Genomic DNA, 127785 nt, shown 5'->3' on the forward strand with positions numbered 1-127785 from the left:
TATTCTTGCAGTAAAAGAAAAAATTTAAAACACGTTTCTTTGTCCTCATGGAGCATTTAGTAAGGAAAGACTGACCATTTGCAGTACAAATTTTTAAAATTTTTAAAATTCACATGTGAATTAGAAAGTGCTATGGGGATTGGGAATTCTCTGGCAGTCTAGCAGTTAGGACTCCACACTTTCACTGCTGAGGGTCTGGGCTGTCTCTGCTCTGGGAACTAAGATCCCACAAACTGTGTGATACAACATAATTAATTAATTAAGTGCTATGGGGATATATAAAGCAGGAAAGGGGTTCCTGGGTGGGACTGGGTAGACTGAAGTTTTTAACGGGGAAGTCAAGATTGGAAGGTTTCAAGAAGCTGGCCTCCGAACAAAGACTATGTAGTGGGGTTGGGGGTGGTTTCTGTGGCTGGCCATCTAGGGAAAGATGTTGAAAGCAGAGCATGCCACATGTCTTCCAGGACCTGCAAAGAAGCCAGGGTGGCTGGAATGGAATGAGCAGAGAGGAGAGATGTAAGAGAGAAAGGCGAGAGCTGGTGTAGGGAAATATTGGAAGGCCACTGAAAGGACTTACACTTTCACCTGGAGCACCTGGAAAATGAGCACATTGTTTGAGCAAAAGTTTGACTTGATTGCTTTAGGGCTTTGGGCTCAGTCTGGCTCGGTTTGTATCATAAAATTCTTTGTATACAAGAAGGGCAAACATAAAACAAAACTGACCTCTCCAAATCAGTTCACTCTTCATTCAATTAACAAATAACTGTTGACTGATCAAGGGCTTTCCAGGTGACACAGTGGTAAAGAATCCACCTGCCAATGCAGAAGACGCAGGAGATATGGGTTCAATCCTTGGGTCAGGAAGATCCCTTGGAGTAAGAAATGGCAACAGACTCCAGTATTCTTGCTGGAAATCCCACCCCTGTCAAGCTACAGTCCATGGGGTCGCAAAGAGTCAGACCCAATTGAGCAATAACACTTTTACCAATGAATTTAATGAAAATTTAGAAGTTAGAAATTGAAATTGTATTACTAATGACATCACTTTTTGCATTCTTAAGTTTATGATAGTTTACATTATAATCTGTAACTAAAATTACATCTCTGGAACTTTTACATACATTTATTTTAAAACCAACAACAATCATCCCTTAGAAGATAATTGTAATAAATATCATAATTTGCAGTGTAGAACCAAGAATAACAACCCGAGAACTGTATGACTTGAGACATACTGATCCATACGATTTCTGCTATCTTCTGTGCTCATCTTTGCAATTTTTTTTCAGTAGTACAATCTCACTTTTCTTCACATGATGTCTACTGGTCATAAACTTTTGGGCTGTTTTCATTCTAACAGTCTATCTTATCTTCACTTGACTGTGTGACTGGGATAGATTCTAAGTTCAAAAACCCTTTTATCTCAGACTTGGAAGGAATTTCCTTGGTCTTACACTGCAAAGTATTGCTGATGAGCTGTCTGAAGCGGATTCTTCTTCCTTTGTAAGGATCTTTTATTTGTCTCTCAAAGTTTTTAGAATTTCCTTTTTATCCTTAAGAGTTCAGAAAGTGTTACCAAAATGTTTCTAGATATATCTTTAAACTTTTTTCTCCTTGCCTTTTAGAGGATTCTTGCAATTTGAAGACCTTCTTCAGCTCAAAAAAATTGTCTCCTGTTGTTGCTTTTCTCCTTTCCACTATCTGTTCCTTCCTTACACAATTTCTATTAATGCTGTACCCACTGAATCTATCTTCTCTGTCCCTTAGCTTGTCTATCATATTTAACATCTTTTTATTTATCTCTATCTTTTAGAATGCCAATTACTTTGTTGACTATGTTCTAGTATTTATTACACCTACTGAACGTTTAAATTTCTAACAACTGACTTTTCCCAATTGCTTCTTTCTTTTCCCCACCAATAGCCATGCTTGTTTTATGGATCAAATTTCTTCTTTCATAATTCTGAAGACATCAGCTGAATTTATTTTTACTTTTTTTATGTTTTATTCTCTTATCTAGATTGTTTCTGTCTCTTCCAAGATGGTTGTTGTATCAGTTCATCTTGATCTTTGTTTTTTGGGCTGTATTTTTTCCTCCTTATGTGGGTTTATTCTGCAGTTTGGCTGTCCATTCTCCCTAAAAATCCATTCATTTGAAGAAGAAGGTAGGTGTCATGTAAGGGCATGGCATTTATTATTAGTCAGACTTCTCTGTAGGGTGGATACCCTGGGAACAGCCAGCAGGCCAACAGGGCTGCCATTTGACAAAATAAGGACATGAAGTATTTTAGAATTTTGTACCCATGGATGCAGCTGTCTATCCTTTAAACTCTCCTCAAATCTATTTTTGAAGACTTAAGCTCTGTTCTACATCTTTCTCATGGTACAATACCCAAACCAGGAAGCTGTTCAAGAACTGACTCCATAATATTAAGATATTCTGCCTGGTATGTAACAGAAATACCAAAATTACCTAGCTGATTATTATTATGATAATTTTTTAGAGTAAATTTAGGTTTACAGAAAGGAGTGTAAAGTACACAGAATTTCCATATGCCTGTTCCCATCTTGATATATATACCACAGTTTCCTCTATTATTAATGTCTTGCATGGTGTATTTGTTACCATTGATGAACTATTACCTTGCATTTTTTATTGAGCAGTTATTGTCTATGTTTGACACAGAACATTATACTAGTTTGAAGTGTACCATATAATGATTTGATATTGGTTCAGTTCAGTTCAATTCAGTCACTCAGTCGTATTCGACTCTTTGCGACCCCATGGACTGCAGCATGCCGGGCTTTGCTGTCCATCACCAACTCCTGGAGCTTACTCAAACTCATGTCCATCAAGTCTGTGATGACAACCAACCATCTCATCCTCTATTGTTCCCTCCTGCCTTCAATCTTTCCCAGCATCAGGGTCTTTTCCAATGAGTCAGTTCTTCACATCAGGTGGCCAAAGGATTGGAGTTTCAGCTTCAGCATCAGTCCTTCCAATGAATATCCAGGACTGATTTTCTTTAGAATTGATAGGTTTGATCTCTTTGCAGTCCAAGAGACTCTCAAGAGTCTTCTCCAACACCACAATTCAAAAGCATCAATTCTTCAGTGCTCAGCTTTCTTTATGGTCCAACTCTCACATCCATACGTGACTGCTGGAAAAACCATAGCTTTGACTAGACAGACTTTTGTAAGCAAAGTAATGTCTCTGCTTTTTAATATGCGGTCTAGGTTGATCATAGCTTTTCTTCCAAGGAGCAAGCATCTTTTAATTTCATGGCTGCAGTCACCATCCACAGTGATTTTGGAGCCCAAGAAAAGAAAGTCTGTCACTGTTTCCATTGTTTCCCCATCTATTTGCCAGGAATAATAGGAACAGATGCCATGATCTTAGGTTTTTCAATGCTGAGTTTTAAGCTAGCTTTTTCACTCTACTCTCTTGCTGTCATCAGTTCGGTTCAGTCGCCCAGTCGTGTCTGACTCTTTGGGACCCCATGAATCGCAGCACGCCAGGCCTCCCTGTCCATCACCAACTCCCAGGGTTCACCCAGACTCCCGTCCATCAAGTCAGTGATGCCATCCAGCCGTCTCATCCTCTGTGGTCCCCTTCTCCTCCTGCCCCCCAACCCCTCCCAGCATCAGAGTCTTTTCCAGTGAGTCAACTCTTTGCATGAGGTGGCCAAAGTACTGGAGTTTCAGCTTTAGCATCATTCCTTCCAAAGAAATCCCAGGGCTGATCTCCTTCAGAATGGACTGGTTGGATCTCCTTGCAGTCCAAGGGACTCTCAAGAGTCTTCTCCAACACCACAGTTCAAAAGCATCAATTCTTTGGCGCTCAGCTTTCTTCACAGTCCAACTCTCACATCCATACATGACCACAGGAAAAACCATAGCCTTGACTAGATGAACCTTTGTTGGCAAAGTAATGTCTCTGCTTTTGAATATGCTATCTAGGTTGGTCATAACTTTCCTTCCAAGGAGTAAGCGTCTTTTAATCTCATGGCTGCAGTCACCATCTGCAGTGATTTTGGAGCCCCCAAAAATAAAGTCTGACACTGTTTCCACTGTTTCTCCATCTATTTCCCATGAAGTGATGGGACCAGATGCCACGATCTTTGTTTTCTGAATGTTGAGCTTTAAGCCAACATTTTCACTCTCCACTTTCACTTTCATCAAGAGGCTTTTTAGTTCCTCTTCACTTTCTGCCATAAGGGTGGTGTCATCTGCATATCTGAGGTTATTGATATTTCTCCCGGCAATATTGATTCCACCTTGTGCTTCTTCCAGTCCAGCGTTTCTCATGATGTACTCTGCATTTAAGTTAAATAAGCAGGGTGACAATATACAGCCTTGACGTACTCCTTTTCCTATTTGGAACCAGTCTGTTGTTCCATGTCCAGTTCTAACTGTTGCTTCCTGACCTGCATACAGATTTCTCAAGAGGCAGGTCAGGTGGTCTGGTATTCCCATCTCTTTCAGAATTTTCCACAGTTTATTGTGATCCACACAGTCAAAGGCTTTGGCATAGTCAATAAAGCAGAAATATACATTTTTCTGGAACTCTCTTGCTTTTTCCATGATCCAGTGGATGTTGGCAATTTGATCTCTGGTTCCTCTGCCTTTTCTAAAGCCAGCTTGAACATCAGGAAGTTCACGGTTCACATGTTGCTGAAGCCTGGCTTGGAGAATTTTGAGCATTACTTGACTAGCATGTGAGATGAGTACAATTGTGCAGTAGTTTGAGCATTCTTTGCATTGCCTTTCTTTGGGATTGGAATGAAAACTGACCTTTTCCAGTCCTGTGGCCACTGCTGAGTTTTCCAAATTTGCTGGCATATTGAGTGCAGCACTTGCACAGCATCATCTTTCAGGATTTGAAATGGCTCAACTGGAATTCCATCACCTTCACTAGCTTTGTTCATAGTGATGCTTTCTAAGGCCCACTTGACTTCACATTCCAGGATGTCTGGCTCTAGATGAGTGATCACACTATCATGATTATCTGGGTCATGAAGATCTTTTTTGTACAATTCTTCTGCGTATTCTTGCCACCTCTTCTTAATATCTTCTGTTTCTGTTAGGTCCATACCATTTCTGTCCTTTATTGAGGCCATCTTTGCATGAAATGTTCCCTTGGTATCTCTAATTTTCTTGAAGAGATCTCTAGTCTTTCCCATTCTGTTGTTTTCCTTTATTTCTTTGCATTGCTGAAGAAGGCTTTCTTATCTCTTCTTGCTATTCTTTGTTACTGTCATCAAGAGGCTATATTTGTGTGTATATATATATATATATATGTATTTGTATATATTGGAAAATGATCACCTCAGTAAGTCTAGTAACCATCTGTCACCATACACTTACAATTTTATGTTGAGAACATATGATTTACTCAGAAAATTTCAAACATGCAATACAGTATTTTTAACTATAGTCACCATTTGGTACATTATATTCCCAGGACTTAATAACTGGAAATTTTTACCTTTTGACCCTCTTCACTCATCTGCCATCCTTTACCTCTGGCAACTACCAGTTTCTTATCAGTGGGTTTTGTTTTTGCTTTAGATTCTACATATAAGTGAAATCACACTGCATTCATCTTTCTCTACCTAACTTATTTAGCATAATGCCCTCAAGGTCCATGTTGTCACAGATAGCTAGATTTCCTTCTTTTCTGTGTCTGAATAGTATTCCATTTTATATGTGTATGTATGTGTATATATCAGAGAACGCAATGGCACCCCACTCTAGTACTTTTGCCTGGAAAATCCCATGGATGGAGGAGCCTGGTGGGCTGCAGTCCATGGGGTCGCTAGAGTCGGATAAGACTCAGCAACTTCACTTTCACTTTTCACTTCCCTGCATTGGAGAAGGAAATGGCAACCCAGTCCAGTGTTCTTGCCTGGAGAATCCCAGAGGCAGGGGAGCCTCGTGGGCTGCCATCTATGGGGTTGCACGGAGTCGGACACAACTGAAGCGACTTAGCAGCAGCAGCAGCAGTATGTATATATGTGTGTGTGTGTGTGTGTGTGTATACCTCTCACATCTTCTTTAGTAACTCAGTAAAGAATTTGCCTGCAATGCAGGAGACATGGGTTTAATACCTGGGTTCGGAAGATTCCCTGGAAAAGGGAATGGCTACCACCTCATGAGAAGAGTTGACTCATTGGAAAAGACTCTGATGCTGGGAGGGATTGGGGGCAGGAGGAGAAGGGGACGACAGAGGATGAGATGGCTGGATGGCATCACCAACTCGATGGACATGAGTTTGAGTGATCTTCAGGAGTTGGTGATGGACAGGGATGCCTGGCGTGCTGCGATTCATGGAGTCACCAAGAGTCAGACATGACGGGCAACTGAACTAAACTGAACCCCCTCTAGTATTCTTGCCTGGAAAAGTCCATGGACAGAGGAGTCTGGCTGACTACAGGCCAAAGGGTAGTCAAGAGTTGGACACAACTGAACGACTAACACACACACACATATAGATCACATCATTTTTATTAATCCACCAGTAGACACTGAGTTTGACTCTATAGCTTGAACCTTGTAAATTATGCTGCAATGAACATGGGAGTGCAGATATCTTTTTGAGCTGGTGTTTTATTTCCTCAGGTAAATAGTCAGAAGCAGAATTTCTGAATCATATGTAGTTTTATTTTTAATTTTTTGAGGAGTCTTCACACTGCTTTCCATAGTGGCTACCTCAATTGACTTTCCTATGAATAGTCAAATAAGGAAACTAACAATTTTCTTTTCATTTATGTTCCATGTGTTGACTTGATTACAGAGTAATCAGGATGCCTGAAAAAACAACTACCTATGAGTCCAGAAGGGCAAGGAATATCAGAATAATAATAATATCAGAAGGCTGGAAAGATTGAAGAATTAAAAGTGTGTGTCTCATCTATCATAAATTTGGCAAAGGAACATAAAACAATTTGGTAGGCGTGAAATGAGTTTGTCAACTTCACATGCCAACTACTGTCCTAATGCTTTATACAGTGATTTTTTACTTATTAAACTTAATATAAACCAAGAACTATGACATAATATTTAGACCCACTTTCCTGACAAATCCTTTAAAATTGAGAACAGAAGACTATTTCCTTAACAATGTAAAGAATATGAAGAATATTTATCTTAAATCAGCATCCCCCTTAACAATGTAAAACTAAATATTTAACTTTTGAAATCAGGAGCAAAACTTTGCTCCAAAGCTTCTGGCCAAAGCATTGAAATAGAAAACCTAAATAAATGTATAACTTTTTTATAAAAGAGAAAAAATACACAGATATGCACACATACACATACAGACACACATACACACATATATATACATGTATATAAATATTCTTTGCAAGTGATTTATAGACTGAACTTATATTTACTATATAAGTCTAAGAAAAGCAGCAGAAAGTTTATCAGAATTAACAAGTTCAAGAAAGTAATTAGATATTAAATATGGGAAATCAATTATTCTCTACTATCTCAGCATTAGCATTAAAATATTTTGAGAAAAAGTAATGTTTCTTTTTTCCAGCTTTATTGAGTTATAATTGACATATATCATTGCATTAAACTGTACAACCTCATGATTTAATACCCAGCACCTCACACAGTTACACATTTTTTTCTTGTAATAAGAACTTTTAAGATCTACCTTCTTAGCAACTTGTAAATATATATAATAAACTATTGTTAACTATAGTCACCATGCTATATATCCTCAGAACTTGTTTATCTTATAATCAGAAATCTGTACATTTGATCTCCCTTACCCATTTTGTTGAGCCTTCACTTCCCCCTCTCCACCTCCCCTCATCCTCTACCCTGCCTTTAGCAACCACCAATCTGTTCTCTGTGAGTCTGACTTTTTAGATTCTACATAAAAGTGAGATCTTTTAATATTTGTCTGTCAGTTTTATTTCACTTTGCATAAAAACAATCTCTTAATAAAAGCAACAAGAAAAAACAAAATTAAGTATCAAATGGTAAACTGCTAATAAGGCTCCAATTATTTAACCTTCCTGTATCCATGCTGTTTGCCATGTGACTTCACAGCTCCTCTTACCAAAGAGGTGGAGGCACTGTATTTCCCCTCATAAAATCTGGACTGCCCTTTGTGACTTGCTTTGGCCAAAAAAATAAGTCTAAGAGTTTTAGAAACTTTAAATATTTTTTCTTGCTTGCTCTTTTCCCTTTACCACTGCCAAAAGAACATACCTGGGACAGCTATCTACCCTGCCAGAAGAAGAAATATGTACAGAATGGCCAAGTTGTACTGATCACCCAGGTAAAGTCATCCTAGATCAGATAACATTCAGGGGACACCCCACTTCAGATGCAAGTGGCCCAGCCAAGACTAGCAAATTTACCTAAAGTCAAGTCACTCAGTCGTGTCCGACTCTTTGCGACCCCATGGACTGTAGCCTACCAGGCTCCTCTGTCCATGGGATTTTCCAGGCAAGAGTACTGGAGTAGGTTGCCATTGCCTTCTCCAGGGGATCTTCCTGCCCAGGGATTGAACCCTGGTCTCCAGCATTGTAGACAGACGCTTTACAGTCTGAGCCACCAGGGAAGCCCTGGTGGTTAGCAAATTTACCTAACCAACCAAAAACTAACCATAGACAAATATGAAAACTCAGTCAAGACCATTCAAGTCAGGTCCCAATTAGCCAATCCATGAATATCCATAAGATAAATGTCACTGTTTGCAATAGTTACAACAGTGCTATGATGACAATAGATAATACATACTATTTTAAAATATTACTAACATAGAAGCAAAGCCACTGGCTATGCTATTAACTGCCTCTCTTAGACTCTGACCCTGTGTCCCTAAGGATGAGTATTTAAGAGTATTCTTGCCTCTTGGGAGAGAGTTGCCAAAAAGAGGCATTCCGAAAAAGATCACCTTGGGACTTTGCATGAGCAAAAAATAAAATTTTACTATATTAAGTTATTGATAATTTTGTGTTTTTTTTTTTTTTTTTTTTTTATAGCAGATAGCCTAGTGTGTGTTCGGTCATGTTCAACTCTTGCAACCCCATGGACTGTAGCCCTCCAGACTCCTCTGTCCATGGGATTTTACAGACAAGAATACTGGAGTGGGTTGCCATTTCCTTCTCCAGGGGATCTTCCCAACCCAGGGATTGAACCCAAATCTTCTGCATCTCCTGCACTGACAGGCAGATTCTTTACTGCTAAGTATATTATTTGAGGCTCCAAATAATATAGTACCTAAGACCAAACAGACTTTCACAATCTTCTATTTTACTTAAATTCAATAACAAAACACTCTGAGCTTAATTATTCCCTGCCTTGCTTATATTCATGTCCTCCTTGATTCAGACCTTTCAATACATAATGAATTATACATAATATATACATAGAGATTATATCCATATTATATCATGTTAATTATACAGATATATGTTCCTTGAAAATAATTTATATACTGAATTTATATTTATAATAAGCATGTTATTATAAATATAAATTCAACATAAAATATTGAGATAATATAATAATAATAATTAATAATATGTTCTTGAGCTTACACATTCTAATGTATTGCCTAACACAATAATAGTTGGTAAATCATTAAGTCCTTTGGTCAAGGGGACTGATAAGTACCAACTTAAGCCAAAGAGTGGGTGTCTAGGTCAAACCAAAGATAATTTTATTGAGAAAGTTGCTACTGTACACTTACTAGATGCCCAGGCATAAAATAAACATTATTGGAAGATACCAAGAACTATGCAGAATTGCCCTTATGTTGGCACATATATAGCTTATCTTCTTAAAAAGATGTAAGCTTCTTATAGGCAGTTACTGGGTCTTACATATCATTTGTTTCATAGTTCTAAGCATTAGGCAGTAAACCACTAGCAAGCACCTGTGTGTGCAGTTTTTCACTAAATATGGTATCTCCTACAAATCCTTAGAGTGGCTTTCATTAGTTTTGAATCAACTGCAAATAATCACAAAACACTTAAAATTTAAACTAATTAAACCTACTCATTAGGAAAGAAAGTAAACTGAAAAAACATTTGGATTGAAATTTATAATGTGCAAATTCAAATCAAAATAAGTAGAGAACAACAATCTATGGCTTTTTTGGCACTGCCTTGGCTATGATTTCTTGGATATGACATCAAAAGCATACATAATAAAAGCAAAAATAAACAAGTGGGACTATTTCAAACTAAAAATCTTCCATATGATAAAGGAAACAATCAACAGAATGAAAAAGTAATCAACAGAATGGGAGAAAATATTTTCAAAATGTATGCCTGATAAGAGGTTAATATTCAAAATACATAAAGAACTCATACAACTCAAAACAAAAAAATGGACAAAAGACTCAAGAAGGCAAATGGCCAATGAGAATATGAAAAGATGTTCAGTATTGCCAATCATCAAGAAAATATAAATCAAAACCACAATGAAGTATCACCTCTCACCTCTTAGAATTGTTTTTATCAAAAAACAAGACAACAAGCCTTACAACAATGTGGACAAATTAGAACCCTTGTACACTGTTGGTAGGAATGTAATATGGTGCAGTTGCTACGGCAAACAATATAAAATTCCTGAAAAAATAAAAAACAGAACTACCATATGATCCAGCACTTATTTGTATATATCTTAAAGAAATGAAAGTAGTATCTCAAAGAGATATCTACACTCCTTGAAGAATTATGTTCCTTGAAGAATTATTTACAATAGCCAAGATATGGAATCAAAGAGCCATCAGTGATGAATGGATAAGGAAGATATAGTATATACATTAAAATGGAATACTATTTAGTCTTTAAAATGAAGGAAATCCTTCCATATGCAACAATGCAAATGAATCTCCAAGACACTATGCTACGTGAAATAAGCCAGTCACAAAAGGACAAATACTACATGACTCCACTCATGAGACATCTGAAGTAGTAGTGGATTTTGCCAAGATGTTGGAGGTGAAACAGGGAGTTGCTGTTCGATGAATATAAAGTTTCACTTATACAAGATAAACATGTTCTGGAGATATACTGTATAACACAATGTTATTAATGTTAACAAAATTATACTGTGCACTTAACATTTTGTTAAGAGGGTAGATATCATGTTAAATGTTCTTACCACACAAAACAAATAGGCATAAGGAAACTTCTGGGGGTGATAGATATGTTTATTACCTTGATTATTGTGAATTCATGGGCATGCATATTATATCCAAACTCATCAATTGTATACATTAAATATGTGTAGTTTTTAAATATTACAACTCAATGTTGTTGTTGTTGTTCAGTCACCAAGTCATGTCTGACTCTTCATGACGCCACGGACTGCAGCACACCAGGCTTCCCTGTCCCTCACCATCTCCCCGAGTTTGCCCAGGTTAACGTCCATTGTATCGGGAATATCATCCAACCATCTCATCCTCTGTCACCCCCCTTCTCCTCCTGTCCTCAGTCTTTCCCAGCACTGAGGGAAAGTGCTGGGAAAGCCAATTCATTGGCTTGTTTCCAGTGAGTTGGCTGTTTGCATCAGGTGACTAAAGTATTGGAGCTTCAGCTTCAGAATCAGTCCTTTCACAGAGTATTTAGGGTTGATTTAAGATGCACTGGTTTGACCTCCTTGCTTTCCAAGGAACTCTAAAAAGTCTTCTCTAGCACCACAGTTCAAAAGCGTCAGTTCTTAGGCACTCTTGCCTTTTTTATTGTTCAGCTCTCACATCCATCCATGACTAGTGGGAAGACCATAGCCTTGACCATACAGAACTTTGTCAGCAAATATCTTTGCTTTGTAATACTGTCTAGGTTTGTCATAGCTTTCCTGCCAAGAAGCTATCGTCTTCTAATTTCACGGCTACAGTCACCATCTGCAGTGACTTTGAAAGTGAAAGTGTTAGTCGCTCAGTTGTGTCCAACTCTTTACAAGTCCATGGACTGTGGCCTGCCAGGCTCCTCTGTCCATGGAATTCTCCAGGCAAGAATACTGGAGTGGGTAGCCATTTCCTTCTCCAGGGGCTCTTCCTGACCCAAGGCTCAAACCCAGGCCTCCTACATTGCAGGCAGATTCTTTACCATCTGAGCCACCAGGGAATCAGTAACTTTAGAGCCCAACAAGAGGAAATCTGTCACTGCTTCCAACTTTTCCCCTTCTATTTGCCATGAAGTGATGGGACTGGATGACATGATCTTATTTTTTTTAATATTGAGTTTTAAGTCAGCTTTTTCACTCTCCTTCTTCACCCTCAACTTCCCTGGTGGCTCAGATGGTAAAGCATCTGCCTACAATGTGGGAGACCTGGGTTCAATCCCTGGGTCAGGAAGATCTCCTGGAGAAGGAAATGGCAAGCCACTCCAGTATTCTTGCCTGGGAAATCCCATGGATGGAGGAGCCTGGTAGGCTACAGTCCATGGGGTCGCAGAGTCGGACCCAAATGAGTGACTTCACTTCACTTTCTTCACCCTTAAGAGGCTCTTTGCTTTCTGGCTTTAGAGTGGTAACATTCACATATCTGAGGTTGTTGACATTTCTCCCAGAAACCTTGATTCCAGCTTGTAATTCATCCAGCCTGGCATTTTGCATGATGTGCTTTGCATATAAATAAACAAGCTGACAATAACAGCTTTATTGTACTCCTTGCTCAATCCTGAACCAGTCAGTTGTTCCATACGGGGTTCTAACTGTTGCTTCTTGACCTGCATCTCAGTTTCTCAGGCGACAGGTAAGATGCTCTGGTACTCCCATCTCTTTAAGAGTTTCCCACAGTTTTTCATGATCCATACAGCCAAAGGCTTAGCATGGATAACCATGACAGTGTAATCTCTCAGAGCCAGACATTCTGGAGTGTGAAGTCGACATTCTGGAATGTGAAGTGGGCCTTAGGAAGCACTGTTGCCAATAAAGCTAGTGGAGGTTTTGGAGTTCCAGCAGAGCTATTTAAAATCCTAAATGATGCTATTACAACTTGATAAAGCTTTTTAAAAAAGTGAAAAAGATTCTCCTGTCATCCAATTAACCTCGACTGTCTTATTAACCTAGGGTGGTTGAAACTAAAAAGGCAAGGCACTGCAATAGCTGATAAGTCATAGGTATTTTTAAAAGGCTCAGATAAATGAATTTATCTAAACTATTAACAGGTGGCAGAAAAAAATATTGAGGAAAAATAAAATAATAAATGTAAAAGGCTGTAAAGGTTATAAAAGACAGAGTCAAAGGAGAATATATGTTGTATGTGTTGCCAGTGGTGAAAGCAACATTAATGCAAGGGTTGAGAAGATAGATGGAAAAACAAGGACAAGCTGTTTTCAGATTATAAAGTATCCTAAGCCAAGGTTTTATAAAACAACATTTGGCAGTTTTACAAATTGAGCATAATCATACCATACAACCCATGCATCACACTTCTAGGTAGTTGACCAACTGAGTTGAAAACTTATATTCACACAAAACCTACTTTCAAATGTTTATAGTAGCTTTATTCATAACTGCCAAAAACTGGCAGCAACCAAATGTCCTTCAGTAGGTGAATGGATAAACAAACACTGATGGATCCATACAATGGAATTCTGTTTATAAGTTAAAAAAAAAAAAATTATCTATCAAGCCCCCAAAAGGCATGTAGGAATCTTAAATGCTTATTGCTAAGTGAAATGACCCATTATAAAAAGGTTATACACTATATAATTCCAAGTACATGACATTGTGAAAAATGCCAACTATAGACACTATAAGATCATTTTTAAAGAGGTTAAAGAGGCAAAACACAGGGAATTTTTAGGTCAGTGAAGCTATTCTGCATGATTCTGTAATGGTGGCTACATGACACTATGCATTTATCAAAACCCATAGGAATTTACAGTACAGTTAAATAAAACATGCAAATTTTTACAGAATTATTTAGGTCAGAGTATCTCCAGATAGAATGCAGATGTGACAAAACAATCTAACTGTATTAGAAATGCATCAAACAATTTCACTGAAGGGGTGAGAGAGACACGGGTGCTGACCCAAGTAACTCTGGAAATGAGTGGAGTCTATTAGACTAAAGGCAAAAGAATGGTACATAAACATTATATTATAGTTGACTGCTCCTTCATGGATCACAACCTTGGCCTGGCAAAAGTGCTTGCATAACTCAGTGAAGCTACGTGCCATTCTTTACAGGGTTACCCAAGATGGACAGGTCATAATGAAGAAAGAGTTCTGACAAAACGTGGTCCACTGGAGGAGGAAATGGCAAACCACTCCAGTATTCTTGCCTCAAGAACCCCATGGACAGTGTAAAAAGGTCAAACAGATATGATGCCGGAAAATAAGGACCCCAGTTAGAAGGTGTCCAATATGCTACTAGGGAAATGGAGGGCAATCACTAATAGCTCCAGAAAAAATGAAGTGGCTGGGCCAAAGCGGAAATGATGCTCAGTTGTGGAAGGGTCCGGTGGTAAAAGTAAAGTCCAATGCTATAAAGAACAATCTCACACAAGAATCTGGAATGTTAGGTGAATGATCAAGGTAAACTGGATGTGGTCAAGCAGGAAATGGTAAGAGTAAACATCAATGTCTTTGGAATCAGTGAACTAAAATGTACAGGAATGAGTGAATTTAATTGAGATGACCATTATATCTACTACTGTGCACAAGAATTTCTTAGAAGAAATGGAATAGCATTCACAGTCAACAAGAGTCCAAAATGCAGTTACTTGGGTGCAACCTCAAAAATGACAGAATATTCTCAGTTTGTTTATGAGGCAAACCATTCAACAAGACAGTAATTCAAGTCTATGCCTCAACCACTGATGCCAAAGCAGCTGGTTATTACCAGTTTTGTAAAGACCTATAACACCTTCTAGAATTAACACTAAAAAAAGAAGTTCTTTTCATCATAGGAGACTGGAATGTAAAAGTAGGAAGTCAAGAGATACCTGGAAAAACAAGCAAGTTTGGCCTTGGAGTGAAAAATGAAGCAGGGCAAAGGCTAACAGAGTTTTGTCAAGAGAACACGCTGGTCATAGCAAACATCCTTTTCCAAAAACCCAAGAGACAACTCTATACATGGATATCACTAGATGATGAATACCTAAATCATACTGATTATGTGCTTTGCAGACAAAGATGGGAGTTCTATACAGTCAGCAAAAACAAGGCCTGGAGCTAACTGTGGCTCAGATCATCAGCTCCTTATTGCAAAATTCAGGCTTAAATTGAAAAAAGTAGAGAAAACCACTAGGCCATTCAGTTCAGTTCAGTCGTTCATTCATGCTCAACTCTTTGCAACCCTATGGACTGCAGCATGCCAGGCCTCCCATCCATCACCAACTCCCAGAGCTTGCTCAAACACATGAGTTTGAGCAAGGCCATTCGGGTATGACCTAAATCAAATCCCTGATAACTATAAGTGGAGGTGACAAGTATTAACAGAATTAAGGGATTAGGTCTGGTAGAGGGAGTATCTGAAGAACTATGGACAAAGGTTTATAACATTGTAGAGGAGGCACTGACTTAAACCATCCCATAGAAATAGAAATGCTAGAAGGCAAAGTCGTTATCTGAGTTGGCTTTACAAATAGCTGAGGGAAGAAGAGAAGCAAAAGGCGAGAAAGGGAAAGATATAACCAACTGAATGCAGAGTTCCAGAGAATACCAACGAGAGATAAGAAGGCCTTTTGAGATGAAAAATGCAAAGAAACAGAAGAAAACAATAGAATGGGAAAGACTAGAGATATCTTCAAGAAAACTGGAGATACCAAGGGAACATTTTCTGTAAGGATGGGCATGATACAGGACAGAAACAGTAAGGACCTACTAAAAGCAGAAGAAACTATGAAGAGGTGGCAAGAATACACAGAACTATACAGGGTGTTAATGTGTATCAAAGTAATGCTCAAAATTCTCCAAGCCAGGCTTCAGCAATACGTGAATCATGAACTTCCAGATGTTCAAGCTGGTTTTAGAAAAGGCAGAGGAACCAGAGATCAAATTGCCAACACCTGCTGGATCATCAAAAAAGCAAGAGTTTCAGAAAAACATCTATTTCTGCTTTATTGACTACGCCAAAGCCTTTGACTGTGTGGATTCCAATAAGCTGTGGAAAATTCTGAGAGATTATACAAGACCACCTGACCTGCCTCTTGAGAAATCTGTATGCAGTTCAGGAAGCAATAGTCAGAACTGGACATGGAACAACAGACAGGTTCCAAATAGGAAAAGGAGTATGTCAAGGTTGTATATTGTCACCCTGCTTAGTTAACTTATATGCAGAGTACATCATAAGAAACACTGGGCTGGAAGAAGCACAAGCTGGAATCAAGATTGCCGGGAGAAATATCAATAACCTCAGATATGCAGATGACACCACCCTTACGGCAGAAAGTGAAGAAGAACTAAAGAGCCTCTTGATGAAAGTGAAAGAGGAGAATGAAAAAGTTGGCTTAAAGTTCAACATTCATCAACTCCAGAAAAATAAATGACCCAATCAAAAAATGGGCCAAAGAACTAAATAGACATTTCTCCAAAGAAGACATACAGATGGCTAACAAACACATGAAAAGATGCTCAACATCACTCCTTATCAGAGAAATGCAAATCAAAACCACTATGAGGTACCATTTCACACCAGTCAGAATGGCTGCGATCCAAAAGTCTACAAATAATAAATGCTGGAGAGGGTGTGGAGAAAAGGGAACCCTCTTACACTGTTGGTGGGAATGCAAACTAGTACAGCCACTATGGAGAACAGTGTGGAGATTCCTTAAAAAACTGGAAATAGAACTGCCTTATGATCCAGCAATCCCACTGCTGGGCATACACACTGAGGAAACCAGAAGGGAAAGAGACACGTGTACCCCAATGTTCATCGCAGCACTTTTTATAATAGCCAGGACATGGAAGCAACCTAGATGTCCATCAGCAGATGAATGGATAAGAAAGCAGTGGTACATATACACAATGGAGTATTACTCAGCCATTAAAAAGAATACATTTGAATCAGTTCTAATGAGGTGGATGAAACTGGAGCCTATTATACAGAGTGAAGTAAGCCAGAAGGAAAAACATAAATACAGTATACTAACGCATATATATGGAATTTAGAAAGATGGTAACGATAACCCTGTATACGAGACAGCAAAAGAGACACTGATGTATAGAACAGTCTTATGGACTCTGTGGGAGAGGGAGAGGGTGGGAAGATTTGGGAGAATGGCATTGAAACATGTGAAATGTCATGTATGAAACGAGATGCCAGTCCAGGTTCAGTGCACGATGCTGGATGCTTGGGGCTGGTGTGCTGGGACGGCCCAGGGGGATGGTATGGGGAGGGGGGAGGGAGGAGGGTTCAGGATGGGGAGCACGTGTATACCTGAAATATTTTTAATTTTAAAAATAAAAAAAATATAAATATAAAAAAAAAAAAAGAAGAGAAAAAAATAAATAAATAAATAAATAAAAAAGAAAGAAAATTAAGATCATGGCATCGGGTCCCCTCACTTCATGGCAAATAGATGGTGAACAAGTGGAAACAGTGTCAGACTTTATTTTTTGGGGCTCCAAAATCACTGTAAATGGTGACTGCAGCCATGAAATTAAAAGACGCCTACTCCTCGGAAGGAAAGTTATGACCAACCTAGACAGCATATTAAAAGCAGAGACATTACTTTGTCAACAAAGGTCCGTCTAGTCAAGGCTATGGTTTTTCACATCCATACAGTAGTCATGTATGGATGTGAGAGCTGGACCATAATAAAAGCAGGCTGAGTGCTGAAGAACTGATGCTTTCAAATTGTGGTGCTGGAGAAGACTCTTGAGAGTCCCTTGGACAGCAAGGAAATCAAACTAGTCAATCCTAAAGGAAATCAACCATGAATATTCATTGGAAGGACTGATGCTGAAGCTCCAATACTTTGGCCACCTGATGCAAAAAGCCGACTCACTGGAAAAGACCATGATGTTGGGCAAGATTGAGGGCAGGAGGAGGAGGAGGCAGCAGAGGATGAGATGGCTAGATGGTATCACTGACTCAATGGACATGAGTTTGAGCAAATTCCAGAAGAAAATGAAGGACAGGGAAGGCTGGTGGGCTGCAGTCCATGCGGTCGCAAAGAATTGGACACAACTTAGCTACTGAACAATAGCTGCCATAGTGAATTCTCCAATGCATCTGAGCAAAACAATTTGTAAATCTTCTGGAAAGGATGCCATTAAGAACATTTGTGATTCATGGTAAGAGGTCAAAATATCAACATGAACATAGAAGTCTGGAAGAAGTTGATCACAACCCTCATGGATGACTGAATGGTTCAAGATTTTAGTGGAGGAAGGAACTGAAGATGTGGTGGAAACAGTAAGAGAACTAGATTCAAAGTGGAGTCTGAAGCAATGTGACAATTGCTACAATATCCTAAGATATCCTAAGATCAAGGTTGCTTAAGGATGAGAACAGAAGGTTGTTTCTTGATATGAAATTTATTCCAGGTGAAAATGTCAGAAAGACTGTCAAAATAACAGGATTGTTTAAAATGACGATTGCTTAAAATGACAACAAAGAATTTAGAATTTTATCATTGATAAAACAGCAGCAAGATTTGAGAGGATTGACTACAATTTTGTGAGTTCTTCTATATGGAAAACTATCAAAAAACACTGGCATGTTATAGAGAAATCATTTGTGAAAGGAAGTCAATGCTGCTGCTGCTGCTGCTAAGTCACTTCAGTCATGTCCGACTCTGTGCGACCCCATAGATGGCAGCCCACCAGGCTCCCCCGTCCCTGGGATTCTCCAGGCAAGAACACTGGAGCGGGTTGCCACTTCCTTCTCCAATGCATCAAAGTAAAAAGTGAAAGTGAAGTCGATCAGTCATGTCTGACCCTCAGCGACCCCATGGACTGCAGCCTTCCAGGCTCCTCCGTCCATGGGATTTTCCAAGCAAGAGTACTGGAGTGGGGTGCCATTTCCTTCTCCGAAGGAAGTCAATCTCCAAAGATGCAGCAATTGATCAATGTTGTCTTTTTTTTTTTAATGGTGGCAGTATCATTAAACTGTGCCTTAGTACAGATGTTGGGGCTTGCCTATGGTGCTCTTAATGTACAGACTGGACATTCTGCTAGTTTTTCTTGTGCAATGACACCAGAAGTTTAACAGCTAAGTGGATGTTGTACACAAGCTCATCATCCATCATCTTCACATGGCCAACAGCCACTGACAGACACAGCATCTTCTTTATCTGAAACTTGATCATGGACTTTACGTCATCAACTTTGGCCATCATGTTCTCATTGTGGGTCAGCAAGGAAGGGAGTTTGCCAATGTTATTCAGGCGTGGGCCCAGGATTTATGGGACCTGCTTAAACAGAGATTCTGGAGCCAAAAAGTCATACTTGTTGGCTAGCTTCTTGACCCGTTTTCTATTGTTATTTTCTTCAGTGCCTTGATGTTCATATGGGAGATTTATCCACAGCCTTACCTCATCACAGTGCTGCTGGTCTCCCAGAACATATATGGAGAACTTGGTAAGGGGAATGAACTTAAGCCTGACAGTGCTGAGAAGTGTTTGTCCTTCTGAGGTCACAGTTCTTCAGGCTGATCTGAAGATCCACCATTTCCAGAACATTTTGGCACTTGTGTTGATTCCCATGCAGGACTTCCTGCACTGTCTCATACAGGGTGTCACAGAAGACTTCACTGCTCATGATGCCTCGTGCCACAATAACTAGAAAAAAGTTGCTGTCTTATTTTTAAAAACTACCACAGCCACTCCAAAACTTCAGCAACCACTACCTTGATCAGTCAGCAGCCATCAACATCAAGCCAAGACCCACCACTAGAAAAATGATGATGACTCACTGAAGGAATCAATAATGGTTAGCTTCCTTAAGGTATATGCATTAATTTTTAGACATAAAACTATTGCACACCTAACAGATGATAGCATAATGTAAATATAACTTTTATATATACTGGGAAATCAGAAAATTCATGACTCACTTTATTACAATATCTGCTTTATTGTGGTGGTCTGAAATCAAACCATGACATTTCCAAGGTTTGTCTGTATATCCCCAAGAGCAGTGATTTTGGTATTCCTTTCGTGTTATTAAAAACTATGGGCATCACTACAGGTTATGTGTATATTTGTGGAAAAATCAGAAAATACATATGGAAGTTTGATTTTTACTGAAAGAAATATACAACACAAAAATTTTTAAACTTAACAATTACAAATATAGCCATCTCAACTGCACAATGTGTTTTATATGTACATATGTTTATATATATATATACACATGTACTTAAACTTTGCTTCATCTTTCAACTTTTTATCTGAGTAAAAAGAAGAACACTTTCCTCATTCAGGAGATTTTTGATGTTGTAATAATTACCTAGAAATAAAATAAGAAAATTAAAAATTACTTCCATAGGAATCATTTCCTTTTGATTAAACATTTAGTCATCACTATGTCAGTTACGATATATAGTGTCGAAAAAACTGACTCATCTAACCCCAAATTAACTCTTATCTAATTCTACAAACTGAAAAATCTAATAGTTAACCACCACCTATGATCTAGATAAAGCTTGAAAATACACAAACTTCACATCATTCTAATAATGAATGCAAAAACAAATTAGACAAAGGTGTAGGTAGGAAAAAAAAAATCTCCCTCTGAGCCCAATCATGTTTTGGGGTTGTTGTTTTTTTTAATTGAAGTATAGTTGATTTAGGTGATTTCCAATGTTATATTAGTTTCAAGCATACAACAGTGATTCAATTATTTTTGTAGACTATACTCCATTTAAAATTATAAAATATTTTCTATATTCCCTGTGCTGTACATTACATCCTTGTATCTTTTTATTTTTTCCTAGTAGTGTGTACCTCATTACTCTTCACCTGTCTTGTCCCTTCCCTTTATCCCTCTCTCTGCTGGTAACCACTAGTTTGTTCTCTATGACTCTTGTTCTTGTTTTGTTATATTCATTTATTTTTTAGATTCCACATATAAATGAAAACAAACAGCACCTGTCTTTGTCTGTCTAACTTACTGAACACAATTATTAGGTCTTTGGAACCACTTATGGATTCCTCTAAACGAGACATAGACAACATAGAGATAAGTATAAAAGATACTTATAAAAGATAAGTAAAAAAGTATTAATGAAAAATAAAATTTCAAAGTTAAAAGGTAGCAAATGTAACTCAAATAAATTAGATAATTAGTAACAGCAAATGCAAAATACACATGGACAGCTGCGCATAAGGCAAATTTATAGTGCTGCATACAATACCGTGACTTTTATTAGACTTTTTATTACAAATTCATACATATTAGGATTAACTTAATGAGTTTAAACTGTTCACAACAGTGTTGGCACATATAAAGGACTATATAAACTTAGCTATTATTATAGTTTTGTTTTTTCATTAGAATGTAAGCTCCACAAGGGCAGGGATTTTTGCCTGTTTGTTCATTTATGTATCTCACTTTCAAAGCAATGTTTGGTAGACTCTTAATCACATTTATTGAATGAACAATTGAACAAACTAAAATTCCTACCTTCAAAGACTTTTGCTCTTCAATAGCTGATGAAAGACACTACCCTGCATGTTTAAAATAACCAACTAAAAATTGTTTGATTACATAATGTCTTTGCGATAACATGGGGAAATAATTTTACTTCTATGCTGGATATAATATATCTCCTAACTAAGTATTTTTATATTCAATTAGCAACTCTTATTCAATTTTTATGTATCAAAATACTAATATACCAACATTTATCTAAACAAAAAAATTAAAATATGCACCAAAATGTTTGACATCAGTTGTATCATGCTTCATTTTGACCACTGTGGCTTCCATTTTCATGGTGTTCCTGAGCAACTATACAAGTATTTAACTATGCGAAAGAAAAAGTTTTTAATTACTCTTACCTGAAGGAACATAGAATGAATCCCCGGTTGTTATTATATAAGGTGTTTCATGTAAGGTACATAAAAGGTAACCAAGATTAACATAAAAAACCTGTAAAATTAAAAATTAAAACCTCATTTTCAAATTGTAACACCGCAACTATACTCCAAAAAACTTAAACATTGAAGGCACAATAATGGTCCAATCTAATCACATAAACTTTACGTGAAAGTGGATAATTTTCCTACTGCAAGCAGAAGGCAAAGATGAAGCAGAGGAGAAGTTAGAGAAATCTGAAGCATGAAAAGTACTTTCACTGTTGCTGGTGCTGAAGACAACCATGAACCAAGGAGTGTAAACTATTTCTAGACACCTTGGCCAATAGCCAGTAAAGAAATAGGAACCTCAGTCTTACAACAACAAGTAACTGAATTCTGCCAACAGAATGAATTTGAAAGCAGATTCATTCTAAGGGCATTCAGAGAGCAATACAGGTCTTTGGACATCTTGAGTCTAGCCTAGTGATACTCTAAGCAAAAACTCAGTCAAGCCCACCCAATTTCTAACTTATACAACTGTGAGATAATACATGAATGTTGTTTAAATTGTGTAGTAATTAAGTAAAGCAGTAATACAGAAAACTAATACAAGAAATTTCTTTTGTTATTATTTACTGTTTTTTTAAATTCAGAACCATTGTAAAGAACATCACTTAACTATATTAGAAGAGTAGCTAGGTTTTATGTATACCTCTATAAAGGTTACATACTTGGTATATGTAACTTAATCTGAAGAATCTAAAAGAACAAAAATTTTCTTTTAAAAAAGTACATTTAAAGCACCAACATTAAGAAAGTAAAAGAGGAAAAATGTAGTGCTCAATTGTACAGGCTTCCATAGTCAAGCAGGGCAAAATTTTACATTTTACACAGAGATACCACTTGACAATAATCTATTTTATTTTGACAACTAAATATAAATTTAGGGCCCTCAAACTTTGATATTCAAATTCTGAGATTCAGCCATCAAGAATATTTGCTTCAGAGAATTATGCCTCCTGCTCCTCCTTTTCTTACCATTTCTGTAAAAAGAGCCTAAAATACCAGAAAAAGAAGAGCAGCTAGAGCTTACATAGTACCCACACCATGCAAGACACTGTTCTAAGCACTTCATTTTTATTCATTTAATGTATGCATCTGTCAGTGAGACAGCACTATTTTAAGAGCTTTCCACAGATGAAGAAGATGAGGCATGGAAGAGTGTAAATTTCCAAGGTCACAATGTAAATGGAAGAGCAGGAATCTAAACTCAGGTATTCTGACTCCAGGATCCATGTTCTTAAGTCACTACAACACACTCCCTCAAAGGAAAAAAAAAAAAAGTTCTTAAAGTGGTTCTAAAGGCACTTATATAATTTAATAAAACAAATAAATATTTTTATTACCAAAAATAGCCTTTAAAAAAAAAGGTAACACATACTGTACCCAGAGGCCAAGTATACGTTTCTAAATGTTGTTTGCTTATCTATTCAATTTGGCTCTCTAAGCATACCTCTCCCCATTTCTGTAAACATTTTACTAAGAATGCTTTTGAAATACACAAAAACAGAATGACACTCTCCCACAAATAAATATCAAATACCAATAACCCTTTATTTTCAAAATCTGTTTTCCCCATTCCGTATTATTTTGAAATGAATGCCCAACACCATAATTACCTGTAAGTATTTCAATGTGTACTGAAAGATCAAAGTCCTTTTTTAAAACATGACAACACTGTTGTCACACATAAATATAAATGAGTATTTAGTATTAATAATGCACACTCAATATTCAAATTCCCAATTATCTCATAAATGTCCACGGAGATAACCACTGTCCTGAATTTTGTATTTATTATTCTCTTGTTTTCATTACAGTTCTTATCAGGCAAAAATGGATCTTTAAAAATAACTTTTTAATTTTGTATATTTCTGAATTTATATAAATGGAATTAGATTGAATGTATAACTCCTTGATTTGTTTTTCACTCAGAGTATGGGCATTTTTGAAGTGAAGTGAAGAAGTTAAGTGAAGTCACTCAGTCATGTCTGACTCTTTGCAACCCCATGGACTATATAGCCTATCAGGCTCCTCCGTCCGTGGGACTTTGCAGGCAAGAGTACTGGAGTGGGTTGCCATTTCCTTCTCCAGGGGATCTTCCCTACCCAGGGATCGAACCCAGGTCTCCCACATTGTGGGCAGATGCTTTATCCTCTAAGCCACCCATTTGCTTCTTATGTTTTTGCTACTGTAAAATATTTTTTTTTAATAACATATCTGCTTTCCTATTGAGTTATCATTATCTTTGAAATTCTAAAACATTTATATTCTGGATACTAATCACTTGTTGGTTATCTATATGGCAAGTATTTCGATCTAGTTTTAGCTTAAGCTTTCTTTGCTTAAGCTTTTTTTGTAGTCTTTTGAATAAGAGCTGTTGATACTAATTTAATCAAATAAAATTTTCTTTTTCATTTGTTAAAAAAGAAAGGGTTTGTTTCAACTGGGATCCAACTAAGAGTCAGTGCTTGATCTATGGTCAGTGCTTGATCTATCTTTTAAAACACTCAGTCTATGGCATGGTTCTCAATTTGGGGGTGATTTTGCCCCTCAGGGGACAACTGGCACCGTCTGTGGACATTTTTAATTTTCACAACTAGAGTACTATTGGAATCTAATGCCAAGAGGCCTGAGATGCTTATAAACATCTTACAAGGCACAGGATAACAAAATGTTGAGAACCCTGATCTCTGTACATTCCACTTGGTTGTCTTTTTTATTCCTTACATCTTATTTAGTAAGTAAATCAACCAGCAAAATTTGTTTTAAAAATCTTTACACAGCTGGATTTTGCTGGGTAAACCCAGGGTGTCATTTGTAAAGTCTGCTATTCTTTACTTCCTATAAACTGGTTGTTAGAACCAAGGACTTAACTTCAGATGATATTATGTGGAGGTTTTGTTTTTTAAAGGAGGTGGGGAAGACAGGACTACTTTATACGCAGTGTTGTATTCTTCCATAGGAGGCACATAATGTTTGGCTGTGTTCTTTTTAGATGTTAGTGTATGATGATGCTAGATCCAACAGTTTATTGGGTGTTGTAAAATGGTAATATTCCATCCTAACATTCCTTCTTTTATTAACTGGAATATTTCTACAAGGGTAAACTTCCCTTCCTCTATTATTTGGTTACCTAGTAATACAGTTTATACGAGAACAGCAAAATAAACGTTTAATTATTTCCCTTTATTTGCCATATTTGTTGTCAAAGTGAGTTGGTGTCATAGTATTTGCCAACAGCAATGAAATAAGTTTTTCTTTTTGTAGTAGTCTTACAAATTCATGGATTTAAATATAATTGATATCTATCAATCCAATGAAATTATTCTTATTGATACTCAAGTTTTCACATCTTTGTCCAGAGAAAGCATCTTCAAGCTGGATTCTGAAACCTTATGACCCAATCCTAATGGTTTTTGATAGTTTGCTATCGGGTATGATAAAATACTCCAAGCTTAGTCCCAGGCCTGGGATCAGACATTTCTTGAGGAACTCTGGTTCCTTTAAGCATGTTGTGTCACCTTTTTGTTTTTTAGTTCTGGAACAATTATTGCCTACTTTTTCAAATATTTCTCCCTTTTGCTCATTTGGGTTTTTTCTCGATTCTGTTTATATCTGTTCTTCCATACCATCTAACTTTAATATTTTCCACTTCTTAATATCCTCTTGTCTTCTAGGAAAGCTCCACAACAAACTCCCACAGTTAATTTGTTAATTTCTCTGTGGTTTGATTTTAATAAATCTACCAAGGCTACTTTCTCCCTTATGTGGTTCTCCATCTTGCCCTTTTGCTTCTCAAAAGCATGTATTTAAAAGTGTGCTTCATTCTTTCAAAAATGTAAAAATACTCCACTGTTATTAAAAAACTTAACTCTGATTTTCATTATAAAACGTTAAAGGCAATATTTAGAAGAAATAAAAATAAACTATAATCACTTACTAACATGTTATTTTTCTATAGTTCCTTCAAATTTCTGTCATTTTCATTTTTTATTTTAGCAGAAAAAAACAAAAAGGATTTTCTGTCTAAAACATTTAAGGATTAACATTTAAGAATAAACATTTAATCAAACTGCAGACAGAAAATTCTTCCAATACAGCTATTCTTCAAAATGCTTTGTATAATACCTGGAATACATAAGTGTTATATAACTGATTATTATATGTGTGTATGCTAAGCTGCCTCAGTCGTGTTTGACTCTTTGAGACCCCATGGACTGTAGCTCGCCAGGCTCCTCTGTCCAGGGGACTCTCCTGGCAAGAATACTGGAGTGGGTTGCCATTTCCTCCTCCAGATTATTATATATAATGGTTTATTTCATTACTAAGTCAAAATATTGGAGAAGGAAATGGCAACCCACTCCAGTGTTCTTGCCTGGAGAATCCCATGGACAGAGAAGCCTGGTAGGCTGCAGTCCATGGGGTCAAACAGAGTCGGACATGACTGCATCGACTTGGCAGCAAGTCAAAAGATAAATATAAGCATTTTCTTCCCATAGCACATTTCAGTGGTTTCCAGTTTCAAAAATTACTCTCAATGTTAAAATAAGTAACTACCTATGTTCAGGTTCCCTAGCTTTTATTTTCCTAGGAAAAAATTCTGAAATGACATTCATAAGTGAAAGTCTACAAATTATTTACAGGTTATAGTTAAAAGTCTACAAATTATAAATCAATAATTTCTACTAACTCAGTAATTATAAAGTATGCCTTATTTTTAATATGGATTCCTTTGAATGTTAGACAGGTTAAACATTTTCAAATATTTACTAGATATTCAATATTCCTTCCTTCTAAAGGAATAAAAACATTATATCTTATTAATACTATTAATAGTATTAATACTATTAGTTTAATGATGACATTTCATAATGCTTATTTTCATTATTAACTGTTTCTTAATGATTACACAGGGATTATCTATTACTTCAGTTAGTTTAATATGTCATTTTTACTCTTTTAATATGACCTGGAGATCTATAACATTTTAAGACTGGATTAAAGAAAACCTTTAAATACTTTAGATCTGGATTCTACATACTATGTGGTGGTGGTGGTGGTTTAGTGGCTAAGTTGTGCCCAACTCTCATGACCTGATGGACTATAGCCCACTAGGCTCCTTTGTCCATGGGATTTCCCAGCCAAGAATACTGGAGCAGGTTGCCATTTCCTTCTCCAGGGGATCTTCCTGACCCAGGGATCAAATTTGTGTCTCTCGCACTGCAGGCAGTCTCCTGCACTGCAAGCAATTCTTTACCACTGAGCCACCAGGGACGTAATACAATGAAAGTGAAAGTCACTCAGTCACGTCCACTCTTTGCAGCTTCCTGCCAGGCTCCTCTGTCCATGGAATTCTCCAGGCCAGAATACTGGAGTGGGTAGCCATTCCTTTCTCCAGGGGATCTTCCTAACCCAGGGATAGAACCCAAGTCTCCACACTGCAGGCAGATTCTCTACTGTCTGAGCCACCAGGCAAGTCCAAGAATACTGGAGTGGTTAGCCTATCCCTTCTCTAGTGGATCTTCCCAACCCAGGAAGCCAACAGGGGTCTGCTGCATTGCAGGCAGATTCTTTACTAGCTGAGCTACCAGGGAAGCCCCAAGTAATAGAATAGTTCCCAGTCATCAATCTGCTGTTATAATCAGTGACATGATTTTGAAGTCTTTTAAATTCTTTATTTCTAAACTTCATGATTAAAGAAATGAGATTTAGACTTAATCTCAATAATCTTCTCTAGCTCTAAAATTCTAATGACTTGTTTGCAAATCTAATTTTGAAGATACTTTTAAGGCCATTCCCTAAACTTCTAAATCTCAAGACTACACTGCTATACACAGAACACCCTTCGGTTGACTGACTTTAAACATCTGAAAAAAAATTAAAAATTACCTATGTACTATAGTAACAGAATGCTTCATCAAGTCCAATAACTTAGAGTTGTGCCAAGATCAAAACATATATATCAATATATGGAGAAATATACTCACCAATGTATCTAGGCCTACATGCTGCTTTCCCTTTTCTTGAAGTGGTCCTAATACCAATTTTCCACTAGAAAAAAATGGTGTATCCAATGTTTTATATACTTTCAACTCATCATGTTCAACACAAAATTGGTATGTATCTCGTGGCCTTATAAGATCTAAAGGGAAAAAATTAATATAAGTATAAAGTAATAGCAATGACATTGTTCATTGATATAGCATATACACACATGTGCGTGCATGCTAAGTCGCTTCAGTCAACCAACTTTTTGCGACCCTGTGAACTGTAGTAGCCCGCCAGGCTCTTCTGTCCACAGGATTCTCCAGGCAATTATACTGGAGTGAGTTGCCATTCCCTTCTCCAGGGGATCTTCTCAAACCAGGGATCAAACCTGTGTCTCTTATACACATTCATAAATAAAAACATAAACCTGTCCTAGAAAGATAGATGTGATTAAGAGCACTGACTCTGGACCTAGAAAGGTCACATTGTATCTTTGTCTTCCAAGCTGAATGACCTTAGCCAAGCTGCTTATCCTCTATTTCCTTTTCTATAAAATGTGATAAAAATAGTTTATCTATGTTAGAGTTGGGAATATCAAATGAATTAATGTGTATAAAGTATTTAAAACACTAGTACAAAGTAAGCATTCAGTAAGCTTTGTTAATAATATTTTATTATTTATTATTAACAATGGCAATATTATCATTTCCCCTATAATAACTCAGATGAAAAACAAAATCAGCTAAGAGACAAGAAAAGATTCCTTATCCTTAAAAAGTTCAATATAACATGTGCGCGTGTGTGTGTATGAAGTCGCTCAGTTGTGTCCGACTCTTTGTGACCCCATGGACTGTAGTCTACCAGGTTCCTCCATCCATGGGATTTTCCAGGCAAGAATACTGGAGTGGGTTGCCATTTCCTTCTCCAGGAGATCTTCCGGACCCAGGGATTGAACCTGGGTCTCCTGCATTGTAGGCAGACGCTTAACCATCTGAGCCACTAGGGAAACTCTAACTCAGGTCTTCCGCATTGCATGGCAGATTCTTTACCAGCTGAGCCACATGGGAAGCCCAATATAACATAGCCACACTACAAATGTATCATCATCATCATGCCAATAAATACCTTTGTGACTGATTAAGTAACAATATTTTTTATTTATCAGGTAGAGGCTCTAAATAACCAGTTCAAACTGTAGCTCCCAAATTACTATATCATTTTTTATTTTTTTGTGATTTTTTTTTAATTTTATTTTTAAACTTTACATAATTTTATTAGTTTTGCCAAATATCAAAATGAATCCGCCACAGGTATACATGTGTTCCCCATCCTGAACCCTCCTCCCTCCTCCCTCCCCATACCATCCCTCTGGGTCGTCCCAGTGCACTAGCCCCAAGCATCCAGTATCGTGCATCGAACCTGGACTGGCCACTCGTTTCTTACATGATATTTTACATGTTTCAATGCCATTCTCCCAAATCTTCCCACCCTCTCCCTCTCCCACAGAGTCCATAAGACTGTTCTATACATCAGTGTCTCTTTTGCTGTCTCATATACAGGGTTATTGTTACCATCTTTCTAAATTCCATATATATGCGTTAGTGTACTATATTGGTGTTTTTCCTTCTGGCTTACTTCACTCTGTATAATAGGCTCCAGTTTCATCCACCTCATTAGAACTGATTCAAATGTATTCTTTTTAATGGCTGAGTAATACTCCATTGTGCATATGTACAATAGCTTTCTTATCCATTCATCTGCTGATGGGCATCTAGGTTGCTTCCATGTCCTGGCTATTATAAACAGTGCTGCGATGAACATTGGGGTACACGTGTCTCTTTCCCTTCTGGTTTCCTCAGTGTGTATGCCCAGCAGTGGGATTGCTGGATCATAAGGCAGTTCTATTTCCAGTTTTTTAAGGAATCTCCACACTGTTCTCCATAGTGGCTGTACTAGTTTGCATTTCCACCAACAGTGTAAGAGGGATCCCTTTTCTCCACACCCTCTCCAGCATTTATTATTTGTAGACTTTTGGATTGCAGCCATTCTGACTGGTGTGAAATGGTACCTCATAGTGGTTTTGATTTGCATTTCTCTGATAATGAGTGATGTTGAGCATCTTTTCATGTGTTTGTTAGCCATCTGTATGTCAGAATGGAACTGGAGGAATCAACCTACCTGACTTCAGGCTCTACTACAAAGCCACAGTTATCAAGACACTATGGTACTGGCACAAAGACAGAAATATAGATCAATGGAACAAAATAGAAAGCCCAGAGATAAATCCATGCACATATGGACAACTTATCTTTGACAAAGGAGGCAAGAATATACAATGGATTAAAGACAATCTCTTTAACAAGTGGTGCTGGGAAATCTGGTCAACCACTTGTAAAAGAATGAAACTAGAACACTTTCTAACACCATACACAAAAATAAACTCAAAATGGATTAAAGATCTAAACGTAAGACCAGAAACTATAAAACTCCTAGAGGAGAACATAGGCAAACACTCTCTGACATATATCACAGCAGGATCCTCTATGACCCACCTCCCAGAATATTGGAAATAAAAGCAAAAATAAACAAATGGGACCTAATTAACCTTAAAAGCTTCTGCACATCAAAGGAAACTATTAGCAAGGTAAAAAGACAGCCTTCAGAATGGGAGAAAATAATAGCAAATGAAGCAACTGACAAACAACTAATCTCAAAAATATACAAGCAACTCCTACAGCTCAACTCCAGAAAAATAAATGACCCAATCAAAAAATGGGCCAAAGAACTAAATAGACATTTCTCCAAAGAAGACATACAGATGGCTATATCATTTTTTAAATTTCCCTTTTACTTACAAACTTTTCCAGATCTGTAATTAATACATTTTTTATCATCAGCTTCTGACTGTACTCCCACAGTCGACAGGATATAGATAATACATATGCTCAGGAAACAAAAAGCGATGAATTCTTGAAAACATAACTCTTTTACTAATACAGTACGGCAATGTTTTCAGTTAAGACACTTTGCTAAAAAAAATATTCTCTGTAATTTTTCCTCTATAGCCAAATGAACAACTTAATATAGAAGTATCTCTGCTACTAAAGATATCAATGGAGCCTATTCCACAGTCAAAATTTTAAGTGTAAACACTGTCTCTCTGCTTTGACATATTTATCTTTTGATTTAGGCTAAATCAAAAACTAGTCCTCAGTACTCACTAGTACAGTCATGACAGTTATTAAAACACTTAAATATTCCTGTATGTAAATACTGCCTGGTTGGAAATAGCTGAGTGTCCACTACTTAAACCCACCACACTATAGCCCATCTCCTGGGACTTCCAATGGTATCCTAGAAACTAAATTTTTAATACCTGTAAAGTGCAGGAGGAGGCTTATAGGACCCTATGCCAGCCTTAAACATGATATTTGTTTGACTGACTGATGTCCTTGCTACACAGCACCAAAGACCGTCTAAACCCAGCCACAATCCCTACCTGATCTCATAGTACGAGTGTATCCAGGAGTCTGCCAGTTAATTTGCTACAATACCCCCTGAACAGGCTTCCTGATAATTCAGTTGGTAAAGAATCTGCCTGCAATGCAGGAGACCCCAGTTCAATTCCTGACTTAGGAAGATCCGCTGGAGAAGGAATAGGCTACCCACTCCAGTATTCTTTGGCTTCCCTTGTGGCTCAGCTGGTAAAGAATTCGCCTCCAATGCAGGAGACCTGGGTTCGATCCCTGGGTTGGGAAGATCCCCTGGAGAAGGGAAAGGCTACCCACTCCAGTATTCTGGTCTGGAGAATTCCATGGATAGTCCATGGAGTTGAAGAGAGTTGGACACAACTGAGCGACTTTCACTTTCCCCCTCAACAGCCCTTGTCCGCCAAGTGTCCTCCTGATCAAAGAAGGCCTGGATCCTACTGGAGAAGGCAACATTCCTGATGGTAGCACTTGTATCATAGAGGACAAATGCATGGTACTATATGTCCCTGGAGGTTGTCTACCGTCAATTCCCCCACAGTAGTCCTCATACAGGCTATTTATTTGAATCAGACTTGCTATTGGACTTTGGCTCTTAAAGATCTAGGGAGAGAAAGGAAAAGTAGAAAAGCCAGCCTTTAAGCAAACAGTTTGTCCTTACTAGATGTTAAATTAAGCATTCTCAGAATCAACCCTCAGAGCTTACCCATAAGAACAGTCTCTCGTGTTTGTGGGTCCTTTACCCTTGTTGGCTCCAGAGGATCTCCCAGAGGTATATTCAGATTTACCGTGAATTTATTCTCTGCAAGAGAAATACCACTGAAATACTATTTATTTAAAACTCTTTTCCATTAAAAAAAAATCTAGCATGAAATAGAGCTAAGGACAAGTTGAAAAGGAAAACGGAAGAGGCATATTTCTTCCTGTTTATCAATGACCACTTTGATGCACTGAAGAGGTAAGTTTCATTTGACAGTGCAGTTTACCCGTGTGGAAATGTTTTACACTATGATATTAATGATTTTTTAAAAAGAATAAAATAAGTTTACTTTCAAAATCTAAAGAAAAGTAGACATTAAAAAGAGAATTTACCCTTAAGTACTATTATATTCTGAAGCCTTTAGAGGTATATTTCAAAATCTGCACAGAGCTATTTTTCAAAACACTGTTATTTAAAATAAGGAAAAAGTTCATACTTCTTTCATCATTTTCAAGACAGATTCTTTTCCTATTAGCTGTTGTAATGATTCTTCCCAAGTTTCCTTTTGCTTTCCTTTTAGATGATACTGTGTCTGGGGACAGTATTCCACCAATCACAAATCCTCCTGAAATTTAACCCCCAAAAGGTAAATTATCATACCTAGCAAAGTGAAAATCTTGAAACAAAATTCATTACATTAATACAGCACATTTCTTTTCAAAGCAAAGAATACAGTATTATTACTACTCTACAGCTAATTCAAGTAACACAAATAGCAACTAATTTCATTTAAGTCTCTCTACTATCCTAAATCTAGTGGCTCAGTCAGTAAAAAATCTACCGGCAATGCAGGAGACCTGGGTTCAATTCCTGGGTCAGGAAGATCCCCTGCAGAAGGAAATGGCAACCCACTCTAGTAATCTTGCCTGAGAGGATCCTAGTGGGCTACAGTCATGGGGTAACAAGAGTCAGACACAACTTAGCAACTGAACCATCACCACTATCCTAAATCTAGACACAGTGATGAAACATAACTGAATGATCTCTATTGCTTGAAATAAATAGTCATCAGTGGAGGTATAAAAAATGAAGGACACAAAGATTAGCAATGAACTATTTATAGTAATCCACATGTCAGTTTAGTCCTTTGACTCAGAAATACTGATTTAAAAAAAGGAAGTAACTTTAATATAACACTATTTTCTTTCCTATCCTCTATAATTTTTGTAGAGAAATATGACAAGAAAATAGAATGAGAATAATAATGGGGAATATTTAATCTTTGCCAGTTAAAATTTTCTCATGTTCTGATCTAAGGTTTCATTTTATGCAATTAGAAATCTTACTGAATGTATAAAAATAATGTGCTCCATGCTCAGTTGTATCTGACTCTCAGCTAACCCATGGACTGTGGCTCGCTAGGCTCCTCTGTCCATGGAATTTTCCAGGCAAGAATACTGGAGTGGGTTGCCATTTCCTTCTCCAAGAGATCTTCTTGAATCAGAGATTGAACCTGCTGCATCTCTTGGGTTTCCTGCTTTGGCAGGCAGATTCTTTACCACTGGGCCACCTGGGTTAAGTGTTAGTCACAAAGTCATGTCCAACTCTTTGTGACCCCACGGACTGTAGCCCACCAGGCTCCTCTGTCCACTGAATTCTCTAGGCAAGAATACTGGAGTGGGTTGCCATTTCCTTCTCAAGGGGATCTTCCCAACCCAGGGTTCAAACCTGAAGTCTCCTGCATGGCAGGTAAATTCTTTACCGTCTGAGCCACTAGGAAAGCCACCTGGGGACACTCTATAAAACTACACAATCACTTCAAATTGCTAGCAAAGAGAAAAAAAAAATCAGCATCTCTACAGTAATCAGAGAAACCTGGACTTGAACCTATTCTTGTCACACTGTTGGAGAATGATGATTAAATAAAGTAATGTTATAAATATGTAAGACAGTACTTGGCTTCCCTGGTGGTTCTGCCTGCAATGTGGGAGACCTGGGTTTGATCCTCAGGTCAAGAAGATCCCCTGGTGGGCTACAGTCCATGGGGTCACAAAGAGTCAGACACGACTGAGCGGGTTTCACTTTCTTGGCACAACACATATCTAAATAAATTATAGCAATTATCATTATTATTTTTTATTTTGAACTGTTAAAATGTAAATTTTACCTGATGGCCTTGACTGATAATCTATTCGTTCCCCTCGCCAGTATTCCAAAGGTTTTGATCGTGTTCTCATAGTTCTGCGAACATTTGGTGTATTGGAGGGCAATACTGTAAAAGACATCAGACAAAAATATACACATATGTTGAGCTGGATGAAACTCTGCAGTGAAAAGACTGATATTACTTTCTAGAACAGGAATGCTTCTAGACAAAACACTAGAGAAACAAATTTTAAGACATATTTGGGCTAATAAAGAAATGTCAATGAAAAAATTAACTACTAGATTGGAAAGATTTAAAAATTTGGTAACATTCATGGTTAATATGTTATAGGTACACTGAAATTCTCATATATTCCTGATAGGAATATAAACTGAAGACAATCTGACAATATCTATAATTATAATACTCTGAGGTGGCAAATTTCATTTTTAGAAAATGAATTTGCAAAATATTCATAAAAATAGGCAAAGATCTAGGTACAAAAACATTCATAGTAGTACTGTTTATAATAGGAACCGAAAACGGAAGTCAAACTGAAAACCATCTAAATGTTCCCAATAGGAAATGTGTTAATCAGGGGTAGTCATATATGTGTGTGTTTGTGTGTATACACACTTATCTACTCATTTTCTCTGACCAATGCAAAGTTCTATATGCTAAGTTTTCTGGCTATATAATAAACTTTCTATGTTCTACCTTATTTCTGGTTTGCTGGATTTCTCCAATTCTGAAAGTGGTTTATCAAAATCCCTAACTGTATTGCTTAAAATCTCCTTGCTTTTCCTCAAGTTTTTTTTTTTTTTTTTAATACATTTTAGTTGCTAGGCTGTTTGGTACATAGGAGTTTATGATTTTTCTATCTTTTTCATAAATTGCCTATTTTTACAAGTCCTTTATTCTGTTCACATTTTTAACTTTAAATTTCACTTCACCTCATATTAAAAATGCATCACTACTACCTTCTGTTTATATTACTCTACTTAATTCTTTGATAATCTTTTATTTAAAAACCTGTTTTAAGTGCTATTTCTGCTTTATTGACTATGCCAAAGCCTTTGACTGTGTGCATCACAATAAACTGTGGAAAATTCTGAAAGAGATGGGAATACCAGACCACCTGACCTGCCTCTTGAGAAATCTGTATGCAGGTCAGGAAGCAACAGTTAGAACTGGACATGGAACAACAGACTGGTTCCAAATAGGAAAAGGAGTATGTCAAGGCTGTATATTGTCACCCTGTTTATTTAACTTCTATGCAGAGTACATCATGAGAAACGCTGGACTGGAAGAAACAAAAGCCGGAATCAAGATTGCTGGGAGAAATATCAATAACCTCAGATATGCAGATGACACCACCCTTATGGCAGAAAGTGAAGAGGAACTCAAAAGCCTCTTGATGAAAGTGAAAGTGGAGAGTGAAAATGTTGGCTTAAAGCTCAACATTCAGAAAACGAAGATCATGGAATCTGGTCCCATCACTTCATGGGAAATAGATGGGGAAACAGTGGAAACAGTGTCAGACTTTATTTTTGGGGGCTCCAAAATCACTGCAGATGGTGACTGCAGCCGTGAAATTAAAAGATGCTTACTCCTTAGAAGGAAAGTTATGACCAACTTAGATAGCATATTCAAAAGCAGAGACATTACTTTGCCAACAAAGGTTCGTCTAGTCAAGGCTATGGTTTTCCTGTGGTCATGTATGGATGTGAGTGTTGGACTGTGAAGAAGGCTGAGTGCCAAAGAATTGATGCTTTTGAACTGTGGTGTTGGAGAAGACTCTTGAGAGGCCCTTGGACTGCAAGGAGATCCAACCAGTCCATTCTGAAGGAGATCAGCCCTGGGATTTCTTTGGAAGGAATGATGCTGAAGCTGAAACTCCAGTACTTTGGCCACCTCACGCGAAGAGTTGACTCATTGGAAAAGACTCTGATGCTGGGAGGGATTGGGAGCAAGAAGAGAAGGGGACGACAGAGGATGAGATGGCTGGATGGCATCACCGACTCGATGGACGTGAGTCTCAGTGAACTCCGGGAGTTGGTGATGGACAGGGAGGGAGGCCTGGCGTGCTGCGATTCATGGGGTCGCAAAGAGTCGGACACAACTGAGCAACTGATCTGATCTCTGATAAACATATAGGTCAGTTTGTATTGTTTAACCAAATCTGTTAGTCTCTATCTTACTAGAGGAACTCAATCCATTCATGCTTATTTAGTATAACAAATATGGTTCTTCCTTCCATTTTACTTTATATTTAAATTTACTTGTTATTTTACATCAATGATTCTTTTTTTCCCTCCTTTTCATTGGTTTGGTCAGAATACCATTTCTTTCCCCATACTCCAAACCTTGGTCATTTCAAAGTTTTACTGTGCTTTTTCAGTCTAATTTACCTTCCTGTTCCTGACATTCAAATCATACTCATTTCTCTATGACTATATTAAAAACTATATTCCTTACCAAGATATCTTCTTCTTTCTTTTCTCACTTAGTAAAACAAAGTAGTTTAGACTACTTTTATCACTCCTCTGCCACTCCTACTCTCCTTCCCATTATACCAAGTTTTGTTAAGATAGTGCAGATTTCAAACTATCATTGCAAAAATTCTTACTTAGTACTTATAAATCCTCAATTATACTAGCATTAAGTAGTAGACACAACCTCAGGTGTGAGCAATGAGACACCCCTTCCCTAGGATACAGGTAGAACCTATAATATACTCAAGTGAATACGGCAAAAGCAATGGGAAGTCACTCCTGTGACTATATCATGGTTCTACACATTAAGACACTATCTAGCAGAAGCAGAGAATAATTATTCCTTGCTCACTTTGAAGAAGCAAGCTGCCACACTGAGAAAAGAGTCTATGAAAAGGATCATGTGGCAACGAACTGCAGGTGACCTCTAGAAATTAAGAGTAGAGGCCCATGGCTCACAGACACCAAGAAAACAGGTATCTCAGCCCTACAATTCCAAGGACCTGAATTCTCCTAACAACCGCATGAGCTTGAAAGAGGAGCTTGAGCTCAGATAAGACCATGGTCCAGGCTGACACTTTTGACTGAAGCCTGTGAAACGCTTTAAAAAAGAACCCAGCTAATTTGTACCTGAACTCCTGTCCCATGGAAACCACAGGATAACAAACATTGTCTGAACCACTAAATCTGTAGTAATTTGGTACATGGCAGCAGAAAATGTATACGTTATTTAAATTTAACCCTACGTTGAGAATCATTCCTCTCTCCTCTCTTTGAATTCAGTCCTGATTTATATGCTGCTGCTGCTGCTGCTAAGTCGCTTCAGTCGTGTCCGACTCTGTGTGACTCCATAGACGGCAGCCCACCAGGCTCCCCCGTCCCTGGGATTCTCCAGGCAAGAACACTGGAGTGGGTTGCCATTTCCTTCTCCAATGCATGAAAGTGAAAAGTGAAAGTGAAGGCGCTCAGTCATGTCCAACTATTAGCGATGCCACGGACTGCAGCCCACCAGGCTCTTCCGTCCATGGGATTTTCCAGGCAAGAGTACTGGAGTGGGGTGCCATTGCCTTCCCTGGATTTATATGCTACTTGGTTAAATAACCTTACATGGCTATTTTCCATGGAGGATGACAATCTTGCATTATGTGCAAAATAGATTCAGTTATCAAAAGGAAAGATATCTTGGCTAGTTATAACATGGACTGTAATACATTTCTGAAAGTAGGCTATTTTATTTTTCCAGAGTTACACAGATGAATAATACTAGTCTTTTTTTTTTCCTCCTTTATATGTAACTTCTGTCTGGAAGCTTTCCTCTATCCTTGAAATTTAGAATTTTATTCAATTCTGTCTAGAGGTGTATATTCTTCATTACTTTTTACTGCCAGCTGATAAACTCTCTCAAATTGCAGATCAAGCCTATCTTTATTCCAGGAAAGTTTTAAGTAGTATTTTAATTTTTCTTTTTTCTGAAAATTCTATTATTTGCATTTTTTATATGTTGTCTCCATGTTATTTCCCTTGCCTATTTTTTCCTCATGGTTTCAATCTCTTTTGTATTTCTGTTCCGATAAATTTCCTCCATGTCAACACCAGCTACTAATTTAGCACTCAACAGTATTCATCTTTATTTATCAGTTGATGTACTGATTTTTTAAACTGAAAAATTATGCTTTACCAACCAGAAAGCCTTCTGTAATATAAATAAATTTCTGAAAATACTCATATTTCCTACATTGTTAAAACTGTTATTTATCTACAAAGCTTTTGGCTTACTAGAATTTGTCTACTGTTGATTTTTCTCTCTTGTTGCTGCAGACCCTCTCAGGGACATTTTTATTTCTCTTTGCCTACTCTGACTCACAGCATATTCCACTCCAAGTCAAGCAAGTGTGTGTGTGTGTGTGCATGCATGCACTTAGTTGTGTCTGACTCTTTGTGACCTCATGGACTGCAGCCCACCAGGCTCCTCTGTCCATGACATTTTCCAGGCAAGAATACTAGAGTGGATTGACATTTCCTACTCCGGGGGATCTTCCCAACCGGGAGATAGAAGCCTCATCTTTTGAGACATCTGCAGTGGCAGATGGATTCTTCACATGGACCCACAAAATACTAACTGACAAGATGTGAGGTTCTAGTGGAAGCAATTAGAGAAAGCTTCATCCCTATAGGTTCTCATCAAGTATAAATGCAGAAGCCTTAAGTAGGGAGAAAAATAAAAAGCCACTCCAATTCTGCAAACATGAGAGGTCACATGAATCTTAATCCCCAAGTGGGCCTCTCCATGGGTTCCTTACTCCTGGCTTACTTATCCTAGTTACTGTTTTGTTTAGGTGTGAGCTGGAAAAAAATGAGAGAAGTTGTCATAGATGCCATCTACCCAGAAGTTACATTTTATAGAATTCTCTACCCTAGCTTCTTACATTAGGTAAGATCAGCTCCCTACTACTGGGCAATGAGTGAGTGGATTACAAGATTTATAAATGGACAATAAAGAAACTATGGCATGTGATGATTTATCATGAATTAATGAAATGAAATATGAAGTTTTACATTACCTGACAATTAATCCAAATAATATTCCCCCACTTGAGAAAAAATTAAACTATATTTAGAAAAAGAGGTTTTATAATAATATGAAAATATTTAGGGAAAAATAATCTTACCTAATTTGTGATGCATCTTGCTCTCTGGTGTTGAATCAGATATTTCTCCCCTTAAATCATCTGTAAATTACAAAAGAAATATCATGAGCAATGGCTCCTAATTTCATGTTGAGTTAAAGTATATACTAGGTAAACTTCAGAATAAACATTAAAAAAAAAATTCAACCCAACAATACATTTTATTACTCCCTTTGCTTTCCACTGCTGAGAAGGAAAAGCCTAATGAAACCAGAATAACATGTGTACAGGTTTTGTTACAATGATTATATCTTAAGAGGATAATGGTTACAAGTAAAAAAAACAAACAGGTTTTAAATTGCTTGTGGACTTCAAGTGAAATAAACCACTGGGTGGATAAAAATGCTGGGTGTGATTATGAACAACTGCTGAGTTAATAATGCAATCTATGATTCTTAAAGTTCTAAAACAGCACAAGTGTACTGAATTTAGTTGGCAGGGTGACAATTAGGTCAAGGGTTCTCAGTTTTAGTGTGGCAAATAGCATCTAAACATAGCAGTCATTAATTCTTTTCCTTTATCAACAAGCAAAGTTTAATTGTCTTCTCCTTGAAACTCCACTGGCCTCAGTGAGTTGCTTGACTAATGAAATGCAGCAGAAGTGACATTCTGGGACTTTGAAGGCTAATTCCTCAAGAGACATTCAGGTTCTACCTGGATCACTTGGAACTTCAGTCTGGGGAAAGACAGTCACCATTATGAAGACTGACTATCCCAAGACTGCCGTGCTGTGAGGAAACCCAAAACAATCATGTGGAAAGGCCAAGTGGAGGAAAAGAGATGCTTGGCCAACCCTCAGTTATTTCAGCCACCCTAGCTGAGTACCAAATATATAAGTAAATAAGTGGACTTCCAGCCCAGCTGATCTTTCAAATGACTCCAGCCCCAGTGGCTTGCATCTAACTATAAATGTATGAAAGAGCCAAAATGAGAATCGCCCAGCTAAGTCACCCCACAGAACTATGAGAGGTAAATCGTTAAACTAAGGCACTAAGATTTGGACAGTAAGTTATGCATCAATCTGAAACTGTTAACACTGAACATACAATGAACTACCAGAGATTTTTAATACAATTTTTATATAGCATACATTTCCTGAAAAGCAGGTCTAAGCTTTCATTTTATTCCCAGCTAAAGAGTAGAAGGCTTCTTTTTGGGGATCATGAAAATGTTCTAATATTTACTGGGTTTTTTGCCTTTTTTTTTTTTTTTTTTGCATGTGTGCTCTGTCATGCCCACCTCTTTACAACCTTATGGACTGTAGCCCATCAGGCTTCTCTGTCCATGGGATTTCCCAGGCAAGAATACTGGAATGGGTTGCCATTTCCTTCTCTAGGGGAAATTCCTGACCCAGGGATCAAACTCGCATTTCCTGCATCTCCTACATCCACAGGCAGATTCTTTACCACTGAGCCATCAGGGGAGTCCAAATCTACTGTGGTGATAGTTATAAATTACTGAATTATATATACTATAAATGGATTAACTGTATGGTATGTGAAGTATATCTTAATAAGGGAGCCCTATCTTAATAAAGCCACAAGGGAAGCCCTATCATAATAAAGCTATTACCAAAAAGAAAAAAGAAAACCCAGTCTCCCATGTAATTCCTACTAGAACAAGTAGAAATCTAGTAATTCTTGGAAATTTACTAAAGCAGTTTGCCTTGGAGGCAGCTGTTGGGGCCAGAGAAGGAGCAAAGCAAATGAGCAAATATACTGAAGATAATGGGAGTCAGGCTTCTCAGTATCTCTGAGAAAGGGTTTATTAAAATGGAAAAGGAAAAGTCAAATGTGTTGGACTGGAATTGGAGGTACTGATGTGCATGCCTGGTTTTTAAATACAGACACACCTCAGAGATATTGAAAGTGTGCTTCCAGTGAGTGCACGCTTAGTGACTCAGTCCTGTCCGACTTTTTGCGACTCCATGGACTGTAGCCCATCAGGCTCCTCTGTCCATGGAATTCTCCAGGCAAGAGTACTGGAGTGGGTTGCCATATCCTTCTCCAGGGGATCTCCCCGACCAAGGGACTGGACCCTCATCTCTTGCATCTTCTGCATTGGCATGCGGATTCTTTACCACCCAGCCACTGCAATAAAACAAATTTGGCAATAAAACGAGTCACATGAATTTTTTGTTTCCCAATACATTATGTTTACACTATTTTTCCCCAATATTTGTTTCCCAATACACTATATTTGTTTCCCAATACATTATGTTTACACTATAATGTAGTCTGTTAAGTCTGTAAAGTGTTATATCTAAAAAAAGTCAATGTATTTTAAATACCTTATTGCTAAAAAAATGTTAAACATCATCCTGAGTCCTCAGTAAGTAAGAATTTTTTACAATAGTAACAAAGACCACTGATCACAGATCACCATAATAATAATGAAATATCGCATGAATTATCAAAATGTGACACAGATACACTAAGTGAACAAATGCCACTGGAAAAATGGTTCCAATAGACTTGTTTGATATGCAGTTGCCATAAAACCTCAATTTGCAAAAAATGCAAAATCCGTGAAGCACAATGAAGCCAAAGAGCAGTAGAGCCAGAGACTGCCTGAATAAATACAAAAAAGATACAGATGCTTATGTATGTACAGTGTACATATATGTGTGTGTATCTATTGCCTATCTCAGTCCACTGAGAGCCTAGAAGCAGTAATATCCCAGTAACAATGAGCACACCTGGTACCCAGATCTAAGTTTCTAAATGTCATCCCTCTACCAGGTTCCTTTGGAGAAATAACTGATTCCAGAGTAGAGACAGGGAAAAGAGTCTGGAACACCGTATGCTAAAAAATAAAAGCATTAAAAAAAAATAATAAAAACATAACAAAAGATCACAAGGACCAGCTGAAAGGATGCTTCCTCCTAGCCAAATCTGGTACAAGTTGAGTACAAGAACAAATGATAAAGATTACAAACCACTGAATAAAATAGGAACCTAGTAATAGTCTGTAATAATATAAATAAATGAAAAATGAATAAATGTTTAAAATGCAAACTAATAGAGAAATAATTAGGAAAATATAGAATAGTAATTTGGTACCATCATTAGTGAATTCAGGTGGGATTTTTCAAAAGATATGAATATTGGTGTAGAAGTTTGAAAAGGACAAGTTATTAAATAGTATCACAATATCATTCCACAAAATACTTATGAATTACCAAAGAGAAGGGCTTCCCTGGTGGCTCAGATGGTCAAGCGTCTGCCTGCAATGCAGGAGACCCGGGTTCAATCCCTGGGTCGGGAAGATCCCCTGGATAAGGCAATGGCACCTCACTCCAGTACTCTTGCCTGGAAAATCCCATTGACGGAGGAACCTGATAGGCTACAGTCCATGGGGTCGCAAAGAGTCGGATACGACTGAGCGACTTCACTTTCACTTTTCACCAAAGAGAAAAACCCTATCTAAGTGGAGAAAGCTGGAAGACAGTATCTTGAACAGGTTATGAAGATTAAAATAATCAGTAGAAGATAGGTCAGCACTGCTGCTGCTGCTGCTAAGTCACTTCAGTTGTGTCCAACTCTATGCAACCCCATAGATGGCAGCCCACCAGGCTCCACCGTCCCTGGGATTCTCCAGGCAAGAACAATGGAGTGGGTTGCCATTTCCTTCTCCAATGCATGAAAGTGAAAAGTGAAAGTGAAGTCGCTCAGTCGTGTCTGACTTTTCATGACCCCATGGATTGCAGCCTGCCAGGCTCCTCCATCCATGGGATTTTCCAGGCAAAAGAGTACTGGAGTAGGTTGCCATTGCCTTCTCTGGAGTCATCACTATATACCTCCTAACATGATGCACAAAAGCATCATTTCTGTAGCATTTCTGTCAAATATGCATGGCTCACATCTGATCATGAAGGAGTGTCAAACAGACTCTGGTTGAAGGTCAGAGAAGGCAATGGCAACCCACTGCAGTACTCTTGCCTGGAAAATACCATGGATGGAGGAGCCTGGTAGGCTTCAGTCCATGGGGTCTCAAAGAGTCGGACACGACTGAGCGACTGACTTCACTTTCACTTTTCACTTTCATGCATTGGAGAAGGAAATGGCAACCCACTCCAGTGTTCTTGCCTGGAGAATCCCAGGGACGGGGGAGCCTGGTGGGCTGTCGTCTATGGGGTCGCACAGAGTCGGACATGACTGAAACGACTTAGCAGCAGCAGCAGGTTGAAGGTCATGCTAAAGAATGAAAAGCTTGTACTCTTTAAAAAGTGTCAAGGTCAGGAAAAAAGAAGCCTAAAGAACTATATCTTAAGGAAACCAAAGGGACATGAAATCTAAACAACCCATGATCCTAGAATGGATCCTGACCAGAGAGAAAAAGGAATACTGATTAAACTCCTGATGAAATCTGCATGGACTCAATGAAGGAAGACTAGTGTCATATTAATGGTGATTTTCTGACTTGGATCACTGAAGAGTGATTATGTTCTTGTCTTATATCATGTCTGCATACTCATACATAATAACATGTATGTGTCTTGCTCCCAAACAGTCCAGAGAAAGACTATAAACATATATAAACATGTATGTAGAGGTGACAGAGAGGAAGATGAAACAAATATAAAATGTTGACAACTGTGGAATCTGGATGAAGAGGATATGGTATTTGAGTAGATCTGAAATTATTTCCCAAAAAAGTATAAGAGAAAAAAAAAAACAGAGGCAATTCCAGAATTTCAAAGACTAACAAAGCCTAATAAGCATGAAAATGAAACAAACAGGTTATCTACAAATGAAAAAAGAAGTAAGGCTGATTTAAAATATCTACTCATAAGCATTAGCTATCATGAGGGGAAAAGAGCAATAGCCAAACAGCTTAAAGGAAAAAAGACTGACTCAAGACTCACTATTTGACTAGTTGTTTGTTGTATTAAAAAAATAAAATTTCTGAGTGCTTGCCTGCTAGCACATGTGAGACTGTCTACCAACTTTACAAAGAAGTAACAAAGAATATTCATTAAACATTTATTAAAGGAAAAAAATACTAACAGAAAAAAAGTTAAGTAAAAGGAAGAATGAAAATCTAAGAAACAACAAACTAAAAGAAAGCAGGGAAGCCCAATGTTAATATTGAAAAACAAAAAGACTACAAAGTACACTGAAATGTACATGGCAATGACTGCAGGAAATGCCAGAGACATACAGACCATTGCAAAGGAAAGACTCTGGCAGTCCTTAATGGACCTCACAAGTGGTAAGGATACAAAGAATAAGAGTAATATAAAACACAGAATGTCCATATTTAAGATCTAATTGTTCTCTGCCCTAATCTGCCCCTTTTCTGCTGCTGCTAAGTCGCTTCAGTCGTGTCCGACTCTGTGAGACCCCATAGACAGCAGCCCACCAGGCTCCCCCATCCCTGGGATTCTCTAGGCAAGAATACTGGAGTGGATTGCCATTTCCTTCTCCAGTGCATGAAAGTGAAAAGTAAAAGTGAAGTCGCTCAGTCGTGTCCGACTCTTAACGACCCCATGGATTGCAGCCTACCAGGCTCCTCCATCCATGAGATTTTCCAGGCAAGAGTACTGGAGTGGGGTGCCATTGCCCCTTCTCTAGTGGTCTCCAAATCAAGAAATGATGTCTTTTTTTCAGGGGTCCAGGCTCAAAAATTTAAAGTTCTTTATCCTTGACACCTCACTTTCTTATACACCCTACATCCCATCCATCAGGAAATCATGTTGACTCTACCACCAAAAATACCTAAAATCATACTTCTGCTCTCTCCACCTTCCACTGCTACCACCCTAGTCCAAGCTACCACCTCACACAGGAATTACAAGTTTCACCAACTGGTCTTCCTACTTCCAACCTTACACCTGACTCCTTGAATTCATTAGTTCACCCCTAACATGTAGTCTCGCAGAAGACAATGGCACCCCACTCCAGTACTCTTGCCTGGAAAATCCCATGGATGGAGGAGCCTGGTAGGCTTCAGTCCATGGGGTCTCAAAGAGTTGGACATGACTGAGCGACTTCACTTTTACTTTTCACTTTCATGCATTGGAGAAGGAAATGGCAACCCACGCCAGTGTTCTTGCCTGGAGAATCCCAGGGACGGGGGAGCCTGGTGGGCTGCAGTCCATGGGGTTCCACAGAGTCGGATACGACTGAAGTGACTTAGCAGCAGCAGCAGCAGCAACACATAGTCTACAGCAGCCACAATGATTGCTTATAGGTTAGTCACGTCTCTCCTCTGCTCAAAATCCTCCAGTGGCTTCCCACACTCCTGCATAAAGCCCAAATCCTTATGGTAGTCTTTAACATTGTATAAGATCTTTCATTCTTATTCCCTCTGTGACATCATCTCCTACTACTCTCTCCTTTCATTCTCTTCCTCCTCCCCCTCCTTCCCAGCCTCCTTGGTGTTTTTCAATCAGAATTGAGTCTTTACCACATCAAAACCTTTGCCCTTATCTTCTATCTGCATGGAGCGCTATTTCCCCATACAGCTGCATCATTTGATTTCTCACCTTTCTCATATCTCTGCTCAAATTATCACTTCTTCAGTAAGACTTTTTCTGCCCATCTACCTAAAAATCTAATTCCTATTTTCTACTCCAAAAATCTGTACTTTATTTTCTTACTCTCAGTATCCCAACAAACCACAAATTTTGATATCTTTTTCCCATAGAAGAATGTACAGTAAGTATTCCATAATATTCCATAAATATTTAAGAATTTCAAGTATTAATATTCAAAGTATACTAAAATATATATTCATTTACATTAATAATGAGTGTATACACATATTTTCATCCACATCTGTACACAAAAAGGGGCTTCCCAGGTGGCGCTAGTGGTAAAGAACCCTCCTGCCAATGCAGGAGACATAACAGATGCGGGTTCAATCCCTGGGTTGGGAAGATGCCCTGGGAGAGGGCAAGGCAACCCACTCCAGTATTCTTGCCTGGAGAATCCACAGACAGAGAAGCCTGGTGGGCTACAGTCCAAAAAGTCACAAAGAATCAGACACAACTGAAGACTTAGCACACATGCGTGTACACAAAAAGTAGTAATATCTTTTTTAAGCATCCACAGAAGAATTATGAAATTCTTCCATGAGTTATGTGTTCTAAGCATATTCAAAGAATTAATAATACAGGCCAAAGTTATCTAGAACAGTGAATCAAAACTAGAAACTATAAACAACAACAACAAAAAAAACAAAACACAACTTCTTAGGATAACAGTGAACACTGCATATTCAACATATACCAGTATTAAATCTAAGCAGAGGACCCTTAGTGGTGATCCAGTGGTTCAGAATCTGCCTTCCTAGGCAGGGGATACAGGTTCAAACCCTGGTCAGAGATCTAAGATACCATATATTGCAAAGCAACAAGCCTTCACACCCCAACTACTGAGCCCATGGGTCACAACCACAGATCATGTTCCACAACAAAAGATCACCCATGACTTGAAGATCCAACGTGCCGCAACTAAGGCTCGACAAAGCCAAATAAAATAATATATTAAAAAAGAAACTAAGCAAAGAATGTATATTCATCTTTGGATCAATTCATATGATGAGAATTGCTATCACCATTTTATAAATAAGGAAGCTGAAGCTAAGAACACTTAAAAACCTTACTCAACATCGCTAACTGGTAAAGCTAGACTCACTTCCAGGTTCCTGACTATGGAGACCAAGCTCTTGATGAATGTACTCTTTTAAAAAACATTTCGGTCAAAGAAAAATCACCACTGAAATTTAGAGTATACAATAGTAAAAACACTCTATTAAAAAAAAATTTTTTTTAACTAAAACTATACTCCAGAAAATGCAAACTCTTTACCAAATAAAAAGTAGAAAAATAAATATAAAAAGCATTCCACTTAGTAGAGAAAAATAATAAAAGTAAATCTAAACAGAGGGAGAAAAAACTATTTAAAAGGAAAAAGAATTAGTGAAGTAGGAAAGAAAAAAAAAGTATAATATATCATATGTCAAGCACATTCTTTAGGGGCATAAAAAATTATAAAACTATAAAGAGGCATTTTTAAAACTTCAACATTTAGCTTCAGTAATCATCAATATATGGCGAATCTTGCTTCATTTATACTCTTATCAGCCTGACATTTTAAACTACTGGAGTAGGCACCTTAAATGCCAATTATATTATGTCCTACTTCAAAGAAAGGACCGTCACTCATCTTACTCTTTCTTTTTATCTTTCCCTCCCTCCCTCTCGCACCCAGTTGTAAGGTTTTACAAATCTCTAACCATAAAATAAGGCTCTTAAGGGTAGGTCAATACATTTTTGCCATAAAAATGTCAATGGTGATAATTTAAATGAAACACAGCACAGGGACTTCCCTGGTGGTTAGTGGCTAAGAGTCCAGCTTCCAATCCAAGGTGCCCAGCTTCAATCCCGGGTCAGGGAACTAGATCTCACATACTGCAACTAAGTGTTCACGTGCTGCAACTAAGACCCAGTTCAGCCACATAAATAAATAATAGATATTAAAAAAAAAAACACAGCACACCTTACTCCATATTTATAATGCTATAAAAATCAAGACAGTAGAAAATAAATCATAACTTACTCAAATTTTCCTGAACTACATTATCATCCACATCTGAATTGTTCTTTCCAGACGTTAAATAATTCTTGAGCCGAAAAGGTCCACTTAAGGAAAAAAAGGAAACCACAAAATTTGTGCTTTTGTAATATAGCTATTTAATATAGCTATCTTTATGGTCATTTTTCTCCTAAAACTGCAAAATGTTTTGTTTCTTATAATACCATTAGTGATGTTAAAGGACGTTAAGAGTATACCTACTTGATTCATAAAACAAAAAGTTTAAAAATCTACAATTTAATCCCACATTTGATTTAAACACAGTAACACTGAATTTTACAACCTTTATACTAACTCATGAGTCAGAGTTACACATTTAAGTTAGCTCAATAACACACTTTGATAAAAATCAAATCATTAGAAATAAATCAGCTTATCTTAATTTTTTTTAAAACTACCGGCAAAAACAAGTAATTGAAAATTGTTCAGAAATGACTTGGTTTATCCCAGTCCTAGATCCTCATCCTCCTATTATGAACCCAGGACAGGCCTAGTAGTCAAGAGCTTTCAAACAGTAAAGAAATCTTAGTTATCCCTTCAAAGTCTGAAAATCTGCTATAAATTTACCATTCCTTCATTTTGAAAAAGCGTTTATGACTTCAGATATTATGAGTAGGGTAATTTGGTTTACTCGCTGAGTATGCTCTCTTTAAACATACATCGACAAATTCTTAGATAATGCTTCTTTCAAAAAGTATAGCCCAATTCTAACTCCCTTCTGAGTATGACATAGACTGAGTGACTTGTTTCTAAACAGAATAAAATCCAAGACTTCAAAGACTAGGTCATTAAAAGACTATGACCTCTGTCACAGCCACACTTTCACTTGGATCATCTGCTTTGTGGGAAGCCAGCTGCCTTATTGAATAAACCAATGGAGACAGCCACATGACAAAGAAACTCTAGCCTCCAGCTAATAACCTGTGAGCAAGCCACTCAATAAGTAGATCCTCTATGCTCTAAACAGGCAAAGGACTGCAAACTAGATAGATATCTTGATTGCTATACCTCATAAGAATCCCTGAGCCAGAACTAGCCAGCTAAGTCACTCTCAGATTTCTACCACAGAAACTGTGAAACAATGTTTGCAAGGCACTAACAAAATTAAAATGAACCTTTGGGAGTAATTTCTTACAGTCAATGGGTAACAAATATAGTGAGTAAATCCTATTATCCTTAGGACACATGCATACCTTCCTTCCAAAATTGAAGTCCCAGGCTCTCCAGAATCCAAGTTAGACTTTGCTGGTGTCGTGCATGTATATACACTCTTTTGAGACTTTCGATGAACATTTTGTGCAGCCATAGTATCTTGATTCTTTGAGCTTCCTGTATCGCTATGAAAATGAAAAGTCTGTAATTGTTCACATTTCTTCAAAAATTAGTTCTTCCATAAACATAACACAGGTGGGCAGACAATACAATACTCACAAATATCAAGTAATCTTGTTCAGGTCCTAAAACTTAACAAATAGTCCAGGAAGGAAATCTGATTTTAGAATCTACTAAAAGCTTTAATTTAAAAAATTCTGATAAAAGAAATGATAAAGACCTAACCTAACTAAGATAGAAGTTACTTCTGCTACTGCTGCTGCTGCTGCTAAGTAGCTTCAGTCGTGTCCGACTCTGTGCAACCCCAGAGACGGAAACCCACCAGGCTTCCCCATCCCTGGGATTCTCCAGGCAAGAACACTGGAGTGGGTTGCCATTTCCTTCTCCAATGCATGAAAGTGAAAAGTGAAAGTGAAGTCGCTCAGTCGTGTCCGACTCTTCGCAACCCCATGGACTGTAGCCTACCAAGCTCCTCCATCCATGGGATTTTCCAGGCAAGAGTACTGGAGTGGGGTGCCATTAGAAGTGACTAACTGGGAGTAATTACCTAAAGGCAGCTTATGACGTAGGGAAGTGAAATGAAAGTCGCTCAGGGGTGTCCAACTCTTTGCAATCCCATGTCCATGGAATTCTCCAGGCCAGAATACTGGAGTAGGAAGCCTTTTCCTTCTCCAGGGGATCCTCCCAACCCAGGGATCAAAACCTGGTCTCCTGCACTGCAGGCGGATTCTTCACCAGCTGAGCCACAAGGGAAGCCCAAGAATACTGAAGTGGGTAGTCTATCCTTGCTCCATCGGATCTTCCCAAGCCAGGAATAGAACTGGGGTCTCCTGCATTGCAGGTGGATTCTTTACCAACTGAGCTATCAGGTAGTTAATCATAGCTTTTGTTGAAAATCCTTAAAGAACTGAAACTGTTTTCTTTGATATCTCTACCCAGCCTCCTGACAAACAGTACTGTTCAGAGGAACGTAGGCTCACCTCTTTGGTAGCTGCCAACTACTTAGCTTACTGCAAATACATGAAAACAAGATACATTATTCCTAGATTGTATAAATCTCTTCTCTCGTATCTCCCTTACAAATCCCATGTTTTGTTTCTTGACTCAGTCTACCAGCTTATTTTTATCATTTGTGAGGATAAAACTGCAACATAACTAAAGAGCATGCAAAATTCTGAGTATTCTTTGATAATTTATTTTTGGAGTTTCTAGTCTCCCTCCAGGTCCTACCATCAGTCAAAACAAAACAAAACAAAAGGATTGTTAGAGAATACTATAAACAACTGTATACCAACAAATTAGATAACTAGAGTGAAATGGACAAATTCCTAGAAACACAAGAATTGCCAACACTGATTCAATAAAAAAAATAATCAATTTCAAAAGACTTAGAGAATAAATCAGTAGAAAGAAAACTGCCCAGATGATTTCACCACTGAATTCTACCACCATTCAAAGACTTAACATGACTTCTTCACAAACTCTTTCAAAAAAACAGAAAAGCACTTCCCAACTCATTTTATGAAGTCATTGTTATCCAGATACCAAAGGTGCACAAAGAAATCACAAGAAAACTACAGACCAAAAGAAAACAAAACCCCTCAACAAAATACTAGCAACATAAAAACAGAATTATGTGTCATGATCAAATAGGATTTATACCAGAGATGCATGTTGGGTTTAAGCCAAAAATCAATTAATGTAGTACATTTTATCAATAATAAAAAAAAAACTATCACATGGTCACCTCAATATACTGATGCCAAAAAAAGCATTTGACAAAACACATTTTTTCACTATAAAAAACACTCAACAAACTAGGAATAAAAAGGAACTTCCTCAACCTGATAAAAGGACATCTACAAAAACCCCACAGCTAATAACATATGGAATGGTGAAAGACTGGTCGCGTTCCTGTTAAGATTAAGAACAAGACAAAGTCGTCTACCATGCCACTCTTACTGAGCCCAGTATTAAAGACTTTAGCCAGAGCTATAATGCAAGAAAAGGCATCCAGATTGGAAAACAAAAGTAAAACTATCACTATTCACAAATGACATTCATGATCTTTTACTTAGAAAGTCCTATAAAATCTATTTTTAAAAGCTATCAGAACTAATACATGAGTTCAACAAGATTGAAGGATAAAGATCAACATAAAAATATCATTTCTATACATTTGCACTGATCAATCCAAAAGTAATATTTAAAAAGCAATTCCATTCACAACAGCATCAAAAGGGATACTTAGGAATGAAATTAACAACAGAAAATATAACATATTACAAAAACACTGTTGAGAGAAATTAAAAAAGATCTAACTAATAGGAAAAACAACCCTGTTCATGGATCAATAGACACTGTTAAGACAGCAATATTCCTTAAACCAAAAGATTCAAAGCAATCTATATCAGAATTCTGACATCTTTGCAGAAATTGACATGCTGATTCTAAAACTTATATAGAATTGCAAGACTCAGAATAGCCAAAATATTCCTAAAAAGAAAACTCACACTTCCCTATTTCAAAACTTAACCTCTAACCAATGATTATCAAAACAGTGTGGTTCTAGAACAACTGATATGTAGACAACAGAATAAAATTGAAAACTCAGAAATAAGCCCATACATCTATGATCAGTTGATCTACAAAAAGGGTTCTAAGACTATTCAATAGGAGAAAAATGTCTTTTCAACAAACAGTTATGGGACAACTGAATAGTTTCATGCAAAAGAACAGGGTTGGACTCTTTACAGCATGTAGAAAACTTAACTCAAAGTGGATCAAAGAATTAAATTTAAGAGCTAAAACTACAAAACTCTTTAAAAAAAAAAAGGGGGGGGGGTAAATCTTCATGAACTTGAATTGGACAAAGAATTCGTAGATATGACACCAAAATACCAATAGCAACAAAAGCAACCAGACAAAATAGATAAGTGGGACTTTATCAAAATTAAAAACTTTTGTGCTTCTGGTAGTAGGAAAGCTTCTGTGTGTGTGTGTGTGTGTGTGTGTGTGTAGTATGTATAATATATATATTTTAGAAAATTTATGAATTTTTGCCAAACCAAAAAAATTTATGACATTTTGATTCCACTTGTTTGACTTAGTATGAACAGAATGCTAGATTTCTAATTTGTATTCACTCAAAACTTTGATATAGTTCCATGTATTTTGGCATCTAGTATTACTGCTAAAAGTCTAGAAAATTTATTATCTTAGTGATTTGAAAAAAATTTTGAATGAGGATGGAAACTTCTAATCTAATTCTGAGAATATAAAGAAATACTATGTTGTTAAAAAAACAGGAAATTAACAAGTGATACAGTATTATTAACTAAAGTACAGATTTTGTTCAAATCCAAAACTTTCTGCTACTGCCCATTATTTGTTTTCATACCTTATTCAAGGCTCCACACTGTATTTAATTGCACTGAGTAGCTTCAGCTGCATGCAACAAATTCTGGTAAAATCTCTTTTTTTATTCTATTACAAATATTTCCTAATTTTCCTTGTTATGGCCTTTTAGATACACTCATCATTTAAAAGTGGACATTTAATTTCCAAATACATGGGATTCTGTATAAAGTATGAATGAATGAAAGTCACTCAGTTGTGTCCAACTCTTTGCGACCCCATGGACTATACAGTCCGCGGAATTTCCCAAGCCAGAACACTGGAGTGGGTAGCCTTTCCCTTCTCCAGGGGATCTTCCCAAACCAGGGATCAAACCCAGGTCTCCTGCATTGCAGGTGGATTCTTTACCAGCTGAGCCACATGGGAAGCCCACAAGGGAAGTTTAAGGTATCCTTAACATGAATTTCTTATTTTTATACTAATTTCCCATTCAAATGCTTTCTTCTCTGCAATCATCCTCTGTGTTTTTTTTCAGTCTAACTTCATTGAGGCTTTCAATGGCTAAGTTGAAGATCTCTCTTGGTTAAATGTCACACTGTACTTGTGACATCATACCTGAAGATATGTGGGTTATTTTCAAGTATCTTTTGATATTGATTTCTAACATAATTCCACAGGAATAAAAGAACAGACTGTATGATTTCAATTCTTCAGACCATGAAATTTTTGCACTGTTCAATTTTTGAACATCCCTGGATATGTTCCTGTATCTCCTAGTTTACAGCCTATAGGAACTTGAATAGAATTTATATCCTGCTGTTGTGTGAAAATTGCATAAATCTTAATTATGTTAAATTGGTTCACAGTGGTTTTCAGGTCTACTATATCCTTCTTCTCTGTATACTCATTCTATTAATTTTTGAGTTTTTATTGAAATGCCAACTAAAAATCTTAATTTATCTACTTAAAAAAATTATAATATATAGTAGAACTGTATGTAACCTTGTTCTATATTTTCTAAGTTTTCTGTAAATGTGTTAGCATACTTCCATAAATTAAAAAATTAAAATTAAAAAGAAAAAAACAACTTTCATGCTTCAAAGAACACCATGAAGAAAATGAGACAACCCAAAGGATGAGAGATTACCAAATATGACTTATTTGAAAAGAAACTTATATCTGGAATAAATAAAGATCTCTCAATACAATTCAGTTAAAAAAATGGCAATCCAATTAAAAATCCACAAAGGATCTTAGTCTTCACAGAATGCAAATAAAAATCACAATGAGATACAACTTCATACCTATTAGGATGGCTAGAATCAAAAAGCCAACAAATGTTGACAAAGATGTGGAGTCACTGAAGTCAACTACTGATAGGAATATGAAATAGTGCAGATGCTTTGGAAAATGATTCTGCAGTTCCTCAAAGGATTAATGTAAAGTTATCATATGACTCGGGCTTCTCTAGTGGCTCAGTGGTAAAGAATATGCCTGCAATGCAGGAGACTGAGTTTAATCCCTGGGTTGGGAAGATCCCCTGGAGAAGGAAATGACAACTCCTGGATTCTTGCTTTCTTGATGATGTTCTTTGAAGCACATTCTGTTATATTTTGATTATCCATTCATCCATTGCTGGACATCCGGGAAACAACCTTTTGATTATTATGAATAATGCTGATAAAAACATCTGTGTACAAGTGAAAGTGCTGAGACATATGTTTATTGTTGTTTAGGTGCTAAGTCCCGTCTGACTCTATCATGACCCCATGCATTATAGCCCACCAGGCTTCTCTGTCCACAGGACATGTCACATTAGGACGAGTAAAATATCAAGACAATTACATGTTTCATCTTCTACACGTAGTAAGTAGACTATACAAATGTCTCAAAGATCTTCCTTTCTATGAACCCAGATACCCAACAGGTATCCTAAGCAGATACTGTAATAACTATCAACTTTGGATGTTTCTAAATAGTCCCATTATGTGTAAGATAGGGATCAGATCAGATAAGTCACTCAGTCGTGTCCGACTCTTTGTGATCCCATGAATCGCAGCTCGCCAGGCCTCCCTGTCCATCATCAACTCCCGGAGTTCACTGAGACTCACGTCCATCGAGTTGGTGATGCCATCCAGCCATCTCATCCTCTGTCATCCCCTTCTCCTCTTGCCCCCAATCCCTCCCAGCATCAGTCTTTTCCAGTGAGTCAACTCTTCGCATGAGGTGGCCAAAGTACTGGAGTTTCAGCTTCAGCATCATTCCTTCCAAAGAAATCCCAGGGCTGATAGCCTTCAGAATGGACTGGTTGGATCTCCTTGCAGTCCAAGGGACTCTCAAGAGTCTTCTCCACCATCACACTTCAAAAGCATCAATTCTTTGGCACTCAGACTTCTTCACAGTCCAACACTCACATCCATACATGACCACAGGAAAAACCATAGCCTTGACTAGACGAAACTTTCTTGGCAAAGTAACGTCTCTGCTTTTGAATATGCTATCTAAATTGGTCATAACTTTCCTTCCAAGGAGTAAGCGTCTTTTAATTTCATGGCTGCAGTCACCATCTGCAGTGAATTGGAGCCCAGAAAAATAAAGTCTGACACTGTTTCCACTGTTTCCCCATCTATTTCCCATGAAGTGATGGGACCGGATGCCATGATCTTCGTTTTCTGAATGTTGAGCTTTAAGCCAGCTTTTTCACTCTCCACTTTCACTTTCATCAAGAGGCTTTTGAGTTCCTCTTCACTTTCTGTCATAAGGGTGGTGTCATCTGCATATCAGAGGTTATTGATATTTCTCCCAGCAATCTTGATTCCAGTTTGTGTTTCTTCCAGTCCAGCGTTTCTCATGATGTACTCTGCATATAAGTTAAATAAGCAGGGTGACAATATACAGCCTTGACGTACTCCTTTTCCTATTTGGAATCAGTCTGTTGTTCCATGTCCAGTTTTAACTGTTGCTTCCTGACCTGCATACAAATTTCTCAAGAGGCAGGTCAGGTGGTCTGGTATTCCCACCTCTTTCAGAATTGTCCACAGTTTATTGTGATCCACAGAGTCAAAGGCTTTGGCATAAGTCAATAAAGCAGAAATAGAATTTTTCTGGAACTCTCTTGCTTTTTCCATGATCCAGCGGATGTTGGCAATTTGATCTCTGGTTCCTCTGCCTTTTCTAAAACCAGCTTGAACATCACACAGTTCACATATTGCTGAAGCCTGGCTTGGAGAATTTTGAGCATTTCCTTACTAGCGTGTGAGGTGAGTGCAACTGTGCAGTAGTTTGAGCATTCTTTGGCATTGCCTTTCTTTGGGATTGGAATGAAAACTGACCTTTGCAGTCCTGTAGCCACTGCTGAGTTTTCCAAATTTGCTGGCATATTGAGTGCAGCACTTGCACAGCATCATCTTTCAGAATTTGGAATAGCTCAACTGGAATTCTATCACCTCCACTAGCTTTGTTCATAGTGATGCTTTCTAGGCCCACTTGACTTCACATTCCAGGATGTCTGGCTCTAGGTCAGTGATTACACCATCGTGATTATCTGGGTCGTGAAGATCTTTTTTGTACAGTTCTTCTGTGTATTCTTGCCATCTCTTTTTAATATTTCTGCTTCTGTTAGGTCCATATCATTTCTGTCCTTTATCGAGCCCATCTTTGCATGAAATGTTCCTTTGGTATCTCTGATTTTCTTGAAGAGATCTCTAGTCTTTCCCATTCTGTTGTTTTCCTCTATTTCTTTGCATCGATCGCTGAAGAAGGCTTTCTTATCTCTTCTTGCTATTCTTTGGAACTCTGCATTCAGATGCTTATATCTTTCCTTTTCTCCTTTGCTTTTCGCTTCTCTTCTTTTCACAGCTATTGGTAAGGCCTCCCCAGACAGCCATTTTGCTTTTTTGCATTTCTTTTCCATGGGGATGGTCTTGATCCCTGTCTCCTGTACAATGTCACGAACCTCATTCCATGGTTCATCAGGCACTCTATCTATCAGATCTAGGCCCTTAAATCTATTCCTCACTTCTACTGTATCATCATAAGGGATTTGATTTAGGTCATAACTGAATGGTCTAGTGGTTTTCCCCACTTTCTTCAATTGAAGTCTGAATTTGGCAATAAGGAGTTCATGGTCTGAGCCACAGTCAGCTCCTGGTCTTGTTTTTGCTGACTGTATAGAGCTTCTCCATCTTTGGCTGCAAAGAATATAATCAATCTGATTTCGGTGCTGACCATCTGATGATCTCCATGCATAGAGTCTTCTCTTGTGTTGTTGGAAGAGGGTGTTTGTTATGACCAGTGCATTTTCTTGGCAAAACTCTATTAGTCTTTGCCCTGCTTCATTCCGTATTCCAAGGCCAAATTTGCCTGTTACTCCAGGTGTTTCTTGACTTCCTACTTTTGCATTCCAGTCCCCTATAATGAAAAGGACATCTGTTTTGGGTGTTAGTTCTAAAAGGTCTTGTAGGTCTTCATAGAACCGTTCAACTTCAGCTTCTTCAGCGTTACTGGTTGCGGCATAGACTTGGATTACTGTTATATTGAATGGTTTGCCTTGGAAACGAACAGAGATCATTCTGTCGTTTTTGAGATTGCATCCAAGTACTGCATTGCGGACTCTTCTGTTGACCGTGATGGCTACTCATTTCTTCTGAGCGATTCCTGCCCACAGTAGTAGATATAATGGTCATCTGAGTTAAATTCACCCATTCCAGTTCATTTCAGTTCGCTGATTCCTAGAATGTTGACATTCTCTCTTGCCACCTCTTGTTTGACCACTTCCAATTTGCCTTGATTCATGGACCTAACATTCCAGATTCCTATGCAATATTGCTCTTTACATCATTGAACCTTGTTTCTATCACCAGTCACATCCACAGCTGGGTATTGTTTTTGCTTTGGCTCCATCCCTTCATTCTTTCTGGAGTTATTTGTCCACTGATCTCCAGTAGCATATTGGGTACCTAGTGACCTGGGGAGTTTCTCTTTCAGTATCCTATCATTTTGCCTTTTCATACTGTTCATGGGTTCTCAAGGCAAGAATACTGAAGTGGTTTGCCATTCCCTTCTCCAGTGGACCACATTCTGTCAGATCTCTCCACCATGACCTGCCCATCTTGGGTTGCCCCATGGGCATGGCTTAGTTTCATTGAGTTAGACAAGGCTGTGGTCCTAGTGTGATTAGACTGACTAGTTTTCTGTGAGTATGGTTTCAGTGTGTCTGCCCTCTGATGCCCTCTTGCAACACCTACCATCTTAATTGGGTTTCTCTTACCTTGGGCGTGGGGTATCTCTCTTCACGGCTGCTCCAGCAAAGCACAGCCATTGCTCCTTACTTTGGACGAGGGGTATCTCCTCACTGCCGCCCTTCCTGACCTTCAACGTGGGATAGCTCCTCTAGGCCCTCCTGCCTCCCTCGGCACCCAGGCCCCCAGGTGGTAAAGTTGACAGGCGACGAATTTGCTTCTGCGCCATCTTCTGTTGGATGCTGTCTGGCCAGTGGTTGGCCAGGGGCGGCGGGCGGGAGGAGCTACCCCACGCCCCCACGCCTGAGGCCAGGGGCAGTGGCCGGGAGGACCAACCCCATGTCCGAGATAGGGATACTAGATCAAATTCAGAAACTCAACATAAAGACTTTATTTTTATACCTTAGTATTTCTCTCAACCTGTAACTAAGGCTTATCTGCTTTGTTTAATAGAACAGTGATTTATTTACACATTCAAGTAAAAACTGGGCTAATAAAATACCTAGGTACACTTATTTATCATAAGTGTACCTTCTTTACATGTAAAAATAGAGCTAATACCTATCCTCTCAACCTCTCAAGATTCTTAACAAAAACCACATGATTTAAAGAATGTTGCTGCTAAGTCGCTTCAGTCGTGTCCAACTCTGTGCGACCCCATAGACAGCAGCCGACCAGACTCCCCCATCCCTGGGATCCTCCAGGCAAGAATACTAGAGTGGGTTGTCATTTCCTTCTCCAATGCATGAAAGTGAAAAGTGAAAGTGAAGTCGCTCAGCCGTGTCTGACTCCACCAGGCTCCTCTGTCCATGGGATTTGCCAGGCAAGATTACTGGAGTGGGTTGCCATTGCCTTCTTCCAATACAAAGAATAAGTTACTCTAAATATGAAGTCTGACATAAGATAGAGGGAGCACTGCAAATCATTGGGGGTAAACGTACAACTCAGTGAACTATTTATAGATAGTATGCACCATAATGTCATATAGTAATGTATTTTAGAGTATTCTAATCATGTATTCACTACATCCCCAGCACCTGCAATTTCTCATACATAATATGCATTAAGTATTTTTTAAATGAATGAATAAGCAAATGCTATATCAAAAAGCAAAAATGCCTAAGAGCAGTATTTACTAGGTTGTCAGGACTGATGAGAATTCATTGAAAGCATCTAGTGAACACTTGATAATAATAAGCACTAAAATATGTTAAATATTACCATCTTATTGGGAAAGGAATTAATGCATTCCCAATTACAAAAATTATATTAATCTCACTTAAAAGAAAGCAACTTGTACTTCCCTAGTGGTCCAGTGATTAAGAATCAGTCTGCCAAAGCAAGGGACATAGGTTCAATCCCTGATCTGGCAAGATTCCACATGATGCAGGACAACTAAGACCTTGCACCAGAGCTACTGAGCCTGCATTGTAGAACCCGAAAGCCACAACTACTGAAGCCTGCTCATCCTAGACGAGGTGTTCTGCAACAAGAGAAGCCACCACAATGAGACATGTGTGCACGGCAACTAGAGAGTAGTTGTCCCTGTTTGCCACAACTAGAAAAAGCCCACACACAGAGCTAAGACCCACCACAGCCAAAAATTAATTAATTAATTAATTAAAGAAAATAAAAAAGAAAGCAACTCAAATGATACACTCAAAAACAAGATGGGGACTTCCCTGGTGGTCCAGTGGTTAAGAATCCAACTTGCAATGCAGGGGACATGGGTTCAATCCCTGGTTGCAGCACTAATATCCCACATCTTGCAGAGTAACTAAGCCAAAGCACCATAACTACTGAGCCCACACGCCACACCTAGAAAGTCTGTACACCACAACTTTGATGTAAAGAAGATATGACAAAACACCCCCTATGCCACAACTAAGACCCAATGCAGCCAAATAAATAAATCTTTAAAAAAATTTAATGATCAAGATGATAAATTTTATGTTTTTATCACAATTTAAAAAAAGGGATTGTAAGCTGACAATGGCACCCCACTCCAGTACTCTTGCCTGGAAACTCCCATGGGTGGAGGAACCTGGTAGGCTGCAGTCCATGGGGTCGCTAAGAGTCTGACACAACTAAGCGACTTCACTTTCATGTTTCACTTTCATGCATTGGAGAAGGAAATGGCAACCCACTCCAGTGTTCTTGCCTGGAGAATCCCAGGGATGGGGGAGCCTGATGGGCTGCCGTCTCTGGCGTTGCACAGAGTCGGACACGACTGAAGTGACTTAGCAGCAGTAGCAGCAGCAGCTGACAATAACACCTACCTTATTAAATTTATCATCATACCTCATGTGCTATGTATTATTCCCCATTTTAATATGAGTAAACAAATTCAGAGTACTATTTAGCCTCCGGGGTCACCCAGCTAATGGCACACCATGGATTTACTACCAGGTCTGTCAGACTGTAGACTCCTTTATGCTAATACTGCTTTCTATAAATGATTAAATAACAGAGACATTTATTAAGTGTTGAACAAAAATAATTACTTTGTACATATAAGAGACATTACCCAGAAGGATTAGGATTTTTCTTCTTAGCCAGGTCTGCTTCATTGCTTCCCAATGATTCATTCTGGGAACCACCAGAATCTTTAGCACATGAAACCTTCTGTGCTTCTGAGCTGCCTTCATTAGCTCTCTTCTGCTTTTTATATGGAACAGCTTTTTTTCCAATATTCTTAGATGACTGCTTTGTTTTTTCAGCAGGTGGTTTTTGTCTACTGTTATGATACACTGACAGTTCATTTCTTACTGAAGAATTACTAGAAAAAGAACCTACAGGATTAAATGATAACGTAAAGTGAGCATACGTTTGATTATCTGGCTCACAAAAATATCAGTATTATTTATATTTTTCATATAAACATATACATGCACCCCAATCTCATAGTAATCTACATTTGTTTTCAAGTTAAATTCATAAACTATTCAGCTCTTCACTTTATAGATTGTTGTTGTTGTTGTTAGTCTCTAAGTCATGCCTGACTCTTCCCAAGATCAGGGTCTTTTCCAGTGAGTTGGCTCTTTGCACCAGGTGGCCTAGCATCAATGAATATTCGAAGTTGATTTCCTTTAGAACTGACAGGCCTGATCTGCTTGCAATTTACAGATACATGGACCAAATCTTTTAAAACGATCACAAATTTTCAAAACCATCCTCTTTGGCTCTGCCCACTATAATAACATCCTGGTATTTCCCCAAGGTCCCAGTTTCATCTTCTCACTCTCTGTGTACTTTTTTTGAAGGATCTATCTATACAGAACTTTAATTACTATCTATATTCTGATATAATTATTATCTACATGCTGATATCTATAATATTGACCTACCACTCTCCCCCAAATCTGCCACTCTAGTTTTATTTCCTATCTTAATGAAAAGTGTCACTACCTCAGATATATAAATCATCTGAGTCTCCTGCCCCCAACCACAAGCAATCCTAAATCCTATCACTATACTTTCTTTTGAATTGAAGTCGCTCAGCCATGTCCAATTCTTGTCACCCCATGGACTATAGCCCACCAGGTTCTTTCAGCCATGGGATTTTCCAGGCAAGAATACTGGAGTGGCTTGCCATTTCCTTCTCCAGGGGATCTTCCCAACCCAGGGATCGAACCTGGGTCTCCAACATTGAAGGAAGATTCTTTACCGCTGGGCCACAAGGGAAGAATGGTTCTCAAATTCTTTTCTTTTAAGCTCTGCTGCTTGTCATTAGCAGGGACCTTTATCATTTCTTATCTGGATCCTTAAAACAGCCTCCAAACTGATATCCTTTCTCTACCCTTGCCATTCTTCAATCCATCCTTTACACTGTTTTAAGAATCATCCTTAGAAAACATAAGTTGAACCACTACAATCTGGTTAAAATTTGTTAGTGATTACCCATAGTTTAAGGATTAAGTTCAAATATGTTTGAGTCAAAGTGAGTGAAAAGTTGCTCAGTCGTGTTGGACTCTTTATGACCCTATGGACTGTAGCCCACCAGGCTCCCTCCATCCATGGAATTTTCTAGGCAAGAGTACTGGAGTGGGTTGCCATTTCCTTCTCCAGGGGATCATCCTGACCTGGGGATCAAACCCGGGTCTCCCGCATTGTGGTCAGATGATTTACTGTCTGAGCCATCAGGGAATCCCCAAATATGTTTAATTCTAATTTATTACTACATCTAAGTGCTTTTTCATTAAGCATAACTCAACACTCTTCTCCAAACAGACAAATCAAAAAAGGCAGCAGTACTGAACTATTTTCATTCTTCCAAAGCACTGATCTCAAATAGTAGTCCAGCATCACCTGGGAATCTGTTTGAAATGCAAATTCTCAGGCCTTAGCTCAGACCTACTAAATCAAAATTTTCAGAGTAATATCCTGTAATTTATGTTTTAACAACTCCCCTAGGTAATTTTGACAAAACAATTTTAAAAGGTTAAACTCTCAGCACCAGATCTCTACACATACTTCTGCTTCAAACATTCCATCCTCTTTCCTCACCACAGCCAATCACTTAGCTTGCTCCTAATCATCCCATCTTCAGGAAGCCTTCCCTACACCCCAAGGCTAAATTAAGCAGCTCCTTCTCAGTCCTTTGATAATGTTTATCATACATCTTGATACATGCGAAGAGCCAACTCACTGGAAAAGACCCTGATGCTGTGAAAGAGGGCAGGAGGAGAAGGGGACAGAGGATGAAATGGTTGGATGGCATCATCAACTCAACGGACAGAAGTCTGAGCAAACTCTGGGAGACAGGGAAGGACAGGGAAGCCTGGTGTGTTGCAGTCCAGGGGGTCACAAAGAGTCAGACACGAATGAGCGAATGAACAACATACAGCTCATTGTTTATTTACCACTCTCTTCCAGCAGAATGACAATCATTTAGACCAAGACCTATCTTTATTTCCTAATGTCTAACAGCAGGGGCAGGATTGTGGTAAAGCAAGAGTAGCCTAGGGTGGTAGATAATTTTTCCCAGTTTTATTGACACACAACTGACAGATATCAGTTATATATCAATATATAACTGACATATATCATAACTGACCATGCAAGTTTAAGGTGCAAAACACAATAATCTTTCATAGCATATATTGCAAAATAATTATCAGAGGGTACATCTTAAAAATTCTCATAAAGAAAAAAATAAAAATTCTAACTAGAGTGTAAAATTTAAGAAGGTGTTTACTCCAAGTTGAGCTTCCCTGATAGGTCAGTTGGTAAAGAATCTGCAATACAGGACACCTGGGTTCATTCCCAGGTTGGGAAGATCCCCTGGAGAAGGGAAAGGCTACCCACTCCAGTATTCTGGCCTGGAGAATTCCATGGACTGTATAGTCCATGGGGTCACAAAGTGTCTGACACAACTGAGCAACTTTGACTTCACTTTACTCCAAGTCAGTCACACAGCCCTAAGATCAAGAGTCTTCTTAAATTTCCCATTCTAGGTTGCTCATTTGCCTGGCCCAGCCTAACACCATGGGCACACAATAAATGTTTCTTGCGTGAACTACAGGCTGATCAAGAGCAAAGAAATATGGGTTCTGTTGTTTCAAATCCTAGCACAAAGGTCTCTGACCTTAAGGGGAACGTATGCTGCTCTTCTATGCTTCAGACTTAGTTTGTTCTTCCATCAGATGAAGGAGTTTGGACCAGGTGATCTGTAAGCATTCCTCCACTTTTGTGACCACCTACTTGATCCCAGCATGTCTCAGGACTAATACATGTTTCAAGTCTTTTTTGGTAAATTATGGAGCTCAAGCATGCTTATCCCAGCTTTGTAAGATTTGTATTAATCCATGTAATTACACATTCATTTACCATAGTACAGTTTCCAGCAACCTGAGGCAAAAAGATGAGTTCTCTAAAGCAGTAACAGTAGTATTTAACATTTTAATACTAAATATATGCCATTTATGAGGTAGAAGTAATGGTAGTCATATTTTAAAGAGTAAGAAACTAAACAAAGTAATCTACTCAAAGTTTACCTTCAACATTTATCCTCCCACCATCAACCCCACCAACCTACTTCTAAGTGTTGCCACGTACTCTGCCTTTACCTTTTCACATGATAATGTCCTTGCTTCAATCTAGAGCTAACCCTTTTATTCCGGGGTAGTCCAGACACATTCCTTGCCTACACAAGGACTGTGATCCAGTACCTTTCTACACGGTCATTTTAAAGAGCAGATGAGCTGATCTACTATCTTGCATATTAAAAAAGAGAGAGAGACCTTCTCTTGACCCCACATCTGCCATATCCCTTTTACTGTCTCTTTGGTCTCACTTCCAATCTCCCTTGAACCTACCTCAATCAGAGACATTTGGTCCCATCATTCTACAAAAATCAATTTTATCAAGGTGATAACAACCTCCATGTTGTCAAAATCACACTGTCAATTCTTAGCTCTCATCTAATTCATGCCATGAGCAGTATTTAAAATAGTTCCTCACCTCATCCAATATATCTATACTGCTGGTCTTCCTTCTATAGAATGTAAGTCATATAACAGCAGCAATTTTTCATTTTTGGTTTTATTTTTCCACAGTTGTATCCCTATACCTAGAATACTGTATAGATAAAGCTTCATGAATATTTTTATAATTAATTGATTTAATATTTCTATTGATGATCCAATTTAATTTTTTCCTCATGAGATTTTTCTCAAGCAAACAGGAATATAAATCAAACACAGAGCCTCTGTAGAATGAGTATGATTTAAATAAAATACTTACTTTGCTCTGATTTTACTACCCACCAATTAGATGGGCGTCTAGAAATTCTTCGACTTCTTGTGACAGTTGAAGTTAATTCTTCAGGTTCAATTTTGTTCTTCTTGGATCCACTTGAAAAATGCTTCTTTTTGCATTCCTTATCTTTTTTCTGATTCTTTTTATGAGGAACATTGGTGCTACCTTTCTTGCTTCCTAAAATAAAGAATAAAAATAAAAATCTACTGAACCAAAGAATATTCAGAAAACCACAGCCAATTAAAAAAACAAACAAACAAAAAAGACCTCTCAATTATAGAAACTTCTTAAATTTATCCTATGGACTTCTTTTTTCTTCTATTTTTTTAAAAGTCACACATTCTCACACATTCTCAAAATCTACAACTTCCTCTCAGCTAAATGCAAACTTTGCACATTGCTTGATAAGCAACTCCTGAGTCAAAAAGAAAAGTATGGTATGTAAAGGAAAAATGAAATATATGACTCCTTCCACTACTTAAGAAAGTCCCACGTAAGAAAAGGTTAACCACTGCTTTTCTGTTTTAAAATAATTCATGACTTTAGTCAATCTAATTTATGGAAGAGAATACTTAAAGGAAGTTATCAATAAAGATATATTTCCTTCCTGAAGGGAAAAAGAACATATCTTTGAAAAGAATTTAAAGAGGAAAAATAATTTAAAACAAGAATGAATATGGAAAGCAACAAAAAGTTAAAGGTGTCAATAGTAGTTTCATTTTACTACAAAAGCAGGTAGAGAAGAAAAGATCTAACAAAAGGGACAGATGCATTCTAGTTTTGTTTTTGAGACTGACAACCAGGAAGAAGGGGAAATGAGAAATACAGCATTGCATCTATAATAAAATGTGTACAACCACCAACATGAGTTTAACAATGGAAAAATTTTTTTTCAGAAAGAGAATTAAAACATTAGATGTTATATAATGAAAAATTTTCTTGACCACCAAGTCAATCAAGAAACCTGCATTTTTAAGTTTCTGACACAAATACTTCTATGAAATCCAAAGAAATTAAAATCATTATCAAGTAGGAAACTCATATAGTAAATAAACTGCATAAAAGTATATAAGATCAGGGGGAGTGGCCAGATGGCAGAATAGGAAGATCCTGAGCTCACCTCCTCCCACAGGCATACTAAAATTACAACTACTATTTACAGAGCAAATATTGATGAGAACAATTTGAAGGCTAGCAGAAAAGACCATCTACAACTAAAAACATAAAGAGCCACAAGACAGGTAGGAAAGGCAGAGATAAGAGACAATCAAGACCCAGGGTGGGAAACATACACACAGAAGAATAATTACAATTGCATGGTTCTCCTCAGGGAGCCACACAGGTCTGAGTCCCACACTGGGCTCCCCTGCTTAGGGTTCCTGCACCAGTAGACAAGCCCCCCTAAAGTTTGACTTTGAAGGCTAGTGAGGCTTACTTTCAGGAGAATCTGAGGGCTATAGCAAATACAGATGCCACTCTTAATAGGCAAAGGCAATGTAATTAAAATGGCAAAATCTCCAACACTCCAAGGCCCAAGGCAGAAGCAGTAGTTTGGAAGGAGCCTGGGTCAGAACCATTTGCTGATCTCAGAGAGCCTCCCAGAGAGGCAGGTAGTAAGTGGGGCTCACTGGGGACCCAGGTGCTGGTTGCAGTCATTGTTCTACCACAAGGACACTGCTGTCAGCAACCACAATTTTGGATTTTTGGAATCTTCCATCTAGCTTACTAGAGCTTCCCAGTGGTCAGTGGTAAAGAACCCGCTTGCCAATGCAGGAGTCGTGGGTTCGACCCCTGGGACAGAAAGATCGCCTGGAGAAGGAAATGGTAACCATTATTGGCAACTCCAGTATTCTTGCCTGAGAAATCCCATGGGCAGAGGAGCCTGAAGGGCTGTAGTCCATAGGCTCAAAAAACAGTCAGATATGACATGGCAACTATTAATAAAACAACAACATCTAGCTTACTAATACCAGAACCCCCTCCACCCACCGGTAGGTCAGCATCAGTCCTAGGACAACCCAGGCCAAGAAGCCAACCCAGTTGGGACCCAGCCCTACTTATCAGTGGGCCAGCATTAGCCTCTGGGCCTCTGGAACCCCACGACCAACCATCAGGACTCATCCTACCCACCATCAGTCTGACACCAGCTCCAGGAATCCCAGGGCCTTGTAGCCATAAATCCCAGGATCCAGCTCTGCCCATGCGTGAATTTACACCACCTCCAAAACACCCTGTACCTCACAGCCACTGGTATAAGGAACAGGTCCTGCCCACAAGCAGGCAACATCAGCCCCAGGCCACAGCCTTGCCCACCAGCAGGCCAACACTAGCTCCCAGACCCCAGGCACCACAACCAGCCACCCCAGGACCTGGCTGAGCCCACCAGCAGCAGCAGCCTCCACACTATGCAAGGCCAAAGAACTGAGTAGGGTACAAGCCTGCCTATCAGCACTTTAAGTCATCTTTATTACCTATAGCATATAACACTGTTTGGTATAGAAGCTCTCAAAGAGACTCCAAAATAACAAGTTCAGCTTAAAGCCTATATTTCACTAGGCAATGATATTGATAAAACTGCTACCAAGCATGAACAGTTTTAGATACTACCTAAATTTTGATACTTAAAATGTGGCTCACATCAACTACACTAGCATCACCCAGGATAGACTGTCTAGAACAACAGAATCTTGAGGCCCACCACAGACCCACTAAATATTTATTAATCAATATTTTAACAAGACCCTCAGTGAATTCAAATGCACATGCAAATATGAAAAACGCCATTCTCATTGCTTTAGTCATTCTCCCAGTTAAATCTGATTAGGAAGTAGAGGGATAGAGGATAAAATGAGTGAAATTCTGTCATGAAACCTTATAGCAACATCACTCTCTGATTCTATTTTCAGAAAGTTATAGGATTTGGCAATACTTTTAAATTCAGAATGAAAAGAACTGATTGATACTGATAAAGAGAACTGATTTGTGCTTATAAAGGAGTAAAAGAAGACTATTTGCCTTAACTATATTGTTGTTGTTCAGTTGCTAAGTCATGTCCACCTCTTTGGGACCTCATGGGCTGCAGCACACCAGGCTTCCTTGTCCTTCGATATCTCCTGGAGTTTGCTCAAACTCATGTCCATTGAGTCAGTAATGCCATTCAACTATCTCATCCTCTGCCTCTCCTCCTGCCCTTAATCTTTGCCAGCATCAGGGTCTTTTACAATGAGCTGGCTACTGACATCAGGCAGCCAAAGTTTTAGAGCTTCAGCTTCAGAATCAGTCCCTCCAAAGAATATTCAGGGCTGATTTCCTTTAAGACTGACTGGTTTGATCTCCTTGCTGTCCAAGGGACTCTCCAAGAATTTTTTCTAGCACCAGAGTTGAAAAGCATCAATTCTTTGGCGCTTAGCTTCTTTATGGTCCAACTCACATCCATACATGACTACTGGAAAAACCATAGATTGACTAGATGGACCCTTGTCAGCAAAGTGATGTCTCTGCTTTATAATACACTTAAAATATGATTAAAATTTGTCATAGCTTTTCTTCCAAGGAACAAGTGTCTTTTAATTCTGTGGCTCCACAGTGACTTGGGAGGCCAAGAAAATAAAATCTGCCACTATTTCCACTTTTGCCCCATCTATTTGCCATCAAAGTGATGGCACTGGATGCCATGATCTTAGTTTATTGAATGTTGAGTTTTAAGCCAGGTTTTTCACTCTCCTCTTTCACCCTCATCAAGAGTTTCTTTAGTTCCTCTTCACTTTCTGCCATTAGAGCGGTATCATCTGCATATCTGAGGTTGTTGGTATTTCTCCCAGCAATATTGATTCTAGCTTGGGATTCATCTAGCTTGGCATTTTGCATGATGTACTCTGCACATAAGTTAAAAAAGTACACTGACAGTATACAATCTTGACCCACTCCTTTCCCAACTTGGAACCAGTCCAAGGCTCTAGATGTGGTTCTAACTGTTGTTTCTTGACCTGCATACAGGTTTCTCAGGTAGCAGGTAAGATGGTCTGGTATTCCCATCTCTTTAAGAATTTTCCATTTTGCTGTGATCCATACTAAGGCTTTAGTGTAGTCAATGAAGCAGATATTTTTTCTGGAACTCCCTTGATTTTTCTATGTTCCAATTTGTTGTACAGTTGATCAGTTGTGTCTGAGTCTTTGCAACCCCATGGACTGCAGCATGCCAGACTTCCTAGTCTTTCACCATCTCCTGGAACTTGCTCAACTTTATGTCCATTGAGTCAGCGATGCCATCCAACCATCTCATCCTCTGTCATCCCCTCCTCCTCCTGCCTTCAATCTTTCCCAGCATCAGTCTTTTTCAATGAGTTGGCTCTTCTCATCAGGTAGCCCAAGTACTGGAGCATCAGCTTCAGCATGAGTCCTTCCAATGAATATTCAGGGTTATTTCCTTAGGATTGACTAATTTGATCTCCTGGCAGTCCAAGGGACTCTCAAGTCTTCAGCAGCACAGTTTGAAGGCATCAATTCTTCAGTGCTCAGCCTTTTTTATTGTTCATCTCTCACACTCATACATGACTACTGGAAAAACCATAGCTTTCATTATATGGACCTGGATGTTGGCAATTTATCTCTGGTTCTTCTGCCTTTACTAAATCCAGCTTGTGCAACAGAAGGTCTCAGATCACATACTGTTGAAGCCTAGCTTGAAGGATTTTGAGCATTACCTTGCTAGTATGTGCTGCTGCTGCTGCTGCTGAGTCGCTTCAGGTGTGTCCCGACTCTGTGCGACCCCACAGACGGCAGCCCACCAGGCTCCCCCATCCCTGGGATTCTCCAGGCAAGAACACTGGAGTGGGTTGCCATTTCCTTCTCCAATGTATGAACGTGAAAAGTGAAAGTGAAGTCGCTTAGTCATGTCCGACTCTTTGCAACCCCATGGGCTAGTATGTGAAATGAGCACAATTCCATGGCAGTGTGAACATTCTTTGGTACTGCCTTTCTTTGAGATTGGAATGAAATCTGATCTCTTCCAGTCCTGTGGCCATTGCTGATTTTCCAAATTTGATGGCATACCGAGTGCAGTACTTTATCATCATCATCTTTTAGCAACTAAAATAGCTCAGCTGGAATTCCATCACCTCCACTAGCTTTGTTCATAATAATGCTTCCTAAGGCCCACTTGACTTCACTTGACTCCACATTCCAAGATATCTGGCCCTAGGTGAGTGACCACACCATCATGGTTTTCCAGGTCATTGAGACCTTTTTTGTATAGTTCTTCTGTGTATTCTTGCCACCTCTTCTTAATCTCTTCTCCTTATGTTTGGTCCTTGCCACTTCTGTATTTACACTGTTCGGTAATTATACTGGATCAGGCACAAAAATTTTTATTAAAAAAAAAAAATAGAATCTACTGTACCAATATTGTGCTTAATAAGGGTATCAACCAATACTTTCAAGATGATGAGAACAGGAAACACTACAAGCTACCACAAAGTAAAAACTTGTAAATAAATAACATCTTTTAGGGAGTAGGTATAGAAAATAATAAAGAGTCAATTTACGAAACACCAAAGCAAGAATGAGAACTTTCAACATAGCTGCCACTATAAGTTTGAAAAATTATTTGCACAACAGCATGAATTTTCACTAATGAGCATAATTTTCCAGCACCCAAGATTTCCATCCACGTCTCTCTTCTCTAACTCCTTTTATTTATGTCTTTCCTTCTTGTTTTTCCCTTATGCGTCTCAAAAATACCCTCAGGAACTGCTTCAATAAATGAGAGGTGCTCATGATGACAGAGATTACTGTCCAATTTCATTGAACTGATTCAAAAAAAGAAAAAACACCAATGTGAACAATGATTTAAAGCAAAAGAATATGAAGAGGAAAATGCTACCATCAAAGATTTATTCAGACAATGATACAAAAAAAAAAAAAAAAATCACACAAAGTAAAAAAGAAACCAATTAAGAACACCATTTTGGAATCCACCTCCAGATCAATAAAGATTATAGAGAATGAATGCAATAAAAAGGAACGTATATAGAACATTAAGCTGATATATGAAACATCTGGTAATATGAAAAGAGGTGACTTAGAACTGTGGGGACACAAGTCATAAGCAGGGCAATAGCTAGGGAAAAAATGTGACTACTGTAGAAAATTTTGTATATTTACATGTACAGGAATAGGATTCTGAAGATGGGGCATGTTCAGATAAACACAGCAAGAGTATTCATCCAAAATAGAGAAATATTTCTGTCACTGCTGATAATATATTCCAGTGAGCCACAGAAATGATACAGCAAAGTGGTTTTAGGAACAGGAAAGATATAGATCCTATTCTTCTGGAGTTTTCAGTCCAGACTCTAGAGTACAAGACAAATTCAGCATTTTCTTATTATGTTTGAAAATGAAGAGTGCTTTGGAGCAGATGTAGGAACATACAGGGTGAGTGATAATAATCAGGAAAGTAATATTTAAACTTAGTATACAGCTAGGTAGGGAACCCAGAGTATATTTTATTTTCTAAGTAAAAGGAAGAGCATACAAAAAGGCCCACATCTCAGAAAGTGGTCTGTTCATGAAACTGGAAAAAACTCATTATAAACCAGCCCAGGAGACAAATGGGAGAGGAAAGAAAAGCAAGGGTATGTGCATAAAATGCTAAAATAATCTAGGAGATTAATGTAACTTGGCCAAGGGGTGTAGCAGCAGCAATGAAGGGAAATAATAGATTCAAAAGCTACTAAGGAAGAAGTCAAAAGACTTACTGACTTTATACAGTATGCCAGGTAAAGAAAACAGGAGTTAAAGATGAATCAGATTTCTTTCTTATTATGACTCTGTTTATGAAGATACTGAAAACTGGCAGAGGAAGAAGTTGGGAGGAATTTAGTTCTCAATATGTTGAGTTTGAGAAGTCTGTGGGACAACAAAAGTAGAAAAGTTAATTGGCTCAATCCAAGTCATCAGTTTAGGCATTACAATTATGTCAAGTGCCTTGTGAATCAAAGGAAAATTATTTTCAGAATTAGAATTATCTCCATATTTTTAGTCTTTGAAAACGATATGGTTGGTAGAATAATGACTTCCTAAAGATTCACCTGCCCTAATCACAAAATCTGTGAAAATGTTACATTACATGGCAAGAAAGTTTAGAAACGTGATTAAGGTAATAAACCTTAAAATAAGGAGATTATCCTGAATTATCCCAGTTGGCTGACTCCAATTAAAATGAGAAGGCTAGCATTGCTGGTTTTGAGACTGTAAGAGGACAGCCATAATTTAAGGAATGCAGGCGATTTCAGGAAGGTACAAAAAGCAAGGAAATAGATCCTCTTCTAGAACAACCAAAAAGGAACAAAAACCTTGTAAACACCTGGATTTTGACCCAGTAAAATCCATTTCAGACTCCTGACTCACAGAATGGGAAGATAATATGCGCTGTTTTAAACCACTAAGTACGCAGTAAGTTGTTATGAGAGCAAAAGAAAATTAATGCACAATGCTATATTAATTAACCAATCTAGATAAATACAAGTTTTATATACATTAAAACTAGTGTACAAAATATAGCAGGTACTCAATACAGGTTTAACATTTTTAACTTTTTTTTTAAGAGTATCGTGCAAGTACACTTTCTTGATGCAACATTTTTCACTAAGAAATTATAAATATGCATCTTTCAAATTTTGTGAATTCATATTCTACTAGTTTTAAGAAATATGCTTTCTTGTAATGTTAACTATCATCCTCAGTTTAGTCAGATTCTCCATATAGTGTTTTCTTAAAATGACCAAATGCTGATTAGAAACTGAAGGAAACAAAAAAATAAAGAATAATTCCAATAAAAAGGATATGGTACATGTCTAACATTTATAAGACATCCATTAAATAGGTCATTTTCCTTCTACTGTAAGCAGAACTTGTCAAATATGCAAAGGCATATATAGGCAAAACTGAAGTCTGACAACTATTATTTCAGGTAATATAAAGTCTATGTTATAGACAATATAAAAAGAAAGCTAAAATAACTGAGTGTATGCATGAGCTTAGTCGTGTCCAACTTTTTGCAACCCCACGGACTGTAACTCGCCAGGCTTCTCTGTCCATGGGATTTCCCAGGTAAGAATACTGGAGTGGTTTGTCATGCCCTCCTCCAGGGGATCTTCCTGGCCCAGGGATGGAACCCTTGTCTCCTGCACTGCCAGGCCGAGTCTTTACCACTGAGCTACCAGTGATAACTATATTAAAGAAGATTTTTTTTTAAAAGATTAGCATAAATATTGAGCTTTTAATATACTCTTTCTTTCCTCTATACTAGCAATAGAGTACAGAAAATTCAGGCACAAAACAATTCCACTTAAGCATTAAAAATTTTCACCTTTTCAAAACTTTTTGATGTAACAAAAAATATGGGCTCTAGGTTGAGACAGATCTTAAGATTAATATTTAACTTCTTTTGAGTGTTATCTCTTATTGGATAGGATTGTCAAGGATTAAGCTGTATTTCACACATATAAAGTGCAAATAAATCTGGTGAGTGTTTTCTAGTCCATTAACTATTCTGGAGAAAGTTCTTTCTGTAAGAAATACCTTTTCTATTATGGAAAATGTGATACACTTTATCCATTTATAACCAAAACTCTTCAAAAAAGCAGGCACAAAGGGAACATACCTCAGCATAATAAAGGCCATATATGACACATATGACAAAGCCACAGGTAACATCATACTCAACGGTGAAAAGCTGAAAACATTCTCTAAGACCAGGAATGGTGAAAAGCTAAAAACATTTCCTCTAAGACCAACTCTCATCACTTTTATTCAACAGTTTTGGAAGTCTTAGCCACAGCAATCAGAGAAGGAAAAGAAACAAAATAAGTCCAAACTGGAAAGGAAGAAATAAAACTGTCGCTCTCTGCAGATGACAAGATACTATTATGGTGGTGCAAAAGTAACTGCGGTTTTTGCATTGTTGAAATTTGCTATTTGATATTAGAATATAGTCTTAAATAAACATTTATGTTATATACCATTTTAATGCACATTTCTATGTCTTTTTGCTAACGACTTATTACTAGTTGCTGATTATATTATTTAAATAGACTATGGAAATGATGTTAGACAAAAAGCAAATTCAAGCAATTTTCTTATTCAAGTTTAAAATGGGTTGCAAAGCACCAGAGACTACTCTCAACATCCACAACACATTTGGCTCAGGACCTGCTAATGAACATACAGTGTGATGGTGGCTCAAGAAGTCTAGCAAAGGAGATGAGAGTCTTGAAGATGAGGAATGCAGTGGCCAGACATCAGAAGCTGACAATGACCAACTGAGAGCAATCATTGAAGCTGATTCTCTTACAACTACACGAGAAGTTGCCGAAGAACTCAGTGTCGACTCTACGATCATTTGACATTTGAAGCAAATTGAAAAGATGCAAAAGCTCAATAAACAGATGCCTCATAAGCTGACTGAACATTTAAAAAAAAAATCATGCTTTGAAGCGTCGTCTTCTCTTATTCTACACAATAATAAACCTTCTCGATCAGATTGTGACATGTGATGAAAAATAGATTTTCTACAACAACCAGCAACAAACAGCTCATTGGCTGGACCAGGAAGCTCCAAAGCACTTCCCAAAGTGAAACTTGTACCAAAAAAAAGATCACGGTCTATGTTTGGTAGTCTGCTGCCCATCTGATCCACTACAGCTTTCTGAAGGCTGACAAAATTGATACATCTGAGAAGTATGTTCAACAAATTGATGAGATGAACAGAAAACTGCAATGCCTGCTGCTGGCATTAGTTAACAGAAAGGGTCCAGTGCTTCTCTACAACAATGCCTGATCTCACGTTGCACAACTAACAATTCAAAAGTTGAATGAATTAGGCTACAAAGTTTTGCCTCATCTGCCAAATTCACCTGACCTCTTGCCAACCAAATATCACTTCTTCAAGCATCTCGACAACTTTTTGCAGGGAAAAAGCTTCTACAACCGGCAGGAGGAAGAAAATGCTTTCTAAGAGTTCATCAAATCCTGAAGCACTGATTTTTTTTTTCTTTCTTGAAACAAAGAATTTTATTTAGAAACCATTTAAAGTAGAAAAAACCCCTGTCAAGAAAGACCAGGTGGAAAATGGTTTCCCAATAAAATGGAATTTTAGGACAACAAAAGTCTAAAAGGCCACGAAAGAGAAATAGCACCACTGTTATTTGAAAAATGGCTAGTTACTTGCATTTTTTGGCATTGTCATTCACTGAATCTGAGTTTTCCTCTGAATTCCACACAGAGTATGCACTACATGTAACAGTTTTATCATAAAACACCTACTTGTTACACACATTTCAGGAAAAGCTACCACCAGAAACAAAAATCAATATAAATACAGGGACTAAACAATCTCAGCAGTGGGTGACACAAATTTGTAGAATTCTGCCAAATAAAGGAACTGAGGCAGCTGTGAGCAAAGTAAATGAGGGAGTTAAGGAATAAAATGTTTTAAATATTAATAATTCAGACGTGGTACTATATTTTCTGCAAAATAATGTTAACATTTGGTAACATGCTAGCATTCTTATCTCCAAAGAGATCAGTGCACCGGCAAAGTATTCTGATAAAAGCAGAGGGCTGTGGATAGCACGTACCAAAAACACCCAGTCTTACAGATCCCAAGAGAGCAGTGGCCTTCATTGATCACTCCCTTTGCCAGAGGTCCAGAAAGAACTTGCAGCATGATCAACTACCACTGAACTTTCACTCTAAGCAGCAAATTTTAAGGAGCCAAAGAGGAGTCTCCAGTGGGCAAAGGGAGCAGAGAAGAGAAACATGTTAAATGTAAACTTAAAAGAGAGTAAAACGGGACACAACCCTCATTCAAATCCCAGAGATGCAGGCAAGTCCCCAAAAGTAGATGTTAGGTTTAAAAACTGGACACATCTCATTTCCCCTCACCCCCCTCCAAAAAAGAAAAAAAACAATACACAGAATTATCAGGGATAACTGGAAAAATCACCAGAAAAATGCTCAATGAAAATCAAGCTCTTCAAACCAAATGCCTCAGGTCTGAAACACATCCTATATTCATCTAGGCAACAAAGCCTCTTGCCAAAGCATGGATTTTTAAGCTACAGGAATAAAACTTATTACTCACTGGCAAAAAAGAATTGACTGTAATGATTCCTATTTTGATTAATAAAGATGTGTTTGAGGCTTGCTGTAATGATTTCAAATTCAGTCCAAAAATGCGATTATGTTTGCACCAACCTAATACACATAGAAAATCCTAAAGATGCTACTGGAAAATTATGAGAAGTCTTCAGTGAAAAACAAAATTTGCAGGATACAAAATTAACATACAAATCTGCTACATTTCTATACACTAACAACAAAAGATTAGAAAGTGAAATTAAGGACAATCCCATTCACCACAGCATCAAATATAAAATACTTAAACCACTTAAGGAGGCAGAAGACCTGTACTCCAAAACTATAAGATGCTGACAAAAGAAATCAAAGATGGCACAAACAGATGGAAAGATATATCATGTTCTTGAAATGGAAAAATCAGATTTCTCACAATGACTATCATACCCAAGCAATCTACAGATTCAATACAATCCCTATTAAATCACCAATGGCATTTTTTGCAGAACTAGAACAAAAACACTTTAAATTTGCATGGAAACACAGAGGACTGTGACTAGGCAAAACAATCTTGAAAAAGAAAAACGGAGCTGGAGGAATCAGTTACCCTGACTTCAGACTATACTACAAAGCTACAGCAATCAAAACAGTATGGTACTGAAACAAAAACAGACATACAGACCAATGGGTCGAGATAGAAATTCTAGAAATAAACCCATGCACGTATGGTCAATTAATGTACAACAAAGGAGACAAGAATATACAGTATAAAAAAAAAAAGGCACTCTCTTGAATAAGTGGTGCTGGGAAAACTGGACAGCCACATGTAAAAGAATGAAATTAGAACTTTCTCTTTCTCTAACACTACACACAAAAATAAACTTAAAATAGATTACAGATCTAAATGTAAGACCAGATACTGTAAAACTGCTAGAGGAAAACACAGGCAGGACACTCTTTCACAAAAATTACAGCAGGATCTTTTTGGATTCACCTCCTAGGGTAATGAAAATAAAAACAAAAATAAACAAACATGACCTAATTAAACTTAAATGATTTTGCACAGTAAAAGGGAAGACATATACAAAATGAAAAAGACAACTCACAGAAGGGAAGGAAATATTTGCAAATGAAGTGACCAATAAGAAATTCATTTCCAAAATATACAAATAGCTCATAGCTCAATATAAGAAAAAAACAAAAACACCCAAAAGAAAAATGGGCATAAGACCTAAATAGACATTTCTCCAAGAAGACATACAGATGGCCAATAGACACATAAGAGGATGTTCAATATTGCTAATTATTTGAGAAATGCAAATCAAAACTACAAAAAAGTATCACCTCATACCGGTCAGAAGGGCCATCATCAAAGGTATACAAATAATAAATGATGGAGAGGAAGTAAAGGAAAAAGAACCCTCCTACACTGCTTCTGGGAATGTAAACTGGTGCACCCACTGTTGAGTACAATATGGTAGTTCCTTTAAAAACTAACAATAGGATAAGCCCTGTAACAGAGGGCTTTGCACAAGAAACAAGTGCACACAAACCCCACAATGCAGAGAGTGGGCAGGGGGAGCCAGAACAAGTTCCACACTAGCCCTGCAATGCAGCACGATGGCCCCAGAAGCTGAGAGAAGGGCACACAAACCCCTCAATGCAGAGGGTGGACCGGAGAGCCAAGATAAGGGCACACAAGCCCTGTGAAGGAAAGGGCAAGCCAGGGGGCTAAAACAGGTGTGCACAAGCCCGGCAACACAGAGGGAGGGCCGTGGGAACCAAGACGAGGGCACACAAGCCCCGTGACACAGAGGTCGGGCTCAGAGGGCTGAGGGAAGCCCACACAAGTCTCTGTGACGCAGAGGGCACAAGAAAAGATCCACGCAAGCGCCTACCTAGCAAGCTTTGGCCAGCAGTGCAGGGCAGGACAGGAGAATGATCCCATAGATAAGCAGGGGGCTGGTGGAAGTGAAGATATCCTGAGTGCCTGCAGAAATAGACACGTCTAACACTTCCCTCATAGCTCAGTCAGTAAAGAATCTGCCTGCAGTGCAGGAGACCTGGGTTCTACCCCTGGGTCAGGAAACTCTCCTGGACAAGGAAATGGCAACCCACTCCAGTATCCTTGCCTGGAAAATCCCATAAACAGAGGAGCCTGGTGGGCTGCAGTCCATGGAGTCGCAAAGAGTCAGGCATGACTGAGCAACTAACACACACACAACACTGCCAAAGCCAGAAGGACTGCCCAAAGGCATACTGAACCCATAGACGCTCCAAAACCTACTAACCTACACTGCATTGCCCTTCAGAGATGAGATCCGGTTCCATCAACCAGAACACAGGCACAAGCTCCCCTAACCAGGAAAACATCACAGGACACTAACCCAGTCCCATCCACAGGGGTAGACTCCACAACCAAACAGCACTACGACCTTGAGAACCTTTATTTTTCTTATAAATCACACTGTTTATTCCCCCTACATATTTCTACCTTCACATTAGCCTTCTGTGGTGCTATGGAGCTTTCCTCTTTACTTTTCTAGTCAAAAATAAATAAATAAATCATTTTAAGTTTTTTTTTCTCTTTTTCACCCTCTTTTTTAATGAGTTTTTTCATTTTGTTTTTTACATATTTAACTGCTTTTCCTATAGTTCTTACTGGCCATATCTATTTCTAAATATACATATAAATCTTCTCCACATATGTCTATTGATCTTTGCTTTTCTGTTTTTTCTGTTGTTCTTTAACTTCTTTTCCACCCCCTCCTTTTCTCTTTTGCTTCCCTTCTCCTCTTTTTTTGTCTTTTTTCCTTCTCCCTGTTTTCCTTCACTCTTTCTTTTTTCACCAAGTAGGTGAAATTGCTGAGCTCTCTTTGTTATATTCCCCAGTTGGCCCTCTGCTCATGCAGTTTTCCAGAGTGAGCATTACCTAGTTCTGCTTTTAATTGGTTGATATCACTTTTGACTTTCCTTGTTCATCAACTCAATCTCCTGTACTCTTTTCTTTAGAACACTGGTTGTAACTGTATGTGTGGAAGTACGTGTATATGTCCCATTATCTCTGTAATTACCTGCTTGATCCACTTGATCTTCTCCAACTAGAACACAGGCACAGGTCACCCCTAACAAGAAATCAACACAAAACCCCAACCAACACTTCCCTCTAAGGGCAGAAAACAAAAGGAAGAAGTTAATACAATCCTAAGGCCTGGGAAAAAGAGACCTCAGTGAAGCAAGTTAGAAAAATAAAATGGCAAAAAGACAGAGAATACAGCACAAATGAAACAGCAAGGCAGAAACGCACACCATCAAATAAAGAAGAAATAAGCAATCTCCTTGAAAGAGAATTCAAAATAATGATAGCAAAGATGCTCTCAAGACTTGAAAATAGAATGGAGAAAACACAAGAAACATTTAACACAGTTAATACAATCACCCAGGACATAGAAGTAAAGAATAAGCAAGTGGATGAATAACACAATTACTGAAATTAAATATACCTTCCTCTAGAAGGAACCAATAGAATAACTGAGGCAGAGGAACAGATTAGTGAGCTAGAGGATAGAATGGTGCAAATAACTGCTGAAGTGCAAAATAAAGGGAAAGGCATGAAAAGAATTGAGGATATCATCAGAGACCTTTAGGACAATAGTAAACGCACCAATTTTCGAGTTACAGGGGTCACAGAAGAAGAAGAAATAAAAGAAGGCACTGAGAAAATTTTTGAAAAAATTATAGTATGCAGGTTAAGAAGTTAACAGTTAAGTAGTATAACTTAAGTTATACTAAAGTTATATAAGTAGTAGTATAACTGCCTAACAGCATAGTATGCAGTTAAGAAGTAAAATCAGACATGGACCAATGGACTGGTTCCAAATTGGGAAAGGAGTACATCAAAGCTGTTAATTGTCACCTTGCTTAGCTTATTTAAACAGAAAGCAAAAGAGGAACTTAGGAGCCTCTTGATGAAAATGAAAGAAGAGAGTGAAAAAGCTGACTTAAAATTCAACATTCAAAAAATGAAGATCATGTCATCTGGTCCCATCACTTCACAGTCCCATCACTTAATGGAAAATAAATGGGGAAACAATGGAAACAGTGACAGACTTTCTTTTCTTGGGCTCCAAAATCACTACAGGTGGTGACTGCAGCCATGAAATTAAAAGACACTTGCTCCTTGGAAGAAAAGCTATGACCAACCTAGACAGCATATTAAAAAGCTGAGACATTACTTTGCTGACAAAGGTCCATCTAGTCAAAGCCATGGTTTTTACAGTGGTCATGTATGGATGTGAGAACATAAAGAAAGCTGAGCACCAAAGAATTGATGCTTTTGAACTGTGGTGCTGGAGATGACTCTTGAGAGTCCCTTGGACTGTGAGGAGATCCAACCAGACCATCCTAAAGGAGATTAGTCCTGGGTGTTTATTGGAAGGACTGATGCTGAAGCTCCATTACTTTCACCACCTGATGTGAAAAACTGACTCATTGGAAAAGATCCTGATGCTGGGAAAGATTGAAGGCAGGAGGAAAAGGGGACAAAAGAGAATGAGATGGTTGGATGGCATCACCGACTCGATGGACATGAGTTTGAGCAGGCTCTGGGAGTTAGTAACGGACAGGGAAGCCTGGCATGCTGCAGTCCCAGGTCAAAAAGAGTCAGACACGACTGAGCGACTGAACTGAGAGCTGAAAACTTTCCCAATATAGGAAAGGAAATAGTCAATCAGTCCAAGAAGTGCAGAGAGTCCCTTACAGGAGAAAAACAGTGAGACATATATTAATCAAGCTAACTGAGATTAAGTACAAAGAAAGAATATTAAAAGCAGCAAGGGAAAAGTAACAAGTAACATACAAGAGAAAACCCATACAATTAACAGCAGATCTTTCAACAGAAACTCTACAGGCCAGAAGGTAATGGCAGAATATATTTAAAGTACTGAAAGAGAAAAAATCTACCACCAAGATTACTATATCCCACAAAGATCTCATTCAAAATTGATAGAGAAATCAAAAGCTTCACAGAGAAATCAAAAGCTTCACAGACAAGCAGAAGAGAATTCAGCACCACCAAACCAGCCTTGCAACAAATACTAACGGGACTTGCATAGTCAGTAAACACAAGAGAATGGAAAGACCTACAAAACAAACCCAAAACAATCAAGAAAATGCCTACAGGAACATATGTATCACTAAATATATGTATCATACATATTATACATATGTATCATACATTACCTTAAATGTAAATGGATTAAATGTACCACCCAAAAGATAGAGACTGACTGAATGGACATAAAAAAAAGATCCATATATATATACGCTGCCTACAGATCATTTCAGACTTAGAAAAACACACAGACTGAAAGTCAAAGGATGGAGAAAGATATTCCATGCAAATAGAAACCAAAAGAAAGCCGGAGTGGCCATCCTTATTTCAGACAAAATAAGACTTTAAACTAAAGAATATTATCAGAGACAAAGAAGGACACTACAGACTGATCAAGGGATCAATCCAAGAAGAAGATATAACAACTGTAAATACTTAGGCACCCAACATAGGAGCACCTCAATACATAAGGCAAACACTAACAGGCATACGGGGAAATCGACAGTAACATGATAGTAGGGGACTTTAAAAACCCACTTACACCAACAGACAGATCATCAAAACAGAGAATCAAGAAGGAAACACAAACCTTAAATGAAACATTAGACCAAATGAACCTCATTGATATCTTCAGGACTTTCCATCCAAATGCAGAATAATACACTTTTCAAGTACATGTGGAACATTCTCCAGGACAGATCACATACTGGGCCACAAATCAAGCCTCGGTAAATTTAAGAAAATTGAAATTGTATCAAGTATGTTCTCTGACCACAAAGGTATGAGACTAGATATCAACTACAGGAAAAAAACTGCAAAAAACACAAACTCATGGAGATTAAACAAGACATTAATAAATAATGAAGAGGTTACTGAAAATAAGAAAGGGAATCAAAAGATTACTAGAAACAAATGCACTGGAGAAGGCAATGGCAATCCACTCCAGTGTTCTTGTCTGGGGAATCCCAGGGATGGGGGAGCCTGGTGGGCTGCCGTCTATGGGGTCGCACAGAGTCGGACATGACTGAAGCGACTTAGGAGCAGCAGCAGCAGAAACAAATGACAATGAAAACATGACAACTCAAAATCTATGGGATTCAGCAAAAGCAGTTCTAAGAGGGAAGTTTATAGCGATACAATCATACCTCAAGAAACAACCAAAGTACTGAATAGACAACCTAATTCTATTTCTAAAGCAGCTGGAAAAAGAAAAACAAAAAAACCCCTAAGTCAACAGAAGGAAAGGGATCATAAAGACGTGAGCAGAAATAAATGAAAAAGAAATGAAGGAAACAACAGCAAACATCAATAAAACTAAGAGCTGGTTCTTTGAGAAGTTAAACAAAACTGACAAACCACTAGCTAGACTCATCAAGCAAAAAAGGAAGAAAAATCAAATCAATAAAATTAGAAATGAAAAAGGAGAGGTTACAACAGATAACACCAAAATACAAAGAATCATAAGAGAATATTATAAGTAACTATATGCTAATAAAACGGACAACCTAGAGGAAATGGACAGATTCTTAGGAAAGGTCAATCTCCCAGGACTGAACCAGGAAGAAATAGAAATGATAAACAACACAGTTACAAACACTGAAATCAAAACTGTGATCAAAAATCTCCCAAAAACCAGATGGCTTCACAGGGGAATTCTATCAAACATTTAGAGAAGAGCTAATGCTTATTTTTCTAAAACTCTTTAAAAAAACTGCAGAGGAAGGAACATTTCTAAACTCATTCGACAAGATCACAATCGCCCTGATACCAAAACCAGGCAAAGACAACATGAAAAAAGAAAATTATAGGCCAATTATCACTAATGAACATAGATGCAAAAATCCTCAACAAAATTCAAGCAAACAGAATTCAACAACACATTAAAAAACTCATATACTATGATCAAGTTGGGTTTATTCCAGGGATGCAAGGATTCTTCATTATATGCAAATCAATCATGATACACCATATTAACAAACTCAAAGATAAAAACCATATGATCATCTCAACAGATGCAGAAAAAGCCTTCAACAAAATTCAGCATCCATTTATGATAAAAACGCTTCAAAAAAAGGGCATAGAAGAAACCTACCTAAACATAGTAAAGGCCATATAAGAAAAGCCCACAGCAAACTATTTTCAATGGTGAAAAACTAAAAGCATTCTCTCTAAGATCAGGAACAAAACAAGGGTGTCCACTCCCACCACCATTATTCAACATCGTTTTGGAAGTCATAGCCATGGCAATCAGAGAAGAAAAGAAATAAAAGGAGTACAGACTGGAAAAGAAGAAGTAAAACTCTCACTGTTTAGAGATGACATGATACTATACATATAAAACCCAAAAGAAACTGCTTAAAATCAGAAAATTACTAGAGCTAATCAGTGAATTCAGCAAAGTCATGGGATCTAAGGTCAAAACACAGAAATCACTTGCATTCCTATACACTAACAATGAAAAATCAGAAAGAGAAATTAAGGAATCAATCCCTTTCACCATTGCAACTAAAAGAATAAAATATTTAGGAATAAACCTACGTAAGGAGACTAAACCTGTATACGGAAAATTATGACACTGATGAATAAATCAAAGACATCATAACAGATGAAGAGATATTCCATGCTCCTGTGTAGGAAGAATCAATATTGTGAAAATGACTATACTACTAAATGCAATCTACAGATGCAATGCGATCCCTGTCAAATTACCAATGGCATTTTTCACAGAACTAGAACAAAAAATTTCACAATTCATATGGAAACACAAAAGATCCCAAAGAGCCAAAGCAGTCTTGAGAAAGAAGAATGGAGCTGGAGCAAGCAACCTTCCTGACTTCAGATTACACGACAAAGCTATAGTCATCAAGACAGTATGGTACTGGCACAAAAACAGAAATACAGACCAATGGAACAAGATAGAGAAACCAGAGATTAACCCATGCACCTATGGGTACCTTCTTTTTGACAAAGGAGACAAGAATATACTATGGGGCAAAGATAGCCTCTTGAATACATGGTGCTGGGAAAACTGGACAGCTACATGCAAACGAATGAAAAATTAGAAAACTACCTGACACCATACACAAAGATAAACTCAAAATGGCTTAAAGACCTAAATTTAAGACCAGAAACTGTAAAACTCTTAGAGGAAAACATAGGTAAAACACTCGATGACATAAATCAAAGCAAGATCTTCTATGACCATTGCCTAGTGAGTGCAGTGCAAGTTGCTCAGTTGTGTCCAGCTCTTTGCAACCCCATGGGCCTATACAGTCCATGGAATTCTCCAGGCCAGAATACTGGAGTGCGTAGCCTTTCCTTTCTCCAGGGGAGCTTCCCAACACAGGGATTAAACCCAGGTCTCCCACATTGCAGGTGGATTCTTTACCAGCTGAGCCACAAGGGAAGCCCCACCTCCTAGAGTAATGGAAATAAAAACAAAAATAAACAAGTAGGACCTAATTAAACTTAAAAGCTTTTGCATAGCAAAGAAAACTATAAGCAGGGTGAAAAGACAACCCTCAGAATGGGAGAAAATAATAGCAAAGGGAAAAACTCACAAAGAATTAATTTCCAAAATATACAAGCAGCTCATACAATTCAATACCAGAAAAACAAACAACCCAATCAAAAAGTGGGAAAGGGACTTGAAGAGACATTTCTCCAAAGACGACACACAGATGGCTAACAAGCACATGAAAAGATGTTCAACATCACTCATTATTAGAGATATGCAAATCAAAACTACAATGAGATACCACCTCAGACCAGTCAGAATGGCCATCATCAAAAAGTCTACAAACAATAAATGCTGGAGAGGGTGTGGAGAAAAGGGAACACTCCTGCATTGCTGGTGGGAATGTAAACTGATAAAAGCCACTCCAGAAGACATGGAGATTCCTTAAAAAGCTAGGAATAAAACTACCATATGACCCAGCAATCCTACTCCTAGGCATACAACCTGAGGAAACCAAAACTGAAAAAGACACATGTAACCCAATGTTCACTGCAGCACTATTACAGTAGCTAGAACATGGAAGCAACCTAGATGTCCATCGACAGATGAATGGATAAAGTTGTGGTACATATACAATAGAATACTACTCAGCCATAAAAAGGAACACATTTGAGTCAGTTCTAATGAGGTATACGAACCTACAGCCTATCATACAGAGTGCAGTTAAGTCAGGAAGAGAAATATAAATATCGTATACTGACACATACATTTGGAATCTAAAAAGATGGCACTGACGAATTTATTTTCAGGGCAGCAACAGAGAAACAGACACAGAGAACAGACCTATGGACATGGGGGGACAGGATGAGGGAGAAGGGGAGATGTATGGAGAGAGTCACATGGAAATTTAAAATACCATATGTAAAATAGACAGCCAATGGGAATTTGCTGTATGACTCAGGGAACTCAAACAGGGGCTCTGTGACAGGCTAGGATGTGAAAGGTGGGATGCAGAGGGAGATAGGAGGTAGGTTCAGGAGGGAGGGGACACGGGTGTACCTATGGCTGATTCTTGTTGATATATGACAAAAAAACAAAAAATTCTGTAAAGTAATTTTCCTTCAATTAAAAAAATTAAAAAAAAAAAAAAAAAAAACTAACAATAGCATTAACATATGATCTGCAAACCCACTCCTGGTCATGGATCTGGAGAAAACCATAATTCAAAAAGATATATGCACCTCAATGTTCATTGCAGCACTACTTACCAAGACGTGGAAGTAAACTAAATGTCCATCCATAGATGAATGGATAAAGAAGGTGTGGTAATTATATACATACATGCATACATACACAATACACACACACACACACACACACAATGGAATTATACTCATCCATAAAAAAGAATGAAATTAGGCCACGTGCAGCAACATGGATGGATTTAGAGATTAGCATACTTAGTGAAACTCAGCAGTGGCCACAGGACTGGAAAACGTCAGTTTTCATTCCAATCCCAAAGAAAGGCAATGCCAAAGAATGCTCAAACTACCACACAATTGCACTCATCTCACACGCTGGTAAAGTTATGCTCAAAATTCTCCAAGCCAGGCTTCAGCAACATGTGAACTGTGAACTTGCTGAAGTTCAAGCTGGTTTTAGAAAAGGCAGAGGAACCAGAGATCTAATTGCCAACATCCGCTGGATCATGGAAAAAGCAAGAGAGTTCCAGAAAAACATCTATTTCTGCTTTATTGACTATGCCAAAGCCTTTGACTGTGTGGATCACAATAAACTGTGGAAAATTCTGAAAGAGATGGGAATACCAGACCACCTGACCTGCCTCTTGAGAAATTTGTATGCAGGTCAGGAAGCAACAGTTAGAACTGGACATGGAACAACAGACTGGTTCCAAATAGGAAAAGGAGTACGTCAAGGCTGTATATTGTCACCCTGTTTATTTAACTTCTATGCCGAGTACATCATGAGAAACGCTGGACTGGAAGAAACACAAACTGGAATCAAGATTGCTGGGAGAAATATCAATAACCTCAGATATGCAGATGACACCACCCTTATGGCAGAAAGTGAAGAGGAACTGAAAAGCCTCTTGATGAAAGTGAAAGTGGAGAGTGAAAAAGTTGGCTTAAAGCTCAACATTCAGAAAACGAAGATCATGGCATCCGGTCCCATCACTTCATGGGAAATAGATGGAGAAACAGTGGAAACAGTGTCAGACTTTATTTTTGGGGGCTCCAAAATCACTGCAGATGGTGACTGCAGCCATGAAATTAAAAGACGCTTACTCCTTGGAAGGAAAGTTATGACCAACCTAGACAGCATACTCAAAAGCAGAGACATTACTTTGCCAAGAAAGGTTCGTCTAGTCAAGGCTATGGTTTTTCCTGTGGTCATGTATGCATGTGAGAGTTGTACTGTGAAGAAGGCTGAGCACCGAAGAATTGATGCTTTTGAATTGTGGTGTTGGAGAAGACTCTTGAGAGTCCCTTGGACTGCAAGGAGATCCAACCAGTCCATTCTGAAGGAGATCAGCCCTGGGATTTCTTTGGAAGGAATGATGCTAAAGCTGAAACTCCAGTACTTTGGCCACCTCATGTGAAGAGTTGACTCATTGGAAAAGACTCTGATGCTGGGAGGGACTGGGGGCAAGAGGAGAAGGGGACAACAGAGGATGAGATGGCTGGATGGCATCACCGACTCGATGGACATGAGTCTCAGTGAACTCTGGGAGTTGGTGATGGACAGGGAGGCCCGGCGTGCTGCGATTCATGGGGTCGCAAAGAGTTGGACATGACTGTGCGACTGATCTGATCTGTTCTGATCTGATACTTAGTGATGTAAGCCAGACAGAGAAAAACAAATATCATATGATATCCCTTATTGTGGATATCAGAAAAAATAAAAAAGATACAAATAGGGGATGGAGGTAAATTAGGAATTTGGGATTAACATATACACACTACTATAAATGAAACAGACAACCAATAAAGACCTTCTATACTGTACAAGGAACTATACTGAGTATCTTATAATAATCTGTAAGAGAAAAGAACTTGAATAAGAATGTGTGTGTGTGTGTGTGTGACTGATTCTGTTTGCCATACACCTAAAACTAACACAACATTGTAAGTCAACTATACTTCAATTTTAAAAAGTGATACAGAAAAGCACAAGTTGATCTTTTCTTCATGATACTGTCACCATTATAAACCTCAATTACTATACAGAGAGATGACATAAAGAGAGTGGTTATATTTCAGGATTCACTGGGACAATCCAAGTTTATGCTTACTGTCATGATATCCTCTCCCATTTTCATGTGTCCCAGTTTGTATAATAAATGATATACTGTCCCAAAATAAGAAGTTTTTTGAGATTATTAGTTGATTATTCTCTGTGCTTCCAATATCATCCCGTGGATGTATGTATATTTATGTTAGTCTACAGACATTACCAGATGGATCTTTTTTAATGATGAAAATTATTTATTAGCAATCTTTGTAAGTTCAGAGCCTAATACAGTGTCTGACATTCAATAATTTTTAGATAAATGAGTAAATAATTGAACAGAGTAGTATTACTTTTTATTTTCAAGAACTAGCCCCACTAGCTGATTTCTTATCCAATTAAAATATAAATTTAATAAGCCTCAAGAATATATGATGCTGTCTTATTTGTGTTCTGTTTAACTACCTGGTTTACTAAGCATTTGCCTTTTACTTCTCCCTTTACATATGCTATAATCTTAGAAGCTACCCCAAAATCAAGTGACCTGGAGCTGAAGTACAATATAAAATAGATAGTCTAGAAAACAGCCTGCAGGCTTTTGAGGCTTTGTATAGATTTAATGCCTACTTCCTAAAGCTAAATAGGAATATTATAAAAAGCAAAGTGGTGGGTTAATATTCACAGTTACATTTAATATAAACACTTACCCACAGAAAGCAACTGATTGTTGGAAATGTTAACGCTTATCTCTTCACCCTCTTCCATATTTTTGTCTGAATTTCTTTGTAACTTGTCTTGGACAGTATGTGATATATTTATATTTGTATCTTTAGATTGCCTCACATCAACTTCTTCTTCAGGTACATTGGCCTTAGATTTTGTTCTCTGGTTTTGTTTTATAGTCCTTTTGCCTCCAGATGATTTTTTTGCATTCTCAGAATGTATTTCATATTTTGTAGATTTATAATTATTTTCTACATCATCTGACAAAGCACAACTCCCACCCAGTATTTTTTGTTCAGAGGGCTGAGATTTCTCTACTGGGTGAGCTTTGCCAGGATGCTTGTTACTTGTCAAAGCCACAGATGATACACTGTCATGGTTTTCTCTTGACTTCTTCCTCTGAAGGACAGTGCTCTCAGCAGGGGATACTGTGTGCTGCTTCAGAGGCCCAGTCTTTCTTGGTATAGTAATCCAAGGTTGACTGACAAAACTTTTATCTGATTCATCAATTATAAATTCATCTTCCAATAACTTCATATTATTTGCAGAAGATAAATGAGGTGGAACAGTTGCTATATGCCTAACAACAGAACTAAAACAGAATGTTACAATAAATAATAGCTCAAAAATATAAAGCTTATATCTTTGCTTTAAAGAGCAGTTGACACGTCTCTTCAATTTTTCCTTATACTTTAAAATCTTTCCCTCCTTTTACATTTCTATAATATCTGAGCATACTCATTTATAACATTGATGGGGTCACAGAAATTTAAAGCTGGAAGCATCTCTATAGACTTCATCAACTAATTTCCGGTTCCCCATTCATTAGAAATATTAAACAGATGAAACCCAGAGATGTATAAATACTGCTCAGATATACTCATTTACAGTATAAAAATGCATGCCATTATTATAATGTTAAATTAAATTTTGTTTTTATAGATATCTCATGGGCATGAATTTCTTAACATCCAAAACAAGATATTTCTGAGACGCCTTCTAGTTTAACAATTTAAGAAAACACTACTAAATTATAGACTAAATTATATTACATAAAAATTCATTCCAAGTTTGAAAATTCACACACATTTTCGTACATGTTTAATGTGATGGAATAATTTTGCATTTCCTTCCTCTTTATGACAACAACCTTGAGCAAACCATATCCTAGAGTGAAATATGCAAAAAAAAAAGGGCAAACATCCAAATTCCGAAGGCAGTACATGTACTCCTTTTTCTGCCTTTTTCACTTGAGAAAGGATGCTTAACTATTTTCATACACAATAGAAGAAAAGCTAGGATGGCAAAACGATTATCATGTCTATATTTTTTCCCTTTATAAAAAGATTATGAGATGAAAATGCCTTCTATACTTCTCTAATCTCAAACACTTCATAAATCTTTCAATATAAAAAACATATACATATATATGCTAAGAAATATATCTTCTAATAGGCAGAGTCTTACTAGTTTATATAATTAGAAAAATCTAGAAAATCTAATAAAAAAAGTATAAATAGAAGACTATACAATATATAAATAGAAGATCATATTTAAACAAATATTTTTCAGCACTTAATTAGCCAATCTGATAGAAATATGTTTAATTTGCTTTATTGTGTATTATCTGTAGGGCTTCCCAGGTGGTTCAGTGGTAAAGACTCTGCCTGCCAATGCAGGAGAGGGTACGATCCCCTGGAGAAGAAAATGGCAATCCACTCCAGCACTCTTGCCAGGGAAATTATGTAGACAAAGGAGTCTGGTGGGCTATAGTTTTTGGGGTCACAAGAGTGGACACAATTTAGGGACTAAAGAACAACAAATATTACCTGCAATATCTATTAATTCCAACATTAAAGAAGTAATCCTAGGACTTCTTGGAGGTCCAGTGGTTAGAACTCTGCACTCCCTCTGCAGGGGACATAGGTTCAATTCCTGGACAGGGAACTAGGATCCCACATGCCAGGCAGCCAGAAAAACAAAAAATAATGCTATGTATTTAAAAATAAAAGTTTTCCCAAACCAGCTAATAAGAACTCTCTATATCCCTCCTTTATTCTACTTCAAGAGACTTTCGTAACTTTAAGGTTATTCAAACCAAAGATATCCTTCGGAAACCACCTTCACACTTACTACAGATCAAATGTTTATATCCCTCTGAAATTAATAAATTAAAACCTAATCCCCAATATGATGGTATTTTAGGGTGGGGTCTTTAGGTAGTGATTAGGTAATTAGGGTGCAGTGGCTTATGAATGGAATTAGCACCTTTATAAGAGAAACCCCAGAAAACTCCCTCACTCCCTTCTACCATTTGAGGTTATAGCAGTAAGCTAGCCATCATGAACCAGGAAGCAGGTCTCACCAGACACTGAAACTACTTGAGCCTTGATCTTGGACTTCTCAGCCGCTAGCATTGTGAAATAAATTTCTGTTGCTTATAAGCCATCCAGACTATGCTGGTCTATTTAGCAGCCCAAATTACAGATACAATTTTAATTAAATATTAAAATTCAGAATACAGAAAGATGAGTTCTGGCTCAGTGGAAAAATGCTATTTGAGTTGGATCTGAGGACATGTAAGAAAGAATCACAAGGAAAAGCATAAGCAAAACAAAGAAGCAAGAAAATATGAGGAATAGTCAACAGTTACATCTGGTTATAGCAATTAAACTATAAGTAGTTTATCAAAAAACTGACACATTAAAAAATAATTACTCTTTTGGACACAGATATAATTAGTCCATAAATGTAACATATTTGTATCAGATAGCAGGGACAATATGCATACAGGGGTAAAAATGCCATATGTACCTATGTGTACACACACACACACACACCCCATACAGAAAGAGAAAGAGAGATGGGAGAGAAGGATCAAGAGTATAGAGGTGGAAGGAGGAAGGAGTCAACTATGGAACAGAGACTGAACCAAAGAGGAATTTCATTCATTCAATGTTTTTATAAAACTTTCCTAATAGATTTGCGAGCACTCTGACAAATGTCATAGAAAATACAAAAGAAACTAAACTCCCAGAAAGATGGGCTTATGTCTTAATCTACTAAGAAAGACATACATAAAATAGTTAAACTGTAATACAAGGTTAAGAAATTATACACTGGAGTGAAACTTTTAGAAGAAAATATAAATTGGCATATGACAAGGGGAAAGGGTGTGCCAAAGCCAGGACAACTGCAAATACATATGACAGAAACAATTCACTAGTGAGAGTGAAGGCCTTAAATATCAGCTATAAAGTGAAAGCAATAGTCGCTCAGTTGTGTCCGACTCCCTGTGACTCCATGGACCGTAGCCTGCCAGGCTCTTCTGTCCATGGAATTCTCCAGGGAACAATACTGGAGTGGGCTGCCATTCCCTTCTCCAGGGGATCTTCCAGACTGAACCCGAGTTCCTGCACTGCAAGCAAATTCTTTACTGTCTGAGCCACTGGGAAAGCCCCAAATACCAGTTGACAACATTGAAACTTATTCTGTAGACCACCGGTTCTCAACCCTAGCTGCTGTCAATTCCAATTAACTCTATATGCAGCCAGTTAAAATCACTGAATGGACACTGTGGAACTACTGAAGGTTTTTAACTAGGCAAGAATCGATTAAAACTTATTTTAGGACTACCATTTTACTAACATACTTAAAAGAAATAGAAAAAAATATTTAAAACACTAACAATGACACATAGGCACCTTGACAATTATACTTCTAAATATTGCCTTTATTTTTTGATATCATATATACTAGAAAGTGTTGATGAACAGAAGTAATAAAAGCTGAAGAAACTTATTTTCTTTTACATTTAATTTAGAACCCATTAAATGATGGCTTTGGGGTTAGATTACTGGTAAGAAATTCACTCTCTTTATGGGTTAAACATAATTTCAATTAAAAATTATGTCAATTAAGATTAACTTCTGGTTAAATGTCATTAAGAATCCTTAGGTACTATTCAAAGAATGTAAAAGAAAAATGTGGATCATTTCTTAATAACTTACCTGGATTCACTTTTTCTTTTTACAGTTTCTAAAAACAATGTTGAAAAACTCTTCCTAGCTTGTGGTTGATTTTCATATTCTGAGTCTTGTATTCTTTTTTGAGATGTTCCTGACTGTTTCCTTTCTTGTAGTCCTTCTGAGACTTTATCCTCTATTTCTGATACTTCATTCATTATTTCTACTTTCTTTGAAACATCTTTATCTTCAAAGCTTAACCTAAAAGGTTAGAAGGAGGACAAGCTGAATATTTCCACCATTTGCTGAGTTATAAGTTTTCTTAAACTTCCCTACAGCGATAATACAACCACTTACAAAATTTTTCAGTGGGCCTTTATTTAAACTTTATAAATGCTGATGTGTTTCTCTCACACAAATTACACAAGACAAATTGTTCAGAAAAATTAAATTTTGTATTTGCTGATAGAAAAAAAATAAAAGAGAAAAAGAATGGTTAAATCATATAACAAGGCAAATTGTAGCTTAAAATACTAGTTCTCAAACATTTCATATGAACCTGAATCCTCTGGGGAATCTTATTAAAATGTAGATTTTGATTCAATAGGTCTAGCATAGAGTTTGAGATTATGCATTTCTAACAGGCTTCCAGATCATATAATTTCTCTTGATCCTGAGCTGCAGATCACACTTTGGACTGCAAAATCCTAGAGTGTACTTAACTCCTCAGCTCCAAGAATCAAACAGGAAAGACCCTATACAGATATTATACTTATGGCAGAGGTTTTTCAACAGCAAAGGACCTTGAACAATCAATTTTGCTTCTTAAAGGCCAAAGGGAAAGAAAGCCCCAGGAAATGGATGTGGGTTTACCACAATTATCTTCAACACCACTTACTGTTTGCTCCCCCTCAAAGTGACCTGATACATACCTACGCTGGTAATTAAAAATAACATATGGAAAATACAAATTATTTATCTTAGAAAGCTATAGAAAATTTATTATGAGAAAAAAATAGCCTGTGATAAACCATAATGAAAAAGAATATTAAAAAGAATGTGTGTGTATATATACATATATATGCATAACTGAGTCAATTTGCTATACAGCAGTAATTAATACATTTTACTTCAACTATATGACACCCAAAAAATATTTTTAAAAAGTATCTGAATATAACAAATATTCACATATGTCAAATTTGAATATATGAGTGCCTACTGCGTTATCTTCTATATGTCTTTAGTATTTTTTTTTAGATCTTAAAGAAAGAAGGAAAAAAATATGCTTTTCCATAGACCATAGAAAAGTTTACCCCAAAACTTTTCAGATGTATACTTTAAGGCCTTCCATAATAAATATAAATTGAATATATACCCAACATATGTCTACTTTTCTCATAACATGTGAATATTCAATACTTACTGTAAAATACATAAAAGACTAAATTACCCATTTTTTAACATAAAAAATGAAATTGTTACAGAAAGATTAATATTTCATAAATAAATAAAACTTCACCTTTTTCTGGTTTTGTGAGAAATCTGTGTACTTGAAGACAGCATATTTACTGAATTTTCAGAAGTGTAGGTCTCTCTCTTTTGAGCAACAGATGGACTACCCTTTTGCAATGAAGATGCTTTTATATCCAGGTCAGAAGGTGAGCCAATAGATAAGTAACACTCCTCATCAGCTTCATTGTGATTATCTTTTAGTTTTTTACTTGACATTTTTCTCAAGTCAGATGTATTTTTAGAATGAACATCAGTTGCCAAAATTTTCTGATGAACCTCATGGTCCTGAACTGCAAAAAAAATTGTATGAAGATGTTAAAAACTCTTTAAATAACATTAGAACAAAATGTGCTTTCCGAAGTTCAGCAACAATTTAATTAGACAGTTTTCGGAAGACTCACAAATCTTCAAGTTTATAATCAAAGATTTAGGAATAAAATATGCAAGTACTTTAAAAATTCTAAGTTATGAAATTAATAAACTGAAAGATGTATTTGGTCCATGCTCCACAGTTCTGAAATGAGTAAAAGCTTCAAACATAGAAAATTCACAGTTCTATTGATACATTAAATTTATTCAAGATTTGAATACCGTCAAACTCATAGAAGGAGAGATTAGAAAAGTGGATGCCAGGGACTGGGAGGAGGGAGAAATTCAGAGTTGTTGATTAACAGATGCAAAGTTTCAGTTGTACAAGATAAATAAATTAGATATCTAGTGTACAACATTGTGTCTACAGGTAACAATACTCTACTGTACACTTAAAAATCTGTTGAGATCTCACTTAAAACATTTTTACCACAACAAAATAAAAAATGTTTTAGAGATTTGAATAAATCTATATATAGCCTCTTGATCAAAGTGGAAGTGGACAGTGAAAAAGTTGGCTTAAAGCTCAACATTCAGAAAACAAAGATCATGGAATCCGGTCCCATCACTTCATGGCAAATAGATGGGGAAACAGTGGAAACAGTGTCAGACTATTTTTCTGGGCTCCAAAATCACTGCAGATGGTGACTGCAGCCATGAAATTAAAAGACGCTTACTCCTTGGAAGGAAAGTTATGACCAACCTAGACAGCATATTAAAAAGCAGAGACATTACTTTGCCAACAAAGGTCCATCTAGTCAAGGCTACAATTTTTCCTGTGGTCATGTATGCATGTGAGAGTTGGACTGTGAAGAAGGCTGAGCACCGAAGAATTGATGCTTTTGAACTGTGGTGTTGGAGAAGACTCTTGAGAGTCCCTTGGACTGCAAGGAGATCCAACCAGTCCATTCTGAAGGAGATCAGCCCTGGGATTTCTTTGGAAGGAATGATGCTAAAGCTGAAACTCCAGTACTTTGGCCACCTCATGTGAAGAGTGGACTCACTGGAAAAGACTCTGATGCTGGGAGGGATTGGGGGCAGGAGGAGAAGGGGACGACAGAGGATGAGATGGCTGGATGGCATCACTGACTCGATGGACGTGAGTCTCAGTAAACTCCGGGAGTAGGTGATGGACAGGGAGGCCTGGTGTGCTGCGATTCATGGGGTCGCAAAGAGTCAGACACGACTGAGCGACTGATCTGATCTGATACATAGCTAAGAGCTTCCCAGGTGACTCAGAGGTAATGAATTTGTCTGCCCAGCAAGAGACCTGGGTTTGATCCCTGGGTCAGGATGATGCCCTGGAGAAAGAAATGGCCGCCAACTCCAGTATTCTTGCCTAGGAAACCCCATGGATAGAGGAGCCTGGTGAATGGAGTTGGAAAAGAGTCAAACACTACTTAGTGACTAAACAACATACATAGCTAAAATAAGTAATAGGTAATCCTTGAGAAATTATGAGGTTCAATCTTTAGGTTAAAAGTTGAGTAAACTAGGGCAGCTAGAGGAGCATACTTTTGCACATATGCATACACATGTACATATGGAACAGATATATATAGATATATAATATACATGTCTACATAGAGAGAATATTAATATATATATGCATGTATGTATTTAAAGAGATGACACTTTGGACTTCAAAATCTAAGAATGTATAAATTTTAAAAAATAAAAAAAACAATTTAAGAATGTACTTAACCAGTGGGAGATGTTATCTCATTACAGCTTTGATTTGCTGTAATAATAATAATAACAACAATCTCTCATAATAAGCAATGTTAAGCATCTTTTCATGTGTTTATTAGCCATCTACATGTCTTTCTGGAGAAATGTCTGTTTAGGTCTTTTTACCACTTTCTGACTGGATTGTTTGTTTTTCTGGTATTGACTTCTATGAGTTATTGTATATTTTGAAAATTAATCCTTTGTCAGTTGTTTCATTTGCTATTATTTTCTCCCATTCTGAGGTTGTCTTTCACCTTGTTTATAGTTTCCTTTGCTGTGCAAAGCTTTTAAGTTTAATTAGGTCCCACTTGTTTTTGTTTTTATTTCCTTTACTCTAGGAAGTGGATCATAGAGGATCTTGCTTTATGCCATCGAGTGTTCTGCCTATGTTTTCCTCTAAGTTTTATAGTTTCCTGTCTTATATTTAGGTCCTTAATACATTTTGATTTTATCTTTGTGTACGGTATCAGGTATGTCTGACTCTTTTGCAACCCCATGGTCTATATATATTCCATGGAATTCTCCAGGCCAGAATACTATAGTGGGAAGCCTTTCCCTTCTCCAGGGGATTTCCCAACCCAAGAATCAAACCCAGGTCTCCTGCATTGCAGGCAATTCTTTACCAGCTGAGCCACAAGGGAAGCCCACATGGTGCTAGAAGTGTTCTAACTTCATTCTTTTACATGTAGCTATCCAGTTTTCCCAGCACCACTTATTCAAGAGGCTATCTTTGCCCCATTGTATAGTCTTGCCTTCTTTGTCAAAAAGAAGGTACCCATAGGTGTGTGGGTTTATTTCTGGTGTTTCTATCTTGTTCCATTGGTCTATATTTCTCTTTTTGTGCCAGTATCATACTGTCTTGATGACTGTAGCTCTGTAGTATAATCTGAAGTCAGGAAGGTTGCCTCCTCCAGCTCCATTCTTCTTTCTCAAGACTGCACTGGCTATTCAGGGTCTTTTGTCTTTCCATAGGAATCGTGAAATTTTTTGTTCTAGTTCTGTGAAAAATGCCACTGGTAATTTGATAGGTATCGCATTCAATCTGTAGATTGCATTTGGTAATATAATCATTTTCACAATATTGATTCTTCCTACCCAGGAACATGGAGTATCTCTCTGTTTATGTCATCTGATTTCTTCATCTGTGTCTTAAAATTTTCTGTAAACAGTTCTTTTGTCTCCATGCTGCTGCTAAGTCGCTTCAGTCATGTCTGACTCTGTGCGACCCCATAGATGGCAGCCCACCAGGCTTCCCCGTCCCTGGGATTCTCCAGGCAAGAACACTGGAATGGGTTGCCATTTCCGTCTCCAATGCATGAAAGTGAAAAGTGAAAGTGAAGTCTCTCAGTGGTGTCTGACCCTCAACGACCCCATGCACTGCAGCCTTCCAGGCGCCTCCATCCATGGGATTTTCCAGGCAAGAGTACTGGAATGGGGTGCCACTGCCTTCTCCATTAGGTAGGTTTATTCCTGGATATTTTCTTCTTTTTGTTGAATGGTGAAAGGGATTTATTCCTTAGTTTCTGAGATTGTTCATTATTAGTATATAGGAATGCAAGTGATTTCTGTGTATTGATTTTGTATCCCACAATTTTGCTGAATTCACTGATTAGCTCTAGTAATTTTCTGACAGTATTTTTAGGGTTTTCTGTGTATAGAGTCATGTCGTCTACAAACAGTAGGAGCTTTACTTCTTTTCCGACCTGGACTCCTTTTATTTCTTTTTCTTCTGATTGCCATAGCTATGACTTCCAAAACTATGTTGAAAAACAGTGATGAGAGTGGACACCCTTGTTTTATTCCTGATCATAGAAGGAATGCTTTCAGTTTCTCACCACTGAGAATAATGTTAGCTGTGGGCTTATCATATATAGCCTTTACTGTGTTGAGGTATTCAGATGCAGAGTTTCAAAGAATAGCAAGGAGAGATAAGAAAGCCTTTCTCAGCGATCAATGCAAAGAAATAGAGGAAAACAACAGAATGGGAAAGACTAGAGATCTCTTCAAGAAAACTAGAGATACCAAGGGAGCATTTCATGCAAAGATGGGCTCGATAAAGGACAGAAATGGTATGGACCTAACAGAAGCAGAAGATATTAAAAAGAGGTGGCAAGAATACACAGAAGAACTGTACAAAAAAGAGCTTCACAACCAAGATAATCACGATGGTATGATCACTCACCTAGAGCCAGACATGCTGGAATGTGAAGTCAAGTGGCCTTAGAAAGCATCACTACGAACAAAGCTAGTGAAGGTGATGGAATTCCAGTTGAGCTATTTCAAATCCTGAAAGATGATGCTATGAAAGTGCTGCACTCAATAAGCCAGCAAACTGGAAAACTCGGCAGTGGCCACTCGACTAGAAATGGTCAGTTTTCATTCCAATCCCAAAGAAAGGCAATGCCAAAGAATGCTCAAACTACCGCACAATTGCACTCATCTCACACGCTAGTAAAGTTATGCTCAAAATTCTTCAAGCCAGGCTTCAGCAATATGTGAACTGTGAACTTCCAGATGTTCAAGCTGGTTTTAGAAAAGGCAGAGGAACCAGAGATGAAATTGCCAACATCTGCTGGATCATCAAAAAAGCAAGAGAGTTCCAGAAAAACATCTATTTCTGCTTTATTGACTATGCCAAAGCCTTTGACTGTGTGGATCACAATAAACTGTGGAAAATTCTGAAAGAGATAGGAATACCAGACCACCTGACCTGCCTCTTGAGAAACCTATATGCAGGTCAGGAAGCAACAGTTAGAACTGGACATGCAACAACAGACTGGTTCCAAATTGGGAAAGGAGTACGTCAAGGCTGTATATTGTCACCCTGCTTATTTAACTTCTATGCAGAGTACATAATGAGAAACGCTGGACTGGAAGAAGCATAAGCTGGAATCAAGATTGCCAGGAGAAATATCAATAACCTCAGATATGCAGATGATACCACCCTTATGGCAGAAAGTGAAGAGGAACTAAAAAGCCTCGTGATGAAGGTGAAAGAGGAGAGTGAAAAAGTTTGCTTAAAGCTCAACATTCAGAAAACGAAGATCATGGCATTGGGTCCCATCACTTCATGGCAAATAGATGGGGAAACAGTGGAAACAGTGTCAGACTTTATTTTTGGGGGCTCCAAAATCACTGCAGATGGTGACTGCAGCCATGAGATTAAAAGACGCTTACTCCTTGGAAGGAAAGTTATGACCAACCTAGACAGCATATTCAAAAGCAGAGACATTACTTTGCCAACAAAGGTCCGTCCAGTCAAAGCTATGGTTTTTCCTGTGGTCATGTATGGATGTGAGAGTTGTACTGTGAAGAAAGCTGAGCGCCAAAGAATTGATGCTTTTGAACTGTGGTGTTGGAGAAGACTCTTGAGAGTTCCTTGGACTGCAAGGAGATCCAACCAGTCCATTCTGAAGGCTATCAGCCCTGGGATTTCTTTGGAAGGAATGATGCTAAAGCTGAAACTGCAGTTCTTTGGCCACCTCATGAGAAGAACTGACTCATTGGAAAAGACTCTGATGCTCGGAGGGACTGGGAGCAGGAAAAGAAGGGGACGACAGAGGATGAGATGGCTGGATGGCATCACTGACTCGATGGACGTGAGTCTCAGTGAACTCCGGGAGTAGGTGATGGAAAAGGAGGCCTGGCATGCTGCTATTCATGGAGTCGCAAAAAATCAGACACAACTGAGCGACTGAACTGAACTGAACTGATACTGAGGGAGGTTCCTTCTATGCCCATTTTTTGAAGAGTTTTAATCATAAATGTGTGATGAATTCTGTCGTAGGCTTTTTCTGCATCTATTGAGAGGATCATGTGGTTTTTTCTTTCAATTTGTTAATACAGTGTATCACATTGATTGATTTGCATATAATGAAGAATCTTTGTATCCCTGGAATAATCCAACTTAATCATTGTATATGAGCTTTTTAATGTGTTGTTGAATTCTGTTTGCTAGAATTTGTTGAGGATTCTTGCATCTATGTTCATCAGTGATACTAGCTTGAAGGACATAAATATAAGATACATGTTTGTATATAGAAAAGCTAAATGATACAAAAATAAGACTTTTCACAAAATGCCCATACAAATCAATCCAACCTCAGTGAAAACCATAATAAAATTTTACTGGAAACAATAAAGTTCATAGAAAGTAAAAACTTCTAAGTGGCAGAATAGTGACTATAAACACCTTTATATTACCATATTGCTATAAAAATACTATTAGTTAAACAGTATTGTATTGACATTAAGAATAAACAAGTGGACCAAAATTCAAAAGTACATTGAGGGACCTCCCTGGTGGTATAGTGGATAAGAATCCATCTGCCAATGCAGGAGACACATCCACATGCCGTGGAGCAATTAAGCCAGTGCACCACAGTTACTGAGTGTGAGTACTGCAATTACTGAAGCCCTGGAGCCCTAGAGCCTGTGCCCTGCAACAACAGAAGACACTGCAAGGAGCAGTGTGCACACCACAATGAAGAGTAGCCCCCACTCACTGCAACTAAAGAAAGCATGCAGCCAGTAATGAAGACCCAGCACAGCCAAAAATAAATAAACAAAAAATATTTTTTTAAAGCTTATTGAATGATATATGATAAAAGTAGCCCACTGAGACGAGAATGGATCAAGTAACTAATGAACGCACCTAACACAAATGACCATCATGAAGAAAGTATTTAATAAAATTATAACATTATGTCACATTATATACCAAAACACATTCCAGATGGATTAAAAGTTTAAATTAAAAAGAAAGATGCTAAGATGAAAATCTAAGTATTATATATACTTTCAGGATAAAACAAATCTTTTAGCCAAAACAGGAAACGGAAAAAAGAAATCCAACATTTGACAAGTCAAATAAAAAATGTTACCTATCATATAAGATACTATAACCAAAATCTGTAATAGTTAAGGGATCATTTGGAAAAATACCTGTCACACATATTACAGACTTTTAATTACATATATTCAATTTAAAGACTTCTCATAAACCAGAAGAAACAAATGGGCAAAGCATATGGACACATAACTAAGATAAAAAGAAATTCAAATAGCCAGTAAACTTATAAAAAGGTGTTCAAACTCAGTGGTAATCACAGAAATACACTAAGGTAACAGATTACTTAATACTGATCAAACTAGCAAAAAAGTAGAATAAAAATCTATCAGGTGAAAGGTACATTCTTACATTGCTGGTAAAAAGTAAACTGTGAAAGTCTCTTTCTCAAGTGTGCATACACATGCACACATAAACACACACATTTATATATGCATTCATTAAGGAGCATCAATGAACATATGGAAGGATTCAAAGTTACCTCAGGAGGATGAGGGAAATAAGGATTAGTAGCTTTTTCTTTTAAATCTTTGACTCTTACCTCAAATGAAGCACTTTTCTAACTTGAAAAATATAAATAAAACTTTAAAAAGCAGCACCACATATAACTGACTAAAAGAAATAGAACAAAAGGAGAAGAAAGAAAAAGAATACTGACCACACATAGTCAAACAGCAAATCATTATGCTGTATTCCTGAAACTAATACTATATAAATTATACCTCAGTTTTAAAAATATGCTCAAGAAGTCTGTGGAGAAGCCCACATGGGAGAAAAGAAAGTAAGGCTTCCTGCCAGCAACCAGCCCCACATGAGTGAGTCATCTTGGAAATAAATCCTTAGCTCCAGGCAAGTCTTCAGATGACTGCAATCCTGGCCAACATCTTGACTACAACCTCATGCCAGTACCATCTAACTAAGCTGCTTCTGAATTCCAGACCCACAGAAACTGTGTAGACAATAAATGTTAAAAGAAAAGAAGAAGACAAAAAGGAAAGGAAAGGGCAAAGAGAAATCTATTTGAAAACTCTTAAAGCTGTGGTCCCTATAATAATTCTTACTTAACGTCTCTTGCCACATTCCTAGTAAACAGTGTTCCTACAACTAAAACAAAGACAATAATCAGATAAAACCATTGTTCTGCAAATCAAAACAACGATGTACCTACCAACTCACACCAGTCAGAATGACCATCATTAAAAAATCTACAAATAATTAATGCTAGAGGGGGTGCACAGAAAAGGGAACTCTCTTACACTGTTGGTGGGAATGTAAACTGGTGTAGCCACTACGGAACACAGTACAATTTCCTCAAAAAATTAAAAATAGAAGTGCCACATGATCCAGCAATCCCACTCTTGAGCATATACCCAGACAAAACAATAATTCAAAAAGATAATGGGCCCTTATGTTCATAGTAACACTATTTACAACTACCAAGACATGGAAACAACCTAAATATCTATCGACAGATGAAGGGATAAAGACGAGGTGGTGTATATGTGTGTAACATATACACACGCCCACAGGCACGCGCGCATGCACATGTGCATGTGCACTAGAATATCACTCAGCCATTACAAAGAACAAAATAATTCCATTTGCAGTAAATGGACGGACCTAGAGATTAAGGTCCATCTTAGCGAAGTAAATCAGAAATAGACAAATACTATGTGATATCACTATACATGGGATTTAAAACATGACATAAATTAATATATCTATGAAACAGAAACAGACTCAGACAGAACAGATTTGCAGTTGCCAAGGGGGAGGGAGGTTGGGAAGGGAAGGATAGGGAGCTTGGGATTAGCAGACACAAACTATTGTATACAGGATGGATAAATAACAGGGTCTTACTGTAGAGCACAAGGAACTATCCTGTCTATTCTATGATAAATAGAAAAGAATATTAAAAAGAATATATGTACATATACATGTATAACTGAGTCACTTTGCTTTGGCAGAAATTAAACACAACATTGTAAATCAACTATATTTCAATAAAAATTTTAAAACTTATTCATGTTAAACACACACACACACACATACACACACACATACCAACAATGGACTTGAGAGAGACTCAAAAACAACTTCATTTATTTCACAATTCTATCTAGGCTGACCCAGACCTTGTCCCACCAAGACAACATATGTGCTTGACCTTAAGCATTTTTACCTTTTAACATATACCGAGGCAAATATTACCCATGGGGAGGCTACCAACCTGATTTGCTGACAGCTTCATTTGGTTCTACAGTTAACTGAAGAGGGACTTCTTTCTTCCGTGAAGAAACTGGACCTGACTTTGGATGTGATTTCTGGCTCTGAGTCTAAAAGAGATACAGCATTAGATCTACTCTATTTAATTACCAATTTTGATTAAACATATGTTTTTAAATTGAAAAAAAAATTGCAAAACATGAAACGAGCTGGTAAAGTTGCATACTTAAATAACACTGTAGAAACCAAATTCATATAACCTACCATAGAAACAATGCTGCTACTGCTGCTGCTAAGTCACTTCAGTCATGTCCGACTGTACAACCCCATAGATGGCAGCCCACCAGGCTCCTCTGTCCCTGGGATTCTCCAGGCAAGAACACTGGAGTGGGTTGCCATTTCCTTCTCCAGTGCGTGAAAGTGAAAAGTGAAAGTGAAGTCGCTCAGTCCTGGCCGACTCCTAGAGACCCCATGGACTGCAGCCTACCAGGCTCCTCCGTCCATGGGATTTTCCAGGCAAGAGTACTGGAGTGGGGTGCCATTGCCTTCTCCATAGAAACAATGAATAGCTTTTAAAAACCTAAAGAAGATTAGATAAATAAATTGCTATATAGGCATTTAACATCACAAATACAAGAGAAATGAATAAAGTACAGCAATATGAATGATTATGTTAAACAAACAAACAAAAGCAAGGTGCAGAAGACTGTGAGATCAGAGACATGAAGATCAGAAACTGAAGGTAAGAGTAATACACTGAAAATAGAGACATTAAGTAGAAGTATTCAAAATGCATCTTCCTCCTTGTCCCCACTAGGCTGAGAACACTCATTGTTAAAATCAGACACCCAAGCAGGAGAGATTTCTTTGTCAGAAAAACTTATCAAGTCAAGACAAGAAAGCCTGCAGATATTAACAAGAAGCTTTTCACAATGACATGGCCATACAGATCACACTGCAGCGAAATCTAACAATGTACAACTCTTAAGTATGCAGAGTTTCCAATTACCATTTTAGTTTTACACTCCTAACAGTGAGGAGCCCAATAAGGATCACTGGAATATATGACAAAGGTTCTAGTGTGAGCATTTGACTCAGATGGTAAAGAATCTGCCTGCAATGCAGGAGACCCAAGTTCAATCCCTGAGTCAGGAAGATCCCCTAAAGAAGAGAATGGCTACCCACTCCAGTATTCTGGGCTACCCACTCCTGACCTTGTCCCATCAAGACAACATATGTGCTACCTTAAGCAAGTTTACCTTTTAAAATATACCGAAGCAAATATTACCCATGGACAGAAGAGTCTGGCGGGATACAGTCCATGGAGTCGTGAAGAAAAGGACCAAACTGAGCGACCAGCACACACAATGGATAATGTTAAATTAAAATTCTCTCTCCAAACTAGGGCTTATCAGGTGGTACAGTGGTAAAGAACCCACCTGCCAATGCAGAAGATGCAGGTTTGATCTTTGGTCCGGAAAGATCCCCTGGAGAAGGAAATGGCAACCCACCCCAGTATTCTTGCCAGAAGAACCATGGACAAAGGAGCATGGCAGGCTACAGTCCACGGGGTCGCAAAGTGTCAGACATGACTTAGTGACTGAACAACAACAAAGTTATCCATTTGGGGAACCTCCAGGATTCCAATATGTCATGCCATCCCTGCACACGTGTCAAAAGCTCTGCTTTCCCTCAGTGGACTCACTCTGTTTGGGCCAACCTAAAATCTTCAGCTTTTGCCCCAAATCAGCAAATACTCTCAGGGAAGAAAATGACTAACAATCATCAACTCCTATTCTAAGGATTTCACTTTCTTTTTTAGTTCATCTAGTCCTTGTGCTTCCACAACTCCCATGTCTCTAAAAAACATGAGGTTTTTTTGCATTTCATTCTTTTTTTAAACTAGCTGTTGCAGCAGAAGCATTGACCTACTGCAATCTGTTACATCCTACCTGAAAGTAGAACCTCTACCCCTGATATCAAAGCCCCACAAGAACATTTTAAGAAAAGAAAAAGAAAATATTGTTCATGAACACAGATGCAATCGTCTTAAAATATTAGCAAACCAAATCAGAACAAGTTAATACTTCATGACCAAGCCAAGACTATCCCAGGAAACTTAGTTGATTTAACTGTCAAAAATTAATATAATTTATCACATTAAAAAAAGTCTCTCAATTATGACAACAGTGGATGTCTTCATTCCTTGGAACCAAAAGGCTATATGTGGTTAATTATTTGCTTATACAAGTTTCTAGTGAATGTTATTTCTAGCATTACAGGTATTCCTCTCAGATACTGCAAATTCAGTTTCAGACCACCCCAATAAAGCAAGTACTACAATAAAGCAAGGCACATGAATTTTTTATTTCCCAGTGTATATAAAAACTGTTTCCACTAAACTGTAGTACACTAAGTGTGCAATAGCATTATGTCTAAAAAAATCTGCATACTTTAATTTAAAAATATTTATTGCTAAAAAATGTTAACCATTATCTGAGCCTTCTAGAAGTCATAATTTTTTTGCAATAGTAACTTCAAAGATCTCTGATCATGGATCATGACAAATATAATAATCATAAAAATGTTTGAAATATAGTGAGAATTACCAAAACATGACATAGAGACATGAAGCAAACAAATGCTGTCAGAAAAAAGAGCGCTGACAGACTTGCTTGACAGAGGGTTGCCACAAACCTTCAATTTGTAAAAAATGCACTATCTGTGAAGGGCAACAGGCAAAGCACAATATACAATGTATGTCTATATACAATTTTCCTCTTCAATTACTATTGTGCTTTTGAATAATTTGTCCTCGATCATTAGCTTCAAAATCTCTATTTCAAAGGTGGCTATTTTGTAGAGTTAGGTCAACATATCCTCTTAAGATATATAACCAATAAAAGACTGATTTCCCTGTTTAGCAATAAACTGCCTTCAGTCAGAGTGAAAAATAATTGTGTTATAATTTGATGATTCTAATTCCCAGACCTCCAATTTCAACCACAGGACCAAAATTTTCATAAAATATCTCTAAATTTCATGTAAACTCAATGGAAATATAGGATTCCTTCTAAAGAATAACATTTACAAACAACTAAAATGTATCTAATTTTGTGTATTGAGCTTTACTCATTAAGCTCTCCTTTTTGACTTACCTCTTTGCTTGATGACTGAATACAAATGTCTTTTGTTTTAGGTGTTGAATAAAGCACTGATTTTGTGGCATTTTTGCTAAAATCATTGGCAAGACCTAAAAAGTCAAAAAAAAATTTAAATGTATAAAAATTTTTGGTTACAATTAAAAGAAGCCCTATATGACACATGAAGAATTCTTTTGATTCTTTTAAGCACAATTAATTTAACTGAAGTACAGACATCAACTCAATATTCAAATGTACCTAGAAGGCATTAGGAACTGAAAAAGACAGAAAAGATTCCTGAAGAAGTATGTGCCAATTCATCTTTCAGAACTTAACAAGAGATACTTTTCCACTATGTGTGTTTTTCTTTGGTTGGCTTTTTTTGTTTTGCTTTGTTTGTTTTGGTTGGCTTTTATTCCAATTCCTTCTGATATTAATCAGCACTTAGAAAAGTTTCCTAAAAGAAAACCTGCCATAATATATCTTTTCTTTAGGAAGGGGTGCAAATCACCAAATGTTATTACAAGCTCTTTAGAGATCTCAAGAATTCTGCACATTTATTTCCATTAATAAGATACTTCCTCTAGTGTATGATAATTATTTATAGAATTCCAGACTATAGGAATCTAGTGTGAACTAAAGGGAATAACAAATTATTCTCATTTTTGCCAGTATTATCTTCAGTATGGAGAAGGAAATGGCAACCCACTCCAGTATTCCTGCTGGGAAAACCCCATGGATGGAGGAGCCTGGCGGGCTATAGGCCATGGGGTTGCAAACAGTTGGATATGACTGAACAACTAACACACATCTTCAGTATACCAGAAGGTATATGAAGGACTGAACATGTACTCAAAATTCCTGGGAAAATATATACTGAAATGCTGGAACATATTTGCTGAATTTGATGTCAATGGACAAATTTATATTTCAGCCATCCCAATCCACAAAGTGAAACCTTACTTTTTTCTTCAAAACAGTCTATTAAGACTTCCAGTATATTCTGGCCTTGCTCTGTATTAATGTCAGGTACCCTAGTAAGAAACAAAGAAGGGAAAATGTTAATGTATCATTTCTAAAAGGTATTTGCTAATTATTAATATCTATCTTAAAAATTCCATATCTCCTTATTACAAAATGCTAATTTTTACTTAATGAGAAAAATATCACCATTAAAATCTGAGGATAAAACAAGTATTTGAGAGACCAAGAGTTCTCAAAAAGTATATGAAGCAGTATGTTATTGTCTACATTAACAATTATATTCCCTGATTGAATAGCCATATCTAAAGCTGTTTTAGACTACTGCTGTACCTAAAAAAGAACATAAAACTTTTTTGAACAAATTCAATCATTCTTGAAATGCTTCTTTAATACTCTATAGTCACAAGTCCTAACAGCTCCAAGTAACACAGTCTTCCTTATATTTCAAATGCACTTTTGATTCAATACCCTTAATCTTAAGAACGAATGAATCAATATAATTTTTAATTAAAAATTATATTGATATAATTTTAGATTCACATGCAGTTGTAAAAATAATATAAAAGAGATCCCTTGTTCACTTTATCCAGTTTAACATTTCACATAATAATACAATATATTATCAAAACCACGATATAGATATGGACAAAATCACCAATTTTATTCAGATTTTTCCAGTTCTACATGTACTTATTTGCATGTTTATGTTTGTGTATGTACTTAGTTCTATGCAATTTATCATATTTGAAGATTCAGTTATGACCACAATAGTCAAGGTACTGAACAGTTCCGTCACCACAAAGATCCTTCTATTGCCCTTTAGGATCACACCCACCTTTTCTTTTTCTTAGCCCCACAGAATAAACTGCATCTTTCTGTTAGTACCATTCAAAGTCTAGAGAGCTTTATCCATAGCTGTCATTTAGTCAGAACTGAAACTGCCTCTTCCTGATCCATCACTCATCGGGCGAATTTCTTTTATGACTGCCATTTAGCCAATGCACTGTTTGCACTAATATTTCTCTGTTAATATAAAATAACTAAGATGACTATACTTAACCAATGAGCATATAAATCTTTATTTTAGTCAGAGGTAATAGTTTTTCCTTTCTGCATTTAAAAATTCCACTTTCTAAAGATGGGAATAAAAATCATCTTAAAAGCTTAAGTATACAGACCACCTGGAAGGTCGGCAAAATCTTCTTCTATAGTCATTTTTGAGATGATCCTGAAAGAAAAGTAAATCGTCAGTTTGGTGAAAAGTTAAGTTCTTCATTTATTCATTCAGCAAGTATTTGCTGATTGCCTACTATAATACTGTAAAGAGGAATTCTTCTGGATCAAGTGATAAACAACTTGGCTCACATCCACTGTTTTCAAACCTTTTTTATATTATTTCCTTACCCTGGATTTTTTTCATCGTCTTCTTCCTCTTGCTACTCCTCCATCTCCCCCTACACCTCTTCCATCATCAAAATCATACTATCTGCGCTTCCAGTAACTCAAGTTAGTCCATCAACAGTATCTACTTATTTTCTTTCCTTGTAGATCAATCCCTCTAAATAATAGTAAAGAATAGACTGGGATAAAATGACAATGAAAAAGAGAATTCAGAGGACCATCTGCCAACAAATACATATAACAAATTTCTGAAAGATGGAAACAAATGAAACATGATAATTGATGAAACAGAATAAAAGAAGAAACAGCCTAAAGTAAGCTCAGAGGATACTGTCCTGGATGAGGAGTGAATGACCAACATAATGAAAATGCAAGAAGATTCATACCTAGGAAACCAAGAGGGAAATATCAGAAAAACTGAGGATTAAAAAGTGCTAGAATGTCTCCAAATGAGAAATTAGGTAACCCCAACAAAGAAGAGGGGTTTCTCACATGGTGCTAGTGGTAAAGAACCTGCCTGCCAATACAGGAGACATAAGAAATGCAGGTTCAATCCCAGAGTTGGAAAGATCCCCTAGAGAAGGGCATGGCAACCCACTCCAATATTCTTGCCTGGAAAATTCCATGGACAGAGAAGCCTGGCGGGCTACAGTCCATAAGGTCACAAAGGGTCAGACATGACTGAAATGACTTAGCAACAGAGAAGAAGCCCCTATCAATGGAAACGATTGGAAAAAATAAAACACATGGACATGTTGAAACTGGAAGTGGAAAACATATTTGTGATAATCTGGGTCCTATCTTTTAAGTATAAAATCTATAAAGTTAACTTTTCAAGTTGAAAATTGGGTAGTAATAAGATAAACAGTATGCTTTTAAAAATAAATAAATTATTATCAATATAAAATGTTCAGTAAGCTGTACTACTCCTTGGCCCAATGGGATATAAATAATCCCACTTCATGTGAACACTCTCTATACCCCACTCATGCTCTGACATTCTGACTTTCCTAATACTCTTACACACAACTCTAGGCCACTGTAGTTTCTACTCACAGGGACTGCTACCTTGCCTTTTGAATTGAATTATTCACAAAGATGAAGACATCTCTTAAGAGTTTAAGAAACCTGAGAGCAGAGACTTTGTCTTAAGCTAGCTTATATTCTTCCCAGAGCTTTGCCAGTGTTGTATACCACAAAAACATGTTATCTTTTTGACATGTTAAATAAATAAGACTAAAATTTATAAGATAAAAGTGTTTTTCTTTAAAGAAAATTAGTGTTTCACATAGCCTATTAATTTCAGGAAGTACCTAAGGAGCAAAAGATTAAATCTATTTTACAGATAGCAAACTAAGGAACAAAGACATCTAACGAGTCTGCATTTTATCACAAGATAGAAAATTAATGCAAGCACTTAGGTCTCTCATCAGCACTCAACATTCTGAAACACTTGAGCAAATCCTTGATAATTAATGTTAGTTAACTCCCTTCCAAGGTCTAATTTTAAAGTCATTCTTCTAATTTAACACAATAAAATGAAAAAGTCGTATTTTCACATTGAATGTCTGAACATTAAATTAACACCTGTAAAGTACTCTGTTCCTCTTTTAAACAGAAAAAATTTAAGGCTAAGACAACACATTCCTTCAGCAAATATGAATCAAGCACCTACTAGAGGGCCAAATGCTATTTTGGCACAGTAGAAAACAAGACAGACAAAGTCTTTTAATTTTAAATTAAAAGAATACAAAAATTATTAATTTTCAAACACACTCAAAAACTTTCAATTTCAACTCATCGTCATTCAATTTCAGATTCTTTCATTCACTATGAGATTATGTTTCTCAAAGAAAATAATATACATCACAGCTGCTGCTGCTGCTAAGTCGCTTCAGTCGTGTCCGACTCTGTGTGACCCCATAGACGGCAGCCCACCAGGCTCCCCTGTCCCTGGGATTCTCCAGGCAAGAACACTGGAGTGGGTTGCCATTTCCTTCTCCAATGCATGAAAGTGAAAAGTGAAAGTGAAGCCGTTCAGTCGTGTCCGACTCTTCACGACCCCATGGACTGAAGCCTACCAGGCTCCTCCACCCATGGGATTTTCCAGGCAAGAGTACTGGAGTGGGGTGCCATTGCCTTCTCTGATACATTACAGCAGAGTTTCTCAAATCTAGCATTGATGACATTTTGGGCTGAATGACTCATGAGGGTCTATCCCGTGCATTTGTAGGATACTTGCAGCATCCCGGGCCTCCACCCACTGGATGCACTTATACCCACCATCCACACATTTTCAAGACAACCAGAAATTTTCCCAGGCAACACCGAACACCTCCTGCAGGGCAAAATTACACCCAGTCTGAAATCACTAAAGTACAGGAATGACTGAGGATAATCTCTCAACTCCTTTCTCCCTTTGTCTTTTATATGAGTTATGATGCAAAGTCAGATATTAGAACTAAAAGGGTCAAAACAATTCTGACTTTGGGGGGACTTTCCCAGTAGTCCAGTGATTATGACTTTGGGCTTCCAATGCAGAGGTCGGGTAGTGGATTCAATCCCTTGTCAAGGAACTAAGATCCCACATGCCACATGGCACAGCCAAGCGGTGGAAGTGGAGTGAACTGTGGGAATTTGCTCCCAGCCAAATCTCAACAAACTTTCATGATCAAGTGATTCCTGGACAAGAAACAAAAGTAGAAAATCGTCCCATTCCCCAGTGGATTTGAATAAAAACTGGTAATAAAATCAAGTGCAAACACAAAAGATGACACTGGAGAAGAACCAAACTGGATCTATAAGGCATCCTCCGATCAAAAGAATAAGACACAGCAAACTGAACCAGCAGCTGCTCTTTCAGTTTCAGTGTTGTCTCTCTCCTCCTTAATCTGAGAAGCCAAGTGCAGTCAATGGGGGGGACCATTACAAAGAGAAGTAAAGAGAACTTTGAAAGGAGACACAAGGGCAATGTTTACTGAAGACTGACAGGAAAAGCAGGCAGCAGGAAAAGCAGTCAATGTGAGAACTAAGACAAGCTTCAACCAGTCTAAGCTTTCCATATTCTGAAGGGCATCATCCTAAAACTAGGAGAAATTTGTAAGGTGAGATCACAGTGAGAAAAGAGGTTGTTTATTAATAATATCATTGGTATTATTATTGATCATAGATTTTAAACACATGCCAACATCAATATAAATAAAACACTGATCATGGTTTTTAAAAAAGAGAGAAAGAATGAGAAGATAAGCCATAGACCAGGAGAAAATATTTGCAAAAGGCACACCTGATAAGGGCTGCTATCCAAAACATACAAAGAACACTTAAAATGCAATAAAAAGAAGGGACTCCCCTGGAGGTCCAGTGGTTAAGGCTCCAGTTTCCAATGCAGAAGGTGCGGGTTCAACCCCTGGTCAGGGAACTAAGATCCCACATGCCTCCCAGCACCACTAACAAATAAAAATGAATAAAATATTTTTTATCTCAGTTAAAAAACAAATGGTCCAAAGACCTAAACAGATACCTAAGAAGATATACAGATGGCAAGTAAGCTTGTGAAAAGATGCTCTACATCATACATCAATGGGAAATGAAAACTAAAGACAGATACCACTATATATCTGACTGTGTGTCCAAAATCTGGAAAAATGACAATGCCAATTGTGGAACAATGCGAACTCTCATTTTGGAAGGCAAAACGGTACAGCCACTTTTCCGGTGGTTTCTTACAAAAGTAAACATACTCTTACCAAATGACCCAGCAACAGTGCATTTTTCTTTAGTCAACAGTATTAAAGTGTTGGTATAGACAGTACTTTTTACCATGAACACATGCATTATTTACATTATATATAATTGTCGGCTGAAAAAAATGCACAACTTGAAATTTATAATTTTTATTTGGTGACCTTACTTAGGACCATAGCTCAGGAGAAAACTCTCAGAGAGAACTACTCCAAAGAGGTAACGGAGGACCTAGGCTATACAGGAGTTTGGGCTGGGGGGGGGGGGGGGGGGGGGGGGGGGCGGGAATCAAGTATCAAAACTACTGCTAATCACGGAAAAAGACACCTCAAGCTAATGATTTTAGTACTTCTCTATAAATGCGAAGGCGCTAGAGTCCAGACTCACATAAGTCTCTTTATCTAGGGCCAGTAGCCTGTTTCCTCCATCCTGAAGTCCCCTCAGGCACACTTAGAGGCAGCTGCAGTTTCTGGTGGCCTGAAGGTGGGTTAGATTCTGTTTACTTAAGTGGAGGGCAATAATTTTTGTCCACAATAAACTTCTTTATGCATACAAGCATATATATACAATATAAATGGGAGTTCATCAATGCTGACGATCTTGAACGGGGAGATAAAGTAGAAACTAGGAATTTAGGATAGAGGCTGCTAAGGGTTGTATAACGTATAATAACCATAACAGGCTATGAGTTCGCCAATAGTCGGATACGAGACTCAGAGGCTAAAACAACAAAACCGTAAATCTAAACTACAGAAAAGGGAATACCAAGGAGTCCAGAAACTGTCCAATAAAAATGAGTTTCCGCCCCCTCAGGCATTCACCGCGTACACTTTTAACCAGTAGCTGCCTCTCAGAAACCTGTCAGAAACCTGCCTCTTCACACCAGCAATTCTGAAAGAAACGGTCCATTTCAAGGCTTTCCAACACTACCAAGGACAGAAAATTATTGGGAGGACTTGAACGGAAAGCTCAGTCGCTCAGTGGTGTCCGATTCTTTGCGACCTCATGGACTGTAGTCCGCCAGTCCCCTCTGTCCAGGGGATTCTCCAGGCAAGAATACTGTAGTGTGTTGCCATTTCTTCCTTCAGGGAATCTTCCCCACCCAAGGATCGAACCCTCCTCTCGTACAACTCCTTGCATTGGCAGGCAGATTCTTCACCACTGAACCACCTGCTGAATGCCTAGAAGTTAGGCTAAAAAGCAGAAATCACAAGATTCTCCAAAGAGAAAGTTACCCGTCACAACTGGATTACAAAAAGCCTGAGGAAACAACTGCAAGTAAAGTAACTCTGAATAGTGGCACCCGCTCACTTCCCAACTCAAAAAATTCGCGCAGCTTCCCATCGAAATCTCCAGAAGCGACGACGCTGGCCCGAAGCTTCATTCTCCCCGCCTCACCCGGTCCCAGGCCTGCACTTACCAGCCCCCATGCAGCCATGTTCCGGCCCGGCTTCGACCGGGCAGGGTTTTAGGGCGTAAGTCTACCCGGGTCAAAGCTCTGGGCAGCCCAGCGAGGATTCAATCACCCCAAAACCAGCCAGAAGGAAACCCAGCAGTGTCCTTAGGCGAGAGACAAAGGGAGAGGGCGGTCTCCGAGAGGCCCCAAGCTACCGAGCAAGCCCGCCCAGCCGCGCGCCGCTTACTACGCAATTTAAAACGGACTGCACATGCGCAAAATGGGCTTGCCGATTCCAAAGGAAGAAAACCGTTGTGTGCCCGCCCCCTCACTTGTACTCGCCCCTCCGCCTTTTCGTAGCCCCGCCCACCCGTAGTAGCCCCGCCCGCCCCACCCAGCAGCCCCACCCTATCCTCCCAAAGACTTAACGTCTCTTGCTCCCACAGCGTCCTTGTCACTTTCTGGCTCACTCTCACTCTTTCTCACGCGGAGGAGGTGTAAAACTTCTTGATAGTTACATTACAAAGTAAAATGTAATATTTGGAAGGGTACAAGGTAAAAAAATTGCTGAAAACAGTTAAAGAGTAATGTTTTACTGTGCAGGTTCATTAGCCACACCCTAGCCCACTTATGCCTCATCTCTGAAAGGAATAATGGTATATTAATAATAGTGATGGATGATGTATTCCCCCCACCATTATGTGGGGGGAGAGGAATTACTATTTTTGTGAGGCAGTGCTAACAAAATGATCTATGTAAGTACATACCATTTAAGTATGATGTCCTGAAAAGAATCCTAAATTAGAAGTCTTGAAACCTGCTCAGTGAACTAGCTATGTCATGTATGACAAGCTCTGGCACCATTTTGGCAGGTTCCTTATTTACATAATGGAAAAGTTAAGTTAGATGCTCTGAAGACTGAATGCTGCTGCTGCTGCTGCTAAGTCGCTTCAGTCATGTCCGACTCTCTGCGACCCCATGGACTGCAGCGTACCAGGCTCCTGCGTCCATGGAATTTTCCAGGCAAGAGTACTGGAGTGGGGTGCCATTGCCTTCAGTCGCATCAATCGTGTCCGACTCTGTGCGACCCCATAGACGGCAGCCCAACAGGCTCCTCTGTCTCTGGGATTCTCCAGGCAAGAGTACTGGAGTGGGTTGCCATTTCCTTCTCCAATGCATGAAAGTGAAAGTGAAGTCGTTCAGTCGTGTCAAGACTTTTAGCGACCCCATGGACTGTAGACTACCAGGCTCCTCCCTCCATGGGATTCTCCAGGCAAGAGTGCTGGAGTGGGGTGGCATTGCCTTCTACAAGACTGACTTAGACCTGACCATTTTATGATTTTGTGACCTTTTTTATTATTTAATAAAAAATGTATCAGGGAACTCAAATCAGAAAATGGATTACCTTCTCTTAGGCAAGGAAAACGAAAGCAAAAATGAATAAATGGGGCTTTATCAAGCTAAAAATATTTTGCATGTTGGAGGAAATTATCAACAAAATGAAAAGGCCACCTATTGAAGGGGAGAAGGTATTTGCAAGTGGTACATACAATAAAGAGTAAATACCCAAAATATACAAAGCGTTCATATAATTTAACATCAAAAAACTGAAGAACCCAATTAAGAGTGAGCAGAGGAGCTGAATAGACATTTTCTAAGGAGAGCCAACCAGTCCATTCTAAAGGAGATCAGTCCTGGGTGTTCTTTGGAAGGCCTGATGCTTAAGCTGAAACTCCAATACTTTGGCCACCTCATGTGAAGAGTCGACTCATTGGAAAAGACTCTGATGCTGGGAGGGATTGGGGACAGGAGGAGAAGGGGACAACAGAGGACGAGATGGCTGGATGGCATCACTGACTCGATGGACATGAGTTTGGGTGAACTCCGGGAGTTGGTGATGGACAGGAAGGCCTGGCGTGCTGCAGTTCATGGGGTTGCAAAGAGTCAGACATGACTGAGAGACTGAACTGAAAGAAGTCATACAGATAATTAATAGGTACATTAAAAGATGCTCAACATGAAAAGGGACCCCTCCTACATTGTTGGTAGAATGTAAACTGGCACAGCTTCTATGGAGAACAATATGGAGGTTCCTTAAAAAACTAAAAATAGAGCTCCTATATGATCCAACAATCACTCTCTTAGGCATATATATGGAGAAAGCCATAATTCAAAATGATATGTGCACCCCAATGTTTATTACAGTTCTGTTTATAGTAGCCAAGACATGGAAGCAATCTAAATGTCCATCAACAGAGGAATGGATAAAGAAGGTGTGGTACATATATACAAAGGAATATTACTCAGTAGTTAAAAAGATGAAATAATGCCATTTGGAGCAACATGGATAGATCTGGAAATTATCATACTAAGTGAATTAAGTCAGAGAAAGACAAATATCTTATGATATCACTTATAGATAGAATCTAAAAAAAAAGATACAAATGAACTTATTTACGAAACAGAAACAGACTCACTTAGAAAACTAACTTATAGTTACCAGAAGGGAAGAGGGGACAGGGGAGGAATAGATTGGAAGTTGGGAATTGACATGTACACACTGCTATATTTCAATTGGTAATCAACAAAGACCTACTGTATAGCACAGGGATGCTGCTCAATATTCTGTAGTAACCTAAATGGGAAAAGAATTGGAAAAAAGAATAGAAAAAAAAATTGTTCAACATCTCTAATTATCAGAGAAGTGCAAATCAAAACCACAAAGACAAGTCACTTCATATGTTGGTCAGATGGCTATTATTAAAAAGACAACAAATAACATGTGTTGGCTAATATATGGAGAAAAGGAAACACTTGTGCACTGTTGGTAGAACTGTAGATAAGTATAGCCACTATGAAAAACAATATGGAGATAAATTTTAAATAGAACTATCATATGATTCAGCAGTTCCATTGCTGTGTATTTAATCCAAGGAAAACAAAATTCAAAAAAATACTAATTCATAAATATTTATGCATCTCTATATTCATAGCAGCACTGTTTACAACAGCCAAGAATGGACACTGCCTAAGTGTCCCTCAACAGATGAATGAATTAAGAATACCAGTAGCATCATTTATTGAATTCTTGCTATGTTTTAGGCATTTCAACTAGATCTCAAAACAAATTAATCCAGATTTCAACAACCGGATCATAAAAAAGAATAAAATCTTCCCATTTCTGACCACAGGGATGGACCTAGAGGGTAATATGCTATGTGAAATAAGTCTGACAAGAGAAAGGCAAATACTGTATGACTTCACTTTTATGTTTAGTCTAAGAAACAAAAGAACAAATGTAACAAGATCAAAACAGTTATAGATACAGAGAACAAACAGGTGGTTATTGGGGGAATGGGGGAGGCAAGAAATAGGTGAGGAAGATTAAGAGGTACAAACTTCCAGTTTCAAAATAAATGAGTCACAGATATGAAATGTATAGCATAGGGAATATAGTCAGTAACTATGTAATAAAATATATTATTTATTGAATAAATTCATTAATCAAGAGTTGAACAAATTTTTTTAATATGTAACGTTTTAACAAATGTTGTTACCAGAAAAGACTTTTTTTTTATAGGAAAGAAGCACTGAAAAATCAGACAAGTCCGAGTTTCACTCTACTTCACTAATTCTACCGTCATGAACAAGTTAAACTGTAAGTTTCTCAATTCTCCTGTCTGTAAAATAGGAATAATGTTAAAGTTGTTGAAATCTGGATTAATTTGTTTTGAGATCTAGTTGAAATGCCTAAAACATAGCAAGAATTCAATAAATGAGGCTACTGGTATTATTATGGTGCTTTATAGACTTGGGAATCCCAGGGACGGGGGAGCCTGGTGGGCTGCCGTCTATGGGGTCGCACAGAGTTGGACACGACTGAAGCAACTTAGCAGCAGCAGAAGCAGCAGCAGAAGTTTTGCCAACCAGACTATATTATATAATTTGGTCTCACACTTGAAATAGTAATACACACAATTATTTACTGAGTGCATACTGTATGGCAAGTTCTATCCTAAAAGTTCTCTGTGCAATAACTTATTTAATTCTTAGAACATTCCTATGAGAAAAGACAACTAATATTGACATTTTATAGTCAACAGAAACAGAACAGACTTTAAGTAACTGCCCAAGATCACACTACCATTAAACAGCAGAGCTGGGCATGAACCCATGTGCATAACTATGTAAAACTATGTGAACAGAATTGAGATCAGTGGTTACCAGAGGATGATGTCATGGGGGAAGAAGACACTGACTACAGAGAATCAGGAGGGAAATTTTTCCAATGGTGGAAATAATAATTTATGTCTTGATCATAGTGGTGGTTATATGTAAAAATACATATATGACTATATGTATTTTTCAGAACTCTTAAAACTGTGCTCATTTTTAAATGAACTCTGTTGTAAATTATACCTCAATAGGGGTCACACAGAGTCGGAGGCGACTAAAGTGACTTTGCAGCAGCAGCAGCAGCAGCAGGGGTTTCTCTGATCGATCAATGGTAAAGAATCTGCCTGCAATCTCCCCTGGAGAAGGAAATGGCAACTCACTCCAGTATTCTTGCCTGGGAAATCTCATGGACAGAGGAGCCTGGCAGGCTACAGTCGCAAAACAGTGGGACACAACTTAGAGACTAAATAATACCTCAGTAAACTTAACTTGAAAAATTAAGAACATGAGAGAGAGACATACAAACCAAATGCAGTGTGTGAGCTTTGATCAGAGTCTTCAGATCAAAGAAGCTATATTAGAGCATTAAGCAACAGTGGAAAAGTAAAATATTGACCATTGTATGACCGAGAATTGCAAATTTTCTTAGATATTATAATGCTATTGTTAATGTAAGAGAATGTCCTTATCCCATTTGTTAAGTATATTCACTTAGGTTTTTCTGACAAAATTATTTTCAGATTCAAAGATTCTACCGGACTGTAACTGCCAAGTTAATAAAGTGTGCTTGCAATATGCAGATAGATGGCAGCAATGTTCACCAAAAAATAAATAAATAAATAAATAATAATGTTATGCACTATGTCTTAAAGTCCTGCATTGAGCTGGTAATTTTAGAGTGCTGTATAAACTGATCCAGCATTAAGTTTCCTATGTTATTTTGGCACCAACCATTTGATTCTTAGTTGTAATTATACTTCGTTATATAATACACTGCTTCTCTTAACAAGAACATAACAAATCTTTATTCTCTAGTCTCCATTTCTGTTGCCTCTAGTTTACTTCTACACAATATAACTCTTTTCTCATAAAACAGAGCTTTTGTAATTTAAAACACACTTAGATTTTCAAAAATTTAATACAGTTCTGCATTACAATTTTAACCTTGCAAAGACAAATTACTTTGATGGTACTAGGCAAAAATTTAAACAATGTACATTCATACTTGGGCTTCCTTGATGGCTCAGATGATAAAGAATCTGCTTGCAATTCTGGAGACCTGGGTTCGAACCCTGGGTTAGGAAGATCCCCTGGAGGACAGCATGGCAACCCACTCCAATATTCCTGCCTGGAGAATTCCCATGCACAGAGAGCCTGGTGGGCTACAGTCCATGGGGTCATGAAGAGTGGGACATGACTGAGCGACTAAGCACTATTGACATAAATGTGCTCTAGATACATTATTTGAATAGATCATGGGCTTCCCTGGTGGCTTGAAAGGTAAAGACTCTGCCTACAATTCTAGGAGATCAAGGTTCAATCCCTGGGTTGGGAAGATCTCCTGGAGAAGGAAATGGCAACCCACGCCTATTCTTGCCTGGAAAATTCCATAGACAGAGGAGCCTGGTTAGTTATAATCCATGGGGTAGCAAAGAGTAGGCACCACTGAGCGACTTTCACTTTCACTTTGAATAGATACATTATTTGAAAAATGCAGTTTATCAAAGAGCAGTACAGAATTTACCTGATTATATAAATATACACAAATAGAGAAAAAGTACCAAAAAAGTTATAATACCCATCCAAACAATGCTAATGGTATAGATAATGGAATAACATGTAATTTTCATTGTCTTCTTTGTGCCTTTTGCTTTTGTCTAAGACTTACATAAGTTTACTTATAATTAGAAAAAATAAGAAATTATTTTAAATATGTATAGGAAATGATATATATTATAAACTCAAGTGCCTAAAGAAAGTTTAAACAACAAAATGCAAAAATTGTAGCTTGCTGGAAATACCTAACAGTAAGAATTTACAAGCTGAAAGAAATAGAAAGATAAACTACAAGCAAAGTTGTAAGCAGAAACGATGTGCTGTTTATATAGAGAAAATTTGTCAGACACTGAAAAACTGTTTTGCAAAATAGAGCTAGATTATAGAGCAACTCCAATGTTAGGATAACTTTTCCCTTATTCCTATAGACCTTGGAAAACTGTATTGATCTGGGATAAGTTACATAAATTCATGCTAGCTAATTTAGGTATTTGTCAGCTTACAGTATGGTTGGAAGGGATGGAAAAGTAATGTATTTTGGGCTTTTAGGAATGATTCCCAAACAAACACTACAGAACTGAATCACGAAGAGCCAATTGCATGAAGCAAAGTGAAGAACTGGGAAATCGATTTTAATGCTTAGTCTCCAGAAAGTCACCATAATTACCAAACTGCCATGTCAAGGAAGCCACCAGAAGCAAGAAGTCTCCATGAGCAGGAAACATCCTTACTGCTTCTGGCTTCAGAAGCACATTGTACCTGCCCTGATTGTTATCAGAAAACCGGTGTTCCATGCCTTGACTATCAACACTCATGAAACTGGTGATCAGACACTGAGACTTCTGATAACATTGCCACAGAAAAATCAGATGCCTATAAATCATGCTCACCTACAGAAAAACCAAAGGACTGAGAAAGAATGAGTTCTGTCTCCCCTCCTCCTTGCCAATATTGAATGCAGGCCCTCTCTAATTGCAAAGACTGAGAAATGTAGTTTTTAACTTTTAAGCCTCTGCAGTAAAGAATGGCACACTAGCAGGGGTTGGAATGGATGTAAAGCACCAGCCTATGGTTAACAAGGTTATTGAATTAAACCACTCTGACAGAGCAACTGTCACTTCTGTAACAGTGATTCCTTACATTTTTTTTTTCCTTTCTGTCACAGAAGATCTAGTAGAAACCTTTTCTGAATAAAAATGACTTACTATGGCACAAAGTTTTCACCTATAAAGTCGTGAAACATAAATGTATTCAGTTCACATATCTTCAAGATTTACTGCAATACATGGCGATACAAATGGCAATAAATTGTCAACAAACATTAAGTAAAACAAGGGTCAGAAATTAGGACGTACTAGAATGGCAACCCACTCCAGTACTCTTGCCTGGAGAATCCCATGGATGGAGGAGCCTGGTAGGCTACAGTCCATGGGGTCGCTAAGAGTCGGGCAAGATTGAGCGACTTCACTTTCACTTTTCACTTTCATGCATTGGAGAAGGAAATGGCAACCCACTCCAGTATTCTTGCCTGGAGAATCCCAGGGACAGAGGAGCCTGTTGGTGCCGGGGACCAGCCCCGGCTGATCCAGGGTATTCGAAGGAGAGACAGCGTAGGCGAAGATCAGGAGACAATTGCTTAATTAAATGTTAATTAAGGATATAAAGAGTAATAGAATGAGGATAGCTCAGTGAGGAAATTTAGTGGAGAAAAGCGGCTGAAATAATGATAGCTCAGTAAGGAAATTCAGTGGAGAAAAGAGGCTGAATAATTCAGCCAGAAGGTAAGAGAAAGAACGACATGGTGAGACTAAGTTTCGGTGAACAAGGCCCGCACTTTATTTTCCAAAGTAGTTTTTATACCTTAAGTTATGCATAGAGGATAATGGGGGAAGGGGTAGAGTCAGGCAGCAAGCCAGGCTTTCTTCCTGCAAGCTTATCATATGCAAAAGCTTAGGTGATTTGCATCATCTTCTGGCCCAGAGGCCTGTTAACATTTTAAGACCTTTTCTTCAGAAAACTTATTTTTCTCTAAAGGTGATTGGTCAGGAGCCACCCTCCAAAAGCATTAGATAAAGTTGCATTCCTACAGCGCAAAGATGTGGTGGGCTATAACAAGAAAAAGAATTAACTCAAGGATCCCAGGTTACAAACATTAAAGCTACTACTTATACCAATTATATTAATCAATACACTGCCAGGGACACAGCAGGTAAGGGATATGGAAACTTAGCAGCAAACATTGGCCCAACAAGTGAAAATCCCTTCACCAATACAATTTCTAATCAATCTTTTAACTACTCAAAAGAATCTGTGTTTAGACAGTTTAGAACATCTCCTGCCTCTCACAGTTGGGAGGCTCTGAACAATCACATGTGGCCGGAAAAACCTATTCAGGCAGGCTAGAGGATTTCCAAAGGAGTTTGTAGGTTGAAACACTGTCACACCCAGGAATTATTAACTGGAGCTGTAAGCTAACTCTTTTTTCAGAGAGGTAGTGGGGGACAGCCCCCCGTAAAGTCAGAGGTGTAGGTGAAAACACAAAGCAGAAAGTAGGCAGACTCTGGTTTTGGGGGTATATGCTCGAGAATTTCCAGGGGGACTCCTGAAGCTCGATCCCGCCTTTGCGTATACCGAGCCTCCTTCCTCATGACCTTTGTCATGGGCGGAGTTCCTCACGCTGTGATAGAATTCCAGTTGAGCTATTCCAGATCCTGAAAGATGATGATGTGGAAAGTGCTGCACTCAATATGCAATATGCACTCAATATGCAATATGCCGGCTCCCGGCATGTTGGGCTGCCATCTATGGGGTCGCACAGAGTCGGACACGACTGACGCGACTTAGCAGCAGCAGCAGCAGAGAGGGATTGGAGACTCTTATTCAGATTTACCGACGGAATCAATTTCAATAAATTGGATAATAAAGTATTTTAGAGACCCTTACATATTGTAAAAATGTGCATTCATTCACTTTAATTGTATTATAACATAGATGACTTATAGATAACAAAGAACATTAAGATATTGGTTTTATGTGAGTTAATCCATATACTTCACTCAAAGCTGTTGAGTTATATTTTTCATATATCATGATTTAAAGCAAATTCCTGTGATGAAGATGGTGATGATGACGATACTAGTTGGCTTTTGAATATTTTCAAGAATTTTATAGTAATATAATTATGTTTGTTTATGTGCTCAGTTGATCAGTTGTGTTCAACTCTTTGTGACCCCACTGACCGTAGCCTGCCAGGCTCCATGGAATTTTCCAGGCAAGAATACTAGAGTGGGTTGCCATTTCTTACTCCAGGGGATCTTCCCAACTCAGGGATTGAACCTGTGTCTCTTGCATCTCCTGCATTGGCAGGCGGATTCTTTACCAACTCTGCCACCTGGGAAGTCCATGAATGTTATACAGGGCAACAAAAGAATCATACATCAACCAATGTTCACACATATCAGAAAAAAAGAAATTCCTGTCACAGTGGAGGCTAAGAACTAGAATCATAACGTTTTTTTCAGCTGGAAAAATTTAATAAATGGTTACCACAATCTATAATACTTCTTATTGACTTTGACTTCAACATAATCCCTGTATTGAAAAACTCAGTTTCCTGTTGATACAGAGGCTATATGAGTAACTAAAATACAATGGAACAAATACTATAATAAAAAAATTCATAAAATGCTATGGGAATGCAGGATGAGAGAGACAAATGTTCCTCTTGAGGATGGGGAAGGATTCAGAAAATCTTCACAACAAAGATATACTCAATCTGGGTCTTCAAGGGCAAGCAGGGAGTTGTATTAACAAGAGGGCAGAAGGGCACCAAAGCAAAATGTACAGTGATTGGAAAGGTATGAGGAGATGGGAAAGACCATGAGTATTAAGACAACTGGGAGTAAGCAAAGTTACTAGAAGAGAGAGTATTTTTAAGGAGTAGATTTAAAAGGGTTAGGAACGACCTTGTGATGTTTGAGCATTTTGTTGGTGCTCAATTAATATTTAGTGCTGATGAAAAAGATAAAAGAATTAAACTGGAAGGACTGAGACTTCATAAAATGTTTGAAGCAGGGAAATGACTGGCTTATACTGCATTTTAAATGGATCAGAGAGGCAAAGAGTGGAAAATAGGAGGATGCTAGAAAGAAGCCAACCCACTCCAGTACTCTTGCCTGACAAATCCCATGAACGGAGGAGCCTGGTAGGTTGCACTCCATGGGGTCACTAGGAGTCGGACACGACTGAGCGACTTCACTTTCACTTTCATGCATTGGAGAAGGAAATGGCAACCCACTCCAGTGTTCTTGCCCGGAGAATCCCAGGGACAGGGGAGCCTGGTGAGCTGCCGTCTATGGGGTCGCACAGAGTCAGACACGACTGAAGCGACTTAGCAGCAGCAGCAGCAGAAAGAAGCCAGGGCTTCCCAGGTGGTGCTAGTGGTAAAGTATCTGACTGGCTATGCAGGAACTTAAGAGATGTGGGTTCCATCCCTGGGTCAGGAAGATCCCCTGGAGAAGGGCATGGCAAGAGCCTGGTTGGCTATAGTCCGTGGGGTTGTACAGAGTCAGACGCAACTGAAGCAACTTGGCATGCATGCAGAAAGCAGCCTGTTGCAGCTCTTAAGGCAAGAAATGAGGAAGCTGTTATCCCAGAACTGGTTTGTTCAAGGTCTGGAGCTAGTTAGCAGCAAAACTGGCTTCTCTCCCTCTGCTCCAACACTTTTTCTTACCTACAAATGTATTATTCACCACTTAAAACTTGCAATATCTGTAAGAGGATTTCTATTGTAATGGTGCAGTGGTATAATGATGTTGAAAGTCGTGGACAGGTCCAACTGGATAATTTCAGCAGGATTTTTGCATTTTGTCAGTTTTAGGGGGATATAATTTGAGCATTGTTATATTAAGGATCAATTTTACTTGCAAGTTGGCAAATCAAAGAAACTTACAGAAGTTGTTGAACTGGTTTTTCTTTAGTTTATTTTTTAAGTTAAGAAAGACATAATTAACTAGATGATTATTTCTCAGATATATTCCTATCTTTACATTTTTCTAGAGATATTCTTTCTCCCATGAAACTCTCTGGCCATAAGGCCAGTGACTACTTTTCTTCTATTCCAACCACTGATGATTACCAACATCCTGTCTCCTGCCCCTCTTCTTCATTTCTCAGTTCTCATCCCTCCTTTCACTTCCCCTTTGTATTATAGCTACCAGCTGTCAAGAAGGTGGATTAGGTCATTTGTCAAATTAGATTTTCCTTTGCCACTCAAATCACTTCCTTAGTATACTGAAACTAAAAATTAATTATGGCTTTGTCTCAAAAAATGTACTTGGACTTATATTTTATCATTTAAAGTTTGGGGTAGCAAGAAACAGGTCTCAATATAAAGGCAAGGCAGTAACTCTGAATCTTCCTCTCCCAATTTCAGTTTCAAGCTGCTTTGAGGTCCTTTAATGGACTGGAACCTGGTGGTCTGGAGTCTGCCAATAAGAAAGTAAAGCAGAGATAAAGAGGCTGATATTCCTTGGTTTATGCAGAAAGCCAATAAAGCCCCTGCACGGGGCTTGCTCTGTTCACGAAGGCCTCAGGCGCTCTCTCAATGGGGTTAAAGAGCACAGAGCCTTCTCAAGAGGGTCTTAGATGCCCGGGCAAGAAAGTGAACTCAGCCTCTGCACTCCAGGGGATCAGCCTGAAAAAGAGAGAGAGGGGGAGAGAGAGAGAGAAAGACGCGGGGACCAGAGCTCTGATGGAGCAAAGGTGTTTTAATCAACATGGTGTGGGCATATATACTGTCTTACAAGGTAGTTATTCTCAGCAAAGATAAAGATTAAAATTCCAGACTTACAAAACATAGGCGATCCATATTAGACAGAGAGAGTTGTAAACAATCACTTTTACCGTGAGGTTCACAAGAAGGAAGAGGGTATTTACCACCGTATAGACTAATGAAGGAAATGCCTGGATTCCTCAGTCCTGGAGAGGCTTGCCTCTCAATTCCTGAATATTCAGGAATTAATAAGGAACAGAGGATTCCTGACAGATCCAAAACAGCACACAGAAGCCTCCTGTTAAATGCTTCCTGACAAAGCTGTTTTCATTTTCATAATGTATCTGAACACTCTTTAGTTTACTGATAATCAGTCTGTATTGCTCTACCTGAGAAGAACTTACTTGTAAATCTGTGCAATTGCAATGGGTTTCTCTATAATTCCTTGCTCTATAGAACTTCTGTCACAATTAATCCTCAGACATTTCCTCTAGGTGCTCAGTCACCTAAGAATACTCTGTGGCCCAAAGGAACAATGTCTCTTTTTCTTTGAAGCTGAATAATTCAGTTTCTCATTTCACTAGAAATATTTTATTCAGACTATATATCAACTTTTTTTAAAAAACTTAAGCCAAATTTAATGGAAATCCAACCACTCATATTTCCTTGGGCCTCCTGCCCAGATTCCCCTAGATCTCGACCTAGAAAATGCACTAGTGCCCCTAAGACTCCAAGTCTTGAATAAAAACAGCTCAAATAAAAATTTCAGGCTTATCACTTAAAAGCAATGAGATCCAGATAACAGGAGAACTCACTGTTCTGAGGAGTTCTAAGAAGCCAGTGGGGCTCAGTGGACTCATACTCGTGTGGAGTGCCAGTCAGGGAAGATTCCAGGTATCTTCTGGTGGGTTATTGCTTGTATCTTGCCAACTATACCATGCATGTGAATGAAAAAGTTAATCAATAGTACATCTAAGAAAGAAATGGAAAACTTTATTCAAGCCAACCTGAGGATTATAACCTTGGGAACAACCTTTCAGAAAGTTCTAAGGACTGTTCTGCTTATTAGAGATCAAAACACCATTATATAAGTTTTTGAGACAAAGAGTTTTAGGTCAAAAACATATTGACAGTTTACACATGCCAGTACAAGCAAGTGGTGGGTCATCACACCTCCTTACCAGATTGAGAAGGAAGGTTATCTCCCAGGGAGGCCTGATTAATGCAGATACACAATATTGAACACACTGAAGGGGAGAGAAGAGGCCCAAGTGGGCAGAGAAAAATTTTATGTTTAAATTCTTCTTGTCTGGCTATAAAATAGGAATTTTATTTCATCATACCTCATTTTATAGACAATCTGATTCCTCACACCTACAGCTAAAGATACATTAGAACCATACTGGTGGGGAAAACCTCATGGTCTTTCCATTAGGAAAGGAGGCTCAGATTGGAGATTCCTGTATTGCTTTGACTGATGAGAATAGGCTAGTGTAACAGGGAAGAATGCTTAGGGCTGCATCCTAGACCTCAAGCAACTCTGTAATATTAAGGGTGAAATAGCAAATGGTGGAACCTCTCAAGCCCCCTGCAAAACAAATGAGATATCCTTCCTGTGTTCCTCTCTCCCATCATTCTTTGCACAGTGTTGTACCAAATCCAGTCTCTCAAGGACCATTTTCCACAAGCAAATAATGAATGCATTTGGGCCTCAGTGTAGCTCTATAAATCTTACTAGGTAGCAGTACCCCATCTATGCATCATACCATCGGTGATCCTCTGCTTAGAAAGCAAAAAAGAACAAAATATAAGCTTGAAAATTTACAGCTTTCTCTGCCAGACATATTTTTCCAAATATCCACTGGTAAATGACCAACTCAAAATATTGATTGACAAAGAAGGGAAAAATATCACATTCCCATAACTGCAGTTTACATTTAGTGAACCATCAAAATGGGTGTGGGATAAATAGCACCATTTTTCTAAAAATTTAAACAAAGTTCAGTTCTGAAATGCGGTCCTCCCTTGCTATCAGTAGGTGATCAGTTCCAGGACCCCCACCGATACCAAAATCCTTGAATGCTCAAGTTTCTTATATAAAATAGCAGAGCATTTGCATATAACCTACAAAATCCTCTTGTATACTTTAAATCATCTCAGTTATTTATTATACTTAATACAATGTATGAAAATAGTTTTCAAAACATGGGAAATTCAAGTTTTGCCTTTTGGAAGTTTC

The 127785-nt window shown here is 38.0% G+C and overlaps 1 protein-coding gene, 1 long non-coding RNA gene and 1 pseudogene across 4 annotated transcripts; 1 reads left to right on the forward strand and 2 right to left on the reverse strand.

Moving 5' to 3' along the window:
- Window positions 1-11170: 11170 nt before the first annotated feature.
- Window positions 11171-19698, reverse strand: LOC132345521 (large ribosomal subunit protein uL1-like; annotated as a pseudogene).
- Window positions 19699-19993: 295 nt separating this feature from the next.
- On the reverse strand, window positions 19994-114078 carry CENPC (centromere protein C). Of its 3 annotated transcripts, none has more exon segments than NM_001045881.2 (19): window positions 19994-20388; window positions 21942-22032; window positions 28010-28164; window positions 32205-32300; window positions 32695-32823; window positions 34366-34470; window positions 39509-39568; window positions 48094-48176; window positions 49323-49466; window positions 60586-60850; window positions 64803-64994; window positions 88483-89090; window positions 92509-92724; window positions 93986-94268; window positions 103158-103263; window positions 106312-106406; window positions 107260-107330; window positions 108462-108508; window positions 113846-114078. In NM_001045881.2, coding segments are annotated over 19 exon segments (2835 nt in total). In that variant the 5' UTR covers window positions 113864-114078; the 3' UTR covers window positions 19994-20317.
- A 45-nt stretch (window positions 114079-114123) lies between these two features.
- LOC132345522 (uncharacterized) lies at window positions 114124-119164 on the forward strand. The gene is made up of 3 exons (XR_009494907.1): window positions 114124-114376; window positions 117402-117479; window positions 118249-119164. It is a non-coding gene; the product is annotated as an uncharacterized lncRNA (long non-coding RNA).
- The last annotated feature ends 8621 nt before the right edge of the window (window positions 119165-127785 follow it).

The sequence above is a fragment of the Bos taurus genome, chromosome 6 (assembly GCF_002263795.3).
Source record: "Bos taurus isolate L1 Dominette 01449 registration number 42190680 breed Hereford chromosome 6, ARS-UCD2.0, whole genome shotgun sequence".
Lineage (NCBI taxonomy): Eukaryota > Metazoa > Chordata > Mammalia > Artiodactyla > Bovidae > Bos > Bos taurus.

Coding starts and splice junctions, on each gene's coding strand:
- CENPC (XM_005208030.5), bottom strand. Junction 60,851..64,802: donor GGTAGTAAAATCAGAGCAAA/GTAAGTATTTTA, acceptor TTAATCCTGTAG/GTTCTTTTTCTAGTAATTCT. Junction 32,301..32,694: donor TCTTGAAAATGATGAAAGAA/GTATGAACTTTT, acceptor TTTCTCTTGCAG/AGAATAAATTCACGGTAAAT.